General features: G+C 34.7%; 2 protein-coding genes and 1 pseudogene across 2 annotated transcripts; 2 read left to right on the top strand and 1 right to left on the bottom strand.

Annotated features, from left to right (window-relative positions):
* Positions 1-8,647: 8,647 nt before the first annotated feature.
* LOC132547256 (glyoxal reductase-like) lies at positions 8,648-25,263 on the top strand. The gene is made up of 7 exons (XM_060211020.1): positions 8,648-8,733; positions 16,742-16,949; positions 19,294-19,422; positions 21,106-21,213; positions 22,372-22,590; positions 23,809-23,956; positions 25,152-25,263. Exons 2-7 carry the CDS (start codon positions 16,759-16,761, stop codon positions 25,209-25,211), a joined length of 855 nt encoding a protein of 284 aa, XP_060067003.1. The 5' UTR covers positions 8,648-8,733; positions 16,742-16,758; the 3' UTR covers positions 25,212-25,263.
* A 6,799-nt stretch (positions 25,264-32,062) lies between these two features.
* Positions 32,063-38,610, top strand: LOC132547254 (short-chain collagen C4-like; annotated as a pseudogene).
* An 11,027-nt stretch (positions 38,611-49,637) lies between these two features.
* Positions 49,638-98,771, bottom strand: LOC132547252 (dynein axonemal heavy chain 7-like). The gene is made up of 69 exons (XM_060211017.1): positions 98,757-98,771; positions 96,772-96,961; positions 96,281-96,419; positions 95,549-95,654; positions 95,129-95,233; positions 94,627-94,705; positions 93,765-93,963; positions 93,219-93,338; positions 90,671-90,854; positions 90,084-90,263; positions 89,497-89,655; positions 89,213-89,326; positions 87,769-87,786; positions 85,323-85,450; positions 84,794-85,097; positions 84,380-84,526; positions 83,820-83,956; positions 83,447-83,582; positions 82,842-83,105; positions 82,581-82,729; positions 81,643-81,916; positions 81,293-81,399; positions 80,767-80,965; positions 79,973-80,326; positions 79,319-79,428; positions 78,990-79,158; positions 78,640-78,742; positions 78,078-78,205; positions 77,721-77,933; positions 77,057-77,290; positions 76,502-76,615; positions 76,111-76,260; positions 75,571-75,753; positions 74,978-75,157; positions 74,478-74,609; positions 73,844-73,939; positions 73,446-73,571; positions 72,870-73,067; positions 72,419-72,574; positions 71,864-72,159; positions 71,360-71,576; positions 70,668-70,984; positions 70,287-70,428; positions 69,932-70,045; positions 69,295-69,594; positions 68,697-68,926; positions 68,178-68,367; positions 67,473-67,817; positions 67,150-67,292; positions 66,565-66,816; positions 66,052-66,166; positions 65,642-65,805; positions 65,022-65,175; positions 64,709-64,900; positions 64,269-64,535; positions 63,544-63,822; positions 63,044-63,289; positions 62,486-62,578; positions 61,921-62,097; positions 61,206-61,367; positions 60,661-60,861; positions 60,282-60,443; positions 59,895-60,080; positions 59,453-59,596; positions 53,026-53,256; positions 52,109-52,261; positions 51,520-51,697; positions 50,929-51,032; positions 49,638-50,425 (listed from the first exon to the last, which is right to left on the bottom strand). The coding sequence occupies exons 1-69, from the start codon at positions 98,769-98,771 to the stop codon at positions 50,219-50,221; spliced, it is 12,060 nt and encodes a 4,019-aa protein (XP_060067000.1). The 3' UTR covers positions 49,638-50,218.
* Between the last annotated feature and the right edge of the window lie 31,315 nt (positions 98,772-130,086).

Below are 130,086 nucleotides of genomic sequence, written 5' to 3'. Positions count from 1 at the left end.
TACTTACAATTTTGTTTCATACAAAGGCCAAAGAGATTTTTGTGATTGGAGACGATGTAAGAATTATTAGATTGATATGTACACTTAAATCCACATCTCAAACAAACGACGATTTAATTGTTTCACATTAAAAAGTTTGCTTTCGAAAGTAAATAGAAAAATACCACGTGATCTCCCTTCAATTAATGAAAAAAACACGACAGGAGCATTCGATCCAAGAACTTTGCAGTTGAGTGCAGGGATCTTATCACTGTGCTACCGTTACATTATTGATTATTGGCCTATTAATTGTTGAATTTGAAATGTTGTTTCTTTCTAGAAAGAGCCTTGAACCCTGTTTGCCTGTTAAACTTATTATTTATACTAATAGAATTTACACTGGAATTCTAACACAGGGAGCATACGTCCAGTGTCTTCTAATCACTTTTTGGATTTTCCTTAGCCGCCTCTTGGACTTCAAAGTTTTGACCCCTGAAGGGCGAAAGTGTTATTAGGTACAGTTTATTTGGCTCTACTGTGTGTAACTTTCTTATTTAAGAATATAGTGACGATTGAAGGCTTCGTTTTTTTTGGGAGTGGAGAAACGCTCAACATCCACATGTTTCTTTTTTTTAGCAAAACGTCCTTGGTCCGGTGATAACCGAGCCTAGGAAACTCCCACCATCTACCCTTTTGTGAATTTCTTATTTCTGGCCAATAAATTAGGCTGTGCGAGTAAACATTCATTTGCATACATAGTACACAGTTTTGCTTAAAATCTAATGCAATTAATAACACCAACATGTTGAGAGGTATTCATGTTTAAAATAACAAATTACGTAGCAATATTTTCACAAAAAAAGTGAAATATGGCGAGATATTGAAGCTATTTGTTTCATTTGCAACTACATTAATTTCTACGGGATATCATGGGTTATGTCCCCTTATCGCTTGTCGAGTCGTGGTCATGTGAGCGCACAGGTAGAATGGGATCAGTCATGGATGAGCGATTTTATTAGACTCGGAGACCCGTGCAATCATGGATATATAGGTATCTGTTGTAGCCTACATGGAGGTTACACATCTAGCAGTCCGTGTTATATCCACGTTCAAAATCACAAACAAAAAATAACCACTTTCAATGATTATTATAACAAAAAAAGAGTTTTGCAGAAAAAGAGCACATTCTATTATAAGAGTGCTTATGGTTAGTTATTTCGAAGGACGTGCTAGTAAAATTGAAACTGAAAACCCCTTGTGGTTTACCTGGACAGGTGTGAACTATAGCCATCTCTTTCATGCGCTGATTTCTCATCGTATGACTCTGTGCCCGGTATGATTTCACACATTACTACAGTCCATATAACTTTCTTATTTAAGAATACAGTGACGATTGAAGGCTTCAATTTGGGAGTGGAGAAACGCCTACCATCCACAATCCCAGTGGAATTCTAACAAAAGGAGGAAACGTTCAGTGTCTTCTTATCACATTTTGGATTTTCCTTAGTCGCCTCTTTGGATCAGGGAAACGCCCACTATCCACTTTTCTTTTTCGGAGCTTAACGTCCTTGTTCCAGTTATAACCGAGCCTAGGACACTTCCACCATCCACCCTTTTTTATATTTCTTATACCTTATAAAAACAACCCGCTGTTTGAAAAAAACAACAAATTATGTAGCGATATTTTCACGAAAAAATGAATTATGGTGAGATTTTGAAGCTATGGGATTCATTTGCAACTACATTAATTTCCATGGGATACCATAGGTTATGTCCCCTTATCACTAGTCAAGTCGTAAGCACGTTACATACCTACTACTCCGTAATACTACAGTAATAGAAATACTGTGTCAATTAGAGTAAATTAGAATGTTGTGTTTATAGTGCTATGTTCTCCGCAAATCCTACTAAATCTTTTCAAAACAAACAGTATAGTAGAAATCCCAATTTTCAATTTGATCTCGCTAATTTTTGTGACAAATATTTCCAGTTTATTTAGATTCTTTTAAAAACAGAACGCGAGTTGAGCTATTCACAGCTGAAATATCACCCTATATCGTAGAAAGTAATTTGTAAATCTGTGGCACTAAAATTGTCATTAATTTTCCGTTTGACCAATGTATTTCTTATGATTTGACATTTTTATTTATTAATGTTATTTTTGTTACGGAAATGATATTCCCTTTTCACTGTTCGACAAATTGACTTTGGTCAGAACGGTCAGTGCAAAGACGGAATCATTTTGAAGTGAACGGGGCACAGGTAAATAACAAATGGACAGTTTTCACGGCTCAGTGAACTAACAGTAAAATTAACACCAGAAAAACATCCACCACCCTCCGTAATATGCCCCTGGGCACAATGCATGTTAATCATTTTAAATTTGAGGCCTAGATGTTTCCGTTTGATCATGTTTGATTTGGAAGGAATATGTACCGCTTGATATCTCGTGTTTAACTTCGATAAATGAAACGATGTAGCAATAATGTAATTTGGATGTTACCACATGCAACACCCTTTAGTAGTAAATTTCTAATTGGTCATTCATTATCATGTTATTTCAAGGGTTTCAAGTTTCTGTATGTCACCCAGGCACATATATATGTGCTACAAGAGGTCATCTACACAATACAGAATGGTCGAATCAATATATCTGTACTAGTTATAGATATACATTGCACAACGATGCAGTTACATATAAAATAAAGAAACTACAATATAGGTTGTCTCATCAATAATTGATACTTAATATACATTGATAGTAACAATTTAGTTACAATGTATATATATATATCATTAAAGAAACTACAATACAGGTTGTCTCATCAATGATTGATACTTAATATACATTGATAGTAACAATGCAGTTACATTGTATAAATATCATTAAAGAAATATTAAATATAATCTGGTAGTAACACCCTAGCTACAATGTATATACATATAAAACAGAAATGAAATAATATTACATGATGGCCTTACAGTAATTTAGATATTTTTCCATAAAGAAGCCAACATTGTTGAGTAATTCATCATTACATAAGGTAAACATACCCTTCATTTTGTGAATTTGGGTATTCAAAACATTATTCCGGAATGAATTTACGTCGTGATTGACGAAAACTTGGACCATTAAATATAGATAGATAATGAAAGTCGTCACTAATAAGAGTGATTATAAAATGTTCATCGAAGAAACATTATTAGGATGTTAAAGTGTCAGGGAAAATGAAAAACAATAATAAATTTTGATTAAAACGTGATATAGGATGATATATTAAATAATTACTTTTAAGTGTTGAGGAAGCACTCCTCTGAAAAGTAAAAACAAAAATTATAATAAATAAATGAAATGAAACTTTTTTCTGATGATGAATTTTGGAAAGATTTGATTTCCGAAAGTAGATAAGCAGAATAAAAAGTGTTGCCGCACTACTTTTTCCGGTACACGCTTCAGAATGTGTAATATGAAATAAGTCATTTCCACATATTGTTCTTTTTTCCCCTGAATATCAGATAATCAGTCTGTTATATTTGCGAAACTCCTTTTTCAAAACGAATTTAAGTCTTTCTTTACAAAGTAAGAATATGATACTTGCATTTTAAGAAAAAACACAATGTAATAATGCTCAGTTTTAACAAGCATTAAACTGCATAACAACCAAAATATGAAAAATTTCCAGAATGACATAAATCCATCTTCTGGTATTAAACGTTTTTAAGACTAAAGGCTTTTGTAACATAAAAAAACGATAATGCTTTTCATGATTAAACAATAGGGTGTCCCTATGCTCCAAAAAGCCAGTTTTCCATGACAAGAAATCAGCTGAAAAGTTTATTTTCGGGTCCTAAAAAAAAACAGGAAAGTTGTCACCAAGTCAGAATCCGCGAATTTGAAATATGTAGCGATAAATCATACGAAGTTTAGTTGAAATTTACCTAAGACTTTCAGTTATAGTCGAAAGAAGTATCTTAGCAACCAGAGAACGTAGAAATTGTTTACACTATTATCGGAATCACGCCGTCAACTCATGATGCCGTCAGAAATTTAGTCCACGAGTGGAAATTCTTCAGAACTTATATAACTCGCCTGTTTTCAACTAAATTCCTCTACAGATGACAAAGCATATGAAATGTCATAAGACCAATATATCATATTGGAATTTGTTATATGTTGCATTACGTATTACTTCCGGTCAAAACTTCAGAGGAGTACACCCTAAAGGTGCTTAGAGAATAAACAGAAACTGTGCTGATATGTAAGGTTTATATAACCAAGATATGAGCGGGTTGTATTGATAATTTTCCAGACGTAGAAACTAATAATGAAAACGACTTCGGATATGGCTAACTGGAGTGACAGTATTGACAATTGTTTTCTGCATATGCAGAAAAAAAAACTCCTTATTGTTTCATTAGTGACACTGACCCAAATGCCAAAATGAAAACTTTTAAGTATAGATTAGGAATGACCAAGTGCTAGGACAAAAGGCTAAGTCAGTGGGTTCGTCCTCATTTCATAAATAGACGGTTTAACCTTGTGAGCAACAAATTGTTCCCATAAAGGACGATTCAATGATAGCTAGAGTCTAGCCCTAACCTCCCACATCTGGCTATCTCTCTAGGGAAAATACTAAAACTAGTGTTGTCTTTATTGCTCCTTGCGGCTCGATCGAACGTATATACAGAACTGGGGCGGATTCATAGACGTTTCGGCATTATGCCCCAACTTTGATTCATAACGCCCGAATTTACCAGCCATTAAGCCCCAAAGTCATTACCATTTCGGCCCAAAATTTCCAATAGGTTTTTCAAGATAGCAACTATTTGGATTTCGGACCGACCCAAAAAATAGCATCTCTCATTGAGGACCATCTCAGTGTCTTTTCAGACAAGTTATAGCTAAATTCCTATGGTGCAACTTGAGTAGAAGTTTGAAAAATGTGTTGTTCAGCTAAATCTGAATTCCGCAAACATATTACAAAATGGCTGCCATACTGATATTCCAACGAAATATACTAAACACTTTGAAAGCTTCCGTTTTTTCATCGGAGCAACGCGTATCGCTCAGGATCATCTCACGATCATCTCGGGATATCTCACGATCACCTCGGGATCATCTCACGATCATCTCGGGATATCTCACGATCAACTCGGGATCATCTCACGATCATCTCGGGATATCTCACGATCACCTCGGGATCATCTCACGATCACCTTGGGATCATCTCACGATCACCTCGGGATCATCTCACGATCATCTCGGGATCATCTCACTATCATCTCGGGATCATCTCACTATCACCTCGGGATCATCTCACGATCATCTCGGGATCATCTCACTATCATCTCGGGATCATCTCACTATCACCTCGGGATCATCTCACGATCACCTCGGGATCATCACACGATCACCGCGGGATCATCTCACGATCACCTCGGGATCATCTCACGATCATTTCGGGATCATCTCACGATCACCTTGGGATCATCACACGATCACCTCGGGATCATCTCTCTCAATCACACTGCTGGATCCTGAGAAGTTTAAAATGTAAGAAAAAAAGTATAAGCATGTCGTACGGCGCTACTTGTTTGTAATAACCTGTGTTTGGGATAAGTAACTCATCTGTAATAATTTATATTTAGGCTACGTAACCCGTTTGTAATATTTAATATTTGGGATAAGTAATTCATTTGTAATAATCTGTCCTTGGGATCAGTAGTTCGTTTGCTGTGTCGCCTGCAGAGCTGGCGGACACTTAGGGATCACTTTGTCCGTCGTCATGCGTCGGCGGCGTCCGTACGAAAGTTTCCCGGACCTTTTTCGGTTATGCTTTGAGTTATCAAAAGGAAATTTAGTATGTGGCTTCTTGTTGGAAGGCTGACTGTGACCATTCTTGGCAGTGATATGTCCCTTTGAACTTAGAAAATTTCTCAGGATTATTGCTTTGCGCAGTTTGCCATAACATCGTGTAACGTTCATGTTGCTTTCTTAGACAGCAACAAAGCGTTCGACACTGTCTAGCACGCTGGGTTGCTATATGAATAATGCATTTAATATTTATAAACGATTTACTTAATGAAATAGAGAATTCCGGCTTAGGTGCAGTAATTGTAGATTTAAATGTCAATGTTCCTACACAAGTAGATGACATCTGTCTGGTAAGTACAAGTTCTACAAGTCTTCAGAAAATTATATCTTTATGTGAAAATTATAGTAGAAAATGGCGATTTTCTTTTTCTGCTTTTAAAAAAGCAAACTTGTAACTTTCACAAACCCAAATAATAGAACTTGCATTGTGTACAATCATCATTATCTTTATGACTGTATTATGCCACAGGTTCACGAAATCACTCATGTGGGTATTTTATTAAATTCTAAACGGTACTCTATTGAGAGAACAACACGTGCGTGCAATAAATTAAGATCAGACACGATGGCACTTATTCGTTCTGGGGCTCATCTTTGTGCTCTTAACCCCCTTACAGTAGCAAAATTAATAAAACTTAAGGTGTATCCATCCGCCCTATATGGATGTGAGCTCTGGAATTTAACAAAAACTTATCAGAGTCAGAGCACAACATCTCGTCGTTAAATCTAAACAGGGGTTTGAAAAAAGAATAAGAACGGATTTGTGTACATCTACTTGGTTGGCCTCTATTGAGGCATTTATTGATATTAAAAATTATTATATTTTGGTAGATTTTGTAGAATGAATACAATGTCGCTAGTTTATATTTTTTTTATTACAAGAATCTTTTCGTTTGAATTAGGTAGACCGTACCAACAGGGATTTATTCCTGACATAGTAAGGATACTGAGAAAATATTCATTGTATCACTATCTCAGCGATTTTATTGAAACTGGAGTATTTCCAAAGAAATGTACTTGGAAATTTATTTTGTATACTTGTGTAATGAAATATGAAGAACATAATTTAATTGAACGTATGAAAGATGATACTAATTTCTCAAGATTCGTTGAAACACATAACCAGCTTAAAGCTAACGTCTTATGGAAATTAGCGCTCCAGTTTCCCCAATACAGGGAAAATATACAATATATAATGAAAATAGTAGTAACTATTCGAAACTTGACGACAATGGAATTATGTCATAAATGTGGGTTTCTATATCATGACCCAATAACACATTTAGTGCTACAGTGTAACTATACTTTCCGAGTTGAGAGATCAACTATGGTGCTGTATAATCAATGTCAAGGATATACTGTTTAGTGTATATTTACACTCCCTATCAGACTCCAAAATGCTACATATATTGATTGGAGGAAAGAATAACCACAATATTAGCGAAGAAGAGTTGATTGATTTTAGATTAATATCAATCACGTATGTTTACAAAATGTGCAAATATTACTATACCTAATGTATGAATCAATTATATTAATTATGTTATAAATGAAGATATGTTGTATGTGTATGACATATTTACATAATTTTGTGTAAATTTGTGGGCCTGTAACACCTTGCTGGTAGGGGGGCTCCCCAACCCTTGTGTGATACGGGTCTACACATTTATCCTTCTAGTGCATACCTTACACATTATTGTATTACACAAGTATATTAATACTTATTTATTATTATGCTGCCCATATCATATGTCTCAAAGTGAATCCTAATTCATGTGACATACACTTGACATGTGGAATTAAAACTATAACTTACTATGTATATGTAAACTTTTCCGCATATACTCTATCAGGGTCGTAGCTTCCATAGAAAGAAAAAGGCTTACACATAAAAAAACGTGCATAGAGTATATCGGACAAAATTACAAAAGTAAGGTTGAAAATAGATATCAGGAGTTGAAGTTTGTTGTTAAATAATTAAAAAAAACTGTCTCAGAAAATGATTCAAAACATTTTTGAAATCATGAAATTCATGACCCTTCGCCTGGGCTTTCTCATTTTTGCTGGGCTTGCTAAGCTCCTCTCTATGCTATTCTATTAATTTGATGTTTCACGTGCATATGCAACTATATATACATGTATATTCTATTTATAATGTATTTATGTTACCAAATGTTTTGTACCATGTTATATGCTCTCTGCACTCTTCATTTTGGAGGCAATAAAGAGAATAATAATAGTATTCTTGGTTCGTGTTTTTTTATGACACTTTTTATAAACTTCCAAAACAGATCAGGTAATTAGTTCACTAAACAATGTAACAGACTGAGATATGTTACAGAGTTAGATATGTTACAGAGTTAGATATATTCTAAGTCAAAGATAATATTAATTATTTGTGAAAAAAATGCATTAAATAAACCATTAATTGTTTTTGAAACATTTTAAGAACAAACAAATGGAATACATGTACATCCATGTATACCTTTAGAAATTTCACCGGCGGAAATTTTGTGTAAAATTTCTATTGTTTGGAAGAAAAAGTCGGCGAGGAAGTAGAAATCCGAACTTACAAAGTTAAATAGTCAGGTAAAAAGTATCCAAAATACACGATCGTTTCATATAAAAACTTAAGCATGCAAACAAGCACGTGAGCTACCTCATTGGCTGCAATAAGTTCAAGATCGCACGTTCCATCGAGCCGCCTTGATCAAGAACGACAACTCTAGTATTTGCCCTGAAAGATTATAATTAGCGGCTGTGAGATGGCCTAGACAACGGAACACGGCCGATGACACACTTAACGTGAACTAGAACTGCTGAATATCATAAAATTAAGTCAAGGATCTGGTTTAAGACTACATTACAGTTTCCTCAAGGTATTTATGTAAATACTAAGTCATGCCATGCGTTCGTATGTCCTTTCCCACTGTAAAGTGAAAGTAAGACTTAGATAAGGCATACATTTACATTTCTAGTCCAGGCCAGCCCACTTGATCAATTGATAATGATAGATGTAAATTAGTTCGCTAACATATTCTAGATTTACATTTATTTTCATGTATTAATGAGATTTCTGATATATTCGGATTAAGCACTGGAAAAAACAATACATTCGCAAAAAAAAAAAAAAAAAAATGTCGATGATTCTTTTGCATAAATGGAAGTTTAGACATATGTAGTACAATCACACTCAGTCAGCTGATGGAGTAGGCTTTACTTCCGGTCAGTTGGTAACCCCATGGATTTTCACGCTAGAGACCAGCACCATTTCCTTCATCTGTTCTAATAGTTGCACACAATATTTAAATTAGAATGGCTGTTTATTAGGATGAACCTACTGTGGTTGAAATTTCCTCTTTGTAATAATGCCTCAATTCTGAATTGTCCATCATTGAATTTAATTGATGTTTTCAAACTGGCCTGAAGTATATGTTTTTCTGTTGTCTTTGCATAATTATCAGGTGCAAAATTTCTCAGAAACTTTCTGAATCATGTACGTTTGCTTTAGATTTGGTGCCTTAAATCAAATCCTTTGAGTGGAAGTCTTCAATTGAAAAGAAGGAAATCTCAAGAAAAACAAAGACTTGATATCGTGTAAAATAAACTTGGAGCTTTTAGCAGTCATTGATTTTTTTTTAACTCCTAAAATTTTACTTTTGACTCACAAGTATAAAAGACTGCATCATTAAGATGACATGTGTTTGCCCACGAAATCCGTCAGAAGTTTTATATGTCAATTTCTTAAGTTTTTTTTTATGTCAATGGTGAACTGAAAGTTCTGTATTATCTAAACGCGGACTTTGTATATATGTCTGGTATTCATAGTTCAATACCAGATGACAGGCAGGGGTATATAATCACTCTAAGGTTACATCACTTTGTCTTCAACAATACTTCAGACCTACATAGATTACTCCCACATACAGCGTTCATAGTTTACACGATGAGATACTTGTGACAGCATGATACAACAATGTCAGATAAAAAACGGTTTCACCGTGGCCTCATTTGTCAAACAGATAACCTTCAGATCTAGATATGGATTTGAAGTAGCTGATTAGTATATACATGCAGTATATTTATAGTAACAGTATTAGGTCTATGACAGAATGCAACCGATGACCTGGTGGTAATTTATGCTGTAAAATTAGTGACTTTCATGTCAACAAATTTTATCATATATATAAACAAAATATATAACAAGGGATCAGATAACAGGCACAGCCTTTATAAATCTTCTCCATGGTGGCGATAGCTAGTTAAGGAATTTTAAAAGAAGAAAACTTTCGAAAACTTGCATACTATAAATACATCCATACTTACAACATTTAACCTTACGGCTTACTATTGTTACTCATCTATACCAATTCACAATCTAAGTACTAGCAACTATCAATATGATTTTAAAAATTAATGAAAACTTGATAATAGATATTGAAGTATAAATGATATTACATTAGAAAATTAAGAACATTAGATATAAAGTGCACAAATGTAACAAGTCTTTAGATTAACATCCTAAACATTTACTTTCTTCAATAAAATAAAATGAATGTTTTCAAGGGAGAAATTAATATATCCAGATGTGGGTAGTTGAACGTTAAGATAGCCAGTTCTTGTATAGATATTATGGATTGAGTTTCTGGAAGTGGAATAATTTGGACAGAAGAAAAAAAAATGTATTGAATTTTCAGTAGGATGGCTACAAGCACAGGACAAGTCCGGAGAGAGATAATCTACAATTTTATCATAATTTAAACATTTTGCATTAATTCGAAGTTGGCAAATATTTAATTTTCTAGGACTACAGTGAAAATACGAGATACCTCTTTAACATGGATTCTATCATTATTCAATTTAGATTTAAAAATACTTAATGATGGTGCTAATGTTAATTCTTGGTAAGAAAGTTCCATATTCTCATGACATCAGGAAAAAAGCTATTACCAAACAAATTAGTTCTAAAACTAGGAATGCTGAGTGTTGTCTAAGGTTATGTGGTGGAACAGCATATTTAATTTAGGGTTTGATAACATTATACAAGTAATCAGGTGACACGATTTAGAATTTTATACATTAGGATGTTTATAATGCCTTGAAGATGGTAGTTCAAAACCTTTTTCAGTATATAATTTTTGATGTGATGTTCCACCTCTTAACCCAGTAATTATTTTCAATGCATTGTCGGTAATTTGAACAGATTTGAATCACTTAGCTTCACCGATAATTCAATTATTCCAAACTACATTTACATATTTAAGAATTGGTCTGACAAAGGAACAATATAGAGTACTTAATGCATTTTTGTTGACTTTATAATTTAAGTAGTCTTTGAATATTTACATGCTTTTTCATATATTTCTTGTATATAACTGCTCCATGTTCCTTTAGAATTAAAGGACCTAGATGTTTGTGATGAGTTTGTTCATTTACTTTTTGATTATAAAACAGAAGTGGGGGAAGATTACGATCGTCCTTGGAAACATTTAGTGGATTGACTTATCATCTACAATAACGTAATAATGACGTCACATCTTTATCTACAATAACATTATAGAGATGTCAATATCTATAGCTACACATCAGCACTTACCTGTAATTACTGATATAGCTATACATCACCACTTACCTGTAGGTACTGATATAGCTATACACCACCATTTACCTGTAGGTACTGATATAGCTATACATCACCACTTACCTGTAGGTACTGATATAGCTATACACCACCACTTACCTATAATAACTGATATAGCTATACATCACCACTTACCTGTAGGTACAGATATAGCTACACTTACCGTAGGTACTGATATAGCTATACATCACCACTTACCTGTAGGTACTGATATAGCTATACATCACCACTTACCTGTAGGTACTGATATAGCTTTACACCACCATTTACCTGTAGGTACTGATATAGCTATACACCACCACTTACCTGTAGGTACTGATATAGCTACACTTACCTGTAGGTACAGATATAGCTACACTTACCTGTAGGTACTGATGTAGCTATACATCACCACTTACCTGTAGGTACTGATATAGCTATACATCACCACTTACCTGTAGGTACTGATATAGCTTCACTTACCTGTAGCTACTGATATAGCTTCACTTACCTGTAGCTACTGATATAGCTACACTTACCTGTAGGTACTGATATAGCTACACTTACCTGTAGGTACTGATATAGCTACACTTACCTGTATGTACTGATAGAGCTACACTTACCTGTAGGTACTGATATAGCTATACATTACCACTTACATGTAGCTACTGATATAGCTACACATCACCACTTACTACTGATACTGATATAGCTATACATTACCACTTACCTGTAGGTACTGATATAGCTACACATCACCACTTACCTGTAGGTACTGATATAGCTATACATCACCACTTACCTGTAGGTACTGATATAGCTACACTTACCTGTAGGTACTGATATAGCTACACTTACCTGTAGGTACCGATATAGCTATACATCACCACTTACCTGTAGGTACTGATATAGCTATACATCACCACTTACCTATAGGTACAGATATAGCTACACATCACCACTTACCTGTAGGTACTGATATAGCTATACACCACCACTTACCTGTAATAACTGATATAGCTATACACCACCACTTACCTGTAATAACTGATATAGCTATACATCACCACTTACCTGTAGGTACAGATATAGCGACACTTACCGTAGGTACTGATATAGCTATACACCACCACTTACCTGTAGGTACTGATATAGCTATACATCACCACTTACCTGTAGGTACTGATATAGCTAAACTTACCTGTAGGTACTGATATAGCTACACTTACCTGAAGGTACTGATATAGCTATACATCACCACTTACCTGTAGGTACTGATATAGCTAAACTTACCTGTATGTACTGATATAGCTACACTTACCTGTAGGTACTGATATAGCTACACACCACGACTTACCTGTAGGTACTGATATAGCTATAGCACATCACCACTTACCTGTAGGTACTGATATAGCTACTACATACTGATATAGCCACTTACCTGTAGGTACTGATATAGCTACACATCACCACTTACCTGTAGGTACTGATATAGCTACACTTACCTGTAGGTACTGATATAGCTACACACCATAGCTACACTTACCTGTAGGTACTGATATAGCTACACTTACCTGTGTAGTACTGATATAGCTACACACCATATAGATATATAGCTACACTTACATTACCTACACTTACCTGTAGGTACTGATATAGCTACTCACCACTTACCTGTAGGTACTGATATAGCTATACACACCACTTACCTGTAGGTACTGATATAGCTATACACTTACCTGTAGGTACTGATATAGCTACACTACCTGTAGGTACTATATAGCTATACATCACCACTTACCTGTAGGTACTGATATAGCTAAACTTACCTGTAGGTACTGATATAGCTACACTTACCTGTAGCTACTGATATAGCTACACTTACCTGTAGATACTGATATAGGTACTGATATAGCTACACTTACCTGTACTGATATAGCTACTTACCTGATATAGCTGATATAGCACACACCACGACTTACCTGTAGGTACTGATATAGCTACACTTACCTGTAGGTACTGATATAGCTACACTTACCTGTAGGTACTGATATAGCTACACTTACCTGTAGGTACTGATATAGCTACACTTACCTGTAGGTACTGATATAGCTATACACCACGACTTACCTGTAGGTACTGATATAGCTATACATCACCACTTACCTGTAGGTACTGATATAGCTATACATCACCACTTACCTGTAGGTACTGATATAGCTTCACTTACCTGTAGCTACTGATACTACACTTACCTATAGCTACACATAGCTACTGATATAGCTACACTTACCTGTAGGTACTGATATAGCTACACTTACCTGTAGGTACTGTAGGTACTACTACACTTACCACATGTATACTGATATAGCTATCACCACTTACCTGTAGGTACTGATATAGCTATACATTACCACTTACGTGTAGCTACTGATATAGCTACACATCACCACTTACCTGTAGGTACTGATATAGATACCACTTACCTGTAGGTACTGATATAGCTACACTTACCTGTAGGTACTGATATAGCTACACACCACTTACCTGTAGGTACTGATATAGCTATACATCACCACTTTCCTGTAGTTACTGTTATAGGTTAACTTACGTGTTGTTACAGTTTTAGCTACACATCACCACTTACCTGTAGGTACTGATATAGCTATACACCACCACTTACCTGTAATAACTGATATAGCTATACATCACCACTTACCTGTAGGTACAGATATAGCGACACTTACCGTAGGTACTGATATAGCTATACATCACCACTTACCTGTAGGTACTGATATAGCTAAACTTACCTGTAGGTACTGATATAGCTACACTTACCTGAAGGTACTGATATAGCTATACATCACCACTTACCTGTAGGTACTGATATAGCTAAACTTACCTGTAGGTACTGATATAGCTACACTTACCTGTAGGTACTGATATAGCTACACACCACGACTTACCTGTAGGTACTGATATAGCTATACACCACGACTTACCTGTAGGTACTGATATAGCTATACATTACCACTTACCTGTAATTACTGATATAGCTACACATCACCACTTACCTGTAGTTACTGATATAGCTACACTTACCTGTAGCTACTGATATAGCTACACTTACCTGTAGGTACTGATATAGCTATACGTACCTGTAGGTACTGATATAGCTACACTTACCTGAAGGTACTGATATAGCTACACTTACCTGAAGGTACTGATATAGCTACACTTACCTGTAGTAATTGATATAGCTACACGTACCTGTAGCTACTGATATAGCTATACATCACCACTTACCTGTAGGTACTGATATAGCTTCACTTACCTGTAGCTACTGATATAGCTTCACTTACCTGTAGCTACTGATATAGCTACACTTACCTGTAGGTACTGATATAGCTACACTTACCTGTAGGTACTGATATAGCTACACTTACCTGTAGGTACTGATATAGCTATACATTACCACTTACATGTAGCTACTGATATAGCTACACATCACCACTTACCTGTAGGTACAGATATAGATACACTTACCTGTAGGTACTGATATAGCTACACTTACCTCTAGGTACTGATATAGCTACACTTACCTGTAGGTACTGATATAGCTATACATCACCACTTACCTGTAGGTACTGATATAGCTATACATCACCACTTACCTGTAGGTACTGATATAGCTACACATCACCACTTACCTGTAGGTACTGATATAGCTATACACCACCACTTACCTGTAATAACTGATATAGCTATACATCACCACTTACCTGTAGGTACAGATATAGCTACACTTACCGTAGGTACTGATATAGCTATACATCACCACTTACCTGTAGGTACTGATATAGCTAAACTTACCTGTAGGTACTGATATAGCTACACTTACCTGAAGGTAGTGATATAGCTATACATCACCACTTACCTGTAGGTACTGATATAGCTAAACTTACCTGTAGGTACTGATATAGCTACACTTACCTGTAGGTACTGATATAGCTACACACCACGACTTACCTGTAGGTACTGATATAGCTACACACCATGACTTACCTGTAGGTACTGATATAGCTATACATTACCACTTACCTGTAATTACTGATATAGCTACACATCACCACTTACCTGTAGTTACTGATATAGCTACACTTACCTGTAGGTACTGATATAGCTACACATCACCACTAAAGTAGAGGTACTGTTTAGTCTGATAAAGAAGATTGCAATTTATTAAGGTAGTCATTTTTTGATAATAAGGTCTAAAGTTCCATTATGTTTATATTTGGACTTTAATGAATTACTTCCCTTGTTTGTACTTTCCTGTGCATTCTGTTCTTTTTTTGTCTTCAGTTAGACCTAATCAAATTTGTCATCTGTGGTTTATCACTTAGTCCAATTCTAATTGCTTTGAAAGAGATGTGAGTGTATGTTAGTGATTTTATTTGATCTATAATTAAATTGTTTCATCAACATCATTATTTTCACTAATAATATGTGCTCATTCCTCATTAATTAAATCCCCATCTAGCTTCATTATATTTAAATATATCTGTCTGTAACTACTTTAAAACAAAAATTTAAAACAATTGAGCAATGATCACTACACAATGGAGTCAGTTCTTTAGTACTCTGCACTATATCATCATTATGTACATTAGATATATCAATATACATAGAAGTTGTGAATTATTTTAGTATTCTAGCAAGATGAAAGTTAGATTGTAACGTCAATGTGCCTTGATTAATATAATGACCTCAATTTAATAGAAATTAGAATTTTATGTAGATTTTCAAAAGGAAAAAACTTTCCAACTCCCTTCACAATGGTACAGAAATGGATTAGAGTGTCCAGAGATCCTCTCTTGTTGTATCAGATTTTTCTGTTGTTCAAAGCTACAAAAGAGTTCTGAATTCAGTGGTACATGTAAATACATACATCATTACTTTCATAAATGATTTTTGCTGTATGATGTATCTTTTTATTGCCCAGTGTTATCTCATACATGAAAGACCACAATCAGATTTTGTTATGTGTGCTAATATTATATCACTAAAATTTATGCAGTCCTGATCATAAATCTTCAATGCAGTATCAGGGATTGAAAAGTTATACATGCACAGAATACACAATATGATGAAATGCTGAACACAAACACTGTGTACATGTTTGTCAGGAGTTATGCTTTCTTAGAATATTGAACAGAAATTATGTAACACTTTACACAAAACTGTGTTGATGTTTTCTCATGTTTTAGTCTAGCTGTCAGCATATATGAAGGAAGACATGTCTTCAATAGCCAAAGACTTGACTAGTAGGGTTAAACTTAATGATGGAGTAACCATGCCATTATTTGGTCTTGGCATGTACTTGTCAGGATCGGGACAAGGCGGACAGGCAGAACATGCGGTCATCCACGCTGTGTCTACTGGATACAAACTCTTGGACACTGCCGAGTTTTATGGGTAAGCTGGTAATATGTATGTGTCTGTTCTAGCCTATGTTGTTTACAAGTACATGTAGTAATTAATTCAATATTTAACAACTTTATCAATATCGTGATTTTCGTGCAAAATAAAGACAGCAGAAAGATTTGCTCATATCAAAGGTTTTTAAAAGATGCAGGCTGATGTAGTTTATGTGAAAATTATGGTCATTATAATTATCTCATATTCTATTTACTTGTGTGAAATCAAGTTGCATTAATTTGATGTTCTCATTTACTTTGGGAACATGGCATTACTTGGATTGGTGTCATTGATAATGATAGGAATCTTACCTTCCTGAATCACTCGGTTTTATTCTTCTTGTACTCTCTCACTCTGTTTATTAGTCCCTCTGAAAAAAACACAGTTATTCACCGTGTCCTTGCGTTTTTATGTCTGTCCTTTTTATTATCTAGATCAAGTTCTATCTTCAGCGCTACTTGTCACCTTTGACCTGGGTGAGATAATGTGTAATGCATCAGAAATAGGTCAAATTTGCACAACATTTTGACCTTTGACCTGTCACACATGGAATCAAAAATTTAGGATGAGTTATTGCCCTTTGGGCTTTTTTTTAGTATTTTCTAGAGCTCTCCTTCCTCAAATTTTCACCAATTTTTGCTTTAGTTGGTAGACTTTATAGACATTGCACAAAATTGTGCATTCCTTAAAGACATATTGAAACACTAGGCCAGTGTTTATATCGATAGAGTTGTTTAGGTCTCCTGAGACAAAGACTTCTGGAAAATTTCAGAACCAATTACAATGAAATTTTAAATAAAAAAAAACCTTCCATTGCTAAAGAGCACCAAAAGTGTAAGTTATATAGTCCCCAACCCACAGGGGCCTGAGGAGGCGGGGCCAAAAAGGGCCAAATTGATTGAAACATCAAGAATCTTCTTCTCAAGTCCCAGGTATGGTAGAATCAAGTACTCTCAATGTATGGAAAGGCCTTCTAATACTTCACCAAAATTGCAAATTTTATGATGACAGGTTCTCAAATTCTACCAGGGGAGGGGACAAAATCTACTATAGTTTATAGAGGAAAATCACATTTTTGCACATCATTGGTTTGTTTTCTATTGGAAATAGTTAAAACCTGGTTAGAATTATTAGCTTAAGATGACAGTTTAATGAGATGTGCATATTGACCTTAGCTGACCCCCAGGGGCTGTTGGGCAGGGCCAAAAATGGATCAAGTTGAATAAAATTTTATGAAACTTTCCCAGATATAGTAGAACCAAATACTTTTCATGGATGGAAGTTTCTTCAGGTGCCTCATAAGAATTGTAAATTTCATGACCCCATGGTTTCACATTTCCACAGGGAACTATATTGTATATAAGAAAATTACATTTTTGAGCATAATTTCTTTATTTTCTTTCAAAAATAATTCAAACTTGGTAAAAATTGTTTTTTTTTTATATTAGTATTTAAAGCTGACTGTTTGATGCGATGCACATATCGACGATGATTGACCCCCAGGGGCTGATGGGCGGGGCCAGAAATGGATCAAATTGATTGAAATTTCATAGATGTTCTACTCTTCCTGGAAGGAAGATTTTATTTAGGAAAATTCAAATCTGAGTGTAATTTCTTTTAATTCAAACTTACTTAGTTAGAAGCCTTATCGTGGGACAGCACGTAATAAATGCACAATTAACATCTGCATTGTGTACATAGTTAAAGCTATCAAAGTTTTTTTTATCAAAATCATTTCCTTGACAGGTTACAAGAAGTATGGTGACTCATGTGACCGTTAAGGCCTTGGCTCTCTTATCATACACATCTGCAGATAATTGTTGTATCGCCTTATGTGTTAGGTATATTAGGACTTGGTTTCATGATCGATTTTTACGTCTGGAAATTTTGTTTAATGTTTTATCAATAAAACCTTCTTAAGTTGTGGTTATGACTGTTTATTCTATAAAGATGGCTTAAAAGAATTCTTACGTACTAATAACTTGTCAGATGTCAGTTTTTGACAGAATCTTGCCCGAGAGAATCTCTGACGTACTGAACCTTAACACTACCAAAAGATGCGACCCAGCTTTTTTATTAAGAACTTTGATTATTTAAAAACTAAAAATAAAATTTACAACACATTATTCGACGTAAAATAATGCATTGATATTCAAAATCACCTAGCCCCTCCCTTCACTGACTGGAAATGCTTGGGCGAACACTGACATGAATTAAATAACACTTCTTCATTCCATGTGATAAAGAAGTTTTTATCTGCATTCAACTTCTAAAGAAAACTTGTCGTATTAGTTTTATTTAAACATATATCAAAAATTGAATGATTGCTTTTACTCCTCAGAAATGAAGCTGATGTCGGAAGAGGAATAAAAAATGGAGGTGTGAAGCGAGAGGATTTGTTTGTTGTCACAAAACTATGGGAAAATGGCTATGATCGATGCAAGAAAATATTCAACAAAAGTCTGAAAATGTAAGTTATACGGTATTTCACTAGGCACAGATATTATTCAATGACTGCACCACTCAGAAATGATTACAATGTCATACAGACTATGATGTTACTTCATAAATTGAAAATAAAACAAGATGACTGCCTCCATTTGAGTTTCTCGTACATATTTTTACTTTAAAACCTATCAAAATGTGACTTTTCTGAGTTTTGTGATGAAAAATATTTTGAATTTGCGTCCATTTTTTTATGTGACTTTATGAAACTCATTTTGAAGTTATCAATTTTTCCTCATCAATTCCGACTTAGGAAAATCAAATACTTCTCAGACATTTTTCACAAAATTTCATATAAAATGAAAGCTCATTTCAGACACTATGTATCATATAACTGAGAGAAAAATTATTTGTGTATATGATCATTAAAGTACAGTTGAACCCTATTGTCTCAAGGTTGGCGGGACCGTGTGAATTAGCCAATATGATACTCAGTTTAGGTTACCTGAGAAAAGTCTCAAGTGACCTATTGCAATCCCCTTTTGTCTACTGTTGTCTGTCGTATGTCGTCTGTTGTAAACATCTGACATTTTCAACTTCTTTTTAATAACCGAAACGTACAGATTGTTGATATTGGGCCTGTAGCATGCTGGGATGAAGGCCTATCAAGTTGTTAAAATTGATGACCTTGACTCACTTTAATGGTCAACTGGGTCAAATGTGTTGAAATCTTTAAACAACTTCTTCTCAATAATCAAAAGGCACGGAGAACTGATATTGGGCCTGTAGCATGCTAAAATAAAGGGCTACTACATTTGTTAAAATGAAATACCTTGACCCACATGCAAGGTCACAGGGGTCAAATGTATTGAAATCTTTAAACAACTATTTAACAATAATCAAAAGAGCCAGAGTGCTGATATTGGGCCTTAAGCATCCTGGGATGAAGTGCTACCAAGTTTTTTTCATGTTATTGACCTTTACCTTCTTTCAAGGACACAGGTGTCAAATATGTCAAAATCTTTAAATGGCCTCTCCTCAATAACGAAAGACCAAGAGTGCTGATATTGATCAGTAGCATGCTGCCATGAAGGGCTACCAAGTTGGTTCATATTTTTGAACTTGACCCACTTTCAAGGTCACAGATATCAAATATTTTAAAATATTTAAGCAATTTCTTTTCAATAACCAAAAGGCCCAGAGTGCTGTTATTGGACCTGTAGCATGATGGGATTATGGGCTGCCAAGCTTGTTGAAATGAATGAAATTGACCCATTTTCAAGGTCACAGGGGACAAATGTATTTTTTTAAAAAATGACTTCTTCACAATAACCAAATGGCTTAGGGTGCTGATAATGGACCTGTGGTATGCTGGTATGAAAGGTTAACAATTGTGTTGACGTTTTCTCTTTTTGAAGGTCACAGGGGTCAAATGTGTTAAAATCTTTAAACAACATTTTCTCAATACTAGAAAGGTCAAGGCTGTTGATTTTGGTTCTTCAATATAAGTGGCTTGTAAATTGGCATAAAAATATGTCCCTTATCACTGATTTAATTGCATTTTACATAATATAAAAATTTTCGTACAAATATGTTTTAATAAACTTCTTGTTCATATGAGATATTTGTTATCAAATAACAATCAACCTATTTATTTTTTCACTTAATAAATGTAGAAAAATAACATGGATCTTTTTACATGTTTTAGGTTAGACATAGGTTATGTCGACTTATACCTCATACATAGTCCATCTACGGGAAAGTGTGTAGAAACATACAAAGCCATGCTGGAACTTAAACAGGAAGGACTGGTCAGGTGAGAAATGGACATATTTATTCATTTGAAACTAACAATTATTCCTTTGTTTTCAGAGTTTGAAATTTGACAACAAAATACTGTAAAATCACTTTGTTTTATTTTGTGTTCATTTTGTTTATTTGCCTCAGTAAATTATCACAGTGTCACTTTCATAGATACCTTTCTTTTAATGAAAAATTGAGTACACTGTACTAAGCATTTACAGTTTTTTCCTGTGACTGATTTCAATATGGATGTAATTTATGAAAGTATGTAATTACCTACATCAAAATGTATATACGTGTATACCTGATTGACAGCTCATCCTTGAGCTCTTGTTTCAAATATGATTGTTTGTTTTCCTGAGAGGACAATAAAGGAGAGAAATGTTGTGCATGGTATTTGAAAACCACAAAAACCATGTTCATAGGATAATGAAATAAACAGATGAGAGAATTGATAAAGAAGCCTGACAGTTAGGGTGAAACCGATAGACAGACTACCTAATAAGAACCCAGCCTGTTGAGATTAACTTTGTCTGATTTAATACTAGACTGCTTACAGCAGTTATAAATAACTTCACCAACCTTTACTAGTACTTTAAATAAATGAATATTGAAAGGAAACAATTTTGATATCATCCTAAAAATCATTGTCCTAGTTAACAGTGCTATAGTTATTTGTTTTTAGCCAACCTGGTCGAAAGGGTGAGTAAGGTTATGCTGTGTTGCGTTGTCCGTCATCCAGCGTCCAGCATAAAAATTTTTCCTGTAAATAACTTCTCAATAACCAATGGACCAAATGTTTTGATATTGTTGGTATGTTTCTAGGATGAATCCTGACAAAGTTTATGAAAAGAAATTACCATGACCTTTATTCAATGTCATAGGGGTCAAATTTTGTCAAATCCTTTAAATGATTCCTTCTCATGAACTTAAAGGCATAGAGGCATGAGATTTGGCTGATATGTTCCAAGAATGAAGCTTGACAAAGTTTGGAAAAAGAAATGACCTTACATATGTTCAATGTCACAGGGGTCAAATTTTAAAAAAACATTTAGATAATTTTTTCTCCTGAACTAAAAGACAAAGAGGCATGATATTTGGCTAGTATATATATATATATATATATATACCAGGTGAGTACTGAAGGCCCATGGGACTTCATGTTTTTCAGATCTGTTGGCGTATCAAACTTTGGAGTCCATCATCTTGAACGCTTGAGAGAGGCAGGACTCCCAACCCCATCTGTCAATCAAATTGAGCTCCACCCATGGCAACAGAAGAAAGATATTGTGGAGTACTGCAGACAGAATGGAATAACTGTCATGGGCTACTCCCCATTAACCAAAGGACAGAAACTTTCAGACAAATCTGTATTAGAAATTGCTAAAAGGTAATAAAGAAGAAGAAAAAAAATGTCTAAAAGTCCAAGTCCAGGTTTGTGCTATTCATAAAACACTACCTCTCCTTAACAGCTGAGCTGATTACAACCAAATATGTGGGGCAATAACATTATAGATAATTGAAGGAGGAAATGTAATTAGCTACATGCCATCCTTTTAATTCAATGCCAATCAAATTTGTTCTGAAACATCAATTCAGAAAGACATTTATGAAATTTTCAGCCCCTTTGACTAGAGGGACATAAGTTCTGAAAAGGGACAAGTACTTTTTAACATAAAATTTCCCTTTAAAACAGGAATACTTGAATGGATTTTGTTCAAGTTTGGACTGAAACAAGAGACATGTCTTAGAGAAATGGAGTTGGTTCTCTAACATAGGACTTGGCCCAAAGACAAAATTAGGAAATATTTTCCAAAATAATACCTTTAAATACTCCAGTGGATTTTAATAAAATAGGGTAGGCCAATTAGTGATTTTTTTTGCTCAAAAAATTCTGTCTCCCCCAGTCAAAATTAGTGTTATATTCCCAAAATGAAGTAAAATTAAAGAATATTTTCACAATTTTTCTTAAAATCCTACTTTATTTTCCCAATTCAGTAAGGCAAAGGTGATCTCAGACAAATGATTTTTGGCCAACTTCTTTGGCAAAAGGGGAAGGAGGGATCATGAAGGGGGAAAATCGACAAAATTTTACACCTTTTACACTTGTCCCCTGTAATTACCTCAAGAGATTTGACTCTTTTCATTTCAACTAGGAATGGACTTTCATTGGAGAAGTGTAATCTTTCATTAAAGAGAGTTTCTTCAACAAATGCTGCCAGGAGTTACAGGGTTTTGCCCATTTGACTCAAAAGGGTCATATCAATGTCATTTATGTAATGTATTTTATCCCACTTATGGTTTTGACAAAACAAGCTTAGGATGAATCTGAACAAGCATTCAGTAGAAGGAATGCATTCTAAAACTTCCTCTATTGGGCCAAGTAGAACAATGTCAAGCTGTAACACATCATTTTCACCAACAAATTTACATTTCATAATACCTAGTCAACTAGTGTGACAAATATTGCATGAAACCTTCCTATATTTACACACATCTCTACACTGCTAGATCATCTCCCAACCATGTCAAATATGTATGTCTTTGTGAACTCAACTACCTCTTATCTAACATAATGTACAGGTAACCTTTAGATTTTCAATTACAGACACAACAAATCTCCAGCTCAGATTTTGATAAGGTGGTCTGTGGAACATGGCTTCATAACAATACCAAAATCCTCAGATCCAGGCCGGATAGAGCAGAACACAGACGTATTCTCCTGGAGCCTAGATCAGGACGCTCTTAAAATTTTGGTATGATACAATATGGTACAGATTGCATTCTGTATTTGGATGACTACTGATATCATAATGTGTTTAATTGCTTCTAATGTCTGTGGTTGTTGGGCCAAGTTCATCTTTTATAACAAGAAAATACAGACTTGTCAAAATAATCATAATCCAAACTAGATTTCAATAAAACTGCCAAAAAATATGAAGAAAAGATAGATTAATATGGAGACTCCTACAAAAATGTACACAGAGAATAAGACCAGGTGTTCTGGAAGAGTAAGCATCTCCTGCTTCATCGATCACACCTGCCAAGTAAATCATTTTTGATCCAACTATCTAATGTCATGTTCTCAAAAGAGAACAAGGTATACAACAATGGAACCAACAAACAAACTAATGAGCCTCAAATACATCCAGCTCCATATCTACAAAGAAATAGAATATTCTCAATGAGATCATTATGATGACAGTAAAACTTTCAAATAATTTTATCAACCTTCATCTTTTGAAATCCTTCATTATGAGTGTGTCAAACATTTGACAACTACTTGCACAAAAATCATGATTATAAGAACAGACCCTCGAATATCAATTAAGACAAAAAGTGTGATAAAATGTTCCATCTAGTAGTGGTCAGTCCATTCTCCATTACTGTGGATAATAAATTGGCTGATAAACATGGCGTATATGAAGATTTGTCAGTGACGTCATATATATATTTTCAAAACGGATGATAAATCGGCTGATAAACATGGCGTATATGAAGATTTGTCTATGATGTCATATATACCTCAAAGTATTAGAACATCAGTGACAAGTTCTACCACAACTTCATACTAGAGTGGACATTAGTCATGGTTAAAGACTCAAAAAGTCAACCCCTTGAATTTGAGTTGGAATTTGTAAATTGATGTATGTAGTAGGTTTTTTGAAGGGTGAATACAGTACTTATTCAAGGACATATACTAAACTTATACCAAATTATTTTTCGATCAATTCTTAAGAAATATCATTAAAACATTCCGAAAAAATTCAGAATGGCTTCTGCTGGAATGTGAAAGCTTATATTATCAGGGGTTTCGTTCACTAGCCTCTTGAATCAGGAGTTCCTATTAACTCCACCAGTGAAATACTGTTTAAAGGAACAACTGAGGGGCTGGTGAACACGATTAATGTTAATAGAATCCCCTTACTAATGAATCTTTATATGTTTCAGAATGGTATGCCTGACTGGTCATGTTCCTGGAATCCATGTATAACCCCATGGAGAGGATAAATTGAAATCTGGAATTTTGTTGGCATGATAGAGATAATTTGATTATAGCTGTTAAATTGACTTTAATGAATTTAAAGTGATTTCAACAGATGTTAAATGATAAAAAATTTAAAATAAAATCGTACAGAAGAAGACATTTCTATAATATTGATTTCTGATATCAGCTTTGATTGATAGGGTAATCTAGACATTGTATAATGAGTCAAAGATTTTTACAATTTATCAAGAAATGTCATGTACCAAAGAAATTGTAAGCATTCATTATTAACTCTAACTTTACATTATATCTGTTCGATGTCCATTTTTTACCAAGTCCTAAATGAAACAATGATTTCAGATTGATAATACAAAAATGTATATGATTACAAATAAATATTTGTTTAATCTAGAGATGTGTATTCTTTATTTATTTGTGTCATTAAAGTCTGATTAACCAGGGCTCACCCTGAACCAAAATTATCAGTCGCCAAAAAAATAGCCAAGTGTGATGATAACTGTTTGGTGGACTAAACAGCTTCATTATGAAGTAATTATAGTATAACATTTGAAATCTTTCAGCCACTTGGTGTAGAAAACGGAAGACTTCAACATAAGTTTAGTTTAGTTTAGTTTATTACCAGTGCAGGATCGTTACGATCCTCTAATACCGGTCTCAGTGATACAATGATAATGTTTATAATTATTGTCATTTGAGATGTCAGATTCAGGAACTACAGAATTTCTGCTTTATAATTATATACCAGTTCTTGATTTGCCCAGTGTTCATCAAATCTCTTTTTGAAAGAGTTAACTGTTGGTGGCGATAAATATACTCCGAAAGATTGTTCAATATTTTGACCACACGCAAAGCGAAAGAATGTTTCCTGATGTCAAGTTTACAGTGCTGCATGGAAAGTTTTTGGAGTGACCCCTTGTCAGCTGAATTTGAACTTTGTCGATCCACAATTTAAGGAAACCAGCAACGTTACTATCACAAAAACTGTTATTCATTTTGAAGACTTCAATGATAATCCCACGAAAATTGGAGAATCCAAATTCTATAAAACATAGAAAAATTGTTTCCGATATTACATTCAGATTCGAACACGGTATATTTGGTATTTTTTGCTTTAACTTCAATTATTCCCATTATCTGTGAACTTTCAATATTTGTTCTTATCAGAAGTTTGTCTAATTTGTTCCTTAGCTGATCGGCGTTGATGTATAAACACTTTAACTTTTTGACTATTTGCCGAGCCCATGGAGGTCCGCGAACCCTGAACATGTATTCCCCCGACGAGTTTTCTGTTTTTCGTTTGGCTTCATCTGTGAGTGCCTTTTCTGCCCTTCTTTCATTCTCCGTTAAATCATTACTAATATTGATGCCGTTAAATTCGGCCTTGTCCCGTAGATTGCTAATATTGCGGAATAGGTCCCGCTTTATTTGCTCGGATTCAAACACGACTAGCATGGGTCTGTTTGATGTTCAGCACTTTCTCTTTTTTTGTACTTTCCTAGTCTGGAGATTTCCATTTCCTCCAGTTCCAATTTGCATGCCGAGAATATTTTCCGTATTTTCTCATAATCCATTTTCTTCCTCTCTTGACCAGATGTGCCTGTTTGATCCGGAATACCGTAAACAACAATATTTCTCTCTGTTTTTCCTTTCCGATATTACGGACATAACAGTATCAAGTGTACGAGTCCTTTCCTTCTTCCCTTCCATTGTAGCTGTAACCCGGACATCCTCCTGACCAATCTCCTCCTTCACTATCTCGCGTACACTTTTTTCGTCATATTTGCTGACAAGACAACTTCTCTATTTCTGCGACTCGTTCCCTAAATTCCTTGAATGTTTCGTTGCATTTCTCTTCTATTGTACTGTCGACCGAAATGCTTTTTTCTACATTAGGCCGGCATTCTATACAAAACCACATGAAGTCGGTTTGACTTCAGATTTTGTATTCACTGTCCTTGGTTTTCAGGCATTTTATGCAAATCATTCTTTGCAACGTCCACATTCCAAGTGTTTCGAACTTATCGAAACTTCCGCTTTACACACAAAACATTCATCCCAATTATTATATACATCGTCACAATTCCAATTCATTTGGAAAGATGATTCATTTTCCTTGTACCTGCTTGTGCTGCCTTGTATGTCGCTCCTACTAGACGATCGCGTTGCCCGTGTTTTGCCTGTTGACTTCCTTGGTGACGTGTCGCCATGTTTGTTGTCTTTCTCCTTGATTTCGCCCTTTTTATCCTGATCTGTATCCTGTTCTTCTCTGGCTTAAGTAGCTCATGACACGAGCCAAATTGGGAAGAGTTGTCCCGATTTCCTTTACAACGAATTTTACACGCTGTCTACGCCATATATCAACAAGGAAGCATATTCTTCTTTTGATAAACTAGAATATTACATCAATGGAGTTATTCTAGGATAAAGTTGGAGAAGCCAAACTTCAGAGAAAAACAGCTACCCTCTGGAAATAAGAAGATATTTAACACTTCAATCTACTGGTGACACACAGAGAACAAGCTGCATTCACATTACAATTGTGTTTTTCCAGCTCATTAGCTGCAAAAGGTGTAGGAATTAATATTAACAACCTGAGGTTACCAGTTTTATAAAAAAAAATTGATATTAAAAATGAAAACAATCAGGTATTGCACTGCTTTAGGTTGGCATTCACCGAAATTATAAATGATGGATTGTAAATGCAAATTTGATTTGCTCTTTCCAGTTGGCATTCATATATCCTGTGAATGCCAACTGAAATCAGTTCAATGCTTACATTGTAGATAGATATGATGTACTGTAAATGTTATCAATTTGAAAAACAAAAATGTGTTAAGAGAGAAAGCAACAAGTGATAAGTGTATCATTTTTGCTTCAGGTTTTTATCTAATTTGATTCCTAGAATCTGCAGTACCCAAAACAACAATTTGTGACAATAGATGCTTGACAAACTCTATACACAAAATGCAAGTATATGATTAAAGACTGGAACTAGAAGAATGAATTTTTTTAGAAAGAATTAACAGGGAGTTTTTATAACTAAAATCTAAGGACAGATGAACCTGTAACATATTACTGTTATGTGGCTCAACAAGGGAAGACTGCTAGAAGAATATGCTCAGGAAACTTTTATGTTTCCATAATAGATATTATTCTTTCCAGTAGGTACCAGGTTGAATGATATAATTTTGTGTCTTTTGCTGAAGCAGGATTTACTTTAAGAGACTGTAAAATGTTAAATTCAGACCAAGGTCATTCATTTTAATAATATGAAAGTCCTTTATTCCAAACTGCTGCCAGTAAAAGCCTTTTGCTTCTTAAGATGAGTTATTTGAATATTTCATCTCATTGGACTCATGATCATGAAAGTGCATCAAGGTCAAGTATGTGAAACAACTTGAAAGCCCTTCATCCAAGCATGATACTTTCCAAATTATATAACCCTGACTTGTTTTGGTTGTTGATTGGGAACCTCTTAAATATTACACCATGTTTGACCACATGACTTTGAAAATTGGGTCAATGTTACTTAGATGAACAAACTTGAAAGCCAATCACCCCAGCATACTACTCACAATTCCATTATCTTGACTTCTTATCTAGGTTATCTAACCTGAGGGGCCAAGATGACCTGGAGTCATCAAGTTTCTTCCTGGTTGTGCACCGTGCGTAAACTTTCCATTCGAATGACCTCTTCCCCTAACCAAAAGGCAAGGTCACTGAGATCGACTGACTGCTAATCGTTAAACAAAATCATTTTACACAAGACATTTCACATTAAGCAATAAACATGTTGTACTGACTTTCCATGGTATTTGTTTTGAAGAACATCAACAGAAAAGGTTTACCACTACCCGCAGAATATTGGTGTCTACCTCCATGGCCGCTGTACAATATGTCATATTTTATGACCCAGGGAACTCACCATGTCCACTACAGAACAGGATCCTGCAGTTCTTCCATGCATTTAATATTAATATAATGTTTCCCACACTTTAATACACCACAACCATGGGTCGAATGCTGCAGCTTCTATGAAGATTGTTTGTCTTTGTGAAATTTCACCTTTTTTACACACGGTTCATTGAAATTGGTATTCATTACAACAACCCTCTTTTCCAAACTACCATCAGTAAGTTTATAACTCCAATTATTTACTGCCACGCTTTGAGTGACAATTTACTCTGAGGCCCTGTATAGAACTAATGGTCTCCCAGTTCCTACAGTCATTGTTGAGAGAACCATTTGACCTTGTAGGGTATCTGGAGATGTGCACGACCATCGCCACTATGATATGGTTATTGGCTGTAACACATCTACTCCTGGGTTCTTTCTTGGTTCCAAATCTTCGTGTTTCGTGTTAGTTGTCCTGATACCAGCTTCGTGTTGTTGTTTTGTCTGTCACAGACCCAGGGAGTGTTTGGCACAGGTATAGGGAAAAGAGTGTTGTCTGTAATAGCAGTTTTTTTTACCTCATCTAATATTTTTTTTCTGGCGTAGGAGTGTGTCGCCTTGACAACTGGTCCAAGGAGTGGCCATCAGGACAAATATACCCTATTTTACATAATAATTTCGTCTTGTCTATGAAAATTGGTCATTTGCAGTAGTTTACAAGCAGACATTGTCTTTTTCTCCTCTTGTTCATGCTACATGTCTATTACCTGTCCTGTTCAGTTGAAGATTGACTTTCACCGGAAGTATCCCCATTTTCTAACCAGTTGTAGCAATTCCTATTGTTTCATATTGATAACCAAGCACAGATCTTAAGGGAGAAAGGATTTCACATCAATCGTATCGTAGATTTCTATGCAAGAACTACACTAGATTATTCAAAATTACAGATATTTTCTTCAATAAGTGTATCAGCTAAAATGATGCATTTCCAAACTTTACCAGCTTATGGCGTTCAACTCTGTCAATGAATTTTTAATATCTGCTATCTTTTTCGGTGTTGCCGTGATGTAAATTGTCCTACAGCTGTCGTCATAATTTAAAATCTGTCCTAGAAATGTTGCCGTGCTAAAAGTTGTCCTACACGTGTAGCAGTGATATAGAAGCTGTCATACAGGTGTTGCAATGATGTAAATTGTCGTAGAGGTGTTGCGATAGTGTAGAATCTGTCCTACAGGTGTTGTCATAATGTAGAATATGTCCTACAGGTGTTGCCAAGCAGTATAATCTGTCCTACATGTGTTCCCACGACAGATGTTGAATCAGTCCTATTGGTATGGCCGTGATGATGAATCTGCCCTAAAGGTAATGCCGTTAGGTTGAATCTGGTTTACAGGTGTTGTCTTGATGCTAAAGCTGTCTTATAGGTGTTGCCTGGATGCTGAAGGTGTTGCCAGGATGTTGAAGTTGTCCTGCAGGTGTTGCTGTGAGGTTGATTTTGTTCTACATGTGTTGCTTTGGTGCTGAAGCTGTAGGTGTTGTGGCAATGTTGAATCTGTTCTATAGGTATTGCCTTGACTTAGAATCTGTTCTACAGGTGTTGCCGTGAATTGTAAGCTGCCCTACAGGTGTTGATGATTTTGTTTTCGCACCTTAGTCAGGTTTTAATAAAATCTAATACCTGTAACTGCGCGACATCGGGGCATCTAATACCTGTAACTGCGCGACATAAACAGTTAATTTGCATTTTTCCTGGCATGTTTGAGATATACAGGTATAGCAGATTGGTTATGAAAAATACGTATATATATTTATAAACTGTATAACAATTACATTAACAGGAGAGATGAAATTTGTGTAAAAAAAAAATTCCTCTATTTCTGAGCTGGTTACCTGTAACATAATCCCAACCGCGGTTCACGTCACCCCCGATGGTAAAGTGAAGTCACTTTATATTTTGATTCAATCAATGTTTCTGCCCTAAATTTCTTATCACTTTGATTAATCATTACACCATTTTCTTACTAATTAACGAATATTTTAGCTATTCACCCTGATTCAATCATATAAACACTTAATTAACAAAATATAAGTCTGGGGTGGGGAAATTTAGGGTTTTGTACCAATGAGTTCAGAAATGAAGCCTGTAAGCGGTGACGTGAAAATGTACAGATACCTTGTTTTGACTACACACGTTAGGAAGTCGCAGTTGTAGAAGAAATGATGTTTGTAATTATGAATGTGTTGTTTCGTGACATTTGGATGAGAAATGACGCCTTTAAAGTGATGGCGTCGTTTTCTATGTATGCACATACTAGGATATTCATATATACCCTTGATGACTCCATTGTAATAAGCATGAACCAATGTTAATGACAATTGGTCAGCAGCCTTATATCCATTAGATCGTTTTGGACCATGAAATTCATGTTTTCTTTGTTTGCTTTTCAGGATGTGCAGACACACGTTTGCAGCAATCAGAGATAAGGTTTTTAATGTGGACAGACGGCCGGGCGTTGATATCTCCGACAAGTGACATAACCTGCCACGATAAAAGGTCAGACTCCGTAGGTGTGATGCACGTTGATACGATATGCTCGACGTCTTGCATTGGGCCACGAGCGAAGGATACAAAAACGTCAGCTCACATGCATCGATCATCAAATACGTTTGATTCTCTAGTAATTATTCTGTATATTTGGTTGTAGACCTTGTAAAATTCGCTGGCAGCTGTCGGGAATTTGAGTACGATACCCCTACTAGTGATATTGGCATCACATTTAAACTGTGGGTTGCAACCTATGACTTTCTTACAGTGTTTTTTTTTTATTTTGTAGACAGATTGGCCAGATCTAATTTCATTGGCTACCTGAATGGCTGTATAAGAAGTGGTGAAGACTTGGACAGGTAAGGGTTGCCAACGAAGTATTAAGTGCCAGATCGTGTATGTTTGGAAATTCAAATGGAGAAGCCGTCACGAGGTAAATCAACCCACCACATTGGACAATAAAGAGGCAATTCCAGTGGTAAAGGTGTAGGTGCAAGGATGGCTGGCGTCATTTAAAAAAATCCCTAACAAAACAAAATGGATAGATTTTATTGTATTGATGATGAACGCGACTTAATAATGAAAGAGTTACACAGCTTCCAGCAGTTTATACAAGAAGCTACGCGTTTTAAACACTATTTTCATGTTCGTCTATATTTTGATAAAAACCAAAAAAACAGTAAACAGTCCCATTATATTATAACACTGTATATGCCGAGTCCAGCAAACGAGATTAAAAAAAAACGTATATAAAATCACTGCTGTGCTGTATTTACAGTGTAAGAGGGGCCAGTAACTCCGGTTTCTCTCCGTTTTCCATTTTTCATTATTAAGATGATTTTAGCTTCGAAAAGGGGTTTTTAAGAATCATTGAAAATAACATGTGAATTGCTTTGATGTTATAACACACCTTATTATATTTTTCCGAATATTTATTGCTGGAAGTAAAAACAATTAGAATTGAGGAGACACGTAGTAGATTCAAGGGACAGAAATGTTGACAGAAATCAAGTTCCTCCAGGAAAAAACATATTTAAGACAATTACTTTAAATACTTTGCTTAAATATATTTGTGAAATAATAAATGAAGGAATAAATGTTCAAGAAGCTACTTCAAACGATGACGAAACATTAAGCAATTAGCACCAGGCATTGATAAAAGTCTAATTAAACTGAGAATAAATGAAAAATACAGTAGACTTCTTTAGAAGCATCCGCCACAATACATCAACATCAACATCAACATCACATTTACTATTTTACTATACCCGGCCTCCGCCTCCCCTAAAAAGCCAGGGTAGGAATATAATAAATGATTTATATTTACAAAACTGATTCTTTTATTGGAAATTTGAATTTCTTTGTAGATGCATCGGAAAAAATACAAAAACATTCCTGTAAGTCACGTGATTAATACAACCAGTCAATATGTGAAATGTCGCTTGTGTGTCTTTTATACAATTTTCTAGTTTTCTCATCTACACCAGACAAATTATTAACGTAACGACATATCCAAAGCCTGGAAGAAATAGAGGAATGAGAAGGGCACCGTGAAATGAAGACAAAACGTCATTTATACCCAAGTTCTTCTGCTTTAACAACAAATAAGATGTATAGAATACACAGTTTTAAGCTGATCATAAAAGATAATGCAGATAGTAAGCTAAGTTGAGCCTGGTTGACGTCTTTTTATTGACGTCACAAATAGTTACACTTACTGTTATGTTTTCATATTTTAAAGAATATCAGACTTAAAAAGTCTTCATCTTGTAACGAGAGACTTTGTGTTATTGCATGGCTTTAGTTGTTTTTGTTTTGTTTGTTTGGGTTTATTTTTCTTTGATTCAATCGTACCATATATAACTGTCACAAAATGTCATCAATTTTATTTGTCAATAAATTCGTTTATTTTCTTTCATTAGAAAAAGAAACAGAAATGCTGTCAAAATAATAGTATAGAAAAATCCAGTGCATGGTTGTGCTTGATTCCTGAAGGTTTGTTTAACGAATATGGTCAAGTAAAGAGTATGTTCATGTCTCAATACATAGCAACATTCTGCATAGTGCGAAACCATCTAGATAAAACACATATTACGAGGTAGCCCGTGATAAATGTCGAAGCAGCAATGGATGACCTAATTACACAGCTTCAAGTTAAACACCACTACATCCATCACAACTATCTTATGTTTCAAATTGTCAACTTTCTTGTCTCCACGGGAGATTTATTTTCCTTTTGTTATCGAGTTCTCTTATTTTCAAGGCAAAAAAAGTTGTGTTCCGCTGTGATGATAGTGATGTTACGAAAGCATCTTTCTGACAAAACAGTAATGGCTTTCGAAGTTTAACTGAAATATCAAAAAAATAATAGTATACAATTGTACATTACGTTGTAGAAGAATGCATATGAATTAACTTCGCCATCAGTCAGAGCACGTTGTTTAATCATCACTAATAGTTACTGGGGAAAACTAAAAAGATATAGTAAACTACACGTAATAAATGACGTGATATGGCCTTCTGACACCTTCGTAATACCAACATGTTTTAATTCATTCCAATAATGGCACGGTGCAGGATATACACATGTACTTGACGTTGTCCCAACATTGTCGGATTTATAAAAAATACGAAATTTATGGGGCTGCTGCACCTCCCCGTCTAGATTTAAACTTCGGATTTTCCTCATTCATCTCACAGGCTTCAAAATTTAGCCTCTTAACATCACAAACGAGTCCTTGAGGACGAAACAACTGTATGATGCAGTTTAATTCAGATTTCGGCTTTACTGTATCTAACTCTAAACCATTGAAAGGCGCTATTCACTTGTGTGTCTTTTGCACAATACTTAATATTACCTAATTACTTAATGACTCCGTCGACAGCTTTTCCAATGTATATCCCTTGCAAGATGACAGTATTGTACTAGTTCTGAGTCACTTCATTGGAATCAAAGGGAACTTTCACCTCGCTCATTTTATATGTCCTTTGTTTATAGATCATACACATAATATTGTTCATATAATTACAGATACAAGATATGATGTACTGTTGAAACGTTTGATGTAAATCGGACAATACTGATCTGTAACGTTTTTAAGATTTTTGAAACGTCAAAAACAGCAAAAATAACACAAAATCATTGAAAAAAATATGTTTCCTTGCATTATGATATGAACGGGGAAAACATATATATTAACGGAATTTAGTGACAAAGCGACAAATAAGATGTGTTCGTACTCCTTTATTTACTGGTAGTACATATCATCAAAATAATAAACACCAAAACAGATCCACTGCTATTTTTATCTACAAGCACACGAAGCGTGACGTAAGAATTGCGTAAGATAAGGTTTCATTTAAATAGAGGAGGTTCTCTATTTCTCAGTTCACGTTGACTTGTCTAACAGGTGCGATACTTATCACTGTTTTTACGGTAGGTTTTGGCTTCCTGTCACTCAATACTCTTCTTATCCATTTTTTGTAGTAAGACTTTTTCATTCGTTTCTGGATACTTTTTTGTCATGTATTTGTCACAATCTTCTTTCATTTCTTTTTTCAGTTCTTATCATTTTTTTAACGGATTATATATTTGCATATTCACTTTTTTAAGTTGAGAGTGTCCCATACACACTGTTGAGGCAAATTCGTTTATATTATTTCTACGAGTTTTAAGGCTAAATCTGTTAAAATTACTGAAAACTGTAGATGATCATTTTTTTAAATATTTAAAATATCATTATATTCAGGCTTTTCAGAATACAAAACTCGTTTGTTGTGGCTGAGCTATACTTTTTACCCTTTTTAGATAAAATACATCAAAGCCAATGAATGATTTAAACTACATCATACAGATGTTTCTAAGATGCGTCAGTTATGCTCATGTCAAAAACACCCTTTTCTCTTAAATGGATTAACACCTTGATTTGAGATTTATTTCATTTTCACTTTGATTTTGAAATCCGTCTTGCTTCCAAGACATCTTTCCAAGAGAGGCATTCAGGAGATATCATGATACAGGCTTATCTTTAGTATCAGCTTGATTCCAAGATTTAAGAGTATATATATTTGTTGCATTCAGAATTTTCAAATACATCCATATTATCTGCTTGTGGGTGAGGCGAAACAGCTGTATGATGCAGTTAAATTCATTGTTTGGTTCTACTGTGCAATTTTCATATTAACATAACAACATCGCCCCCATTCATCTTGATTATCAGTATTCGTTGTTTGGCTAAGTTCTATCAACTATTGTTCCAAAGACACACAATGAATTCTGGAGCGAAATCAAAATTTCGACTTAGTTACAGTATAGACAAACAATTCGTCCTCGGTGATGCCAAGGGCCTAAATTCTGAAACTTAACAGGTGACGTAAGAAGAAACACCTGTGTAAGATAAGACTTCATTTAGATAAAAAAAAAATAGGCTCTCTACAAGTACTCAGTACCAGCAAACTTGTGCCATACATATCATTGTTTTTTAAGGAAGGTCTTGAGAGTTGTTTGACTTAAGACCCACCATGTCAATAATTGTATAGAAACAGGCTTTTTAAATCCTTATCAGATTTTCTTTTCAACTTTTTAGAAAGATCAGGGGCATATAGTTTTTAAGTTGTCTGTCTGTTGTCGACTTTGCTCATAACTATTGCACTGTATGCTCCGGAGAGGTAGGGCTTTCATATATGCCATGTTTGTGCCTTGTGACAAGGCCTTTTCGGTTCATATGTTCATAGATATTGTACGGGAGACAGACAATACAAATTAAATGAAAGGGGATATATCTGAGGTGGATCATTGGTTAATCGGTTCAGATCAGTCAGTAAGAAATAGAGATCCTTCATTTGTTTGGTTTTGGCAATTAAAAATGTAACGGATAGATTTTTTTCAGGGATAACTCCAATGTCAAGGTCAGCTTTTAAGCTGTTTTAAAGGTTGAGTCAACTTGTACTTGAACGTGTCCGTCGCAATAATCTTTGTAATCAACGATCTTAGTTTAACGTGACATGGAAATAGTTTAATGATATAACGATTGTATAGATACACTTTTTTGTGTTTTCAGGAATTCAAAGTCATGGCGTCAACCTATGGATTTGCGTGTGTTATATTGTTTTTGGGTTATGCAGCCATCAGTTCATCAGATGATATTAAACGAATACTTGTTGGGGACCAGCCAGTAGAGCAAAGTCTACAAGAGCAGTTACAAACTACGAAGCTACAGGTGTTGGAACTTACTACTAAAGTAACCGCACAAGAAAAAGCAATCGCGTCACATAATTCGGAGATTACGCAACTGAAGGCTAGACTGAACGAAATTCAGGGACCTGTAGTGTCTAATACCAGTCTCATAGCTAATCTGACAGGTAAGGGGAAAAACAGTTATGGCCTTATTGATAACGTTGGTGGTTTTCGAGTGCAATGCGTCCTCACGATATGATTATAAAGGAAGAATATTCATGCTTACTTGTGTGAGCTCATTGAGACTTTTTCCCCTTCGATTTACTTTTCTTATTAACGCAGGGTTGGTAAAAGTGACATGAACAGACTATTGTTTCTCTCCAGGTTTCAATGATAATCCCGTTATTTATGTGATTTCGTTCTAACACCATGTGCTTCGATCGATTTTATATTAAACAGGATCCACATATGTCAGATGGGGGAACAAAACCTGCCCAGGTAATGGAACCAAGTCTGTATATACGGGTACGTCAACCATCATTTAATTACAATTCTGTTCATGGGAATCTGCTCCTCCACGTTTAAAGAATCAATTAAATCAAAATTGGTGAGAAGTGGGGGCTCTGGTAACAAATTAACCTACTTAGATGTATTGCTATACATAATTCTCTGATGTTGCTGAAGGAGTTTGTGGAGAAACAATTTACACTTGTATAAGAGGTCTACACTTCAACTAATGTTTTGTCTTTAACGTTACAAGGGATTCTGGAAGGTCTAATGACACCCATGTAGTATTTGTATCGGTATAGGGTACACCAATGTTATAAGTCCAGGTTGAAACATATCAAAACTTTATGTTTATGGTCTATGCTGGAAGTTAAAAACCACACTTATGTTAAAGTGTATCGTTATAGAATATGCGTAGGGTCGGATTACAACTCTGTAGTAGATGTGTCGTTGTAAGATATACAGGTGGGTCGGATTGTATCGTTGTAAGATAAACAGGTGGATCGGATTGTATCGTTGTAAGATATGCAGGTGGGTCGGATTACGCCTATGTAGTAGATGTGTCGTTGTAAGATATACAGGTGGGTCGGATTGTATCGTTGTAAGATATGCAGGTGGGTCGGATTACACCTATGTAGTAGATGTGTCGTTGTAAGATATATAGGTGGGTCGAATTGTATCGTTGTAAGATATGCAGGTGGGTCGGATTACACCTATGTAGTAGATGTGTCGTTGTAAGATATGCAGGTGGGTCGGATTACACCTATGTAGTAGATGTGTCGTTGTAAGATATACAGGTGGGTCGGATTGTATCGTTGTAGGATTTGGAGGTGGGTCGGATTACACTTATACAGGAGGTCCTGGCGACTTCCTGTGCATGCCACCTGAACCTTTATACGAAAAAAACGCAACAACTCAAGGCAGCGTTTATGTGAATGGTGTACAATATGAATCGAATTTCTACGGAACTGTGGAAGTGGACGACGCCATGCCTTGTGTCCTGTGTCACACAAATCGGTCAAGCGTGATCATGCTTCCTGGAAGAAATCGTTGTTATGACGGATGGACACTGGAATATCACGGATGGTTAGCGGCGGGTGGATATAACCAGGCTTCATCACAATATATCTGCTTGGACAGATACCCAGTTTCCCTGAAGTACAACATGACTTATTGGGACGGACGGGTGCTTTTCGCTGTGGTCAGCGAGTGTGGAAGTCTTCCTTGTCCACCTTATCACAGTGGGGTATCTCTCTCGTGCGCTGTTTGCTCTATTTAAACTTGTAACTCATTTAATAAACTATCACTTCATTTATTTTGTTTTATAATCGAAACAATTTGTTTGTCCTTTTTTCTGAATGTAGAAAAAGTTAAATTATTATTTTGATATATTTTATTCATATATCTGGTTTAGCCCATGGAACGAAACATTCAGTTGCCATCTCATCCGTCCCAAATCTTAAAGACAACCACTAAATGTCGACATGTTTACAGGCCATAGCATGTAACATTCAGTCGCCATTTTGTCCGTAAAAAGTATTAAAGACAACTAAATGTCGACATGTTTACAGGCTAAAGCATGTAAAATTCAGTCGCCATTTTGTCCGTAAAAAGTATTAAAGACAACTACATGTCGACATGTTTACAGGCCATAGCATGTAACATTCAGTCGCCATTTTGTCCGTACAAAATATTAAAGACAACTGAATGTCGACATGTTTACAGGCCATAGCATGTAACATTCAGTCGCCATTTTGTCCGTAAAAAGTATTAAAGACAACTGAATGTCGACATGTTTACAGGCCATAGCATGTAACATTCAGTCGCCATTTTGTCCGTAAAAAGTATCAAAGACAACTAAATGTCGACATGTTTACAGGCCATAGCATGTAACATTCAGTCGCCATTTTGTCCGTACAAAATATTAAAGACAACTAAATGTCGACATGTTTACAGGCCATAGCATGTAACATTAAGTCGCCATTTTGTCCGTAAAAAGTATTAAAGACAACTAAATGTCGACATGTTTACAGGCCATAGCATGTAACATTCAGTCGCCATTTTGTCCGTACAAAATATTAAAGACAACTGAATGACGACATGTTTACAGGCCATAGCATGTAACATTCAGTCGCCATTTTGTCCGTAAAAAGTATTAAAGACAACTAAATGTCGACATGTTAACAAAAATCTTTATTTACTCTCTAGATCAATGACAAAGGAGGAATATATGTACAAAGAGATATTTTCATGGAGATCGTTGGGAATAAGACAAAATGATTCATTCTGCTCTATAAATCATTATCAAACCAAGTATGTAAAGTTTCGTTCTAAGATTAGAACCGGAATATACACATGTACTTGCTTATAAAGAGGAGACTTTCCTGTATATCAGGTCGTATATAAGTTGGTATAAACAAAGGAAAACATAGACATTATTTTGTAGTTTAAACAGGAAATTATCAAAACGTTAACTAAAATAAATATCCAAGTTACAAGTTGGGTAAAACATTCAAAAGAGTTATGTTGACTGTTCAAAAGGTACCAGAAGAACAGCACCAATTGATCCAGAGGAGTAAGCGTTTTCTGCTTCATCGACAACACCTGTCATGTAAATCTTAATACGTTCGACTAACTAATGGTGTTTTAAAGTGATAACAAGGACTACAGCAACGAAACCATGAAGCATGCGAAGAATGACATCTAACTTCATATCGCACAAGGAAATGCGATCATATTCGCAAACATAAACAATCCACATGGTAGACATGCCCATCTCAAAATCCGTCAAACGTCGACATTGTTCACTGACATTCATCATACGGTGAACACGCCCTTTACACTCATAAGCAGGGAAAGCAGGAATGTTATTATCCAGAAATAGAACATTCGCAATAGGAAAATTAAAATCACCGCACGTATCGCACAGTTGATTTAAGAGTTGTCCCTATTGGTAACGTTGAAAGTAAAGATCATGGTAAGCGATCATGTAGAGGAGTCTGTCCTGTCTTTGAATCACGAGTCTGGTGTACAATGGTAATAATTGATAGATTTCTTGTTATTTTAAGACAAGACATTATCAATATATCTAAAAGTGTAATTGAAGGGCTGTGTGAAGTAGTTTTATTTTGGCACTGATAGAAGTATGGTGCAAACCATCATTAACATGACCTTCATTTTGTTTCTTATATTCAGCTGTAGCCTTCAGATCTGCAGTTACTAGTTGATACAAATGTGTTATCGTTTCTCCTTTCGAAAATTTGCGAATGTCTGAAATAAAAATGGTTTCCAAATATTTAATAATAGCTCTGTAAGCTCTGTACCGGATGTCAGTTTCACACATTGAATTGTACTACATAAGGTATTTTCTGTGTGTCTGACATACTTTGTGGCTACTACGTGCATGTCATAGCAAGTACCTTAAATAGTTAAACTCCACTCCTTCTGAACGAAAATTTAGTACTTTCGTACCAGTATGGCCTCGCTTATCTTCCTGATACGTAGGGAACAACTATCGTATTTTTATTTCGTTTCAGCATTCTAGATATTTCTCAGCTCTGCTTCTTTGTGCCTGCTTTCCGACACTGCTTAAAGTTTGCTTTTCCAGTGGCTATCATATTTACTGATCTTAAGAAACTATTAAATGTATTCAAATACAAAGTCAAAAATAGGAACATGCCACACAAATTCTATATTTTTTACTTTTAATATAAACATACACAGTAATCATAGTGAACTCAGAGAAATATTCTATCTCTTTTTGTGATATGAAGCTGGACGTGTTTGATGCTCGTTAGTTTGTCTGTTGATTACATGGTTGTATACAAGGTTCTCATTTGAGAACGTGACTTTACTTACGTTGATTAACTAAGGTTTATATGACTGGTGTCGTCGACGACGCAGAAGACGCTAACACTTCCGAAACACCTGGTCTTTTCCTCCTTGTACTTTTTCATGAATCTCCGTGCCGTGTTATTTTTTACTTAGGTTCATATTTTGCCCTGGTTTCATTGCATTTGAGTCGCCTGTAAACAAAAATCGCTTCCTGTCTGAATTGGTTTGCGATCAATGTTACCTGTTTCGTAACTCTGAATTAGAGTAATCAAATTACATTTGCTCTACCTTAAATAAAATCTGTTGCTGAAAACGGATATTTTACTGACTCCATCACTACTGGCCTTGTCATTTCTTCCCGCTATCATGTGTGCGTGTTACAAAATGAACTATCTTGTTTTCTATCGCGTGCTCAAACGTAGTGGTCAAACTGGACATTGTGTAACACAGTAGGCGTTAACACACGCACTTGTTGGCAATGTTTATTACATGTTGAATAATAATAATAATGTTACATGTACAAAAGCAACATCTCATCAACATACAGAGTTCATATACTAGTACTTCACATTGTGTCTCGTATCAGAACTGTCCATCTGGTGGGCTCCCCCAAGGCTGTGTGCTCTAACCTAAAGATCCCCCAATCCCACCCCTTTTGTCTTTCTCTGGACCAAGCTTGTCCGGCCATCCCCTAATATGGACTTCAATTGTTGCTAGATGATAGATTGTTGAAGTATAGCCACCAGTACTCGAGGTGCAAGGTTGAGATTCCTGCTGCTAATTTGTTACTTGAAATTGACCCGAATACATGTAATTACTCTACTACTAGGTGTCCACTATCCGAACGGGAAATTGCACAAGTTTGATTATCAAGGAAGTGGGAATAGTTAATTAATTAACTGGCCAAGGCTGTACACCCACTGATAAGATTCTCGGGGCCCAGACTACACCAACTTAAGTGTATATATGCAAGTAATTATCCACACCCCTGTGAACTACCTATATATGTTATATTGATATACTATTGAACATTAAACGAACTATTGTTTAAGCTAACTTATTTCAACCAATCCCATATGAAAATCCAGCTGTGTTAAACAGTCAAAGATTACTGACTAATGTATCTGGGTTACATTAGTATTGAAACAACATTTTGTAACAGTATATCTATACAGTACATCTAAACCCTATTTTGTTACAATTGAAAATGGACACTGAATATCAGGAGAGCCTAGAAACGTAACCTCAAGTAACCGGAACACGTACAATCCATGTTTTTTTACGGTGATGTCCTTTTCAGGTTATCATACTGCAAGCGCTCGCACGATTGTGTTTTGACACTATTATCTCCTCGTGTTTATTTGCACATGTCTCGATGGAGAATTTAGAGACATCATTGGAAAGACGAGTGGAAGAAATTAAGATCTTGGTGCAGTAATTTCCTTGACCTTTGACCCATCAGTGAAGAGTACAGACTATGAGCGATAGCTTGAGAGGAGTTCAGACAATTTTGCTCGATATGCATCTGAGGTAGTGATCGACAGTCCATGATCATGAACTATGTAACCAACTTTTACAGTTTTAATAAGTTCACGGTTGAAATAAAGTTATGTCTCAAAATCCAATATCCAAATTTTGAAAGTCAATCATTTATTGGAATCAATCTTTTAGTCCCAGTTAATATGCCTTCGTGATTTGGAGGAATGCATGATTAGATTGGATCTTAACTTAGCTGTATACCATATCCGGTTACTAATTAATTAATTCATTAATTCTATTAATTAATTACAAATGTTTGTGTAAGTTACAAAATAATGAATGTGTTTCCTTCTTTTATATCTTTGTAAAGGATGTGTGACCGATTTACTACTGAGCGATACAGTTGCGTTTATTTGACACAGACAAATGCAACAAAGACAATACCGCCATGTCACCAAAGAATTCATTTGAAGCGTCAAGTATATATGCCCAAATGGTGCTTGCAAGGAGAGGTGCGGCTACGAAATTGGGGCTTTACTTTCGCTAAAAATTAATTGAAATTGACGATGCAGACAATTAATTTCGTTAAAATTTAAACTTTTGATATCATGTCAAAAGTTAAAAACAGAAATACATGGCCAGTGTCCTATATATCATCCTAAAGGTCGTGTGAACTCGACAATATGTTATCCAGGTACTCATGGACTTGTATAAGAGCACGCAATGGGATCTGGTACAAGAGAAATGGTTGAGTTGACATGTTAGTATTTTCTGTTTTTTTTTTTTAATTCTTTATCGTGTGTTTGAGTCGTGTTTTGGCAACCATGACCTAACCAACTTTCTGTGCTATTTTTATACTGCACATAGTTAACGTTAATGCTCAAAAGCTAATTTAATCTGTTAATTTGAATGATTTCAAGCATGGTTTTGTTACATGGGATAACTGAAATATATGGAGGATATTTAATTGTCTTCAGTAATAACAAATATATTTCTCACATGTCCACTCGTGAAAGATACTAAAATATATGACACACGAGTGAAATATAGTCATTACTGATGACACTATTAAATATGATATTTATTAAATTTTTCACAATCAAAATAGCCGCATTATTGACTTAATTAGAAGAGATATAAAAGGAGAAAACTGACTAGGCTTTTCCCGGACACTACTAACTCATTATAACTTCACAGTACACGACAAAATATGGTCTATTTTTTTTTATTTTTGTTTAATAATTTTGTTAACACGAAAACGAATTCAAATGCAATTTTTTTACGTTGACAGAAAAAATATTACTTATTCATATTACTAACAAACAAAATTTGTTATAAAACGTTCAGAAAGTTTAACCTATGACAAGTAAATACGCAGCTGAATATATGACGGCAACCTACAACTATCGCTGTTGAAGATACGAATCCTATTGAAATGTCTAACGTATCAGCTCTGAATTCAAGACGTTTTGTTAGGGAGAAGATTCAATATCTGATAAGATAACTTGTATTGCATTGTTTGCTGACTTTCATGGAAACGAAAGTTTGCCATATCACTGGTAAAATGAGCTTCCAGGTTTCTGGTTTTGTGATGTGTTTGTACCTGGCTTTATGATTTATCAATTTTATAAGATGATTTGTGTTCTCTCTTTTCATTGGTGTAAATCTGCCTCTGACGCCTCCACCCACTGGGTGGGTGTATGGCGCCCATTCACGGCTCCAGAACACCGACACTTGTCGGTGAGATGAAACCACGGTAACGGGAGAAGTCACGGAGACGGAAAACCTGCCAACCACCCAACCGGTAGTTCGGAGAGTTTGACTTTCAGTGACAAGATGTTGCCTTGTTAGATTGTACGGCGTTGTCGGATTTTTTTTACTGGAGAGATGGATAGCGCGTGCTGTTCATGTGAATGTTACGATTATCATACATGTATGCAGATGATTCATAATACAGAAATCCGACAATAAGGATTGCTATTGAATTGTAATCTCAACAACCCATGCCCAATCCATTCGTTTATTTTGGCATTCCAATATGTTCTACCACGCGAGAACGTTCCACGCTTCAATTAATTGCAGCGATAAGACTTTCTGCTACATATTTATTTCCACCAGCCATTCCTTGCATCTAATCTGAATTTTAAAGCCCGATGGTATTTTGGGTGCCTTGAATATCTTAACTTTATTATAAATATGGACCAATAAACTGACTTGAGTAAAGTCATGTGTTGAAAACAGCGTCCTATATGTTTTGATAAGGTCATGTGAACTAGTCCACTCAGGGGCTAGGGGTTACGATCACTTTCACTCTCTGTCCCCATGGAAAATGTCATGGAAAACCCGAAGGTCCATGTGTCACACCTTGTGAACAAAACGAAACGAAAAGTTTAATCCTGTGATGTTTATCAAATGATCTTGAAGTCGCATAATGGTATATTGTAATGTTTTGATGTTGGGTGTCTCGCCCTTGTAACCTTCAAAAGGATTACATCAGCTTGTGATTGGTCAGTTTTTTCTCCTAGCCCAAATCAAATTACTTCGCTTGTGCCTTCTATTTTGTCATGACATATGCTAGAGGTGCAGAGGGCGAAAGTGATCGTAATCCTTGGGGTATCGAAGAAACGGATTCATTTGCATCCATAGTTTTTGCTGATCTGATGCTCATTTGACACCCAGTTATATTTTAGGTGCTTGGGGACCTAATTATCTAATTATCTTTACTGAGGACCTGCATTTTAACTTTAATGGCGATATGGTTTCGAACCATTGCCCAGTGTACAGACGGAGTTATCGGTTAAAGAACTCGAATACGGACAAGTCACTGTTCTTACAGATTGCGCACGTGATTATGCACTGCTAAGTTATTATATAACAACTGCTAAACATGACCTTCGTAAATTACACATCAGTAGTCGTATTTTTTAATACTCCAATATATACCCTCACACATTTTGATCACACCATTTACATGTACTTTAACCAGGAAGTAGTATACCATAGAGAGGTCATAAACTAGGCCCCAGTGTTAGGTTTTGTAATTTTTCATCGAGACCATAGGGACTTGGGATAAATTCCCACCCCACGATCCATATATACATGTTCGCATTACAGCAACAAGGATTATAACTCCCGAGAAAGGAACACTGGACATATATTATAAAAAATGTTTTTGATATTCTAGAAGTTGATGTTCTTAGTAAAGCTTACATTACCTTAAAGAGTAATGGTTTATCTTTCCAATGAGTGTTGATGAACGAGATTGGCAAAACATTGACAAAGTTTTGACCTGGCGAATTCCGAAAAAAATACATGTATGTACATGTAGTTAGACCACGGGCAGCTTGTATGATGTATTGTGAACTGGATTTTTGTTAGAGTTGTTTACGTTCCAGATACAGGTTCCCTTTAGGTAGACATTTTCCTTGTTCGTTTCAAACACGCTCTCAACTCTATTCAATATATGTTTACTAAGATATGTGACCCCAAGAATATACATCGCTATAATTGGTCCATGGGCTGGGAGTCAGTGACAAGTCCCTGTGACCCGTGAAGCCCCATTTCTACATGTTGTTATCTAACCTTATCTCTATTTGTTCCTATGTTCCGATAATTTCTATGCTGGCCGTTACCGACATATTTATTATACAACTATACATGTACATGTATTTGCATAAAAATAAGCCTACTATCTCCTAAATGTTACCACGGACTTATGTCCGTGATGTTACTGACGAAATGTGTCGCGATGTGACATTATCAGGAACGTCCTTAAAGTTATTTTCTAATTATTAATTAGTGCAAATGTTACTGACGAAATGTGTCGCGATGGGACATTATCAGGAACGTCCTTAAAGTTATTTTCTAATTATTAATTAGTGCAAATGTTACTGACGAAATGTGTCGCGAAGTGACATTATCAGGAACGTCCTTGAAGTTATTTTCTAATTATTAATTAGCGCAAATGTTAATGACGAAAGGTGTCGCGATGTGACATTATCAGGAACGTCCTTGAAGTTATTTTCTAATTATTAATTAGTGCAAATGTTAATGACGAAAGGTGTCGCGATGTGACATTATCAGGAACGTCCTTGAAGTTATTTTCTAATTATTAATTAGTGCAAATGTTACTGACGAAAGGTGTCGCGATGTGACATTATCAGGAACGTCCTTGAAGTTATTTTCTAATTATTAATTAGTGTAAAATGTTACTGACGAAATGTGTCGCGATGTGACATTATCAGGAACGTCCTTGAAGTTATTTTCTAATTATTAATTAGTGCAAATGTTACTGACGAAAGGTGTCGCGATGTGACATTATCAGGAACGCCCATAAAGTTATTTTGATGTTTATTAAATACATTTCTACCATAACCTGCGTATGTTATCTCACGCCCAGACTATTCATTAAACAACATATCCATTGTTTATTCATACGCATAATGCACACGTGTATTATTGGGGACAGCCAAATCTATTGGACGAGGCATTGACATTACCCCGAACTACTTTCGCCACGTGCGATTGTTTATCGTCTGCTGTCCATTATCAACATGGCTGACAGTGACGATCTGTCACTCTTGTTGGCGGTCAAGATCGGTGATGCGGTAAAACTGTGTGGAAGGGGAAAGGGGATAGTAATTGGTAAATGCAGTAATTTTGGTTTCCCAACCTTTGATATTAGGTTGGATACGTCTGAAACGGGTATAGGTCTATGTGCAATCAGCCACATGAGGTCAACGGCGAATATGACAGGGCAGCCATTTCATTCTGTCATCGGTGGTCCAGTGTATGGAGGCACAATAACCATCAACATTCACAATAATAAATCTTTCGATCGAAAACGGCCAATGGTGATGTACAGTTCTGATGAAGTGATTAAAAGTTCTCGAAATTACACGTCATCTTAATCGTGTCTGCATTCTCATTTCCCCCCGGAGAAGCACTACTCTTATCCGCAATAAACTAGTTCCAAATTATTTTTATTCAAAAGATTAAAAAATTGTGTAATTTTGTAACGTGTTCCAATGTTCTAATGAACGAGGTGTTTCCAAACAAGATTACTGAATAAATAAGTATTTTGTATTTTGCTTCAAAAATAGCGATTTTGTCTCTTTTTGCTTATTAATGACCCAATCGGACAACCTACGATGTATTCTTACGCGAAAGTGTCAATGGGGGTGAAACAATGTTGTACACAATATATATATATTTACGTTAAAAGGTTATGGTAGAAAGAAGTTCTACAACTCGTGGCAGTTGATTATCATCGTTATCAAACTCTCGTTAGTTAATTTTCAAATTTAGAAAAAGACATTCAGCAAAGCCTCGTGTCTTTTCTAAATTTAAAAGTTAAATCACTCAAGTTAGATAACGATGATAATCAACTGCCACTCGTTGTAGAACCTCTACATCAACCATCTTTAATAAGATATCTTAGGCAGACAGTCCACTATTCTCCCATATCAGTCAGATTTACATGTCTTGTGCCATCAATGAAGCAGAAGACGCCTACCCTTTTGGATCACATGGTTTTATTATATTTGAGGGTGTTTGGAGTTTTAAAAAGAGATTTCCTTAATATGGCAGCATTTTCTTGCTTCTGTGTCGGTACGAGATGAGAGAAATAAGAACAAAATCTGACTCGGCATCAATCTGCATTTATTTTTGACAACTTTTCACATTTCTGTACATATAAACATTCTATAATATTAACAGATCGTGTTAATCACAGTAGGAAGTTCAGAGACTCTAGGGTTATAAACAGCAGTTTCGAAATAGTTGTAAAATTCAACTAAGTATTGCTACAAAAAAGGCACACTAATGTCTATACAGCAGTTTTCTGTCAGCCAAGTATTGCTATTTATAAAAGGCACACTAAATCTGATAAAGCAGTATATAGGATCTCTGTATCCTGCCTGTCCTATAGTCCTCCATTATATGGTTCATTGTAAACACTGACCCGGCAATAAGCCCATGTCTGATTATAAACCTATTTGAAGTTTAAGCAGACATGGCAACAAATGGCACTGTTCTTTTTTGCCAAGTAAATTGTTCTGCGGTTAGCCTCTAAGCCTATTTAGAGAGATAAAATAAATTTCCTGCAGAATTTCCTTGAAAAGGTAAAAAAAAAACCAACCTAAAAATCCTCTCAGATTTAACACATTTGGAAACAATTAAACGTTTTGCTGGTTTAATTAGTGAAGTTATATTGTGGACCCTTAAATCGTGGACAGAAGGACAATTTCTTGCAATACTTCCAAACTCATCTCTCAGTGATTCTCAATTTTAGACAAATTTATGGCTAGAATCTAGTAGATAGTAAAGAACTGTGGTAAATATATAATTCTGTGACAAAAGTGTGAATGCAAATCCTCACTAATTTGATTAAAGTTAAGATTTTAAATATGTGAAAATTCCTGGAAGTTAGTTAAAGTATCCCATTAAAGCATATAATGAGAAAAAAAAAGATGCATATAAACAACAAATTATTTGAAGTGATTGAAAATCAGGAATGTATGAAATATTTACAAACTAGTTACAAATTCAGTTAATATATTAAAATTATAAGACATGATTACTTTTAAATATCACAGTGTGTTTCCACTAAAGTGGATATTGGCTTAACAAAGATTAGCACATTCAGATATTATCTCTATATCATTACATATTCGTTATTTCATTCAGTAACAACAGATTTTATGATATATAAAGACCATTTTTAAATTTCTCACAACTGTTGAACAAATTAGAGGAATTAATTTTCTTTTAAAATAAGAAAAAAAAAATCCTTAAAAATCCAATTATTTTTTTAAGACTGAAAGTGTTTGGTCTTCAACAAATTGTCAAACCTGCAGAGAAAAATTTCAGAAACTCTTTAAATTTGTCTTATGTTTGAATTTTAAAACAACTCAACAATATGACAATATGATGTAACAATATTCAAAAAGAAATAACTTAAAACATTAATATCATATGAGAAGTGTGGACGGAAATAGCACAAGACTATTCTCACAGAAGTAATATAAAAATACGTCTTCGGCAAACCCTGTGGTAAAGATAACTGAAAACAATACTATGCTATAATTTATCTCTCATTCAGAAGATAAAGCAATTTCAATAATATACAAATATTTAAAATAGATATATGTATAATTAGGGATAATACCACATCGTATATATATCAAAATTATCCAAATAAGTTAACTTCTTTGTTGTAACTGTAGCCGTGAAGTTTCTGAAACAGGACGGAAATTCAACACGTATGATCAAGATAACATTTATTCGCAAAAATAAAAATATATTGTCAGACCTTTGTTTGTACTGGTAATAAATGGTAATACTTAAATAACAAAAAATAAAATAATGTGTCACACTCAAAACTTGTGTTACTTTTGGGGAATCAGTCTCAATATTTTCCCTTCAGAATACGATGTTCCAGGATCTTCATTTGCATAATAAATGAAGTCACGCCCCTAACACGTTGATTGACAAGTTTTATTACCATAATAACATATATATAAATATAAGTAAAGTCTGAAGTTGGCTCCAATCCTTTTGCTGTATACAAGCAATCAATCATCGAGCTGACACAGCATAGCCACACCCCTTCCAATCCAATGCTGCTGTGGGCGGTCTGAGGGCACACTCATAGCAATGACGAAGTTTGTAGAGTGACCAGTGGTAGAGAGAACACCACGACGTGCACTTGTTTTGTAGATCGGAGATCTGTATATTGGTTTATCTGGGATGTCTGATTTCTTTATTGGTTTCACCCACACCTTAATTAACATAAAAAATTGAAATATCTTTAAAATTTTGTATACAGAATTTGCCACAATGTAAACTTTGCTTGAGCAAACAAGGATCAAACACGAGTGATCATATAACGATCATGTTTGATTTTTTAATAACAAATCAAATAAGAAAAATATTATATGAGGTCTATGGTAAGCATCATATCAAACGATTGAATATGTTAATTTTTTCACATGCCTAGGAAGTCATGTGATTTTACTTAGAAATAAAGTTGCAGTAGCTTTACTATGTTAGTGTATTGTTAGCTGTATTATAACACAAGACAGGAAAGTCATGTAGTAATTTGTCCTGCTGAATTATATTTAATTTGATCTTAATGATTTATTTAATTTGATTTTATTGAATGACTGAATTTTATCCTGTTAAAGACAAAACACACATTTCCTTTAAGAGCTGCTATCTATAGGAATGTATGAAGTATCTTCTGTTTAGAATTCTAATTTGAATGAAAATTTGTGTGATTTACCTTAGGTAAGGGGTCAAATAGTATCTTGGGTTCTGACTCGGCCAATAACCTGGTTTTCCTGTCCCATCTGGCTCCATCCACAAACAGGCCATACACATACACCCCTGGAAATCAGGAATAAAATTAATATGCTTAACAAAATAAAAGTTAATGTCATAGATTTTTACAGTAATTGCCTTTCTCTAGAAAATTTTGTTACATAAAGTGATTGAGGTGTGTCGGCCTCTAAATCCATTGTTTATCCCACAAGTAACCCATGCCTGGTAATAAGCCTGCCCCGTATATATTGCTGTTTAGCAGAATGACAATCAAATGTTATTTCATTGTCCTGTAGTATAAGCTCACCCTCTAACTTTCAATAAGAATTTGTATTTGGCTCCCATAGATTATTGCAGGATGTGGTACATGAATGACCTTCAAACTTACACTGACCTTGGCATTTTGAGTCTGGATCATGTGATGCAAACAAGTGCCACTAATAGAAACTTTTTAAAAACTGACATTCAAAGGGGAGACATTATCAATATGAATGTCTCTACATTACAGAGTGGTTAAAAAGTTATATTTCAAAATTTCAAGGTCAAATTTTACCATCATCTGGGGCTGTGTCATAATCTTTATCCTCCAAGACATCGTAGTCGAAGCTGAGAAGATCAATAGGGATGGTGTATTTCCTAGCATAATTCTGCTGGGCACCAGTCAAGAAGGCTTGTGTGAAGTAAAATCCTGAGATCCAGAAAACTGGAGGTGGTCCTTGATCATACCAGTCCTGGAAATTTGTCAAATATCATTAATACATGAATTAAGGACCATTCAAATTATATAGAATACAGTACTGTATGTTGTTTTCCTTTCAATGAAATTTTAGGAAACTTGTCTTTGAAATTTTATTTTTGTTAGCCTTGACAACCAATAAATGATTCAGTGTAGTTTATATGAAGATTGTTTGAGATTAAATGTTTTGTTCAAGTTAGGATCTTATTAAACCATATCAATTAATCTTTTAGATATCTGACCAAATAGAAATTTACCTACATTAACAATGAAAATCACACAGATACACAGTTATTGACTATAGATCTAGTAATAGTTTACTAAGTGTTCCATTGATCAATCATGGAACTTTTAGTTCTTTTTTCTGAAAAAGATAAGAATTTGATAAAGCGATCAAAATGATTACCTGAAGGAACTTGAGTCGAGCCAGGAAATCGTTGACATAGCTTCCTAATGGTTTCAGTGAGGGGTAGGATTTCTTCATCCACATACCAGGGGGAACACCTTTCAGGATACTGAGGACGACTTCCTCTAGATCTCCAGACATGACAACGAGTCCCTTTTATTGAAGCAAAAACAAACATGTAGAATTGACACATATAGGACACTTAAGTGATAGTTTATACCTTAATTGTAAAAATCATTTCCCCAGAATAACCTGACTTTTTATGACCTAATGACCTATGACCCAACGACCTGTGACATCTTAGACCACCAAACATGTGGACTTACTAGCCTCGCTCAAATAACAAAAGTGACCATAGCACAACTTACAAGAACATATGATCATGGTCTCTACTAGCATTGATCTCTAAGTACACATTTTTCTATCTTAAACAGTAGTCTCTGCATACATGATCTACTTTGTGAAAATCTTTGTACACAGAATGACAAATTGAAATTCGATGATAACGAAAAAGATCTGGAATTTTCACATTTAAGAAAACAAAATCTCGACATTTGACCAGAAAGAATTTATCTTGCTTTTCATACTTTAAGCTTGTTACTGAAGCAATTTGCTAAGTTTCTATTTCATACAGAGGGGATGATTTTGCGTCACTTTTGTTTTAACTTATTTATGCATAAGTTTTGCAGAAATCATTATGGCAGATTATGAACCCCATCTAAGACTTGTTTGGTCTGTTTAAATGATAAATTGTTAACTAAATAACAAATGATGTTTACTATAATAAACGGCCATATTCAATTCACATCTTGTGTTCTAGTTGTTATTTCTATGACTGTCTTACTAGCTTGCCATGATGGAGGTCCTGTATAAAGAATCTTCAAAATTATTTTCAAAAGACTTTCCTCCAAACTGACCTTGAGTGCTTTCCTGATGTTCACAAGGCTAGACCGGATGGTGACGAGGAGGCGGTTGAAGCGCACCATTTCCTGGACAAGAACAGTATTCATGCTCTGTTTGTATGATGTTGGATATTTCCTTAGCGCTGCATCTGTATCGTAGTTTGGTGGCAACTTTGACAGGATGTCTGCTGCCACTTCATCTACAACTTCGTCAGTGGATTTGCCTCCCTCAGATGAAGCTTTAGCCTGCAGTGGAAGAGGTCCAAGTGGACAAAAAATTAACATTTTGTTCAAATTTTTTAAAAGCAGGCGAGCCAAACTTTACCGGATGATCAGTCTAATTGATAATGAAATTGATGGATGATTTCTTAAGATCAATGACATAAACATGTGTTATTTGATTAACATATTCTTTATTAATCAACAAAATTAATTATCAACATTCCTTTTTCCTCTCTTCTGTAACTTCAAGCCTCCAAGATAAAGTAAATTGAATTATATTACATCTGAAGACAACATTTGCCTCGGAAAATGACTTTACAACACTGTTGTAACAAATCATCTCTGTATTTTCACTACAAATTTAACATAACTATAGACCAGTTTTCTGTCCTTTAATCTTCAAAGTGCACAGTAAAAATAATTAAATTTACTTAAACTAGAAGTTGTAGATGAGAAAATTGAAGTCAGAAAGCCTGATAAATTGAAGAGTCAGGAATAAGAATGAGAAATTGTGTTAAGAAATCAAAGTCGATATAAACGAGTCAATAGATATGAGTATTAAATCATACATTAACACTCATAGCGAAATCATGCATGAAACGTTTTTGTGCTGTTTTTTTTAAAATCTAGAATTAAGTACCTAGCTAAAATGTAAATTGCAAATAGACTATCGTCTTTCCTACAAATATAGCAATCCTGCATAACACATTTTCCCTCTGACTTGAATTGTAATTTAAGCTTTATTCTCCATATTTAGAATTTCTTTTAAACACAGATATTGGTCATTAATTTACAATAAATTGGCACTGCTTTTCTGCCAAAACTTGTCTTCACAATGTTACACAAAAACAGATATATAACATAATCGTACATTTAAATTTAAATGTCTTTAACCTGTAACCTTTAACCTTTAACCTTGTAAGTTGTTCTCCAAATCAAATACACCACAAATATTTAATTTTGAAAAAATCAATATCATGAAAGCAATACTGTGATATTGGCTGCAAATTAAATGTTTTGAGCTGCTGCAAAATATATATGTAAAACTATGCAAAATATTCCAAAGTTTCCAGAGATACATAAATAGATTATGATATATCAATGATAAGTCTGAAACTCCAATCAGGAATCCATCTGTTGTGGAAAAAAATCATCAGCTAGCTAAATAAAATCATGCATGCTGTTAATGTTTACCAGTTTAAGGAAACTAGCAAGAGTTGAATAGCCTGTTTCTCACATGCATGGGACACCATCCAATCACTTGTTAATATCTTGAAATGTGTCATAGAATTTTTCTGTTGATACACCCATATACAGCCCATTTTGATATTTCTTTGGTGTAGAGTATCTGAGCTGTCTGTGGTGACTTTGTTTTCAATATGGCTTCAAAGTTTTAATATAATGTACATACTTCAGAAATTATGATGTACTCTTTATTGTAAAATTGGTATTTGACTGTTTACATTTATTTTTCTTCCAGCAATACATAATTATAATCAGTGTATGCCATGACACACCATTACTTTCTTAGGTTCTGTAAAATTATATTCAATTTTTCATTTTTCTTCAACGATAAAAAAATGGAGGGCATATAAAACCTGACTTTTTAACGATTTACTTCCATATATCCAAAAACAACTAGCCTCTATCCTAATCTCTCAGACAGCTTTTCCTGATGTAAATATCAGGATTCCATTTTTTTGTAAATGGGATAACACGTACACTACTAAATATAGAAATTAACCCCTGATCCATCAGAATCCACAGATTGAATGGAACACAATTTTTTATTTGATAATATTAATCAAGTAAGAAATTGAAGACAATATTGAGATTGATTGAGAATTACACATTATAATCATTATAATAGACAGTATTGCTATTCTTATCTTTGGTAAAGAATGTCAGTTGCTCAGCGCCAGCAAAGGCCTTGTAATAAACAAGCATATCTGATTCTTAAAATAATTTTTGTTCCAACTGATGTGAGGTTTGTTCTGCAAATAGGATTTTTTGCATGCTATTAACAGCTGTGTCATTAAAGGATGTGCCGTGCTTGGTTGGAGGGGGAAATCAGGAGTTACCAGAGGAAGACCCCACATAAGCTGTGATGGACTGTTTACAGAATCTTTAAAACCCAGTTTAGTTATAGTTACAGATCAGATGATATCCAGCTTATTTAGCCAATAAATTTATCCTACATGGTAATTTTTCCACAGATAATAATAAAAAACATTGCCATGGTAGCTGTTGTTGCCTAGTTGATGGCACCTGTTTCTAAGGCGTCAGTGGCATTTGTTACACTGATAGTGACCATACCATGTGACCAGTTAGTAATAACTGTAGGATACCTTGTATATATACATTGTAAGTAATTTAAGCTAGTCTAGCATTAGTTGGTCCCCTTACAGGTGAGGACAGGTGTGCTTATAAGCTATAATGCAAATCACCTTGGATCTATTAGTAATAACTACTATGTGTATCTATAAATAGGTATATGTGTCAAAATACAACTGATTTCCAAAACATATCAAATAGAATTGGACTGAATAAAATCAGAAAAAAACCTTCGAACTTGTTTTACAAGAAAGTCAAAAATTAAAAAAAAAAAAAAAACATGAATGTTATAGGGTTTAATTGATAGAAGAACATTTACTTGGTACATTGTTTTCCAAGTAACTGTATAATGAGAATAAATTTTTCAATTTTTTGAAAATCGAAAAATAATGATCATAAAAGAAGCACCAACAAGTTGATATGTTTTGGAAAAGAAGTTGAAGAGAATTGAAGGAGAACTCTGTAAAGAGAGAAAAACTATATACATATTGTGGTGATATCTCAGGTCTTACCCGTTTCTGTTACCATGGTGATTAATATTGTTTGTTTTCGTTTATTTGCCGACACCAGTCGTAACCACACACAAACCACACGAAATAAAATGAAAAAACAAGAAAATCATTGCATTAGTTCATGTTTAAAACTACTGTGGCAAATATATGTATATGATACAATGTATTAAGTGAAGTATTCTACAAAATTCAAGAAAATTCAAATGGCAAAGCTCTGAATATATGTAAAAATCCTTGTTCAAATCTTCACTTCAAAACATTTCCTGCCTTCTGCCATATCATTCCATAATATATAGATGAAGAAGAAAACCAAAGTTCACTTTCAGGTTTATAATTAGCACCCTAAAAATTCCTTGTAGGGTGTATTCTTAACAACACTGATGCACTCTCATACAACAACCATTGACACACTCACACAACAAAAAGGTGCATATACAAACATGACAACTGTTTATCTGCCAAGGCTTTGGCCATTTGGGAGCTTCCAGAAGTGTTTTTACCCCTGTAATATTCTAATAGACAATCAACTGATAAAAAAAAATAAAATCTTTCTCCAACCTCTCTCAAATATCAGCAAATTTTGTCTCCAAGGAAACTGAGATATGTAATACAGTTCTCAATCATGTTATGAAAATCATTTTATAAAACAATGGGTCAACTGAATCAGTAATGCCGACTTCAACAGAAATGGCAGCTTTATAAAATAAATACCAGGTAGTTATAGTGAAAACTTTGAGGATTTTTTTTTCTTTTTCATCGTTGTTATATTTTCCACACTTATACAACTTAATTTGTAAATTTTGAAGTACCTGAAACTAAATTCTTATATTTTTAATTGCAATAAAAAGTATTGTAAAAAATAACATGCTTTACAAATGCCTTTATTGAAAAGAAAATGCACATCTACAAAAAATAAATATAAAAAAAAACCCAATTAACAAGGAAAATCTCTTAAAGATAAAAAAAGATTAAAGGATTTATGAATGTTAACTTCAGCCTGAAGTTATAAAAAAAACTTGGGGAAAAAAGGCATCACTTTCTGGTTTCAAAATATGATATGACCTTTATGACCTTGATGTTTTCAAGATGCATACAACAAATCATTCAGCACTAGTTTAATTAATAAAATGTCCGTATTTACATACAAAGGTGACAGCCAACAGAAACTGTATACAATTAACCTTTTCACCTTTGACCTCACAACTCCTATTTGTCACCTTTGAACCCTTATTCTGTCCTTGACTTAAATCACCTTATATGGTGATGTCATGCATAATGAAAGTGATGACAATTAAGCTGTGGTACGAAAATATAATTTTGCTGCCTCCATCAATACCACGTTGCTGTAGTGGGACACTTAATGAAAACAATCCCTAGGACCTTTAACCCTTAATTGTCAATTTTACTGGTGATAAATATCTAAGTCAAGAAAATGATACTCAGTGAATGAAATTAAAAAGGTTAACAATGAAAATAAATGTTAACCTACCAAGCATTATTAGTACATCAACAATTTTAAAAATTTAGATCAAAAACATGCAAAATATAGATTCTCATTTAGAAATAAAATGATATCTTGAAATATCACTCCATTATCAAGGTTCCTCATCAGTGTTCCAGTGTAACATGGAAACAGTATCAAAATTATCACATTGAATTACCTCCTACCTTCAGTGTATTTATCACAATATTGTAAAATACAACAAAGATATTGTACATGCAAAGTTATGTGACACAGATGCCAAATCTAAATCCAATCAAAAAATACAAAAAGACTTCTTTCTTTCCTGAACCAGAATTTTCCTTATGGACTCATTACTTATATATCTAAAATTAACTTCTTAAAAAATAAACTGTTTCAAGAAAAAAAACTTATTTTCACCAAAAAAAAATCTGAATTTTCACATTTTTTCAACAAAAACAAAAAACAAAAAACAAACAACAATGGGAATGTTATAAAGCCGCATTAGGTTATTAAAAGAAATCTACAGTTTTTGCTTTTAAATCACAGATATTGATATTTTTTCATATCATTACATAACTTATCATTTTGTAGTATATATTGCTGTGAACAGATTTTTTTTCCATAAGACGACTACCTTTTTAATGTAACCTGTTTAAAAACAAAATGACTAAAGAGAATATTTTTGTAAAATAAGAGTAATTCTTCATGCTGATCACAACAGGATGATGAAATGCACTCTGATGTAACAATTCAACAATATCAACGACATTGTGCAGGTACAAACCACTTTACTGAAGTGGACAGGCCACGGGCGCAGCGCTTGAGGCGCTCGTAACATAGCTAATGCCTGCAGAATAATCAGTAGCAATCAACTTCGAAACAGAAGTTACAGAAGACACGCAAGTAAACGGTGCAAAATATTCAATAATACAGTACATGTTTATGAAGTAATACAACTGCCTCACACAGCTGTTTCTTTCTTCCAGGGATCTTCAGTGACACTTTCGGCCAAAAGTCAGAAAATCAGAAGAGTAGTTATCAATAAATGAAATGAAAATTGGCCTAAACAAATGTCAATATCTAAGTGTAGTTCGTGAACTGTGCAAACCACATCACTCAATTGGTAAATTTTGGATACTGGGTAAGATTTTTGATAAAATTTGGGAATTTTCCCTGATGAAATATTGATGAATTTTAAGACTAACTGATAATTCAATGTGAGCCTAGGTAATATGCCCAACCATACCAAATGTAATTGGGTATAAATATTAACATATACCATTTGGTTGTAATAAGCCCATTCCTTTGTTATTGTGTTGGTCATCCAAGCTTATTATATGGTACATTTCTGACAGAAATTTGTTTCAAATCAATGCAAAATATTTAAAAAATCAACAAACAAAACAGCTACTAATTAATGATATGACAAGTGCGTTAAAGTCAAATGGAGATTCAGGTAAAACATCAAACATACCAAAATACCTCTTAGGAAGGAATTTGAAAAAACTATTTTTTGTCTTTTTATTGTAAGTATTAACTTGCTTTATAACCTAATTTTTGTATTTAATTTTGTGGACAGCTGTAATAAATTTACAATTTTGAACAATTTTCCTCTTTACAAAACAACATTACAGGTTTTCAATGCGCTCAAGTCATATCATATATCAACCAAATTCTGGGTTATAGGTGGCAATCAAATCAAAAACAAAATCTAGAATGGTTTTGAAAACAGCAGTGAATAAATCAACAGGGGTATCGATATGTTAGAAATAAAACACAAAGGGTTCCTTAAAATCTACTAAATCAAATGAGGTCAAACTGTAAAGCTTGGCAAATCATGGTCACTACAAGCTCAACAGTTCACCAAGGGGGAAGGGTAAAACAAAGGTGAGGCTTAGAAAGAGGCGACGCCTACCTGTGTCAGGAGGATGTTGTCAAAAAGGAGGCGTGTCTCTCCCTGGTCCTTAGTGATGTCAGCATTGTCATTCATACCGAAGATTCCAGGTTTAGAATTCAATGGCAGGTTACGGATAAACTCCAGTGTTCCCTCATACTGGAATGACATATCCAAGCACATGTTTCAGTTTAGGGGGAACAAAATTTACATGGAACTTGAAATCTTTTATTTTCAAAAAGATCAAAATCATATTTTCTAAGTTAATCTGGTACACTTTCACATAAGTGTATATTATTAACACCCATGAACAAACAAAGACATGTAAAACTGATTCATGAATTAGCACAAGGGAGACAACCAAAGAAACAGGTGCCCTAAACATAAGTAATCCTGTAAGCATATTTTGAAGTGGTTTATTTTCTTGTTTATTGTTTATTTTCTTTTCAAAACTTACATCAAGGTCATTGGGAGAGAAATAATCGCCAGTTTCATCAAATTTGTAGTTTTTGTCTTCAATGATGTTGGTGCTGTAGAATTTGTCGAGAATGCTGTGCAGAGTACGACGATCCCACTCATCAGTAACACGCCCTCCATAATTACACTCTCCAGTCAGGTAACGGATGGCATCGTACTGGATATCCTGTCCACAGAAATTAATATGGGTTTTAAAACAATTTTTTCAAAATTTTATAGAAGGAGGTTTTGGGTTCAGATGACAAAACTGCTTTCAAAGTAAAATCTTAAAAGGTGATGCAGTTGAGTTTTTTTCCCCGTCTTAGTAAAGACAATGATACAATTTTATTTTCAAACAGAAAACTGGGACCAATAATGTGTTTCCTACCGTGTATTCATTCAAGTACATTGCCAATTGCTGCACGCTAATACGCAAGTCAGTCTCGTTGAACTCGTAGGGGTTGTTCCAGCCCAAAGGTCCAAACTTCCTTCTCTCCTGAACAATACCATGGAAGAAACACAAACCAAACAGAAGCTTCTTCCAGGCATACTGAAAGTAAAAGTCAGGAGCAGTTATATAAAACGGTGTTCAAGAATTCATGGAAAATATATATCTATCAATATGTAGGCATATGATATCAACAATACTATGGATTTTTTCCCATGAACAATTTCATTCTCACTAACAATGATAATTAATATCAGTTGATAAAGTTGTTGTTTTCTGAAAGAAAGGAAGTATAATTTCACATTTGATTATAACCTACCTGATTCTTGACAGAAGAGAAAAACTCTGGGTCAGAAATCGGATCAGTTAAGTATGACCGGAGGACGTTGAATCTCAACCCTTTGGGCGGCTCATTTGTCATCTTCACACCATTTTGTAGAATGGACACTGGGAAGAAGGAAGCTGGATAACTGGTCAGCCACATACGGAAGTCTGGATGGGTTTGTTCTGGGTTGAGATCCTATGAAAAAAAGGATAAAATATTTCTATTTCTTCTGTAGCATCAAACACATGTTAGCTTCTGTTTTTATTTGATATCTTTTTAATTTCACACTCTAGACGAAATCATCACTCTTAATTGACCACTTAAAAGGATTTGATTTAATGATCAAACTTTTTTTCAATAAAGCAGAAATAAGATTAGATTTGACTGAAAAAAAAATTCAAAATACATAAATACTTCAATATATAATGCCATGGAAAGAGATAAGAGATGCCACAAATTTTTTTTTAAAAAATTGAAAAAAAAAATTGAATTAAACTCTGATCATTTTCAGGAAGTCATCACATTCTATGATGTCTTACCTCACAAATTTTCTCCAGGGTAGGCATCCAAGATGGTGCCAAATGACAGTTCTGCAACATCACCCAAGTCCCTTCCTTCACTCCTTTCTGAATCATCTTGATAGCGATTGGCCCCTGACCTTGTCCTAGAGACAGGGAGTCAAATTTGGCCCCACCAAATCCCTGGAAGGAAACATCATCATCCAGGTATGAATAAGCATTCAAGTAAAGAGTCAACATCTGGCTAAATCTTCAAAATCTTAACTCAAGGTTCTTACATCATCAAAAGTATGAAGAAAACAGAAAACAAAAATGAAACAAAATTGTATTTAATAAAAGCTATGATAAAAATAAAAGTCAATAGATTGTTTTTCATGATATGATTTGATCTTCTAACAGCAAATTGTGTTATCAATAGAGATGAAATTTACACAAGGAAAATCAAAACAGTCCATCATGTGGTATATGGATTTATTAATTGACAAATGGTGAGATTTAAGGATGTGTGAATGAGTCCCTCCTCCTCAGTCCCCTCCATCTAAACATTTATCTGATGTTGATGTTTGAAAATGATAAAAGCTAACTTGGCTTAATGTTGGAGTATCTTTAAAAATCTAAGTCACTAAATAAGTTGAGGTAAATCTGAACAATCCAAGACTGAAGAACTAGGACATCAAGGACATCCCTATGTACTATATCTGTATCATTGAACTATCTGTATCATCAGTGCACCCACCTGATCATCGGCAAATTTGAGGAGAGACGACATCGGATCTGCACCAGGAGACAGAATGAAAATGAGAGGAGCAGCACATGTACTGTCAGCAAAAGCTTTGGGAAGGTCAAAGGGAGGTGGTTCAATGAACTTCTTCCCAATTTTCTCTGCCACAAAATCTTGGACAGCTGGGACGACCTGTAAAAACAGAACGAAAATTATTTTTTACAATTATCTAAAATAATGTGAATGTTTTAACTACTTCTTCACAATCAGTCATACATAACAATAATCATCATGGCACTAATAACTAACAATAGACATGTGTAAACATGTATATAAAAACACAAATTCACTTAAAGTGGCTATTTTTATGTGGTTCTCTTTGGTCAGTTTTGGATTGAAATTATAAAAATAACGATCACTTGAGTAAAAAATAAAATCAACAGAGAAAACAGAATTTCTTTTCTGTGAAAACAACCCCATGTATTATGCTTCAAGTTGTTTGTAGAATTATCTATTAATGATTGGACAATACCTGAATGAAAGTTAAAGTTAATGTGTACAGCTGATTTACATGTCTTACCTTATCTGGACGAAGACATCGGAGAACCAACATCTTCTGGAATTTCTGGAGTTTTTCTTCCCAATCACCTGCCATCTTAGCATTTTGGGGCTCCTAAAACAAGTAGCATGAGAAAAAATCAAACCAGGTTCAAAGCTTTATAATATATATTCATACACAATTTAGATATGAATACAGTGGTAATTAGAAAATGGCTGCCTCTGTGATAATGCTTCTATGTATCATTGCATAACAACTTTCTAGAAACAATACAAGTGACATTAAAACACAAAGTCATTTAGGCATTCTGACCTTTGTGTAAAGTGAAATCAAAGGCCCTCAAGGAAATTAAGTCAATTTGAGTGATGTTATTTCATCTTTTAGCTTTTATATAAATAGTAACAATGACCTTGACCTATGGACCGTGCGACATGCACTCATTTAAGGTATTATCATTCTTGAAATATAAGGTTTGATTAAGGTCCCTTAAATGTGATGTGACAGAGTAGGGTAACACATTATGTCCCCTATAACATGGCGGAGAAATGAAGGGCTCTAAGAATTTTCAGACAAACATACCAGTGAGTCGTACATCTCCCTCCATTGATCTTTCTGTGTAAGAAACTTTTGCCGAATTCCTTTGAAATGTTCAAGGTCGTCAAGACGGCAGATCTCATCCCATGATTTGGATGGCAGCCAGGAGGTAGGGTTGCTGTGTGGGTTATCCAGACCTATTCCTCCAGTCAAGAGGAACCGCCATTCTTCTTCATTGATCAGTTTGTCATGTTTAAGAATGTTGACAGCCAACAAGAATGAGAACAGCAGCTGAAAGAAATAAGGAAATTTGATTTCCAAGTTAATTCTGCAATTTTTCCTTTATCAAATAGATCATGGGTTTTTTTTATCATTTGCACAACCAGGATTTTTTTCCCCACTTTTTCTCCTAAATTCTGTAGAAGTTTTTGTCAATCTGTTGAGAATATTTTCTTTTATAACATTTCTGCACAATTTCGTCATGAAAAAGATGTACATTTGGCAAGACACTTAACAAGGGAGATAACTTTCAAGGATTCGCTTACCTTGTCCTTCTCAAACAGAGACCGACAGATGTTACAATACAGAGAATAGGTAAAATGGTTGTGCAGGTTTTTCAAACGTTTCTCCAGATCATCGGACTTTTCTGCATTCTCAATTGACATTCCGAAGAGCATGATGAACCAGGTTAGAGAATATTGGTACATGGGTTCAATATTGGCCAGATCAGCAATTGAGAAAAACAAGATGGTGGAATGGATGGCAATAGGCTTGTAGCCAAGACGAGCTTTGTCAATCTTTTTCTCTGTTTCCTCTGCAATTGCCTAAAACAGCACAAAATGAATATTGATATCACAAAACTATTTATGAGTACAGAAAAAGACAGAACACACATCCATTGCATGCAAAGCATACACTCTAAGATTCATTAAATAGCAAACTGACCTAATAGAATAAAACAAACCAATTTTATATCTAGATATTTCATAGCATGTGCCCTGTCAAAACTTTTGACAAGTATAGTAAAATCTGTCTTTAAAGCATTTTAAAGGGTCAGAGGAAAAAAGAAGACTTTTATAGGTGTCAGAAAGGAAACAAGCATTCCCTTTTAACTGCGACATCTCTCAGACGTCACATGGGATATGGGAATACATTTCTATCTAGTCAGAACAGTCAGACAAGTAGTCTTTATGAAAGCTTTGAATGTAAATACACAATTTTATAAAAAAAATATCAAAGACTGAAAAATGTGCTTCACAATTAGACACACCTGTTTTTCTGAAATTTCATCTGACAAGGTTTTGGATGAGGACATGATTTTAATGGCTGTTTCATCCTCTAGAATATTGCCCTCTGAAGAAGACAATACTTCCAGAATTTTGTCTTCAATTTCCTTCAGTTGGCGCTTGTTTGTGGCGCTCTGTATGATCAGAGCATTCTTTTCCTCCTCCAGTTCTGGACGCTCCTTAGCAACAACAATACCTAGCAACTGATCCTCAAGTCCCTCTGGTGTGATCATGAAATTCAGCAGGGTCACCTGAAGACAGTAAAGATGTCTGACATTGAACTCGACAGTATAAACTTCACATTGTCAAGATTATTAAGTTGTCCTTTGATAAATATTTCAATACTGATGTAAATTTAAATATGATCATAATTTTGTTTCCATGGCCTCTATGGTGAAGATTTCCTGGCTTCTATTTTACGTACCTTGACAGAGGTCTCTGGGAGGTAGTGGGGATTTCGTAGCTTGGTTGTGATATAGAACTTGAAGTCCTGGGAGTACTCTATGGTACTATCACCAAGTCGTATACAGATACTACCACCCTGTTTGAAGGTCTGTTTCAACAGCAGTGGTTCCAGTAGAGGGTCGAGCTCTTCCTGTACATTTTCTAGTAGAACCTGTAAGTATATAACCACAGTACTCATCAACATAATATTCATATAAACTAAATCAAACATGCTTCTTAAAAAAAATCAAAAGTGTGGTGAATATTTTGTTACCAAACAAAGCATGTCTTACCGGAGTTCCAAACTGGATACAATTCTCCAATGTTCGGACAAAGTCGCCATCACTGAGTTTGATACAATGAAGGTTGTTTGCCTTTTCCATGTTTTTGATCCATTTGTTTGCCTGTCCTTGTGGATCAATCATCAATGGCCAACGACGGGCATTTCTGATAAAAAATAAACATGTAACATGTTAAGGCAATCCTGCTACAGTTTCACAAAACCAGATACTGTAAAATGTCTCACTTGTTCTGCTTTTTAAGTATTGTAGTCTTTTAGAAAAAAATACTCTGAAATGTATGTTAAAAGTTGGATAGTCCAAGTCATTATATAAGTTGGATAACACTTTTTGAGTGTAGGCTCTAAACACAAAACCTCAAAGGGAAATTTTTACTACTCTCACCACCAGAAAAGTAACACAAAAGTCTTGCTTTGCAATATGAAAAGTCGCTGGTGAGATGAAAACCAAAAATAGTAGACAGGAGTCAAAATTCATTGAACAGCAAGTATTTTTTAAAAATGTTAACCTAGAGAATAGCTTGTTTTGTATAAACATATACTACTTAAGAATTTGAAAAATTTTAAATCAATTGTATTTCTATGAGTCTGCTATTTAGTATTGCAAAAACTTACGACAACATGATTCCATTTTCTATGGAGAAGCTGTCTGTTGGGAGTCCAGCAATGTTCCAGGCACGAATCTTAACAGGTTCTCCCAGGGTATTAATCAGAGAGAAATCACTGGAACAAGGAATACCGTTGCTCTTGATGGACTCTATCCAGCTTTGGGTCTGGTCCTGTAGGTAGATAATGTTAGGAATCAGTTTGTAACAAGTTATATTGTTCATGAATATTTTCTATGAAAAGTCTGTCTATTAGTTTATCACGAGTGTCTACACGATCTGACATCAAATGAATTTAGAGTAATAAGAAAGAAAGGGCAATAACAATATCTACATTTTGAAAACTACAACCAACACAAAATACAGACTACTGATCTGTGCTCATTCATACTTAACAGTTACTAATTAAACTAAACCTACTTGTCTGAAGGCCGATGTAAAGGTTCCTAAATAAGCAACAATTCCAGAAGAGACGAGGATGTCTCCTGTTAGGTTATTGTACTGGATACCAAGGCGTCGAGCTGCCTGACCCCATCTGTACAAAGGGAGATAACACATGTATAAAGATAACAGTACATGTTAAAATAGCTCATAATTAAAAAACCTGATGAAACTACCAGATATTGAAATTTTGAGAAAGAATTTGAGATTTTAAAGAAGGGAAACATCAAGTGCATTTCACTTCTGGAAGATTTAATAGAAAGTAACATAATAACAAAATGTTCTATGTAGGAAAACTAGGACTAGTAAAATGATTATTTCAGTAAAACTTTTACTGAGATTTACTGTAACTTGTACTGAGACATGACTTTCTACAAGTATTATCTAAATATTCTTTCCCAATCTAGGATTAAAAGCTTTTTATTTAAGTTCAGCAGCACTCTTAACTGTTACATGTGGTTCTATTAGGAGAGACAAATTTCTCAAACGCACCGATCTTTCTCTCCACCGAGTCCACTAATCAGCTGCTCTGCTCGCTCTAATTTCTTTGTACACATGTCTACTTGGTTCTCTAGGTCCACTTTCTTTTTCTTGTTATTCTCAAGAGTTGATTGCAACTTGGCAAGTTTGTCTTGGACCTCTCGTAGTGAGCTTCGCTTCTTCTCCAGTGAGGCCATGGCAGTCGCAAGCTCTCCTTCTGCTTCCTTCAGTTTGATCTTCTTGGGAGCAACAACCTTTGCCACTCTGTCAACGGAAAGATTAAGTATGAACAATAAGAAAACTACATATCAGACATTTCAATAATAACTAATCATTATGAAAGACATGTTTAAACTTGTCTATAGAAAACATCAGCCTCTGACACCTGTATAGACCCTACCTAATATGACAGAGACCTAGTAAGCTTTTTTCCAAATAAAGATCAGGCAACATGACAAACTACCTTACAAAATTCAGTGCATTTCAGTACTGTTGCACTCGAAATTATCTTTAGAGTTGCCGAAATGTAACCTGATGTGATATTTAGACCCAAACAAGCATTTTATCAAATCTGTCAGCTTCTCTTAGTAAAATTACCTGTCATACACGTCCATGGCGCGACACCATCTACACAGACCTTCACAGGCAGTGGAGGCATTTCGGACCTTGTCAGGGTCAAATTCAGGATTATTCATGTACTTGGCACGTAGCTGCTTCATGTAAGCCACTGGTATGTTATCCTGTAAAATTTCACAAGGGTCAGGTTTGTTAATTGTCATGAAAAACTTGAAAATAAAAAAATTATTATGAAGGAATGACTGATTCAAATTTGACAATTAGTATTTGAATAAATCTATATTAAGAAATTACAATGGATACCAACAGAGCATGTTTTGTACTGACAATAGGGTTCTATTTACCTTGTCAAACTCTCTCAGACTTTCTAAGAATTTCATGTCGCCCAACATTTTCTTGGAGGGGCCCCAGTAGTCCTCAATCTTTTTCCCTGAGCCACTTGGGTCTGGTATACGCTCAGGTTTGATACCTTTGAGGACACACACTGCTTCCAGCACCAGTTTGATGCCATATGGGGGACTTTTCATTGTTTTCACGACTGTAATGTCCTGTGCAGTGAGTGTGTTCAAAGCAGATAAGGCAGCATTGAGAGCAGGGATAGCCTCTGCCAGGTCAGCATCACATTCATCTTTAATTGCTTTGGCTCCTTTAGCTTGTTCGTTCGCTACTGCCTCGTCAGCTTTCACAACCTGTAAAGTTTATTTCTTATTTGATGTCTGTGTACAGTAGAGCAGTTTTTACTCAAATAACTTAATACAAATGATTTTTTATATGCTTACATTTGCATTCATTCTTGTAAAAGGGAAATATTAATATTTCATAAATATACAAATTATGTTATAACAAAACTACTTCAGAAATGAGTCTTTGCAGATAAGATTTTTACTATTTTTGTGATATATATTGGCCAATCATATATAACCAATCAGGCTTTGTGAGATGTTTTGGCCCTGTCTTATTATATATATAACTGACCTGTTACAGACTCCAGGATTTCCTTGTAAACCTAACGCCTTTGTTGTTTAGGCCTCACTTATTTTATATTTTACCTTTTCTACTTTGGCCACCTCCACAGAGTCCTTTTCAATGACCACCATTATCTCATCAACTTCCTTACTGGCGACAACCAGCTGTGGCTGTAAGTCTGTCAGATCTTTCTGCATCACTGCGACCTCAGAGGCAGCTGACTGCAGCTTTTCAAGACCAACCTCATATCGCCTTTTCTGCTTCTGAACTTCCCTAAATTGAAGAAAAAAGAAATAATTTACTTTTATCATCATTTTTTTAAATCATTATTTTGAATATGAGGTTACTTAGAATGTCAGTAAAATTCCAAAAATAGTGTGAAGCTTTTGTCTACAAAACAGACATGACTTGACCTAGAATAAACTTAACTCTCTATGATATCTGAAGTGATTTTATGATTCTAAAGGGTCTGTACTTCTTTCCCCAAATCTTGAATAAATTACATTTTGATGAAGACAGGTTTCAGAAGAATCCATTTAGAACTACAAATTCAACTTTTATTGTTGCTAGATCATTTGATAAGAAATTCTGAACAGACTTACTGTCGCTTTTTGTCTAGAAGAGATTTGAAAGTGCTAATGAGTTCAAGGTAGGATGTGGGTGTCACATAGTTGTGTCGCTCTAATTCCAGATAGAAGCGAGATGACAACTCTCGTGTGGATGTGTGGAATAGTTTACAGATTGTGGTACATCCTACACGCTCCTCCTCACCAAGCTCAACATCCTCCAGGAACCGCAAAGCTACAGCTTGCAAGGCATCTTCTGGCCACGACTAACCACAAACATACAATGTATCAGCAGAGGACAGACAAAAACCTCACATGTATTATTGAATCAAATACTGAATTTCTTCAATATCTTATATAAGTCTTACACAATGAAATGATATTTTTTATAACAATGCAGGATTGTACCATGAAAACTTGGAAAGCATTTTCCAACTTTTTAACTTGATGTAGAAACTGTCATTACATTCAAGACATTCTGTATTAAGTGCAGTCAAAATATTCGAAATACAGAAAAAAATCAAATCCAAAAGTCTCCATTTGGGTACCATTTTTTATATTTTTGTTTGTGTTACAAGAATAAGAAGGTAATATACCTGTATAATATAAACATTACGTTGTTATGGTAACTTACCTGGAACCAATCAATGGTACAACAATTGACAAGGGAGGGGAATTTCCTGAGTCGGCTTCGGAAGGTGTCACCTATAGGACTCATGGCCAGTACAATATGTAGCTGGTCTCGTACTCGGGAGATGAAGAAGTTGAACAAAGCCACAGGTGTTCCATCAGTTTGCTTTGTTTTGTCCCTCTGTCTATCTAACTGCCGCATCTTTTCACAAATTTCCTGCTTTTCATCAATAGCGAAAAGGTTTGGCACCTCACCAGCATTCAATAAGTTGTTAATATCCTCAAGGAAGGACTCTTGTTTGATCTATAAATAAATATCTCAGTGTTTACTTTTCAACATGATAAACAACAGCATTAGATATGACTTTCTTTAATATTGAATAATAAAATACAATCTGTGAATACCTATTAATTTTTTATTGAAAACTTTTACTCTGCAATCATAACAGAAATCCTATCTAAATTTCTTTAATATTAAATTAAAAGAAAATATATCTATGTAAATCTGAGTCTCTGCTGTTCAAAATGTCAGATTTCTTTGCGATATTTCGATTATTTCAGGTACATTCCAGATATTACAACTTCATTTACATAGAACTGTTATTTCTAAACCTTTGCTCAGTTTCGATTATGATTTTTACCTGGGTGTCGGAGAACAGGAAGACACCATGACTTTCACTTTCTGTTGATTTACGTAAAATTCTCTTTAGATCTTCACGCCACTCAGGAGTTCCGTAACTTTTGGAGAGTTCAACCTAAAAAACAAGCACCATTGATATTAATATGATACTTTGTTACAAGGCACAGAAAGTGTTTACCACCATAATTATACCAGTATTGGGATGGTAGGGTCATTGCCATCAAGCACGATCAACATAGGATCAAATATGATTTCTGTTAAGCTCTGAATTTTGAACTTTTTTTTGTGTGTGTTTTTGTCTTAATTTTCACCTATTGTTGAATTAGTCTTAAACTTGATACTGATATCTTACTGACCTGGAACAGATCGAAGTCTGCCATATGTGCACCAAGTCGGGTAAGTGACTGACGTCCAGAGCCACCAACTCCGGCAAGAAGAGCGTGGCTTCTAGGCTGTTTAATGATTCTAGCAATTCTGGACACATGTTCTATAGCAAATCTGAAGAAAACATAAAAAAAAACATGAGAACTATGTGTGAAATTATTTTCAAAAGAAATATTGTAGAGTCATTGAGTTATTTTTTCCCCAATAGAAATCGCCATACATGCAGTCACCTTTTGGTAAAAACAAAGATATCATTTTAAAGTTGATTTTTTTTTTTATAGCAGAACTTCATGTTTTTATAAAGATTAGTCTAAAATTGATGCTTAAACTCTAAGTAATGCTTAATGAATTACCTGAAAAGTACAAGGTTCATTGGTTTTTTACTCATGTTGTTAAATTCATCCAGATATCCTTCAACTGTTACCCGTAGATTTTCCAGATCTCGAACCTCCACGTAATGTTTTGAGTCTGATTTTGGATCTGCGAAATCACAATACACTAAACTACGCAGGTCGTCCTCCGTAACTTTGCCATCATTATCAAAATCCAGATGGATAAACAACTGATCAAAGTCCTCTCTGAGTTCTGTTTTACACACTTCACGCACATAAGTAAACAGCCAGTTCCTATCAGCATCATCAACCAGACGATCATAGTAGACTCTGAACACCTGTAATATTATGTAGAATTGAATGACGGTAAACCAAACACAACTAAGATAAACATTTATGTTTAGAAAAGCTTCTGGATCACATGTATTGAATATAAAATAAAATATGGATTAATTTCTATCTATTTTGCTGTTTAGAAAGATTTACATCGATTCTATCTTTTAATAATTCAATCTTAAATCTTTTTAAAACTAAAACTTAAAATTTGAAAACAATAACTCTTTACAAAAGCTAAAATATTAAAATATAACTAAAATTTATAAAATAAAATACGTTCCCTCAGAAGTTATTATCGGGATTCTACAGTGAACCCAAACCACTACCACCATATCTGATGGTACATTTCTGCTGGTAAAACATCATATAGTACACACCTCATGGACCCAAAGTCTTTTCATGGATGCAGGTTCCTCCATCGTTTCTGGGGTGGATAGGAGTACCCCCTGTATGACTCTGCTGAAATCTCGCAGGTTAAATAGATAATGTGATTTGGTTGGTGTGGGCAACAGATTCTTCATGGCTTCCTTGTAAACGGTCAGTGTGCCAAGCACAAGCTGTTCTACGCATGGCTTGAACTCATTACTGAATCCTCTGTAACAAAAAGAAGAATAAATGTGATTTTTTTATTGATAAAGACTGATTGGTCAAGAGTAGGCATCAATAAACCATGTAGTTAGCCTTGTCAATAGTCTCTGATTCATGGTTAAATATACAAATTCATGTAATCAAATGTACACTTTAATATAAATAGATCATAATGAGCATTTTCCCCATCATTCATAAGTAGTGTTTGTGTGATTACAATGTGAAGTATGATATTCCAGTCTATTGCTGCTACGATATTCTGTAGTAAGTGACGCTTGCTATGTTTTATATACCTAGAGGAGATGTGCCACTCCATAATCCTTTTAAATATGGTGATCATAGTTTCATCGTCAAACTCATTGATGGTAATGGTGTTGAGATGACGGAGGAATCTGGGTGTAACGGGGTTACGCCCACCACCTGGTGGTCCCATGGCTGCTACCAGCTGTATATCTATCAGTTTCATGGCTGTGATTTCCTTTAAGTCGTACCAGTTCCAGTGATCCTGCCACTGACGCAGCAACTCAATAGGTGGCTGAGCACCGAAGGTCTCTCGCATCGGCATGTTCAAATCATCAACAAACACCAACTACAAAATTAATGAAAAGAGACTTTGATATCGAAGTTAAACTTCCAGGAACAAGATTTGAAAATGTCCTTACATTTTATTTAGCTACAAATACTGCAGTCTATTTCACTTTTGTTGTTAAAAATATTCAATACTTATCATCAATTTCATTTTTTAATGTTTTGAATTTCTGTACATATTATGACATGCTTTCAAAGTATATCTAAAAACAAAAATTTCTGTTCATTTGAAAAATACTCTAGATTTAACAGATACTGACCGCTGTCTTGCCAAGAGGGGGACCAAACACACCCTTTCTACGTCTGTCCAGCTTGGACATAATCATGTTCTGTGTCTGGTTGGCTGTGGTCTGGGCTGAGAAGTTCAGAATGTTGGGTTTGTATAGTTCCTTATCCAGCTTGTTGAGCAGGAAGTCCTACAAATTGGATATAAACATATATCAATGAAACTGTACAGTGTTTTGTGAAACTGACCAAGATTTTATCATACTGGACAATTCCAGATATATCTAACGACCCAGACAAAGATGTAAGTCTAATTTAACATCCAAAAGATCTCCTGCCTGTTATGTATTGAGTTTTTATTTTTTTTTTAGACAGATTTTCAAAAAACTGATTTTGAAAAGAATTAAGATGGTGAAAATTTCCTTGAATGGAGATACTGACATGACCTTTACCTAGAAATGAGAGAAAAATTTCAGTAACACTTACGCCCACGTAGACACTTTTGCCTGTACCAGTGGGGCCCACAAATAGGACTGGCTTCTTGTGTGTGAGAAGCATGTTTAAGAGTGCTGTGTATCGCACTGTGTCCACTGTTGGAACAATGATCTCGTTAAAACTTGCTTCCTTGGGGATTGGAGGAGAGTCCTTGATTTCCTCGGACCACTGTACCCATCTTCCAGATCCCTAAAACAAAAAGATTTTTATCATAAATTTCCAGTCATTCAAATCTACATCATCAAAGTCTAAACCTTGGAAATCTGGATCACCAAAGTCTGAATCATCCAATTCTACCACATCTACGTTGTGATTCATCCAATTTAACAATATCTAAGTCCAAATCATCCAATTTTACAAAATCTACATCTGAATCTTCCAATATTCTACATCTTCAATATTTCAATCCTCGGAATCATTCAATTCTAGGACATCTAAGTCTCCATAATCACAAAATCTAGATTATCTAATTCATTTTAAATCAATGCTTTAAAAATCAACCTGCTCAGAATTAAATATTTTCTCTATTTGTAAAGGTGAACTTTTGAACATGAAACATCAGTTTACCTCCTTTATGAACCTGTAGTCATACACTCGGCCCTTGGGTGGGAATGGATTTAGGTATGGTTTCATGGGTGGGTCTACAAGCTCTGGTAAACTTATTTTTATTCTTGTATCCTCCGTCATTCCACCCTGAATAAGCATGAACATGTTATGATTAACACAAGTACTCCTGTACAATTAAAATCCTTTATCATCAAAAATTGAGTTTAATACACACCATCAGTAATGATAGTAAGTAAAGCCTATTTTCAAAAAAATCTTAATGTCAATTGTGAGAAAGACAGACATCATAGACTTTTATCATTTATTAAAACGACAAATACCACATCTACAGAAATTTCATATATTAAGTGAATATTGTATTTTACATAATTAGAAAGTAAAACTTTCAAACAACTTACAGAAATCAGTTCTCTAAGTATTTTGTCAAATTTGACACGACCGTCATCAGAACAGCTCCCACCAATAGACCATGTAATGGCGAAGAAGAAAATACTCTGTAAGAAGATCAATATTACTTCAGTGATCGTAGATATAAAGACATGGAAAGTACAATCAGGTGACAAAAAACAAAACACTCAAACTCAATTACAATTATTTAACTGAACTTGAACAGTCCTATACTTAATTTCGAATTAAACACCAAAAACTCACAACTGTAGTGGAAAATCATTGAATAATGGACCTATGCATTTTTTAATTCAGATCTATATATACGAACATATCCATCAGTAATCTGTCCTTTTGTACATATTTATGGGATGTTAAGTAAAACATAAAGGAGTATATAATTTCATGTCTATAAATGAAGAAAATGCGAACATTTACTTCCAGTTGGTAACACATGTTTTGATTTACATGTTCTTCTTTCTATTTGGTTGTAATATGAGAATATCAATTCAATAGAATTGTTAATTGAAATTTTGTATCGATTAGCCATTACTTTAAACAAAACCAAACAAAGAAACTAAGAGAATAAGTCTACTCAAGATATCATTTCTATTCCAACATATATCAAGTTGTATGATATCTTACCTCAAGCCATGTGATGATCTCCCTTTCTTCCATCTGTGAGATTTTAGCCTCATCATGGAATTCATCCATCAACGAGTCCATCAGATTCATGAGAGAATTCACCAAAGCAATATCGGTGGTTGGTGAAAGTTCCTATGAGGAAAAAATATTTAAAACTTTAAACAGCAATCAAGTACCACTCTTGCCTGTGAACTGGTTATGGGAGGTAATATCAATGTGATGTTTCAGGAAAAAGCTAATTATCTCCAGTTCCGCATCAAATATCTGACCTGATGGACGTCCAGGTTACAAATATTCTCTTTTTTTGTTTCAAAATCTCCTGCTCTGAACAATATCTTTGTGTCCAGGTGCAATAAGTGTAGTATATGATGACTGAATACACCAAACACAAATTTCCTCCAACTTAATTCAGTGTGGTAAAGATATTGAGCCTGACTGACTGATAACAGAAGTATTTATAATCATAAAACATTATATCCTAATATTTTGTGGTAACTTACAACGACTCCACCTTTCCTGACCAGCTGAATGCAGGCATCAACAAATCTCTCAAACATATCATTGATGGTGGACTTGTGGGTTTCTGTCAGTGTAGGCGGCATCAGATGAAGCCACGACTTGACAATTGGCCGCCATCCCATTGAGGACGGTTCCATGTAGATCATGCCACAGCGAGATACCTATTGTAGGGAGACAACAACAGCGGTACAGAAAAATGTGCTTAATGAAGATTGTATGTAGCAGTATTTCAACACAAACAGAAAGAATTCCTTTTATTTTTTTCAGTATAATGGCATTATAATGCTAACAGATTGGCAGAGGTTGATTACTTCCCACCTGTTCCTTTCAAAGTTAAACACTTTATTTCAATCTTGCTGTCACCATTTCTCTTCTTTTTCAACCTATAAAGATGTGTGTTGAATCAGACAGAATAATAAGTAACCAGAAAAGGCAGACGATGCCCCAACTTCTAGGTAAACTTAATCTGTTGGAATGTGCTCAAAATATTGATTCAGAATGGGCTAGACAGACATCAGTAACACTGTTTACCATCCAGCCCCTTTTCATGGTATCAGATTTCCTGAATACTTACTGTAGCAGGGGAAGCTACTTCCAGATCCATGGGCTCAAACATCAGATTGGTGGTATTGGCCAGCTGAATGATTTCACCGCTCATCAAACATAGCTTCTTGTTGTCATCAAGCACAGTGTTCATGTTTTCAATCCAGATGGCATCAACTGGACCGTCAAAGATCAACCACTTCCTGTCGGGGGTCTGCACAAAAACGAAAATTTTATTTCTGTTACAGTAAATGAAATATCGAATAAAGACATCATAATGACCAGTCTTCATGTTAGGCATGTTTGTGAAAGTTTCAGTTTTATAAGTTAGAGTGCATGTGTTTATTTACAATTAAAACAAGACCAACAGACTTTGGAAAATTAAGATATATGGCTAGTGACTTTCTGATAACAGGAAACAAAATAATTATTCAAAGCTGTTATACAAAAGTCATGAAACATCACCAATGTAATGAGATGAGAATATAATGTTTCCAAGTCCTGGTTACAGGAAGAAACAATATCAGAGGGAAACAGTTATGATTATTGACAAAATAAAGTTTTTACAAACCGTTGACGTAGCGAAGGCACGGTAGGACACAGCTAGGATTCCATCTGACCACTCGTGGGAGACAGGGTCAAACTGACCATAAAGCTGACCCATAGTAACAGCCTTGGGGTTAAGAACTGTAATCTGCACCTTATTCTCGTCCATCAAACCCTGAAAATGAATGCAAACATTAGAAAAATTATATTTGTTCTTTTTTGCCTATTACCAGGCTTCAAACCATCATTATAGACAAACAATTATCCTCCATATCATTTATATAAAAAAATATATTAAAAATTCAAGGTTGAGTAGAATCTATCCGAGGTATATATATCTACAATGAAGTGCTATTACATGTAACAAAGACCAGTATCAGGATTTCCATACTTGAGCATTGTCAAGAGAAACTTACTTTTTCGTGAATATCTCCAAGAGCATGAGACAGAACTTTATAAGCACTGGTTTTGCCACCAAAAGGCTCACCCACGATCATGAAACCGTGACGGACAATCATCATTTCATAAATCTGAAAAAGAAATAAAACAATATGTCAAGCCACCATAACAAGTTACTGTAAAATGGTAATAATAGTTACTGCTCTGAAGGACAAGGCAGGTAATTTAAACATATAAAAATGTCATACTTTTGATTTGTGATGTCAGAGATTCCCCTTCAATATTCAATTAAAATCAAAGTCTGTGCTCTAGATTTGAATTTGTGAATGACAGTACTTGTGGGAAAAAACAAATAAGTATACATAACTTTGTAAATAAAAAATTATTCCCATTAAAATTTGTTGAAAGAATTAGCCTACATCATGGCTTTAGATTCAGTTGTAGTCATTTAAACACTGATGACATCACAGATCTGAACCCATGTGTATGTAATCACAACATCATAGGTCTGACAGTAAATACCTTAATCACTAAAATTTAGTTTCAATCTGAAATCAATTTCAACATCCTACCTGTTGTATTTTCTCTTGGAAGAAGTCAACACACTGTAAGTTCAGCTTGGTGCAGTTAGACTGGATGGCTTCATTCAGAACAACGTAGTCTGGGGGTGGTAATTTGATTCCTGGGAACAAATCTGAGGTGATACCATGGAACAGTGGCAGATCATGGCTCAAAAACTTGGGCAAGTTTACGTCAATAATTGAACGCAACATCAGCACATTCTCGTCCTCTTCTGGGTATTTCAACTGTAAGTAAAACAAACAGATGTTAGTTAAAGATAGTATTTTATCAATTGACTAGATCACGTTGCACAGGAACATGTCTTAAAACCAAAGTCATGTCATTTATCTGAGTATGAACACCTTTTCAATGACCTATATATGTTGTTTTAATGTCACAAAATGATATTGAAATTGCATCCCACATACATGGCTGACATCTCAACAGAGACAATAGACATCAATCGTCAAGGAAATGTATGTATTGTATCATATGGGCAAAATATCACCTTTTGATCTCCATTTCATACCAGATTCATCAAAACTATCACCAATATCATATTTAAAGGATTTTAAATACTGTTGGACTTATTTTCCAGGATCTCATTCATGTTTACAAAATATATACAGAAAATAAAGAGGATTCATTTGAACAGGTGTGTTATCATAGGCTTACCTTCAGATTACCGGCAGCAGTCAGGACAGACTTTACGGCTCGCATGCCATAATCATAATGATGCTGTGATGACAATTGTTCAGAACAGAGACGGTACACAGCCACAATTTTGACTGAGAGGGGGCGAGCGTGCACAAATCCACAGGAGTACAGGGAAATCTCAGCAATCAGTGCGTAATCTGGCACCATCATAGCCACGGTACGGAACAACGCCTAAAATATAAAAATCAGCAAATTGTGTAACTAGTAAATTAAGTGCAAAAATCAGCAAATCATTGTTGTTAATGATAATCTATTTCTCTTTTCTGAATTGGAGTACAAGATTTGCACAAAAATTTTATGTCAGAGAAAACTTACCTTCAGGTTGTCGGGAAGTTCAGAGCGACCGGCATAACCAGGGTTCATGGTGATAAACACGGAACAAGTTGGATCCAATCTGATCTCTGTGCCCTCAAAAATCATGCGATCAGCTCCGGCATTAATACCTAGGGTTCAAAGTATTGTACTTATAAGTGATACAGAGTTAGTTCTATTCTTTTCTGTTTATGCTCCAAATACAAACACATTTGAAACTTTCAAAAAAAAAAAAAAGAACTCATGTGTTTTGTATTGTCTGCATGTTTAACTTCTTTTTCTTCTGATTAAATTCTGTCATATCTAAAAATTGCTTAATATCACATTAATCAGATTTTAAAAAATCACTTGAAAATTAGATGACACAGATAAACACTTTAATATTTTTCTATGATTTGTTACTTAAGTTTTTGGCATTTTAAGATTATTTTTATATCTTTTACAAAATTTATGAATTATATCTTTTAACAAGGCCCTTGGAAAGAGCTTCTATATTTAGGACAAGTTATGACAAATTTGATATGTCATATGGATAGAAATTGACCACTACTCTGTATGCACTAACCTCTCTGGATGGTGAGGATCTGCTGGGCCACGACTGACAACACCTCAAGGTCAATACGGTTAAACTCATCAAAGCAAGACCAGGCACCACAAGAGGCCAAACCCTACAAAGATAATATTCATTGTGTTACACACCATCAGGAGGCCAAACCATACAACAACAATATTCATTGTGTTACACACCATCAGGAGGCCAAATTAACAAAGATAATACTCATTGTGTTACACACCATCTGGAGGCCAAACCATACAACAAAAATATTCAGTATGTCACACACCATCATAGACATAGGCTCACTTTTGCTTTTTTTATTGTCTGTATTTACCAATTTACAAATATCCAGGAATTACCTTGAAGAATTTTCCCAGGGCAATGAAATCAAGACCATCAGAGCAGTTAAAGACAACACACTGTTTAGCGACGGCCTTTGCCAGATCTTTTGTTGTTTCAGTTTTCCCGGTTCCAGCAGGTCCTTCAGGAGCCCCACCAAGATGGAGGTGGAGAGCACCAAACAGGGTTCTAAAAAGAATGGAACAAGTTTTCATCAAAATCTCGAATTTCCTAGGTATTTACTTTTCATGAGCTGTATAAATCAAAATTTGAAATTAAATTTCTTAAAAATATTCTAACAGAGAGAAAAAGTCAGGTAGCATAACAGAATTTAACAGTAACAACTTACCTGTAACACCTGTCAGTCAATGGAGTAATGACAAGACGTCCAGTGTTGCCAAGATATTCATAGCCATACTTCAGCATAGAGTTGATCATACGTGTGATCATACGATCATCCTGATAGTAAACAAAATGATATAGTTTATTGACAAAGGAAGGTACAGCAGATAGTAAGATACACTCAGCTAGTGAAGTCTTTTATACCTGTCTACACTGTACAGTACTTTCTGAGTTTGAGACTTTTTTTTTTGGGGTTCATTGGTATTGCAAGGTCAGGACAGTATGATGGCACTTACATATACCCACAAACTATCAACTGAAACTTGCTGTAAAGTGATGTACAATCAAACCTTTCTGAGATGTTTCATTAAAATTATCTCTTTTTCATAAATTTATTTCAAATTGAAAATGAAATTATAATTTTGTATTTCTTTCTTTAAAACTACTTCCCTACAATCTACTAACAGTAAATCTGAATACAAAATCTTATCTAAACCTGATTTTTCTGTCAAATTTAATTTTCTTATTTCTGATAAATGCAATACCAAGCAAGCAAGCTGAACTTTTTATAAGAACTGGTTATATAACTCTTCCACTTCAAGATACGTAAAGTACTTCCTTATTTGTTTAATGGTTCTCCTTTAATAGTCAGGTTACGTACCTCCCAGTAATAACGCAGTTGACTAAGCCAGGCAAAGTCCATCTCATCTCCAACTTCGTTTTTGACTAGTGTAGCAAGCACATCACGAGCATGGACATCGAGTACGATGAGAGCCTGGAGAGTGACACGGTTCTGTTTGGACAACTTTCCTCGCACCATCTCTACGATATCGTCAATTTGTGCGTTGTTGGTTTGGAGGTAATCATTAAGAGCGGTACCGCCTTTTTTGAATGCTTCATGAATGAACGTTGTCCAGTACATAGCAGTTACAGCTAACACACACTGTCCAGCCCAGACTTTCACCCATTCTGATCTTGTCTGTTTTACGTAGGCCTGGATAGCCTCGCCAGTTGTCTGCAAAGTCATATATAATACTTCAGAAAATAGTTGGGAATTATTGAATGTTATCAAAACACAACAATAAATAAAAAAATAATGAAAGCTTAAAAATCTTGAATTTAAATATAAAATGTGTTAGAACTGATAGGAACTGTAAGTACACACAACGCTTAACCACATGTGGCTGGGTTATCATCCATGCCAAACTCACATAATATATAAATAATTATGATTCCTTGTACATAAATCTCATCAGTTCTGTATTACACATTCAGCATGTTTCCATGTATTTGAACATATTTTCTTTCAAAATTTAAAAGATATTAACCAGAAAGAAATTATTTCTATCATCCGAGTTCATATCAACAAAATCCCATTGACCGTACATTATGCTCATATTAAATGTTTTTTCAACACAATATATTAAATTTAAATTCAATATTTGTCTGACTTACCTTGTGGAGTGAAGCAATCATGTCAGCCTCAAGTTCCAGAAGCCATTTTTCTACCTGTCCTCGAGCCTTTGAGGTGGAAATCACATCAATAAGCTCAACAATCTCTCCCTCACTACTCTTCATATGGGTGATGTCTAAGGTGTCGGTGAACTCCAGTCGGGCAATTCCTTCAAAACATTTCTTCAAATGTGGCTGTACCCTGAAAAATAAAGTGACAAATTTTAGTGATGGAGCGTGTTTTATTTTTTTTATCAATTATTGATTAAATATAAAAAAAGGTCTTTGATTTGTAATTACTATAATCTTAGTTTTAATCAATTTTAGAAGTCATTTTAAAACACATATATATGTAATGGATGTACAAAAATGAGCTTAGGTACAGATTTCTATGATCAAGATTAATTCAAATGATCATTAATATTAACACTTTTGTTGAGAAACATGTGACAGCAATGTCATATACACTCTTAATAAGGAGTTGCTACATTGACGGATCAATAGCTTGATGATGGTTAACCTTCATTACCTTGTGGGATCTTTGGTCTCAGACAAGATTTCCAGCAGCTCATCGTTGGAGAGGAAGAAAAATCTTGGGAAGAATAGACGTTTCTTCTCGAGGTAGTCATTCAATCCCTGTAATAGAAAGAGCAGTGGAAATTAAGAAGTAAAATAAATCATAAAGGAATGGAAAAAAGCATACGAGGGTGATATTTGTTTTTAATTTTACAGTCTGTTAACTGAAGTTTTCTATGCATGAAAGAGTTTGTATAGAGCAGGAAACACTAAACACTAAAATTTTGGTATCATAAGTATTGATTGATATCAGAACTGCTGTCTCTTTTGAATACTGTATTTATTGTGAGATTATATAGTTACCTTCTGGATCAGCTCCAGCAATTCATTAGACTTCTTCAGTCTTTCAAGGATTTTCTCAATCTCAATGACAGCCAATACATGCTTGTCAACCACAGCAGACTTCATAATGTCCCTCCAGTTCTTGTCGACAGTTGTGAAGCGCCGTCCTTCCTCGGGCATCTGGGCCATGATGTCAGGAGAGCTGAAGATGGGCTCTAGATATAGCCAAGTAGCTTGTACTTTCAGCCACTCATCAAGGATGTCCTGCAGTAACATAAGCTTTCCTTCCCAGTCTCTGTGGATAAAAATAATCATTAACTACTATTTTTGGAACATTTTCTTCTGGTTGGTAATGTCAATAGAATAGAAGTTAATGTAACATAACCAGTAGAAGATTAGAGTGCGACATTTCAATAACTACACAGTCACCTTCATCAGACAAATTACCAGTGTGGAGCGTACTAGCACTGACATACATACGTATATTAATTTTCTACATTTCATCGAAACGTTAATTTCACTGGCCCCTGAGTCAACAAAAAGCCTATATAGACTATATTTTTTTTATTTCCGCTTGGACATGTCTACATATTGAAATACCAAAGATTGGATGGTAAACTTGGGTTATGTGTCCACCAACAAACTAAATATTAAAATTTTTCTCTGAATACATTTTACCTCAACAGAATTTGTCTTGTCATATCTCTAAGCAACATAACTATAATAATTTGTGATATTACTGACAGCTTTAAATCATTAACAGTTATAGAAAGAAATGATGTAGTATTTGGACACTGCCTGCCTCCCAAGAAATTTTTGCCTAATTTTGTATGAAGTATGAATGATATTATGACAGTTTGATTTTTGGCATTTAAGATTAAAATCTATCTGATCAAAGTTGTTGGTTTTTTTTTGTTTTTTTCTTTCAAGTCCTGCATCGTTATGTTGATCAGTCTTACTTGATCTCATTCTCAAATGGTTTGATAAATGGTGATCCTCTCATTGTCTGGGTCTTCACAATATGGTCGTCCAGGAGAAGCTGAATGTCATCAACGGATGAAAGAATCTGAGTTCCTGTGTCACGGTATGGGATGATAGTGAACTCAATCTAGAAAGAAAAAAAGCATTTGTCAATATACAAGCTAACGAAGAAATGAAAAATCAGACCTTTGTGAGTTTGATGTCAAAATAGATAATGATGAAAGTGTTGCCAGCCTTACCTCAGCCCATTCTGTCTTCATCTTCTCCATAGCCTTCTCCAGGGAGAATTCTTTACTGGCAGCTTCACTGATCTGCTCAAATCTAGGTATGTGTGCGTCCAGATTCATGTCCACAAACTTAGACAGACAGTAGCTGTCATCTGGTTTCAGAGGGAAGGAAGCTGCTTCTGAAATCTGTTCCCAATGACGGTCACGGAGTCCAGGATTGAACAGCGTGTTCACAAGTGGCATGTGCTCTCGGAACTCCTCTACTTTTGCCTTAACCTATAACAGACAAACATAACAGATACATACAAGGAATTCCTCTGATTTGTTCTGAACTTAACAATTGAAACTATAACACACATATGAATCACAAGAAAATTAGATTTAAAAACAATTCTAGAACTTATTTTCACTTTCTTTTCTGTCTAATATCTTTTACAGTTTTTGAATTACAATAATCATTATTTATCACCCAGTGTCTTTATTCACAAGGAATAACTTTTGAGAACTTGATTCCATTGCATATTCATGAAAGTCTATTGCACACAAAAGATGGCTGACATCTTTAATCATTTCACAGGTAAGTGACATCTGCTTTACCAATGTCCTCTTGATTTTACCTTGTGTGCTATTTTCTTTGCAGATGGGACACTATCAAACTGTTTCTCCAATTTATAGAGATTTCTCCAGAAGTTTCCAACATCCTGTTCCACCTCGTCAGGATCTACTCCACTCATTGGTCCATCCATCCATTCTCTATAGAAGTCAAAAGTCAAATATAAGTATAGAGATGGTGAGCTCAAGTTTGCTTTCTCTTAAGATTTTTCAAATCAATGTAAACTTTGATATAATTCTGTAACGAAATAAAATCACCAATGGTAGATTGTTGAAATTGGTTCCCAACTCTGAGTTCGACATAACTGCATTTGCCTCTCCCAATTCAAGAACAGGAATTGAATTTAAATTTCTGAAAAAGTAAAGTTTTCTACTTACTTGTACTTGTTGTTGAAGTCAACAGTGAGTTCATACAGACTGAGGTATGGCTTCAGAGTATTGATAATACCCTGTCTCTGAGGATATGCTGTTGTCTGCCAGCCAAAGGCTTCCTCTTCATTGTTGAAGGCCTCAATCTATTTTAAACACCAATATCATTTGTAAATTTGAAAATAAATGTTAAGTTTTGTCCTTGAATAAAATGATTTTGAAAAAAAAGAAGTTACCCAGTAATTTTAGATAGAATATTTTTACATAGTTTTATAAATTATTAATGACAATTATATGTTTTCCAATCACCTGTTAAGCAAGTTCAATTTTTTAAAACTATTTTCTATAAAAAGATTGTTTAAAATAGAACTGACATATAGAGGACATGTTTTCTCCTTAAAATCAATGCTTTAATCAGTCAGGAAAAATATCCACCTTTTGTTATAGATATGACTTATTAAACAAATTCCATTTTCAAATTTTGTATATCATACAAAAATTTTGATTTCATATGACAAGTGAGGTATATTAAGAATTGTGTGAGTGTTGTGTAGCAATTAAAAATCTACCTTTTCTTGAGCCACATTAAGTTTGTTGTCAAGGGCTTGGGCTTTTCTCAGATATTTCTGGATATCATTCATGTCTCCAAATGTTGCAAACTCTTCCAGCTGCTTTTGGTAACTTTCCATTTCTTCCATGAATCGTTCTCTACGCAACTGTGGATAAAATAGACAACATGTATGTGAATTACACTTATGTAAGTAAAGTGAGATCAAACTGTTTTGAAAGCTTTTGCATTCATTGACATGAGGTAAATGAAACAAATTTTGATTTTAAAAAAGTTTTCTGGACAAAAAAAAGAAAATTAAGAAATGTTTAGGAAATACAAATGTATCTGGAATCCCTGGAAAATACCAACCAAAATATAGTATACAACATGTACCAACGCATATGTAAATTTTGATATATATATTGTCTTATACCTTCAATGCATCTTCATACTGTGATTTCTTCTCAGAAATGATCAGCTTGTGTTCCTCAAATATGGCGGGCATACGTCCATGCCACATGAAGACATTTGCATTTAGTCGAATCTCTGCTGGAGTGAACTGTGCAAAGTCTGACAGAAAAGTGAGTCGATCCTTGGATTCCATCAGACGCTTCTCCATCTTGAAAATGACGTCAGATTCCACATTTTCAATGTAAGCTTTAAGTTCCATTAATTTGTCTGTGTTGGCGGGGGTTGTCAGAGCTTTCTCGGCAATCTCCTCATAATCGTCACACAATCTGTTATACACAGAACAATATTTAGTTTGACAGAAAATATCCTGAAGAGTCTCACATTATATATCCATGGTAAAATGTTGAATTGTTTTATCTGTAAAAATTTTATGTTTAAATTCTTTCATACTTTGTTAAAATGTTCTCAGATATATATAAAAAAAATCATAGCTATAAGTAGATAAAAGATTAGAATTGACCTGACAAATACGACAGACTGTCGTGACTTACTTCTTGTTAGCCTCTTTGTGATCCTCTGACATACGGGTGAGCAATCGCTGACACAAGCTCTCGGCACGCTTAGCAAGAGCACGGACAAGCTCATCACAATGAACCTCAAACATGCCAAGCCTTAGCACCTGTTGAAAGTACATAAGGATGTGTCTTGTTATGTACTGATAACTTGTTTGGATTACAAATCATGAATTTATCACCCACTGAAAGTTTTTGACTATTCAGACACAGGTGTTATAAGGTTAGTATGTGCAGGTATCAATAAAGCATAACCAAACCTGTCTCAAACCACCACAAGGACTTAAAACAAAGACAAGTCTTAGACCTTTTATTAAAAATATAAATTAAACCAAAGTTTGAAATATGTAAGATTTGTTTTAACTTTTTTTCCAATCAATCAAAATTTAAATAAAAATCTGTTGTATCAAAAAGAAGGAAACATAGCTATCTAAATTTAGTATACAAACAATTAAAATAGAAAGGAACTGAAGTGTACAAATACAATACATATCAAACCCTGAAAACAAACATTCAGAATAAAACAAAATATTTCATTTCAGTACAAATTTTTCAAGATTTTTGAGTTGGGATTCTAAAGGTGAAGGTTAACAAAGAGTAAAAAAAATTAGGTAATAATTTTGTAATTTTTTAATTCCTTAACATATTCTCTCTCTCCAAATCATTGAACATATCACATCAATCTGACTTAATTTAATATGAATCAAAACAACATTTGATCAAGAAAACCATACAATTAAGAAATTTTATTGGACAATTTTTCTTCAATTTTTTTCAATTCTTCAAATTAATACAAAATCTACATTGATTATACAGGCATTTATATAGTCAAATATATCACAACTTAATTTCAAAATTTAATATTGAGAAAATCAATTAACAATTTCATTCATTATCAATGATAATAATTCCCTTTTCAGGACTTTTTCCAAAGAACTTCACAATTTTTTTTAATTTTTAAATCACAACTATTTTGTGAAAGAAGGAATATTTTGTATATATATTTGATATTGATATTTCCATATCCATGGGAAAGCAAATCTATGTAAATTGAAATGAGTTTGGAGGGGTAAAGTTTTAAAATCTAAATTACAGTCATGTGTTTTTATTGAATTATTTTTAGGAATATCATTCAAAATACAATGTGAAGTACAACATCCTTCCAAAAAAATTTTTTTTTTTTGTTAAGAGTTATTTCCCTTGGCACAGTATTCCCTCGTAAGAGATTCACAATATCTGGAGAGATTTGGATTTTTTGGGAAGCAATATTAACAGGTACTGATTGTAACAGGAACTGTTAGAAGTATAGAAGTATTCTCCTTCCTTATCCCCTGATTTCATATGTGTTTATTAAAGGTACAGAATTCACTAAAACACAGATTCACATGGATTACATACTCTATCTTTGAGAAAAACTAAAAAGTGCACTATATGTTTGATGACAGAGTCAATTACATGTAAAACATAATCAATTTCAACTTGATACCAAATGCTTAGTGCATTACCTTATGCTAATTCAGGTTTACCAGTATATGAGAAAAGCTGTAAATAATTGAACTGAATTATAAAATTTGGCAGTTGGCCATGTATACCTATCAGAATTCTCAATTTAGAATGATGCATTGTTAATTGGCAATTTATGACAAGAAACCTCACTAAGCAAACAGACTTTCAACATAACTGGTAGAAATTTGCTTCATGAAAAGATTGAGCCTGAAAACAAAACAGTTTGAGATCTACTGAAAATTGTTGTGTAACTTAGAGAACAAATAAATCGTAGAACAATATTTCCAGAACTTCCAGCAGGTTCAGTCCCTCATGTTCATAAACTCACAGAATACTAATTGTTTTGGAAATTATGCAAATTGCAATCACTTCATTTTAAAGAAACCTTCCGAAATCCAAATATAATATATCAGTTTGTGGGTAAAATTAAAGAATCAAAATTTTAAAAAATACTGAAGGATAATAAGAACACATTCATTAAAGCAGCATCCCAGCCGACATCAAGGTTTAAGTATAATGATGGGATGAACAAGTTTTTGAAAATATGTAAATTAATGTGTAATTTTCTCTTTTGCTGGAAATTTTGAAAAATATACTTAATATGTGTGTGTATCTATTGTAGGGTCACCTGTATTGATCTTTGTTTCCAAAAATAGACACATCATTTGTTGACTACGTTTTACTACAATTACAACCAATAAGTAAAGATACCCATTACCACATACACAGCTAACAACTACATTAAAAGTTGGTGCAGTATAAAACATACAGAAAGTGAAAGTAGAGATGGCTAGATAAACTATAACATTAAGAAAAGTAAGGACTGAAAGAAACAGCATGTAATTTGTGCAGAGAAGTATCAATGAGAAATATGAGAGATGAAACATTTTTTGAAGATTTGAAATTACGTAGATTATACCTTTGGTCTAAATTCACCCTGGTGAGAAATCATTTGTTCAGTGAATACATTGTTAATGGCGGGCAAATCATACAACCAGAAAGAAATCATAAAAACATGATCAACCAAAATAAAACAAGATGAAATGGTTGAAATATTTTAAAATAATCATCACGGCAATACTTAATCCCTCCTTGTTTAGGTAACATGGAGCAGAAATCATAACTAGGTAACATATATCAAATTGAAATGGCCTTTAATAGCCTTTTGAGATATAAAGGCTTTATTTCTTCGCACAGAAACATTAAAATGTGTAAACATGGCCCATATTTATAAAGATCAACAGGAATATAGATTAATCCAATAATTGTTAATATCGATTGTTTTAATACATTTATTTGATTTTTTAATTTTAGATTTTGAATCAGTTGAACATTATCAAATTCACCAAACTTGAGAAGAATACAAGCACCGCTGTGACACTTGAAAACAAAACTCAATAGTTTTGGCTTGTGTTTTCTCTCATCTATTCTGATAATAATGAATTAGTAGATGTTTGATACATAATTTCATAAAAGATATTTTAAACTTGCTTGGAATATTTCTAATTATGCTAAGGATCATGTATATATATATTTACATCATGCAAAAAAAAAATATAATGGAATGTAAAAATAAATACAAAAATTTATAACGAGATATAAAGCTTTGCAGAACAAAAAATCAAAACAATGTACTCATGTTTTAACTTAAATTGTACAAAAATGTAAAACAAAAAGTTTTCAAAAATTTAAAAATAAGTTTGTAATCCTGACAGGCATGATTCAATTCCTTTGGTGTTAGTTGTGTGATTCTGTGTACAATACAGAGGGTCTGTGAATACCTAGCTAGTTATATACATGTATAGGTTCTAACCCATTACACACCAGAGTACTGACTGACTGGACCTACACACCCCAACCTGTAGTATTAGCTTCAGATCTACAGTGCCACCTACACCTTAAATTTTTAATTAATACAAATATCTTATTTAAAAATCATGACATTAATTCAAGTATACACTAAATGTTTCTCATTTTTGAGAAAACATTTTCTACAAAAATTATGTTTTTTTCAAATAAATTAAAACATGTATAAAATTTGAGGAAAATAATGTATTTTCTCTACAATGAAAAAAAATGTTTTAAACAAAAAACATTCATTAACTTTATGAGTATACTTGATTATACTTAACGTAATGTCGTTTTTTTGTTTTTGAAAACACATTTACCTAAATGATTATAATTTTTATACAATGTACCATCTATCTAATACATCATGATATATGATAACTAAATGATATGAATCAGTCTGATATAGATATAAAACTAATATCAATAAGTTTGAACACTGATTATAACTTGTATTATTTATCATTCAAACATCACTTGTCTAAATCCATAACATGATAAACATTGATTCTCACCTTCTGCATTCCGTAAGTGATTTCCTCAACCAGTTTTTGGTATTTCTTCACTTCTTTGGAGTATTCTTCGAAAGAATGAGTCTCCTTTGCAAAATTTTCCACATCAGCTTCGGCCTGTGAGAGAAAATGATTTAAACTTTTTCATCATTTTGCAACTGTAATTTCTAAAATACCTGATTTAATGAATTGTAAATTGAATCATATGACTGATTCTGTGACATAATATTTTGATCAATACACACCATCTTTGACCACAAGTTATACTTGTCAAATATTTTACCTACCTGTTTGGAGATGAGGAAGTTGTACTTGTCAAATATTTTACAATGTTCGATAGGCCCGATACTCTCCTTCTTGATGACGTCGCGCACTTTCTGTTTGTGAGCCTCCACTATTTCTGGGAGAATGATGGGCTGGAGGTTAGACTTATTCTTGTTTCCACTCTGTAAATAAAAAGATATAAAATAATTTATACTTAATTCTTATTACTTTCTGTCTGAATTCCTTTTTTCATTTATTGTATAAGTCAGTATCATCAAAGCTTCAGTACATGTACATGTCAGTGTTATAATTGTTGACATCTTTGTGATATTAATTTTTTAATAAAGTTGAATAATGATATGTTATGCTTATGCACAGAGAAATTAAGACTACACCTGCACTGATCACGATCAGTTTCTGGCTTTACATCAATATTTTTTAAAATTATTTGTTTAATATATCTTGACATTTAACTTTCAAAAAGAGAAACAAAAATATCTATAATATCAATTGATGATGGGAAGAAAAGACATAAATAATTTAAAGATTTTATTTGTAGAGATCAAATATGTTACAAACTGATGGTTTTATTTTAAACTAAGTTGCTTACCCAGTCGAGGTAGAGCTTGGTTTCCACTCTGGGAACTTGGCCTGAAGCCTTGATCATGACATCATATACGTTGAGTATGACCATCTCAAACTCCTTAAATGTTGGTTCAAACTTGATCCCATTGTTGTCAAGGATCAAGCGCAACACAAACCCTGGATGTTCATGTGCCCGTGTGGAATGCTAAAACAAACAAAAATCAAAGTTCTGAGAAGACAACATATTTTCAGAAATAAACATGGATTCGTATTTCAATAATTATTTCTAATATCAAAATAAAGCACTCAACAATGATGACATTGGTAGGTAAAATTAAAAATGATTCCCTTTTGAACATTCTATAATTTTTTTTATATTTATCAATCTGCATAAAGTAAGTGTGATAACAAATTAGAAAAAAAATTATGAAGACTGACATATACCATGTTGTGTGCAATCTGAACTATTGAATTGGTGAAACTTTTGAGAATGGAAAAAATTTCTTTTATTTCCTTGAGAGTCAAAACTGAAACATATATTTTTTGGCTTAAAATTATAACATAAGCAACAAGAACAGTTTGAAACAAGAAAAGTGTGGTTCTAAATCTTACAGGGGGCTGACATAAGAGGTCAGTGTAGTCACTGAGAGAGTTCAAGGTCAGCTGCTGAAGGTTGTCTGTCATCAAGGTGGCAGCACAGTTGAAAAACGATTCAAGCTTCTCTGGATCCTGATTACTGGGGACCTGTTTGCGTTTGTTTCCCTCATAGAACATAATCTGGACCTCTGGGAACCATCTGTGATAAAAGATACAAGATAATAGCAATTAAGTAACAATTCCTCGATACTGGTTATATATATATTCATGATTGCCTGCATGGCAAGTAGATTATAAAGAAAAATATGTATGTCACCTTTTTTTCTAATTTGAAATACCTTTCAATGTATGGAACCTGAGGGTAGGACTGAAGTTAGGATCTTATTAACCAAAGATAAAGTGTACATATTCAAGAAAAAATTATTTATTAAAGAACCTGTTTAACCAGCAATCATGCTGAGATGGCAACACAAAGCATTTTGAGGAATTTACTGGTACAGGGAGACATCTTTAATACAAAGGTTTAATGTAAATAAAATATCTACTACTGTATACTCTCCATGTATGATTTTTTTTTGTATCTCTGAGTTGGAATGCAGATATATTATGTACAAATTATCATTATGAACTTCTTCTGTAATAACCAAATTAATGACACATTTTGTAAATACTAATTAAAGGTAGCTAGATCCCCAGGGTTTTGTTGATTTCTGCCTCAGAATACCTCTTTATTATAACCTTCCAAATCAAGAATGTGTTCCATATTTTTCCTATACTAAATCCCCCCCCCCCCAAGTTCCCCCCACCTTTCTAAATAAAATTTTGGAAATTCACCCAGATTGGTCTTTGAATCTGTCACTGCTCATTTCCAACAGAAATGATTATATCATTGATATTTAAAACTTGGACTTGTGTTGTAATTCTGCCTGTAAGTCTGATCGAAGGTTCAGATTATGTGTTAAATGATATTTAGCTGAACCCGTGCGTCAATCTTTTGTCGACACTAGGTCCCTGTAGGTACACCTTTGTATTTGAATAGCTGCCAGAATTAAATTCAAAAGATTTCCATAACCTTTGTCTGTCTGCTGAACAACTGTGACATGCAGGATTTCAACTTAAAAGAGTCATTTTATAGGTACACATGTATATACTCTAACAGATATTGTTACAATATGTTATAATATCACTATAGTACAAGTATATGAAAAATTCATCAAAAATTGTATAACATACAGGTATATCACGACTGTTCAGAGACTCTGCTAAAACACTTTCTATAAATACTGTACTAAGGTCTATTGCATAGTTGGAAATTTTCGTTTTTGTTTAATTTTCGCACTTTTTGTACATGAACAGGGAATGCGAATTTGAGATGGACGAAAATTTGTTACACACCAGAGGGCAAATAATGTGAATTTGTCTGTAATTGTATAAAAGTGAAAATTTGAACCTGGGGTGAAAATATCTCAGTATTTTAGACCACCAAGATTTAGAAACAAAGGCCTAAAAGAATCAAAATTGCATGAGATTATTTACATATTTATAATTAATATCATTTTTTTTGCACAATCTGGCATTGATGAAATCGTGTGAATGCAGATTTCTCTTTCTTCTTCAGATAATACATAATGCAGATTATTTATTTAATATACAATGTATATTTATTTAATACATGATAATTAAATGTATATTTATTTGATACATAATGAATACTTTTCAAATTTTATATATCAGTACTATTGCCCCACAAGTACTGTATACCCTGGTACATAACATTTTGATGACATATTTTAAGAAAATAAATGATATTGCAAAACACTATGTTTTTTCATTAGCGAAACTTTAATTTAACATGTCATTCTTTGACTTAAACAGCAAGTTTTAAAACTATCTTTCAGTGAAATACCTGTTTCTGTATTTTGGCAAGTTAACTTAATTCAGAGAGAAAAGAATTCTAAACTGCTGGCTGCCATATCCCCCACTTGAAAGATATGTGTACAAGGGCAGGAGAATGAAATCTAAGGTTGAATCTTAAAATCATTTCAACTTCATGGCTGCCAAAATTACAGGTGCCAGCTCTTTACAGGTGATATTAACAAAGATAGATATTTACTATATCTGTCCTTAACTTGTATAAACCACACGATACAGAAAATACCCTACCAAAATACATATATTCCATATTATCTACGATATTATTAATTAATCTAAAATTAAATGTTAAATTGATGCTGTCATACTTTTTTATTTGGCTACAAGCTAGTGACTATTTGTGCTATAAATGTTATAAAAGCTGATGCTATTGTTGTCTGCTGCACAATAATTTCTCAAACAAAGTTGTCCATTACAGAAGGTAAAAGCACTGATGTTGTTATTAAGTTTGTGGGTTTTTTTTAAGAGTACATTCCACTATTTTGTGTTATGATAAGACATCAAAACAGAAACAAATTTATAAAAGTGAAATACTTCAATAACCTGATAACTTTAAAATTCAGTAGTGTTGGATTCAAAGTGAACTTTTTATGGACAGGCCAATGAAAAATGTACCAACAACTTCACTCACTTTTTCAATAGTCTGTCTTTGGCTGCTTCTACATGTCGCATACACAGCGTTTGGAATGGACCAAGCTCCATGGACTCAACACGGTTGTGGAACTCTTCAATATCAATGAATCGTAAGTTGCTGCAATGAAAATACAAGACAGATTTAGTTTTGATGACTCCAGACAATACATCTGTCAACCAACAACAAAACTATTGGTTATCACTGAGGTACCTGTAGACAAACCTCTATAAATCTAGCAATGATGGCGACATTGTGTCTAGAAGACGATGTTTGATAAAACTCCAACTGACCAATGAAAGATAGCAATAGTGATCATTAAATTAAGACGTTTATAACTCTACATTAAGTGAAAATGATGTTGCTTCTTCAGGTTTTAATTGCCAGTGTTAACACATTCGACATGAAAAGAAAACCATGTAAAGGTAGAAAGCGAAAGGTTAATTGTACAAATGAATTGATCATTTGCATTGAATTTTGTATAAATCAAAAGTCACCAACATATATTATGAACATTGACCTGAAAATGTTTAACATGAAACTTACCCAAAGGAGACATGCCAGAAATCCAGAACCTGTAACATGCATGGAGTGGTAATGTGTAGGTTCTGTGTGGTCAGTTCGAGGCCCTGGACAAAGGACTTGTGCCAGGGTTTAGGTACAACATCCATCTCTTCACGATGGGGAGGTGGCTTTTCTTTGTTATCGTCTTCTTTCTCCCGAGGATCCTTCAGCACAAAGTCAACTGTAACAAAAAACCAAACATTAAAATTACAATGTAAAACTTGAAAAGTATTCCTTGTCAAGATTTCTGAAGTAAGTAATGTTATGTTTTGTCATCACTATAACCTTATTTCTAATATTGCTATCTATTATAAAGGAACATATGTTTGTTTATTGCTTGGTGTCTTGCTCTGTAAGCCAAGGTAATTTTGAGGAGGGGACTCCTTGAAGTAGTTCACAACTGGTAGATACCTCACTGAATATTATATGGAAGGCCCATTACATGCCATCTAGGGCAATTACTGTAAAGACTTTAGTGTCTTGTTCAAAGACACAACAGCTTAGAACTATCAGTGTCTCAGCTTCCTGAGAACCAAACCAAGCACCTCATATCTTCATGAGAGGTTACTGAAGCCAAAGCTCTGAACTATTGGCCAATTTTAAGGACCAGATTAGACTAAAAATATCATTGGAAATATCATTTGTTTAAACAGACAATAAAATGGCAATGACTTTACCAGGTATATCAGTGCCTGAACAAGTAAATAATTTAAACTGGATTATGATACAGACCTTGAATTCCAAAGTTCAGGCTTGAACATTTTAATTTCATACTGTCTGTTTCTTGTTATCTACACATATACAGGGATTAAGAAAAATCAATAACACGGAATGATAAACTCACCGATGGCCTTCTTTACACTGAGGAGGTAGTCTTCTCTCATTTCATCTGATAAATTCTCAATTGTCTCCCCATGGCCTGTCTGTTTAACAAAATATCATTGAAATTATATGAAATCCTGAAGATTTTTTTAAAAATTATTTGTGTTAAGATTGACAACAAACTTGATAATCAAAAAAATTAAAAGTTCATTTTCAATCTTAATTTCCAATCTATATCATTAAATGACTTTCAGTCGTAATTGAAAATGATAGTCACAGATTAACAACAAACATTAATATTTTATAATGATATTGAGTACAATTATGTACATTAAGTTAAAGGTGTCATTATCATACAGGTTTGCCATTATCAAAATGGGGTAAATCAAACTGATCGTCTGAACATAAAATTCTCATTAGGAACTATTTTGACATGTCGGAGTTACGAGAGACAGTTATAATATAAGACAGAGTAGAATTTTGAAAATGAATAACCTCAAGTCTGTTTCATCATAATTGCTTACCTTCAGTTCGTATGGGACAAGATTGAGTACATTCTCCAGCCAGGAGTCTTCCATGGGAGCCACATGTTCTGTGTCAATACCATTATGAATGTAGTAATAATAGCGCTGAAATAAGAAAAAAAAAGGTTTGTTCAGAGTGTTAAAGCAGTCTAGGTATAAACTATAGGAGTTGAAAATAAGGCTATATCATATTCCAATGCTCCTTTACCTCCCCTCCCCCCCCCCCCCCCCCCCCCCCCCCCTCTCTCTCTCCCTCTCTCTCTCTCCCAAAAAAAAAAAAGTTTAAATCTTTTGTGATATTTTTCTTCCTTGTTGTATTCATCAGTATTTTCCCAGTATCAAATTATGATTTCTTTTTTAAACAGTGAGAAGAAAACAGACCCTTATTTTAAATTTTCAATGTAGCCACATAAGACTTACAAGGATATCTTTCTCAGCTCCTGTGGGAGACCCTGTGCGTGACAGAGGTGGTAGGTCTCCATTCATGGAGGCTGTACTACTGTGAGGCATGCCTTGGTCATCTTGCCTGAAAGGATGAGAGGTGAGGGGAAAATGTTATCAATTTGATAAGATCATGCATCTTACTTATTTTATCTTACATAATATAGACATTTTTTCACTCTAGGAATCAACATATTCTAATATTACAGGGTATGTGTTTCTTTAACACATTTCTTGAAATAATGCATTGCAGGTTTACATGTTATGCAAAATTGATTACCGGTAATTCTAGTTTCAAGTTCTACTCACAATTTTTAGATAATTTAGCTACAAGCCAATGATTTATAATAAAAAATAAAGTAAACACGTTGGTGAATCCTCCCATGTAATAATAAAGAGGAAAAAATCTGAACCCGGTTGGCAACCATTGTTAAAATCCTATCTCATTGTATACAAAATCACCATGTTACTTTCACATAATTAATCCTGGATTTAATCTAAATCAAATTTTGATTTAATTTAATTTTGTTTAACAACTTGTTCTTTTATAAAGAATAGTTTTAGGAACATGGAAAATACATCTGTATTTCAGATATAGTGACCTACATTTTTAAATATAATATTCCCGTGTTTTATCATAATTGTAAGTTGTACATACATGTACATAAGTAAATTCTATTCTTGAAAATGTATTGATGTCATGGTACATACATAATGATATCAACAAGTGCCTTCCTGAAATGTTCACGGTCTTTCTTCGGCTGCTGGAACTGACTAACATCACCGTTTGTTGATCCATTTTGTTTGTCTAATGGTTTCAGTTTTCCTGTCTTCCTTCTTTTTGGTTCTCCTAAACAAACACAAAAGTCAATAGTTTTCAATATGTTCAACCAGAGAAAATTACAAGTTTCTGTTTAAAGAGATGATCTTTTCAAATGCTTGTGGTTACAATCTGGTTTATAAAATCAAACTTTACTACTCAATTTATAGAGTAGACAATGTGCAAACAAGGGGTTCACATCTGAAAACCACATCATAATAAAAATCAAAATATTACATTTTGATAAATAGGATTCTTTATTTGAGCTAATTTCAAATTTTATTCATTTTTGCAATAAGTTTACTCAGTAAATAATGTTCTAAATTCACCTCTGCTGATAATTTAGGCTAAACATGAATTAGAATTGTCACTGTTTACTTACTTGATGTCAGTTCTCCAACAAGATCTATTCCATTTTTATCCTCCTCCACTGGTTTACCAGACAACTCAAACAATGGCTGACTTTGCTGCCATGATGGTTTGCTTCTTTTTGATGGTAACACTGGCAAAAACCTGATTGGATCATTTGTTCCCTTCCCTTTACTGCCACCACCCCCATTTCGAGGGGACCCCTGTAAAAAAGAAATAAAAATATTTTCATAAAAGTATGACTCGTCCATCATGAACAAATCATTCAAAATTAATCCATAAACAGGTATCACTTTTGTCAATAATCATCATGAATCAAGATCTTGTCTGTTTAATTCAGTTGATTTGATGGGTTGATATCGTATTAACAACAAGTGTGCTCGGTTTCCTAGTATCTAAAATATATTGCAATACTCCCATGGATGTACACTTTGGTAGGTTTAGAAATGTTTTCAGTAGATGACTGCTAATGACATGCACATGTAAGAATGTTGGTTGTATATGTATTTTTTTCAAAAACACTCTTCTGAGTTGTACTTTTAATGATAAGTTTTTGAGTAATATACATATATATCTTGATATATTTTTGCTGTTGTTACATTTTCAACCTTCGTTAATAATTAAACATCATTCTGTTTTTTGTTATGAAAAAAAAGTACAAAAAGAAAACAAAAACATTTCCTGGGCTTTCATTTTGAGCATCTCTAAGATATCAGAATTGTTGAAGCACATGTGTATTTAAAGAGCTCATTAAGTACCCAGTTTTAAAATAGAAAACTTCATTTGGAATTTAGGTAAGGAAATGAAATGCCCCATCTTAGTTTATGAAAATTCTGTTTATCTTGAGCTGTGAATTCCTTAAACAGCCAGAATCATATGAGGATGGATGTGTGTCTAGGGAAACACATAACCTAGTTACTGTAGTACAGAAGAAAACACCCAGAAAGAACGCTAGAGAAAACATGCTCAGGAAAGACAGGCAGATAAGATCGAGCCTTATCTGAAAAATGTCTATAATATAAGTTTGCCAACTACCTTTTTTATCAATTTTAGTCTCATATGAATAAAAATGATAATTTCAACTATACTACAGTAAGTTATCAGTGTTTGTCAAGATCATATATTGTTACACATAAAGGTTATTTTCTTTATTACTTTTTTGTCCAATATTGTCATTGGACAAGTCAGTATGTAGAAAAGCTGGGCACATAAAAATAGCTCCCAATGCTTAAAACAGTAATTATCAATAGCTTGGGTTATTTATCATATAATTGTAATAGAAAATGAAAACGATCCGTCAAACATTATGTATGAATATTAAGCCATTTATGGTAACATCAAATTATGCAACAGTACACATTGTAATCTGTGTATCATAATAAAATAATTTTACCATTAAAATATTTGCATTTAATTGTCACTTGTAGAATGACTATAGGTCCTGATCTATTATGTAAGAGAATTACAGTATATTTTTGATGGGCTTACATTGTATAGCAAGTACTTTCCTACAATGCCTATTGCAATGTTTTGTACATAGCAACTTGCTAATTCAGCGTCGAGTAGCAGCAAAATTATCGGCACGATTTAGAATTAAAAGATAATTGTAAATACATTGTGATCTGTAAATGAAGTAGTTGATAATGGGTATTACTTAAATATAACACAATTTCTTATATTGCTATAATGAATCGTGAAACAAAAACGATCTTTTATTGATAGTTACAAAACAATTCAGACGTCGATCTCGGTTCAATTTTTCGTTGTCAAAACGAAGTATTTTATCAGTTTATTCGTTTCATTAGTCATAAGTATTCAAAACTTCAATTCATGGTTTTATAAGCTGTGAAATAAAGGCCCTCTTACAAAATATCTACGACGCATTTCTAATCTAAATGCGGTGACAATGTCACCTGTGCTTCAATGACCATTTTCTCGAACTCGGCCCTCTGCCAAATCAAGTTAAAACATCATTTAAATCATATTTGTCGTAATTACCTGCACATCGGTCATTGTTGATCCAATGTATTCATTGATGCTGACTCGATATATGTGATGACACCGTCAATATCACACGGATTTTGCAGTAAACTCCTGTATTTATATCAAGCCTTAGCAGGCCTAGTTGTCACGATAGACAAGATGGCGGTTATGCTATCGCGTTGCTAAGCGATATTAGCTATACGAGTTACCTCCCCTCGCTCATAAATTGTGCCCGTGTTTCGCCTCGGTCGTTTAATAAATGTACCTGACCAGTATAACATCGCTTACTAACTTTCGGGATATTCCTCTAAAACTAGCAATATGAAAAATATGATGTATAACTAAAATGTAATTTAATATTCTTTTAATATTATTTTCAAATGTGTACATAGTGATCGTGTAAACTTACATAAGCTGTCGGTTTTATCCGTTAAAAAAGTCATCGTTGTTATCTTCAAAGGAGCGTATCAGTTTGTGATTGTTTTTTTTCCTATTGAAACTCGCTATAGTTCTATTGATTTACTTTTCTTGTGCCTTCGATTTAGCCAGGAAATGTTCCAGGAGTGCAAAATGGTTATTTATCAAGCAATTTAGACGGACTTAAAAATATTAACATTATTTCCAAAATACTTGTGATAACATATTGAAAAAGGTATCACGTAGTTTTGCCTTATTCGATTTAAATGTTACCGACAGTAAAATGGGGAAAAAAATCAGTTTTGGGAATAAATTGGGATAGATAATCTTAATGAGCTACCAATAATCAGAAAAATATCCTTGATATATGTCATCTGTTATTTTTTACCCGGCCCCGGCTTCAAATACAATTTAGACACAAAGCGCACACATGTACCAACTTTAGGCAATTGAACCTAATCCAGTGTGTTAAGATTTACCTCAAAAATTGGTACAAGCGTGTCCAATATTGAAAAATCGAATTGGATAAAAAAATGTTAAGTGCACATGCTTTCAACGTTGAATTTACAATTGAAATGTCGCTTATATCTTCATCAGCAGTGTCTATAGTACACAGGATAAGACGTTACCACAGCCTTAGAATAGATCTATTCCAAGTCCGTGGACGTTACTCATGTTAGTCGAATTTTCACGGAGTCGCACGTTCGATTTCAGGTACTGACATCATAACATTTTTTTCAACACACAATTTGATAAATTTTTACTTGTGTCGAGTGTCGTTTAACTTAAGTATACATTTCCATGCGCAATTTGGCAAGACTCCGATCTTTTATTTTTGGTGATAATAAATGCAGCCGATAAGCCGTACAACGTTGTGTGTACCTATATGTGGCAGAATGTTATCATGTCTTTATAATAACAGCTGCTTAAGTTTCTCTGTCGTCTTTATTGAGTAATATAAGAAATCAGACGAAACAACCTTGTAACAAATAGAAAAAAACATGCTACTGATCTGAAACACACACATACATATTTAATTAAATCAATAGTGGAAGGGAGGTAACTCCTATAGAAATAAATTTTTAACCACAAAATACATCACAGTACTACAAATTGTATTTAACGATTCAATTAGATTAATTGTCACAAATTGATATTACTTTTAAAAATGATGATGATGATGACGTAGACTCATACGAAACTCGAATACACGCAGAATCGTACCTGCGTAAATAGACCTTTATTATTAATCGATATTCTTTAAATTTGAGAACCAAGCTGTGAAACGTCAGTAATTTGAAGGTCTTTTTACATGGCCATATGTGTATGTGATCTGTTTCGTTCTCGGATTAAGTGTAATATCAGCGCTTTCTGTTGTTTGTTGTTGGTCTAAAATGATTTGTAAGCTTTAATATGATATATTAATCACTCACCTCAAATCTCAATATCGTTGTGATACGCAGTCCCTGATGAAATTCAATAATCACAGCTATGAAGGGACGCCACCAAATCTCCCCTATACGAAGACAATACAGTCCTACATGATCATACAAGAACTGCAGTAGTTGCCAATCTCATGTGTCTAATTAGTAATGTATTTTCAGATCGACCAAGGCGATGAACTGATGTAGGTGTTCCGACACAGTCAAGCGCTATACCTCTTTATTTAGTGTGGGATCCACATCATCGTTATCTTAAATCGGTCCCCTTTCTGCGACCTGCAGAGTTAATTGGGCTAAAGCTATATTATAGGTCTGGTGCGGTAGACCCTCTGTACCTCATCTCTGAATCTCACTCTCCCATTACTTCATTCTTTCCCCTCTCTACTCATTTTCCTTCCCTTTCACACCACTGAAAGGCCGAAAGAGTGTACATAAGCTATTGAGGACATACCGCATCACGTATTCGCGGATTTCTCAATCCGGGTAAACGATCTTTTTACTATTGATTACAGAAAAATATCAATACATCGTTTTGTAGATAAAAATTCCAAAATGTATGAATCTGATCAGTATATTTGAACATGTCTTTTTTTCTTCATTTACACAGCGAGTGGTTGTAGGATACGGCGTTGCGTAATCTGTTACTACCATTCTTATATCGAGATCACAGGCGGTAGGCGAAGACTAACACATATATATACGTGTGTAAACAATTTGCTGAGGTAGCAGTACACAGTTTCTCGGTGTGACCATGGGTGATTTTTTTGCTCATTAGATTACCCCATTATAAAGGTTTTAATTAAAAATGAAAAAAAAATCCTTGCTAAAATTGGTCCTGTCATGTTAAAGTGGACAATGTGGGGTTTCATTTTTTTCAGGATAATATTTTAGCTTTGTGTTGGAGATTACTATTTGGGCAGTCTCGAATCTGTGTCTACGCACCAAAAACTAGCTTTACAGGAAGTGAAATTTTCATAGTGTTCACATGTGGTCATGTTATGAAGAATTTCCGAGTTGGAATTTGCTGAAATGTAAGTACTTTGTTACCATGACAGTGTTGTTGATTGTAAGATAGGTGTTTAGAATTGAATTTCTCCTAGAAAGTTGTAGTGTTGGGTTGGAATCAGCAGTATTTTTGCATTTTTAGCATTTTTTCAGTAGGTAACCATGACAATCAAATGTCAGAAATCAGAGGAAATTTTTTTTTTACACAAATTTCATCTCTCTACTGTTAATGTAATTGTTATATAGTTTATAAATATATATACATGTAATGATGTATTTTCCATAACCAATCTGCTATACCTGTATATCTCAAACATGACAAATAATTTCAGGAAAAATGCAAATTAACTGTTTACTGCTACCTGACATGCAAATGTGGCGTAGAGATAGCATTCGGAGTGAAAAGGCTGCAATTAATATTCAAAAATATATATGATGATAAATAATTTATTTGTTTATTATTTTCACTATTGTAAAGTTTAGACATAATAAAACAATGACGATTAGCTGTCTTATAAACTTGAACTGTCTATATAATTGTAGAAAATCGCGGACTATATTAGGCGCGCTTTTATACAGACACATATAGTGGTGTCATCTGGTTCCCGCCGAAAACTTCAAACTCAATCACTGTCAGAATCAGAGTACAGCACCCTTGGTCTGGGACGTTTATAGACGTTTGTATTGTTAATGTTTATTGTGAATTAACCACCGTGAATAGGACCTGCAAATACTGAAGTAAGGGCACCAGTGGGATTTGCAGACACAGTTGATTCAGGATTTGGAGGTCTGAAGATGACTTCGCTTGCACTACATGTGCTATAGGCTCTCGTGAAAGGCCTGTCACCAACATGATCCAAGCATGACGATATCGCTCTTTTAAATCGTCCGGTGCTGGTTTGTGTTTAAAGTTGAGTAACTGTTGATACTCTGGATATTCTTGTGCCCGGAAATCTGGAGGATGCAGAGAATTACATAATTAGGCAACGTTTTATAGAACCAACGGAAGTAGAGATCTAGTTATTGTCTACTCTAAGCCGGAGATTTTTATAAATTTATATTAGTGTTAAACTGTTTGGGATTTAATTTCTTTAAACAAGGTAAGTGTCCATTAACTCATAACGATTATAGGCCCTAATGATCAAGCTGAGACCTGCTTAATCTGATTTGGAGGTAATCCTTTGTCATTGAGTTTTTATACAAGGTACTTACTGGCACTATGGTTTATCAGTCTTTTTCCGTTGTTGTTACTCCCAGACTTGTTCATCAGACCCGGTTATATAAAAAAAAACAGGCATGAATTTAAACTCTGAATATGAACTGAATAAATAACCAGCAATTTAATCAAGGCCAATATAAGCACCATTCCGACATCCGAAATAATTAAAGAAATTTATTACTTTTGGCTGGAATTATGCTCAAAAGACTAATTTTGACTTCAATCGACTAAAATTATGAAAAGGCTACAATGTTAGGCATAGATGTAAGCAAGTGCAACATTACAAATGCATTGTACTACAATGTATCAATGACGTAAAAGGGGCGGAGTATAAGCATTTGTAAACATACAGGCTACCACTGACAAGCCAGTATCACTTTGAAACGATACCTGGCTTCTGTAACAGTCTTTCCCGAATTAAGCTCTATTTGGAAACGATCAAACCCAACATTATTAACTGTTTTTGAAATTGCCCGGATTACACCCTTTTCCCCATCACATAGCCTTACTTTATCACCTACATTCACCTCAAGCGTATCCAGTTCAGCCATGTTGACAGCAGACGATATCAAACAAATCGCACGTGGAACAAATCACGCTAGTGAACAAATCACGCTGAACAAAGTAGTTCGGGTCAAAGTTCACCAATCATGTATCCGGAAGGCCATATACCACTAGTGGAATATCACTTATATTTATCCAACACCCGCCATATTTACACAATGGCCTGGAGTGGAATAAATCAAAGTAGAATGGTAGAAAGGTACTTTTCTCTATACATTATAATGATTTATGAAATATGTTAAGGTGTAGTGCGAAACCATCAGACATAGTAATTTTATCCATTTGTATATGTTTTAATGCTGAATAAAGTCAAACTTAATTATTCCGTATTTTTCATCGAATAAAATTTATATCGTTAGTTAACATCTCAGTCATATGAAGATAGGTTGTGAGAAACAGATAAATTTTAGGTAATAATTCAGGAATGAAAAGGACAGCTAATGTGAAACTGTATATAATTGCCTTGCCATTGTTCCCTAAAACAATACCATCCTGTTGTTCAAAATATGTTGGCGCTCGGAGAATACCCACTTTCTTCTATTTTAGGGCTTAACGTTCTTGTTCCAGTGATAAGTATCTAAAAAGAGTGTGCGCCGCCCGGAAATCGAACCCGGGTCGCAAGAATGGGAGTCTTGCATGATACCACTACAATACAATGCAATTTCAAAGACGTGTCAGTTTACGACCGGTGTTTGTAGCCATCGATGTGATTTTTTTTTCGATTTCAATTTTTTTTATTCCAAATGCGAATAGCATATAGGATTACAAAATCACATATAATATAACATTTCATTACAGCAATTGAATATCCTGATAGAGATGGCTATAGTTCAGACCTGTCCAGGTAAACCACAAGGATTCTCAGTTGGGGTTTACTGACGCGTCCTTCGAAATAACTGACCATATGTACTCATATAATAGAGTGTGATGTTTTTATTCGACAAATATTGTTGACCGGAATTGTAACACTCTGAATTTTATAATAATCATTAAGGTTGTTATTTTTTGTTTGTGCTATTGAGCATGGATATTTATGCTATCACAGATTAAAATTCGAAATAAGTCCGACATGTTATGTACCGTAATATTACGAACTACTTGGTGTGTAACCTCTATATAGGCTACAGCAGATACCTATGTGACCATGACTGCACGGATCTCCGAGTCTAGGTATGATAAAATCACTCATCCATAACTGATCCCATTCTACGTGTGCGCTCACATGGCTATGACTCGACTAGCGCTAAGGGGACGTAACCCATGATATCCCGTAGAAATAAATATTGTTGCAAATTAACCAAATAGCTTCAAAATCGCACCATATTTTAGTTTTTTCATGAAAATATTGCTACGTAATTTGTTATTTTAAACATGAATACCTCTCGACAGGTTGGTTTTATCAGTTGCATTAAATTTTAAGTAAAACTGTGTACCATGTATTTAAATGAGAGTATACCCACCCAGGCAACTTTATGGAACTCCATATAAGAAATACTCAAAAGGGTGGATGGCGGGAGTGTCCAACGCGCAATTTATAAACCGTACAAGAACATTTAGCTCCAAAAAAAAAAGAAAGCTGGTGGTGGGCTAGTGTCTGCTCCCAAAGAAAGGCATGAAACGGCACTACCTCTTAAATCGAAAGACAGGTACAGTAAAGCCACATAAAGGACTAAAGTAAATCCAAAAACGACTGAAAGACACTAGACGATTGTCCCTTGAGTCACTTTAACAGACGAACAGGATTAAATTTTCTTTGAAGATAGAATTATTGACATTTCAAACTCTATAATTAATAGTCTGCTTCTCAACTGCAAAGATATCGGATCGAATGTTCCTATTGGTTTTAAGGGCGACCACAGTGGTATTTTTCTATTATGTGACCAAAGGAAACATTGAAATATGAAAAAATCAAATCGTTGGTTGTTCGAGATGTGAAATGAAGTGCAAATATCAATCTAATAATTCTTACCTCTCTCTCTCTCTCTCTCTCTCTCTCTCTCTCTCTCTCTCTCTCTCTCTCTCTCTCTCTCTCTCTCTCTCTCTCTCTCTCTCTCTCTCTCTCTCTCTCTCTCTCTCTCTCTCTCTCTCTCTCTCTCTCTCTCTCTCTCTCTCTCTCTCTCTCTCTCTCTCTCTCTCTCTCTCTCTCTCTCTCTCTCTCTCTCTCTCTCTCTCTCTCTCTCTCTCTCTCTCTCTCTCTCTCTCTCTCTCTCTCTCTCTCTCTCTCTCTCTCTCTCTCTCTCTCTCTCTCTCTCTCTCTCTCTCTCTCTCTCTCTCTCTCTCTCTCTCTCTCTCTCTCTCTCTCTCTCTCTCTCTCTCTCTCTCTCTCTCTCTCTCTCTCTCTCTCTCTCTCTCTCTCTCTCTCTCTCTCTCTCTCTCTCTCTCTCTCTCTCTCTCTCTCTCTCTCTCTCTCTCTCTCTCTCTCTCTCTCTCTCTCTCTCTCTCTCTCTCTCTCTCTCTCTCTCTCTCTCTTCTCTCTCTCTGAGAGACGTATGGATGAAAAGAATAGGTAAATATAAGAAAGCTGTGAGGTAAGGGATTATCCTTAAATTTACTATCTGATATATGATTGCAGCATATTGATATATATAAATCAATTATGTGTAAGTTTGCTATCTGATCAGTTACAACTGTTTGTTTGTAATAATGCGGGAGAGGGCTAAACATCATTTCAATAAATTGTGCCCAGTCCCTTTAAAATTAAATATGTCTAAAGGGTAGTGATTGGCTTTTTGATTTCATATAATTTAAAGTAAATTAAATTTCGCAGCGAATTCCAATTCAAAGACCTCCGCAAACCAGAAACCTAGGTACTTGTAGCTATTAGCTTTGTCAATTTGCAGAGCGCCACAAGTAAAAACGAAATTCGACGTAAGAGTCGATTTGTTACGGAAGTGTACAACCTTAAGTTTTGTCTTGATTAACACAAAACTGCCACTTTTAACACCAGCACTAGAATAGTGTAACTTAGTCTGTACGGAAAATCAAAGAACAAAGTGATCAGGGTAGCTGGAATATCCATTAATACCGTACTCCTTTATAACATCAGATATAAGATAAACATTAAAATCTATATATAAACTAAGTTGCTCATGAGGGCGCTCTCTTTGCAACACATGTGTATTACTGTCTTTCCCCACCCTATCGTTAAGGACACGTGTATTGGTTTCGACGAGGAAGCCTATTAGAAAATCCCATAAGAAGGTGGTCGGATGGCGCAGTGGTAACGCACTCGCCTTTAACCTGGCCGTCCGTGGTTCGATTCCTGGAACGGACGTGAAAAGGTAACGGGTCACCTGCCCGACCACGTGGGTTTCCCCAGGTATTCCGGTTTCTTCCCACAATAAGGCCCTTCGCGCGCTTACATCCGTTATTAGTATAAGTTAAAAAACTTGTTTCACCATTGTTGTAAAATAAAGTTAATATCATTTATTTAGCTCCTTAATCGATTGGGGCCCTTAGGGACACCTGATCAACACCTTCAATAGAGGCATCTCATGTTCGTGCATTAAAATCGCCGACAATACATACATTTCCGTGGATCTTACATACTTCCTTACAATTTGTGACAAATACATCAATTTCAATCGACCTCCCCATCGTCCGTCCTGTCTTGTTTAGTGTCCCTAGACCTCTTTTGGCTAGGTGATGTTCTGTTACATCTCTGCACACCCGTGGGCTCCTGTTCTTGTGTACGTTCGCGCTCACTGTTTGTCCCTCACGTTCACCTGTGCGCCGGACTCATTACGTGCCCGATACCATAAATTTGTCCCGATTGTCTATTGCCGTCAAAATCATGTGTAATGTACGTTCCGTTTAGGTCTGTTTTCGATTTATCATTGTCTATGTACACATTTCTGTATTTCCCATGGATGTTAGGGATAATTTTGACTTCACGATTCTGGTTTTATTTTCCGAAGTGTCCACTGAGGCGATAACAACTCCCACATATTTACCTCGAGACTGTTTAGGATGCGTGTGCATTATATTTATATAGGAAAGTTTCATATCGTCGCGCATGAGTGTCTTCAGGTTTTGTAATGTGATATCGTCGTTGTTTTCATTACCTCTTAATTCCTCTTTTAATTCAGTTAATTTTTATCGCAATATTTGTTGTTGTTGAGTAATTCTTGTGTCTCGCGTGTGTCCCTGGCACCTGATTCGTTTATTTCATTCCTAACCATCTCAATTTCTCCCTGCAGTTTATCTTTGGGCTCACTTATTTTCCTGTTCATTTCCGTACTTAGTTTGTCCGTTTCCATTTGTAAAATATCCTCAACATCTTTTCTCGGTAAGCTATTCATCTCGTTACGCTTTTGTTTGGTAAGCAATGCACCACGTTACACTGTTTGGTAAGCAATTCACCACGTTACACTTGTTTGGTAAGCAATTCACCACGTTACACTTGTTTGGTAAGCAATGCACCACGTTACACTGTTGTTTGGTAAGCAATTCACCACGTTACACTATTGTTTGGTAAGCAATTCACCACGTTACACTGTTGTTTGGTAAGCAGTTCACCACGTTACACTGTTTGGTAAGCAGTAAACCACGTTACACTTGTTTGGTAAGCAATGCACCACGTTACACTGTTGTTTGGTAAGCAATTCACCACGTTACACTATTGTTTGGTAAGCAATTCACCACGTTACACTGTTGTGTGGTAAGCAATTCACCACGTTACACTGTTGTTTGGTAAGCAATTCACCACGTTACACTGTTTGGTAAGCAATTCACCACGTTACACTGTTGTTTGGTAAGCAGTTCACCACGTTACACTGTTGTGTGGTAAGCAATGCACCACGTTACACTGTTGTTTGGTAAGCAATTCACCACGTTACACTATTGTTTGGTAAGCAATTCACCACGTTACACTGTTGTTTGGTAAGCAGTTCACCACGTTACACTGTTTGGTAAGCAGTAAACCACGTTACACTTGTTTGGTAAGCAATGCACCACGTTACACTGTTGTTTGGTAAGCAATTCACCACGTTACACTATTGTTTGGTAAGCAATTCACCACGTTACACTGTTGTGTGGTAAGCAATTCACCACGTTACACTGTTGTTTGGTAAGCAATTCACCACGTTACACTGTTGTTTGGTAAGCAATTCACCACGTTACACTGTTGTTTGGTAAGCAGTTCACCACGTTACACTGTTGTGTGGTAAGCAATGCACCACGTTACACTGTTGTTTGGTAAGCAATTCACCACGTTACACTATTGTTTGGTAAGCAATTCACCACGTTACACTGTTGTTTGGTAAGCAGTTCACCACGTTACACTGTTTGGTAAGCAGTAAACCACGTTACACTTGTTTGGTAAGCAATGCACCACGTTACACTGTTGTTTGGTAAGCAATTCACCACGTTACACTATTGTTTGGTAAGCAATTCACCACGTTACACTGTTGTTTGGTAAGCAGTTCACCACGTTACACTGTTTGGTAAGCAGTAAACCACGTTACACTTGTTTGGTAAGCAATGCACCACGTTACACTGTTGTTTGGTAAGCAATTCACCACGTTACACTATTGTTTGGTAAGCAATTCACCACGTTACACTGTTGTGTGGTAAGCAATTCACCACGTTACACTGTTGTTTGGTAAGCAATTCACCACGTTACACTGTTGTTTGGTAAGCAATTCACCACGTTACACTGTTGTTTGGTAAGCAGTTCACCACGTTACACTGTTGTGTGGTAAGCAATTCACCACGTTACACTGTTGTTTGGTAAGCAATTCACCACGTTACACTGTTGTTTGGTAAGCAATTCACCACGTTACACTGTTGTTTGGTAAGCAATTCACCACGTTACACTGTTGTTTGGTAAGCAGTTCACCACGTTACACTGTTTGGTAAGCAGTTCACCACGTTACACTTTTGTTTGGTAAACAATGCACCACATTACACTGTTGTTTGGTAAGCAATTCACCACGTTACACTTTTGTTTGGTTAACAATGCACCACATTACACTGTTGTTTGGTAAGCAATACACCATGTTACACTGTTGTTTGGTAAGCTATCCACTACTGTTGGTACTAAAAGTGTACTGTAATTTACTAGACTTCTTTTTTCTGTTATGAAAAGACATATGACTACAAAAGTATTGAAATATGGACCAATACAGTACCACCCACCCCTACCCATTTTTAACAACAAAAGTAATCAATTATGTACCCATGATGAATATATGAATATGTACCATGCGAAAGGCTAAAACAAACGAAAGTATATAAATATGTTCCTTAGCCCATACCGATCGGTATGGGTTTTGTAAGAAATCGTCAAGAATTCATATTGAGCACGACTTTTTTCTTGTCTTTACATATGTACAAATGAAACTAAAAAGTTACCATGCCGCACACCAAACATTGGTCGATTATATCCACATCTTTAAACATTGTCGGCCACCATCCGTTGTCAGACTTTTCGCGATACCATCGAAGATTTGAATACATCCATTACAGATTGTGTAAGGGGAGATAACTCTTACACATGTAACGTGCTAACATTAAGATGTTTTAAGAATGCAATCAAATTTGCTCTAGATCTGCAAATTTTGCATTAATAATGATGAAAAATATATAATCATAATTTAAGGAATAAAAATGTTATTAACAGAAAATATTTGTTTTCCACGTTTCGATATCTGCAGAAGACCTTGCAAATGTCGATTACTTACTACAAAACGTCAGACAATTATTTTTTAAACTTTCCACTGCCTGGAAATGAAGATATCGAACAAGACAAAGCGGGAGACGACCGTAGAATTCTAATTTCCTTCGCGAACTATTTTTAGCTCAATCCATTAAACTTGCACAAGTTCTAGCAACTGTAGACAGCGATTGTAGACTTGGATTTGTTAAAAAGATTTTAAAAAAAAAATCTTCATTGAAGTATAAGTTAATGGATACTTACTTTGGTCGATTCCACGGGGTGCAAATTCAATGAACTGGTTACTTAATAAAGAAAAGTGTGTTAGATAATTAATTAAAGTCTCTCTTCTCCTTTGAGACTGTTTTTCGCCATTTATATGAGTTTGTAATTAAGCAACTACAAAAGGTGGGCCTCTGTTAAGGATCTGTATCATAACTGTAATACAGGTGACAAACGCTCTGGCTGTCTTACGCAGGTATAAATATATAAGAAAATATCAGAAATTCACCCTTATATACATATGTCATGTAAACTATACTGATTTTTTTTTTATGAAAGAGACTATATTTTTAGGGCAATTAAAACCCATTGTTCTTAAACACACACCAGTTCCTTCTAGCCCACATTTTTTACCTGTAAAAATAGATTGTGGGCTAAGTGGGAATACAGGGGTGATATCACGCTTAAATTAACTCGTTAGTGTCAAAGCGTAGTGGCTACTAATCCCCTCTAACCGTCACGCTCGCCCGAACACAAGATACCAATTGTACTTAATAACTAGCTGAAAATATCTTTCAATTCTTTATTCCTTCATAAACGTATACAGTTCACTGATAAAATATTTTTATTAAACTTAATAACAAAAATTTCTATTTAATTAAATTAAATCAAACTTAATTAAATATAATTAAATTCCCTAAAGTTTTACAGATTATTGGACACATAAGATTTTTACAAATGACATATAACATAACACACAATCAACGGTCGTGCTTATTTCATCATCATCAACTTGTTAGAAACATACAATTTTACAATTGATATTACATTATATGCATTCAAGAATAGCCGTACATATATCGTCATAGTCAACTAATGTATACAGTTTTCATCATCATCATCATCATCATCATCATCATCATCATCATCATCATCATCATCATCATCATCATCAGCATCATCAGCATCATCATCATCGACAACAACAAATACAGTGTTATTAACGTAACAAGAAATGCCTACAATACATCTTCGTCATAGTCTTTACACACTGGCTGGTTAATACAGATATGTGCTATGATAATTATTATATTAATTATGGTCATACTTTATATATATATATAGATATATATATATATATCTAGTTAACGAATATCGTTTATATTATCAACACCAACCAAAAGTAAAATTTTATACATGGGAGGAATTCGCCAATGGTTTTATATTTTTCAATCTTAAATTTCGGTAATTCCTACATAACAAAATAAAATGATATTTATCTTCTGCGTCTAAATTACAACTTTGACTAAGTCTTTGCTCTCTCGTTATATCATTATATCTGCCAGTTTCAATGGCCAAATTATGCGCGGAAAGGCGAAGTTTAGATAAACAAATTCGATATTTTATAGGAATAAACTTCGTCAAATAGTATTGTAGAGTTAAATTATACCATGTGGGTGTATAAAGTAAATCCAGTAATCCTATCAGATCAGGCCATTCCATTAATTTTCTTCTAATTAATCATCTCTTAATTTGGTAGCATAATGTATAAATTTTCCTAAATTACAAAATTCTTTTGTGTTAGAAGATGATAAAAAAATAATTAAGACAGAAGGATTCGATCGATAATAAGGCATGATATATTTAGATCTCAGATCATTATACAAAAGACATGTTAGAAAGAATTGATCCTCGTCCTCATTATCACATACAGGTAATTAGGAAGTTGGCAAGGAACGTTCCTTTGTCTTCCCGATTCGATAAGACGATGCGGGTATCAACGTTTACAATAACCTTTTATGATTAATATGAGTAGGTTTTGAAAAATGTTTATTTTGCTAAATGATCTACAATGTGTTTGAATATAATACAGTTAGGAGACGAAGATAAGACATTTTTTACACTCTTGCTTGATCATGTCCATCAAACGTTAGTTTACAATGTTAAAGTAATATTGTCATTTTAGACATATGACCCAAGAAGTCACCAAACCTAATGCACCAAGCCTTCGCAAACCAGTTTTCACAATTTCAGTTAGCCTCATATTCGCTGTACATTTACTCGTAACATCCCCTCACGTTCCTTCTGTGGGATGCCAAAGGCTGATATGTGTTAGATGTCGTGACGTCGGTTGCTTCACCGGAAGTAGATACTGGTGTTGATGGTTGACGCGAACGTTAAGCAGGCTTAACGTGACTTTATATCGAAACAGCCTCATGAAACATTTGGTTTCCTTTTTAACAGATCTAGATGTGTCTATATCAGATGCGGTATAAAGATCGCCACCCACTCTCTCCGCAGCCGTTTCGTCGGCCTGCATTTTAAAAACTTCTTCAAACGCCACTGGACATTGTTCATTAATACTGTATCAAGTACCATGTAACTTGTGTTGATGATAGTACCAGTCGGTGCTGGCGTTGATAAATAATCCGCATACCAATAGGACGAGTCTACTGCTTTCCCTTTGGCCAAATCTGCGGACATTTCCAAATTCAATGTCTCCTCAATTTCTATTTCATTCTACAGAAATGATCTCAATTAACTTAAGTCTCCTCTAGGACGCTCTCAATGATGCATCGGAAAATCGGATTCGACTTCATCGATCATCACTATAGGTCTGTTATCATAGCTTTAATTTCATTACGCTCACCCAGAACTTCCTCCAACACAGCTGTTTTTTGGGACTGACCTAATTATTGCCTAAGAACCATTTCGAGTATTTTAGGCCATCAATAAATGCACGATAGATTAATACGAAAATGCATATCGATTTGGCGGACTTTTCTGTGTCGCTTGTTCTGATTGGTCAGTGCGCTTGTAATCTATGCACATCCTTTGTGTTATTGTAGGATAACCCAGAGGAGGGTATAGCGATGAGCCTGGCAGCCAATAAGGGCGAAAATGTGGATTAGTTGTCATTATTTTATTGAAATCAGTCAGATTATTGCTCCACCGCCGTAAGAGCTATCGTCAGTGTCGCCGAGCACAAGATAGTGAGTGGTGCAATGGTGTCGTCGAAAGACGGGGTCTATGTAAGGCACATCTATAACAAAAATAAATTCATTTACTCGAGATTTGTTCAGCCGAATTTCGTAAAACGGTTTATGCACTATTTCAAGACCTTGAATAGTCATCCTCTGGTTTCAAATTATTTACCAGATTAAATCAAACGCACCGTGTGTCGAAAGAAGGGAGGGAAAGAGCAACTGGCATGCTCAGAGGTTTCAAAACGATTGGGGTGTAGCTAAAAGGCCTCTCGTTAAGACCATTTAATACTGCTGCATCATCGACGGGGTCGGTTTCCTCCTGCAATCGTAACAGCAAAGACTTTACTTGGTCAACGGGTAAGCAGCCAGACAATCTGTAACATTCTGAAACGTCACCGAATGTGTGCGAGGAGGCTTTACACAGACCCCGTCTTTCGGCGACATCATTGCACCACTCACATTGATTGTGCTCGGCGACATCAACGATGGCTTTTACGGCGGTGGAGCAATGTTTTGTTCTCCGATGAGTCGAGATTTTGCTTGATATATAATGGCTGGAGGCCGCGAGTATAGCGACGAAAGAAAAAAATCGACGACGATTTCCTTTCTATTCATGTAGACACTAGCGAGTTACATGGTGACTATATTGTTAGTAACAAGGATGCTGTATCTATGTGCCACTTTACAAAAACCTCTACAAAAGCAGACACAGGAAATTTCTAGCGGTGTGCAAGGCACGTGCGCCACAGAGTCCGTGAATAAGTCAGGCGCTAATCCTTATGAATTTAAACATGAAGGTAATAAACGCCAGTTTAATTTCATTAGTGGGAGGTTAGCGGGACGTTTCAGGTTGGCGACCGCTTTCGCTTTGCAGCAAACAGAAGACTTTAAGAAGATTTTGAGGGAGGAGAGTGACGGGCTAAAACACCATAACAAACTTTAAAACTGGACCGTCAAGGGTGGGACACTGTTCGTGACTATTTGGACCATCCTCTCACTGATGATGCTATCAAGCTGCGTGCTGTTGTCAAGGCGGCTAGAAAGCGAGTTAATATCAGTCGAAAAAAAAACCTTACGAAAGGAAACCAGCAGGCAGGGGTCAACAGGGTTTTGTACCAAATGACATTTTTCTTGGCTTTAAGAAATCATATGCACAATAATCTGGACAGATTGTTTACAGGACCAAACTATTCTCTGCTACTACAGTAAGCAACCCGGCCATTTCCCGTGAAACTTTCCCCACGCCATCAGCCATGTCTTCAGCCTCAGCAGTCGGCGGAAATTTCGGCGGGCAGTAGACTAACGTCCTCGATAACTTCACATCGAAGTGAGGGGGTTCCAGACGTCAGGCGAGTTGCTAGTTAAAAATCATGTTTAACATTGGCAAGACTTTTTTATTTTGAATACAGTAAAAGAAGGTTACAAAATCCCTTTTAAAAGTGACCCACGTCCAAATATTTTGAAAAATATCGATCTGCCATATTGTTCTGAATTTGTAGTTGAAGCTATATCTGAATTGTGAAAGACTGGACGTATAAAACAGGTAAAACGTCCATATGTCTGCAATCCGTTGACAGTTTCGATTAACAGTAAAGGGAAAAAGAGAAAAGTTAGTGACACGTAAATCAGTATGTTGAAAAGGTGAAGGCATGAACGAGGCTTTACATTACGCACAGCAAGGTCATTATATGTGTAAATTTTATCTCAAAAGTGGCTCTCATCATATTGATATTCATTTCATCAGAAATGTTTAGGTTTTTGTTGGAAAAATAAGAATGAGATTAGTTATTTCAAGTTTGCTGTTCTAGCTTACCGGCTCGGTTCTGCTGGTCACATTTTTACAAACGTCATACGGGTACTTGTAAATCACTGGCGTATGTATGGAGTCCCCATTGTAGTCTATTTAGACGATGGCTATTGGTGCAGTGCAGTGTACTAGTATATCTCAATTTGTTGAAGATTCTATCTTCAGATCAGGATTTTTGTCAATTTTTGAAAAATTACTGTTCAATCCTACTCGGCAAATCATTTGGTTGGGTTTCTCATGGAATTTGGAAACTGGAAATTTAGAAATTCCTATTAAAAACATGATTTCAATTTAAAAAATGATCGAAATTTTCAAAAATAAAATGAATTGTGTAACAGCAAGAGACATGACTTCGTTAGTAGAAAAGATAATATCATTGAAACCGGCATTAGGAAGTATATGTCAGCTAATGACTGGGCACTTATCTATGCTTGTATGTCTAAAGGATTCTTGAGATCAAGTAATTTCAAAATCACCCTAGGCAATAAATGAACTAATATTCTGGTCTGAGAGTCTGAAAAGTTCTCCTAGTAACCCTGTTAATAAAGAACATATTACGCCGGAGCGTATAGTGTTAACAGATGCGACTGCTTTTGCTAGGGCCGATTTAAGGGCAGACAACTTGATACATTTAATGTGGATGAGGAGAAGTCACAAAGTGCTACTCCGAAAGAGTTAAGAACTGTAGAGATTGTCCTGCTTTCGTTGGGCAGTATTTTGTCAGGGAAACTTGTTAAAGTTTATACAGATAGTCAAAATGTGGTCAGAATAGTAAGTAAAGGTAGTATGTCCAAAGTGTTGCAAAAACTAGCATTAAATATTTAAAAGTTGTACATAAAATTAAGCCGTAGGAATGAGGTTGAATGGATACCTAGAGAACTCAATGTTGAGGCAGAGATGTACTATAAAATGTTTGATTTTGATCTTTATTAAACAAGAAATGGGGGTCCTGCACATGCGACAGGTTTGCTGGAAGCAATAAAAAGAAACTCGACTCATTCTATTTTATGGTTTAGGTACCGTGTACGGCAGGTGTTGATGTGTTTGCTTATGACTGGTCTGTTGATATGAATTAGCGTGTGCCACCTCCGTGTTTAATCCCCAGAGTACTGGCACATTGTCATGGATATCTTGATAGTTCCGAAGTGGATGTCTGCTATATATAGGCCTATCATTTGGAACGATCAAGAATTTTGTTTTATCAAGTTCATAGAAGGTCATATAGAATTCGTCAGGCCGTCAAATTTCTTTGTTTCCGGTTCTGATGTGAACAGTAGTTTCATAATTGGAAGATTTGAGCGTAATGTTCTGGCATTAAAAAAATACATTTCTCCGTGAGAAGGTCAGTCTCTGTGTGAGGGTAAAAAGCTGTGAAAATCAGCCATGCTGTAATGATAAATGTCCATGATGTTGGATCGCCATGTCGAAATTAGACAATATAGAATGCTTGGTGTTGAGTTAAAGAGGAGGTTGTCGGCAGTTTTTGTATATCAAGCATTGTTAATTACAGAAGGCCTCGCCGAAGTCTACAGACGGACGGCAGGACGAACGGGATGTTGGTAGTATAATACGGACGTCGGACGATTAAGCATTCAAGTTACTTTTTTCATGATATTCAGGAGCTGGTGTGAGTTCAAAGGATTAAGTACTTCACCAGCTGCAGTTTCCACTGTAGTAGTTTTTATCAGTGCACACTTTTTGAAATCAATACAATACTTAATCAATACAATTGAGGGTACTATAATCAATACAGATACATAAGAATCAATACACAGATATATATCAATACAGATACTTAAAGTCAATACACAGATACTTAATCAATACATACTAGCCGAATCAATACACATGATACTTGTTGTTAATCAATACAGTAATAAATCAATTTAGATACACATCAATACAATACAGATACTTGAATCAATACACAGAAATACAATACACACATACTTAAATCAATACACAGGTACTAAATCAATACACATATACTAAATCATATACACAGATACTTAAATCAATACAGATACTAAATCAATCAATATACAGATACTAAATCAATACACAGATACTACATACACAGATACTTAAATCAATACACAGATATATCTAATACTGAATCAATACAGATACTGAATCAATACACAGATACTAAATCAATACAGATATTAAATCAATACAGATACTAAATCAATACAGATACTTAATCAATACAGATACTGAATCAATACAGATACTAAATCAATACAGATACTAAATCAATACAGATATTAAATCAATACAGATACTTAATCAATACAGATACTGAATCAATACACAGATACTGAATCAATACAGATACTGAATCAATACACAGATACTAAATCAATACACATATACTAAATCAATACACAGATACTAAATCAATACACAGAATACAATACTAATCAATACACATATACTAAATCAATACACATATACTAATCAATACACAGATACTAAATCAATACACAGATACTAAATCAATACACATACTAAATCAATACAATACAATCATACAGATAAATCAATACACAGATACTAAATACTAAATCAATACACAGATACTAAATCAATACACAGATACTAAATCAATACACAGATACTAAATCAATACACATACTAATCAATACACAGATACTAAATCAATACACAATACAGATACTTAAATCAATACAGATACTAAATCAATACACAGATACTACTAATCAATACAGATACTAAATCAATACAGATACTAAATCAATACACAGATACTAAATCAATACACAGATACTAAATCAATACACAGATACTTAATCAATACAGATACTAAATCAATACAGATACTAAATCAATACAGATACTTAATCAATACAGATACTTAATCAATACACATATACTAAATCAATACACAGATACTTAATCAATACACATATACTTAATCAATACACAGATACCAAATCAATACACAGATACTCAATCAATTCACAGATACGGAATCAATACACAAATACTAAATCAATACACATATACTAAATCAATACACATACAATCAATAACAGATACTAAATCAATACACAGATACTAAATCAATACACATATACTACAATACTTAATCAATACAATACACAGATACTAAATCAATACACAGATACTAAATCAATCAAGATACTAAATCAATACAGATACTAAATCAATACAGATATTAAATCAATACAGATACTAAATCAATACAGATATTAAATCAATACAGATACTAAATACACAGATACTTCAAATCAATACACAATCATACACAGATACTTAATCAATACACAGATACTAAATCAATACACATATACTAAATCAATACACAGATACTGAATCAATACACAGATACTCAATCAATTCACATATACTGACCAAAACACATATACTAAATCAATACACAGATACTAAATCAATACACAGATACTGAATCAATACACAGATACTAAATCAATACACAGATACTAAATCAATACACAGATACTAAATCAATACACATATACTAAATCAATACACAGATACTAAATCAATACACATATACTAAATCAATACACATATACTAAATCAATACACAGATACTTAATCAATACACAGATACTTAATCAATACAGATACTTAATCAATACAGATACTAAGTCAATACAGATACTAAATCAATACAGATACTTAATCAATACAGATACTGAATCAATACAGATACTGAATCAATACACAGATACTTAATCAATACACAGATACTAAATCAATACACAGATACCAAAATCAATACACAGATACTGAATCAATACACAGATACTTAATCAATACAGATACTTAATCAATACACAGATACTGAATCAATACACAGATACTTAATCAATACACAGATACTGAATCAATACACAGATACTAATTCAATACACAGATACTAAATCAATACACATACTTAATCAATACAATACACAGATACAATCATACAAATACAGATACTACAATACACAGATATACTAAATCAATACACAATACACAGATACTAAATCAATAATACAATACACAGATACTAAATCAATACAATACAATCAATACACAGATACTAAATCAATACACAGATACTTAATCAATACACGGACACTAAATCAATACACATATACTAAATCAATACACAGATACCAAAATCAATACACAGATGCTGAATCAATACACAGATACTTAATCAATACACAGATACTAAATCAATACACAGATACTTAATCAATAATCAATACACAGATACTAAATCAATACACAGATACTAAATCAATACACAGATACTCAATCAATTCACATATACTGACCAAAACACATATACTAAATCAATACACAGATACCAAATCAATACACAGATACTACATCAATACACAGATACTCAATCAATTCACATATACTGACCAAAACACATATACTAAATCAATACACGGACACTAAATCAATACACGGACACTAAATCAATACACATATACTAAATCAATACACAGATACTAAATCAATACACAGATACTACTAAATCAATACACAGATACTAAATCAATACACATACTACATATACTAAATCAATACACAGATACTAAATCAATACAATCAAATCAATACACAGATACTAAATCAATACACAGATACTAAATCAATACAAAATCAATACACAGATACTAAATCAATACACAGATACTAAATCAATACACTAAATCAATACACAGATACTAAATCAATACCGATACTTAATCAATACACATATACTAAATCGATACACAGATATTAAATCGATACACAGATACTAAATCAATACACAGATACTAAATCAATACACAGATACTTAATCAATACAGATACTTAATCAATACACAGATACTTAATCAATACACAGATACTAAATCAATACACAGATACTCAATCAATACACAGATACTAATCAATACACAGATACTAAATCAATCAATACACAGATACTTAATCAATACAGATACTCAATACACAGATACTTTATCAATACACAGATATTAAATCGATACAGATATACTAAATCAATACACTTATACTAAATCAATACACAGATATTAAATCAATACACATATACTTAATCAATACACATATACTAAATCAATACAATTAATCAATACACAGTATATGTATTACATGGTTCCTATATGCATGTTGAGATATATAGATACAAAGCCGTATATCAAAGTATTGTACCAATAGAGGCAGTACGTAGGACAGTTTTATATAATTATAATATTTTTCAAACACATTGAACACAAATATGCATACACACATATACCAAATCAACAGCATTGATGTAATATTAGAAAGTCCATATAAGGACTGACAAGGAATGGTTATCAATTAAATCTGTTTGACCAAAGTAACAACGTCACTCTAAATATATAAGATGGGATGCTATTGTACTGTATATTCCTTGAATAGGCTGAGGCGGCTGGTAGCCTTGAACTCCTAGTAAACTGAGTTGAGGTAGAGATATTTTGATCTTGAGTCACGTGAAAATTAGTTGGTATGTGATATGGTTCTTCCGGGGAAGTAGACTTAGACTGTGTAGATCTTGTGAAAGTGAGACGGACATGTGTTAAATGTTCCTTTACAGAAGCGAGTGTCGGCGTAACAGAGATTGATCAAATTATGGGATGTTGTAAAGGTCATGATCTTGGACTGGTCACCACCATCTAGTACTAGGGTTCTTCTCCGATGGTTGTCTGGGTCCTCTTTCCCTGAAGCTTGACGTCTGTTCGAATTTCTCTACGACTGTAACACAAGAAACCGCTGGTCAGCCGATTTACTATCTGACAGGATTGTGTCGCCTACGACCTGTTATAAGTTTCTTGTCGAATACACCTCTAACATTTCTGGACTCCATATCTCCTTCGTGAGGATTATCTTGACATAATACTATAAGTAGTAGTAGGAATGGCACCATGTCCAGTAGATGTCTCCATCATTCACGATAGTCTATCTACCAATCTTGTTGCGATGAAATGTGACTTGAAGTTGTGCATTAGTCATGTTTATGGTTGATGGAGAATATGTGATAGACGTGACCATTTGGCTTTCTTGTAGTGTTAAAAAACATAGATTGATATGGTGTTGTCAAATACAAACATAACTGATTATTAAGTTTTAGTAGTAAAACAGGAGAGATTTCCAAGTGATAAGTAAATAATTGTCTAATGCTAATTTCACTTGTTTATTGGAAATATTTGCTTTTTTCTCTCCAGAAGTAATCATTCAAACCGTCACCATCACTTTCTGTAATATTGTACATAGTCGGGGCATCACAAAGGAATAATACAATCGTGTGGTCTTGACATCCGTTATATAATTAATAGATCTCACTTGATAAACAGTTGGGACATCTCAAACGAATGATATTATTGTATATTGACGGGACATGAAACAGGAAGTGAGGTTTTTATGTTTGGCAAAATAAATGGCTTTTACGGTCGCAAGATTATAAAAAGTGTAGTTATATATAAATATACATCTATTTAGTTTCCCAGCTGAATCCATGTGATTGTGTCCCTAGTTACACGGTAAGGAAAGAAAGGGACATGAAACAGGAAGCCATATTTTTTCAATGTTTGGCAAAGTAAATGACTTTCACGGTCGCAAGATTATAAAAGTGTTCTTGTTTTTGATACATATTTAGTTTCTCACCTGAATCCATGAGGTTTTGTCCCGAGTACTACGGTAAGAAAAGACACCCCCGCCCTTCCCTCTCCCCCCTCCCAACTCCCCCCTCAATGTCTAAATATTCTGGTTGTATCTACATAATCCTGACCTGACTGGATGTTGTACAAATACTGAGCTCGCTGGAACATGACAGGTTGTTAAATAGTTATGCTCTCGTAATAACATCGACGGAAATAAATTATATTAACCATTTAATATGAATTATTCTAGAAATGATAAAGACATGTACAACAAGGAGAAAGAAATAAATATTTCACACGAAAACGTAAGAAAGACGATCAACGGAATAAGATAAATGGCCCCCTTATGTGGCGAAGCTTGCAGCAATCAATCCCAACAAAGTTCAGTGCACTTTACAATATATGAATATGCACTTAGGGAGGAATTGTGACTGCGGTCGCTGTTTCTCGTGTTGTCTGCTTTCCCAGCTAGTTATCTCGGGGAAGACACGCGACCGACTTCGATGTTGGATGAGTCACATTTGTTTATACATCGGTTGTGAGATTAAGAAAACCAATATATAACTTTCTAAGTTAGATTTACCCGTATAATTTTGTGCAAACGTAAAAGCAATTATCCTTTATATACACACAATTAACATACCATTAAATAAAACTGATAGCTAGGTGTCGTGATAATGCTGCAAATGAATCACTTAAGATGATTTCGATTCGTGAAGAATAACTGCGTGTTTTACAGACGTATTAGATTGTGTTGAATAGAAATAAATGTTTCCTGAACAGCTTTTGTTAGAAGACAGACAAAGCAGGTCAGGCACACACTTTACTATGAACATCAAGTCTTGAGATTTATAAACGAGTTCAGACGATATTCATATACATGTATTCGGTGATCATGTATACATCTATACATCATCTATACATCCCCCCGCCTCCCTTCTCCTCTCCTCTCTTCTCTTCTAGTTCATATTATATAGTGTTGACAGCGGATATTTTATTCTCACTTACTTCTAGTTTGAAGAATATGGTAATAGGTAATGTTCTGGTACAGGAACTGAAAAAATATACTTTGACTTGTGATTTTTCATGAAATATATGTAATACATTGGTATAACATATCTGGAACATACGATTGAACGGGTTTGGTTAGAATTGTAAAATATTTTTTTATCATGATTATTTTAATACCTGGAATTTTTTAGCAGTCTTCCGTTTGAAAGATTTTTCTGTTCTGTCCTCGATTCGACAGGCATGGAGAAAACCTCATTATTCTGGAGTCTTTTTGATTTACAATCCAATAGAACGCCAGAATAATTCGGACCAGACCACATGATTTATTGTTTGTCGTTCCCTTAGCACAGTCGTAAGAAACGCATACATTTGGGATTGATATTTTCTCTCCTTCCTTAATGACACTGTGTCTCACTTTTGGCCTGAAGTTAAGCGATTGTCCAGGCTATGAGGAAGGCTTAGGGTTCTGTTTTCTGGCCGAGACAAACCGATGTCTATAAAAACAGCAGATACTTCTCCTAGTATGACAACACTGTGAGGCCGAGTTTGAGCTCTGTTCCCGGAATGAGATACATGCTCGTGTCCTGCTACAGAAATATTCCTGATTTGTCACAAGGAACACACATACCAGCTGTGAAAGCCCTACCTCTTACGGAGCAATAGTTATAATCAAGGTTAAAGTTGACAACAGATAAACACAGACGGACTAACAGACAAGACAAAAAAATATATGCTCCCGATCTTTCATTCCGGGGGCGTAAATAGCGATTAAGCCTTTCAAGTTTGTAGGAGATCAGCTGAAAACAGTGTGAGGGGATCTCTGGAGAAATTAAAGTTTACGATAAATGTGACTCTGGGCCTATACAAACTCAGCATTGTGTTCGTATACAGACAGGTTCACCTGCTGTCAGTAATGTGACCGAACGGGGGCGTACGTCCTAGGCAATGTATGTACAGTGTATTTTGGTATCAGATCTGCACTATCACGCATCACACCCTCACCAAAGTACGTGCACTCATCTCAAAAATATACGATAAGCGTCCTTACAAGAAAAAGTCATGTCTCGGGTTGACAAAGTGGCCGTATTGTAATCCAATGCATTGAGTGTGTGATGTCATAGCAACAGACAAGTCTATCATGGTGATGTCTTGGTATACTCCAAAACCTGCTGGCTGTGACTTTGCTGTTAATACTTATCCACATTTTGCAGGCGAAACCAATCACTCACACAACCTTGAATCTATTGGTGTATCAAATATGGATGCCGGCGAAGATTACGTTTGAATCTCTAAATGGCAAATGTCTAAAAATATCTATTTCGGTATTTCCTATTTGTTCAGCTGTACCGGATTTAACCATGTTGCTTGACGTAAGTTAAACTCGTTAGGATTAGTGTCAACCTTTACAAAACCGTTGTCGGGAGACCTTGATATGTCCTCATCACCAGTGGTACCTCCTATACGGCCAGTATAATGTCGATGATTTGAAAGAATTATTGTCCGAATGTTTGTTTCATAAAGTTAATCTTGTCCGGAGATCTCCCATATCGCTTTCAGATTTTGTATGATTTTAGACAACCAATATTGATGTAGGAGTTTCATGTTTTTATCGGGAAAAATATCTTTCCTAAAAGTGAAAAAACGGTTCACAATACTTATACACTAAGGTCGATATGAATAAATATTCTGACCAACAGCATTTTGTTCTAAAAAAAAAAAATAATAAGAATAAAAGAAAAATGACGTACAAACACAATCTGATTATTTATAATCGAAATCGACGAATTGAGAACAAGTTTAGAAAACTGGGACGCTGACAGTAAGATCATTTAAAAGTATACAGATACTCAGATTATATGTTCCGGAAAGTTAAGCACCTTCTACTTCCTCAACGACATTCGTCCTGAAAATCTCCTTTACATCCTATCCATTGAACTGTCTCAAAATTAAGAATTCTCAGGATTAAGACTGGTATATTAACACGCGTCGAACTCACAACTACCTGCGCACTACACAATGAAACAGACCGTCAGAAAAAATCCCCAGTCTTCAGGTAGCAGTTAACAGTTAATTTGCATTTTTCCTGAAATTATTGGTAATGTTTGATATATACAGGTATAGCAGATTGGTTTTGAAAAATACATTGTTACATGTATATATATATTTATAAACTAAATAACAATTACATTAATAGTAGAGAGATGAAATTTGTGTAAATCAAATATTTCCTCCGATTTCTGACATGTGATTGCCATGGTTACCTATTTTGAAAATGCCAAAATACTGCTAATTCCAACCTACCACTAAAACTTTCCAGAAGAAATTCTAAACGCCTATCTTAAAATCAACAACACTGTCGTGGTAACAAACTACTTACATTTCAGCAAATTCCAACTCGGAAATCCTTCATAACATGACCACATGTAAGTACTATGAAAATTTCACTTCCTGTAAAGCTGGTTTTTGGGGCGTAGACACAGATTCGAATCTGCCCAAATAGTAATCTCCAACACAAAGCTAAAATATTATTCTGAAAAAAATGAAACCCCACATTGCCCATTTTAACATGACAAGACCAATTTTTATCAAGTTTTTTTTAAAAATCTTAATTAAAACCTTTATAATGGGGTAATCTAATGAACAAAAAATCACCCATGGCCACACCAAGAAACTGTGTTCTGCTACCTCATTTAAAACTTTCAAAACTGCCTTTTATGTTATTCAACAGTTATCAACACCCATCCAGCAAATCGCGATATTGAAAACAGGAGTAACATATTGAATTATTTTCGAATTGCAATACGATAAGTAAGTGAAGCAGGCAAGTTACTATTTAAAAATGGAAATAGAAATCCTGCATTGTGATAAATCGCACGTTGTTGATACATTGTAAATGAACGCGTCACGATACAGAAGAGTATCTATGATTGACAAGGGTAGTTCATTTCTTGTTATCAACGATAGTTAGATCGGAAGTAAAATTAAAAAAAAAAAAAAACACATATGAACAGAAAGGAACATATCTTCATAACACATAACGCTATTTATTGAGAGTACATGCTGGTAAGTTCAAACTCTTCGCACCTTACATATAGGATACATATACTGAAGAGTTAAAATAAGTATACATTGGAGGTTAGGACAAAATCGTTCTAACGCAGAAATGTCAAACTAATACATATTATATATCTTTGGAAACTTTATTTTATCAGTTCAACATACTCGATGAAGCGTTAAGTTACATTCGGTACACTGACGTCAGTTACTTGACAATGTGGTGAGGGGTCATTAACGGAAACGTCCAATACAAAGCCTATTTAATATCGCGTGTGACCACCAATTGCGTTAATCACAGCGTTGATTCTTCTCATCATGGAACTGGTAGTGTTCCTAGGAATGATCCGCCATTCCTCGTGGAGAGCCTGCTCAAGTTCTGCCAAAGTCGTTGGTGGGTTTCGGCGTCGACGTACACGGCGGTTTAAGAAATCCCAAATGTGTTCTATCGGATTTAAATCCGGGGATTTTGATGGCCACGGCAACACATTAATGTTAATTGTCCTAGGGTAGTTTTCTTTTGCCCGCACAGTGTGCGGGGTGCCGTTGTCATGCATTAACGTCAAATTTGGGCCATGATGTGTGAAGTATGGTAAAACCTCTCGGTTCAGTACCTCACCGCAGTACGTTGCTGCAGTAAGATTCCCCGGAATCGTGATCAGATCTGTTTTGTCATTATGTCTGAGTACTCGCCACACCATAACACTTACCTTTCCCCAACGGTCGAACTGTTGTACAGTTATCGTGCAAACGTTCTCCACGACGTTGCCATACTCTACAGAGTCCATCGCTCATGCTGAGATAAAAATCTTGATTCGTCTGTGAAAACTACACGATTTTAGACCCGTTGGTGTTGACATTGACGTTGGCGAGCCCACTGAAGACGTTAACGTCGATGACGTTGTCACAGAACCAAACATTTATATGGCCGCCGAGCTTTTAACGAATATGATTTCAGCCGTCTTCGAATTGTCCATGGACTGACACGATTCCGAAAACAACGTCGTGACGTCAACGTCAAATAACGATCCCTGAGATGACAAAGGCGGATGTACCTATCCTCTCTAGGGGACGTTTTACGCGGTCGACCACTTCTTGGAAGATCTTTTATCGTTCCGTGAATCCTATACTTTCTCCATAATTAAACGATTGTCCATCGTTCGGGCAACGTCAGTTTGTCTGACGTTGACTAGGAGCATTCCAATTGCTCTGTCTCTTTGTTCCTTTGTAAGTCGTGGCATATCTGTATTTGTCAATTATCAATGGCGAATTGCCGGGGTACGTCCCTAGTACAGATGTAAGCACAGGTAACACGACACACACCGATAGCGTGCACTGTACGTGCAAAGTTTGAAAAACAGCAACATTAAGTTAGACTTTTTACGCTTGAATGGTTTTTCGTTTGTTTTCATTTCAGAATATGATTTAGTGTCAGGAATATCATGTTTATAAATTCTACCGGTCTTTCTCTCAATTTTAAAAAGAAACATATTTTCTGCATGTATACTTACTTTTGCACCTCAGAATACAAGCATATACATTTCTATCGGTTATAATTGATGCAAAAAACATATGTAACATACATTTTTTTGCGTATAAATGTAGTAATGCATTGTTACAGTGCCAATGTTTTGTCTAGAATTTTATTTTTTTTTTTTTTTTGGTCTCATATGAAAGAAAAAAAATATGTTGAGGTTTCACAGTATAGATATCTATCCGATGGACAGTCACTTTATTCAGCTATGAATACATCTTCACTCATAAAGGATATGCTGTAATATTATTTGCTTTATACTTTATGTTTTTTTTTAATGATAAAAATACCTGACCATAGTGCCCAAATCTATTCAAACTTCTCGGTTTCATTTTTTTCCTTTGGCTATCACCTTGTCAGTTTCATACATATTAGATAAGTATTTTTTGAACTCAGTCAAACTTCTTTTCTTTCTAGAGCTATAGTAGATAAAAAAATAGCATGAATCATAACAATGTTGACTGGAACAGTTTTTTGAAAGTGAGATGTTGTAATAAATAAAATAATATCTTTTTTTAATTTCAAGAGATTGGTTGGTTTTTAAGTGTATCCATCTGCACATGTCCTGCCAGAAGTTATTTGACAATCATTAAAAAGGTGTTCAATGGTTTCTTTGAACGGTTATTAAGAGGAAGCATTCTAGAAATGAGTCTAAAAAAACCCCGTTGAATACTGCTGTATTCTGTAATTTTAAAAGGGAGAGCAAAACTTGCTTTCCACTTTATATTTGAACAGGACTGCTTAATAGATATCCATTTGTCTATTGTTGTGTTAGCGTTTTTTTCGGTTAATAAGAGTATTGTACATGTCCCTACTTCCTTTTTTATTTCTTAATATCATATTAAGGTGGAAAGGTATTAAAGGTTTTTGAATAGATAAATTATGTGCTCTTATATCATTATCTCTCATAAATGCTTTGATTTATTCACAGATATTTATATAATGCAGAGAGTTTCCAGTAGTTATATTATATTTCTTTTTAAAGTCACCATAGCTTAAAAATCCACCATCCTCTTGAACCAAATTTCCAACAAAAACGATATTTTGTTAATACCAGTCATAAAAAATTATAGAATTTTCACCAATCTTAAAATTTCTATTGTACCAAATTGGCGATTTTAAAAGAGCATCAAAATTTTTGATATTTATCATTTCTGAGACTTTTATCCAGGCTTCAAAAGCATCTCTCCAGAACATGTTTTGTGTCTGAATATCTTTAGTGTATACAATTCGAAATTCTGCTATTTTTTTTTTTAGTTCACAAGTTTCTTCCAACAAGTTTGACCATTCACTGTCTTTGGAAAGGAGTAATCTCCCTATCCTAGTAGTTTTCAGGCCATATATAAAATTCTGTAAATCAAACATTTAGAGCCCGCCCCCACAGTAATGAACAAGATGATTTGTGGAAATTCATAAAACCGCTGTGATATGCGATGAAATTTGGAACTATATTTCCGTGCGTAGCAATTACTTTGGCGTCCGTCATCAGGCAAGATTAAGCGTAACGTCAAAGTCAGGTAAACACAGATTGAACAACAAAACTGTTTTAGTTTCAATAGTCTGATTTTAAGTCAGTGTTGCAGGATAAACATGATACCTGGTCAGTATTTTTAAACATAATCTGTATTTTGGCGAGAGTGAAAGAAGACAAAGTGTTGGGCGCTATAAGGCGATTCCTGCTATAATTGGCACAGACTTTCCCAAATTTTAAACTGACCACACCGGGCATTGACGACGTAACAAATTACCGATGTTCCTAGAACGGGAAAGTTAATGCTTTCAAAACAAGATCGATGGCTTTGCAGTCACATGACCAAATGTTATCATAGACTCGTGCCATAAAGATATATCCTCTATAATAGCTATAGGAATACACGGGGGAATAATGAGAATATATATTTGTTGGAGGCTAGAAGAGATATAATAACGACATATCTCCTGGCACGTGGGATCTTCAGTTTTACATCTCTGCTATGTAATTTATACTCTTTTCTGAGGTATTTCTTTGTCTTAAGATCTCGGGATTTCTCAGAGTTAGAAACTGGTTCGATACCTAGCCGGGTTTGGTATGTGTGTGTGTCATGAAGTTTGGATCATGGACCGGTCTGCGGTGTCGTGGTTATGTTTTTGGAGTAAGAACGTTTACTCCAGTGTCTCTGTATATCCAGCAATGGGCCTCCAGCAAGGTAGCCACCGAGGAATGAAAAGACGAATCGCTGTTCACAGGGCGATAAAACATATTGTCCTGCACAAAAATACTAAGTGAGCTTAATGATAGGCAAATGAACTTTGTTCTGACAGAAAAAGAGATTTAACAATTCCTTCTGAAATTTCTGAACACTTAACTGACAAAGTATCCCTGACTGTATGGCCATATCTATAACTAGGCGACTCGATGTTATTATCGACAGCTAAGTACATTTGTTCCTTTCTTCGCTCTATTAGACTCTTTAGTTGATTTCCATGGCTAGGCTCCTTCCCGACCTTTTCATAAACCATTGTCTCCAGTTTTCACTACTGAATCTTGTACATGGACATATATATAAGAAACTGGACGTGCATCATCCTTCCTTCTAAATAAACCTAATTGGGCTTGTCCCTCGGGGCCAAGTGTGGCTACAGCGTCAGTGACATGTCATCTTCCATCACGTTGTCTTTACATTGTAGCCATAGTTAGTGGTCTAAGCTGTTCGTCACAGCGCCTCCTGGCGACAAATTTATCAAGTT

Source organism: Ylistrum balloti, unplaced genomic scaffold (genome assembly GCF_031769215.1).
Source record: "Ylistrum balloti isolate Yb309-2 unplaced genomic scaffold, AGI_CSIRO_Ybal_v1 Utg369942, whole genome shotgun sequence".
In the NCBI taxonomy this organism is placed as follows: Eukaryota; Metazoa; Mollusca; class Bivalvia; order Pectinida; family Pectinidae; genus Ylistrum; species Ylistrum balloti.
Note: the sequence above shows the minus strand (reverse complement) of the source record. Positions and strands in the feature narration are given on the sequence as shown.

Excerpts from the sequence above, each read along its gene's own strand:
- LOC132547256 (XM_060211020.1), top strand. The coding sequence starts at position 16,759 with ATGAAGGAAGACATGTCTTCAATAGCCAAAGACTTGACTAGTAGGGTT. Across the intron at positions 22,591-23,808 it reads GTATTAGAAATTGCTAAAAG|ACACAACAAATCTCCAGCTC; the intron begins GTAATAAAGAAG and ends TTTCAATTACAG. Across the intron at positions 23,957-25,151 it reads AGGACGCTCTTAAAATTTTG|AATGGTATGCCTGACTGGTC; the intron begins GTATGATACAAT and ends TATATGTTTCAG.
- LOC132547252 (XM_060211017.1), bottom strand. Across the intron at positions 68,927-69,294 it reads GTACCATTGATTGGTTCCAG|TCGTGGCCAGAAGATGCCTT; the intron begins GTAAGTTACCAT and ends GTTTGTGGTTAG. Across the intron at positions 64,536-64,708 it reads TCCCAGAGACCTCTGTCAAG|GTGACCCTGCTGAATTTCAT; the intron begins GTACGTAAAATA and ends TACTGTCTTCAG.